General features: G+C 40.2%; 4 pseudogenes across 1 annotated transcript; 1 reads left to right on the plus strand and 3 right to left on the minus strand.

The window, feature by feature from the left end:
• Positions 1-1,682: 1,682 nt before the first annotated feature.
• Positions 1,683-8,791, minus strand: LOC147430817 (hypothetical protein At1g04090-like; annotated as a pseudogene).
• A 66,678-nt stretch (positions 8,792-75,469) lies between these two features.
• LOC147430818 (uncharacterized) lies at positions 75,470-76,696 on the minus strand (annotated as a pseudogene).
• A 1,010-nt stretch (positions 76,697-77,706) lies between these two features.
• Positions 77,707-81,408, plus strand: LOC147430819 (cytochrome P450 716B2-like; annotated as a pseudogene). The gene is made up of 5 exons (XR_015185649.1): positions 77,707-78,425; positions 79,258-79,634; positions 80,026-80,213; positions 80,564-80,705; positions 81,194-81,408. The product of XR_015185649.1 is annotated as a cytochrome P450 716B2-like (transcript).
• Positions 81,409-84,479: 3,071 nt separating this feature from the next.
• On the minus strand, positions 84,480-111,017 carry LOC147430820 (uncharacterized; annotated as a pseudogene).
• Positions 111,018-127,917: the final 16,900 nt, after the last annotated feature.

Consider the following 127,917-nt stretch of genomic DNA (forward strand, 5'->3'; position numbering starts at 1 on the left):
CTCTTCATGCTCCTTAGGAGCATCGTTTAAATCTCACAAGATATTTTGGTGGTTTTGATTCCTATGTCCCCTATTGGGAGAAGGTAGACATGAATCTGTGAAGATTCTACCTATTAAGAAGAGTATAGAGCAAGTATAGACCGGGGAGTGATATCTTGTAGGATGCATCTGCCTTTGGAGTTGACTACGGAACCCATAGTAGTGTCGTCCACAAAAATGTAGTTGAAGACCTAAAAGTTGAGGGGGGATTGAGTAGTTTCAATTCATTCCACTTTTGGAAGTGGCTTTACAAAGTTGAAACGTAAGCCGGATGGCGACATTGCCTGCATCAAAGACTTGTTACAAAAGGTTATGCACAACAAAAACGCATTGACTATGAAGAGACTTTTGTTCCCATATGTCATATGACTTCTGTTCATTTCTATGTGGATTGGTAGCTGATTTTGTATGGAACGTTGTCGGGGGATATGTGTTCACTACGTGAGCCGGCGCCGGGCCTCTGGCTGTGGGAGGTGTGAAAGAGAGAGAACAAGAACAATTGATGCAACTGACTCTGGAAATCACCATAATCATCAATTAATTGATTAATATGTTTGGTACTAGCCAAGGCGGGCTGTTAACAGCACCGTCACTTGGGTCATCTGCTAACTAGGAGTTTAAACTCCCGTTTATAGGATTAACCGAGCCGTTAACGACACCGAACTTAACAGAATATTAAATCAATCTCTAGTCGATGACGGTGATGGTAATTATCTCTTGTTGCTTTATGTGCTTCAAGTTCCATTAGATTTTTCAAGCTTTAAGTCAGCTTTCCTTGCCGAGCTCCGACTCACTACTTTGTCGAGCTCCAACTTAATGCTTCATGCCCTCTCCAGCTTCTCAACTTGCTTGTTTTAAGCTTACTCCCTTTGTTTGCTTACTGGCCTCGACAAGTTCTTCTCAAGCTCTACTTGCTTGCCTCGACAAACTTCTTCTCGACCTTGCTTGCTTCAAGTTTACTCCCTCGCTTGCTTCGACCAAGCTTCCTCCCCCTTTCCTTCCGTTTTGCTTCGCTTCCACTCCCCTTGTTTGCTTCTTGTTCAAGCTCAAGAGGGAGAGAGAAAGAAGCTTTGACTTCCTTAAGCTTCACCTTCTTCAAGCTTGTTCCCCTACAATTCCCTTCACCAAGAGAGAGATCCTTTATCTTGCCAAGCATGAGAGCGAGAGAGAGGGATCTTTGCCCTTGCTCCCTTCTTCGTTTCCTCCTTGCCCTCGTTATCTCCCCTTTTCGTCTTGCCTTATTGCTCTAGCACGGATCCTTCGCAAAGCGAGAGAGAGAGAGAGAGAGAGAGAGAGAGAGAGAGAGAGAGAGAGAGAGAGAGAGAGAGAGAGAGAGAGAGAGAGAAAGAGAGAGAGAGTTCTCTTTGTCCAAGCTCTGAGAGAGAGAGAGCTCGTGATTCCTTCCCGTAGCTTGCTGCCTCTCCTCGTTTTCTTTTCCAACCTCCTCCTATTCGTTACCTTCTTTGGCTCTTCCCCTCTTGCTCGTTTGCTTCCCCACCCTTCATGCAAAAGGCCTTGCTATTAATAGCTCCTCTCTCCCTTAGCAACGACGGCGCCGTCGTTGCTAGGGAGGCCAAAAAAATCACCTCTATGATGTGGCAGATCCGGATTTCGGACGTGCACCAAAATCGCCGCAATCGGTCTCAAGCGCAGCGCATGGGGGAGCACGGCAATTCCCGTTTCTTGGTCGCTGCCTCCTGAGCATCAGTGCTGCTCGCGCGGACCTCCTTCTCTTCCCTGCGCAGCGCTCCCGGGGAGGTCACCTAATAAAAATGTAACCTATCATGTGAGTTCAACAGAAGGGTATTTAAAGTTCTTGAAACTTACAGAAATATATATACAGAAGGGCGTTATGTTTTCAAATTTGAAAAAAACTTACAGATTTTAAAAGAAAAGGGTACATTATATTCTTAACAAAATTCACAGATAAGGGGTTTTACAGACGTGTCTTGAACGCACGTGATATGGTAGTTTTACACATAGTGAACCCCCTGAGGCAGCTCTACTCGCTGCTCGCCATCTCCCCCTTTTCTTTCCTTGCCTTTACACTAAAAACCCCTTTAACTTACAACGTGGGCGGCTGGACTTAGTGGGTGGGCATAGTCCTTAAACTCATGGGCAGCCATATTTTAGCTCCTTATTGGGTGAGCGGCCTTTGGGCACCACATTAGGCATACATATTGCCAAGCCACATGCACTCAATGCACTCCATGAGTCGTCATTTCGTACAATGAGCTCATCAACATCTTTTTGTGCTTTCGTAACTAATGGCACACATAACCACATTTGGCATGCATATGATGCTTCTGTAAAGGCGCCACTCTGTTACAATATTGAGCAAGGCAAGACTCTCAAGAAAGCAGAAGGTCATCACCAAGAAGAGGCATGGTAGCTTCTTGTGAATTCTAATGCTCATAACAACATTGCAAATAATGCCAAAAGTTGCCCAGTTCAGTCGCGTCGGCAACTGACACCGGCCTTAATCCAGATTATTCGATCAACCTGGACTGTATCTGACAAGCCGTGAATTCCTTTAGACGTCTTGCACTGCATAGAATGCATACAAAACCTATAGGGCTGTAAAATTCCTAGATGGCACACTGCCGAAGCCGACTTGACTGGCTCGGAGCCGGCCTCCGGTGAATATTCAACGGCTCATATCTTGGCAACCGGAACTTCGATCGCTGATCTGGAAAGACCGAGACACTCCACAAAGTGAGCACTTCAGGCCCATGCATTCATTTTGTTTCTGTCACCTCAGCTGCAGTTGCCCAATCCGGTACGGATCTGCAACCGACTCAAACTTCAATATGCCATAACTTCTTCACCGTAGCTCTAATCGACGAGCCGTAAAGACAGGCCGGTAGAGAACATCAAGCATTACAATTCTAGATCATAATATCCCATTTGTGTTCACTCCAAGCATAATCATTTTTGGCATCATTAAGGCATCTATTGGCTCTTTTAAGCCGCATCTGGCATACATTAATCATTAAACTTGGCCTGTTATCAAGCCCTAATCACTGCTCAATGAATGTGTAGGCTTCAAAGAAGCTTAGCTTGCATTTCTCTGCTCTTTTTCTCATCATGGCAGCGGAGCTGCACGACAACGTACATTAATCAAACATTGTTACTTCTTTCTTGAATGGTGATATATTTAAGAAAGTAGAGTGTGCCAATATAAGAAATCTGTGTATGGGTTGAAGTAGTCTCCTCGTGCTTGGTTTGAGAAAGTTGACACTTCATCCGTTAAACAAGGCTTTTGTGAACAATTCAAATAAAAGCATTTTGTATGTAAAACATGAGGGTGATGCATATCTCATCATCATTTTGTATGTAGATGATTTTCTGAATAGTGGTTTGAATCAGACACCCATTGTCAAATTCAAGGTTGAATTGAATGCTATTTTCAAGTTAAAAGATTTGGGTTTTTGCATCATTACTTGGGCAAATAGTTTATGCAATGTGATGGAGGTATTGCTTTGTGTCAAGCAAGAGACATATAGACATTACTTTGTAATTTTGGACGAGGACTGCAAACCTATTTCTACTTTAATGGAAACTGGTTTGAAATTGAATCTTCATGATGCTAGAGATTTTGCTGATGTCACTCTTTCTCAAATTGTTGTTAGATTCCTTATTTATATATACAATACAAAGATATTCAGTTTGTAGTCTCATAAGTCAATAGATTCATGCATAGCCCAGGGTCTAAGCATTAGTAGACTGCTAAAAGAATCTTAATTTGACCATATGAGTGTCACTTTACATCTTGGGTTCTTTCATCCCAAGGGGGGGTCATTGCCGCCAGATTTGCATGCTTTTTTGGAGTCAAATTGGACTGGTTGTTATAAGACAAGTGTCCACAAGTGGTTTTTGTTTCATGCTTGGCAATTCAGGTATATCAGGTTAAGCAAGAAGCAATCTAATGTGGCCACTTCTAATTGTGAAGCTTACATGGCAATCTTCATAGCTATGCTTGAGTGTGTATGGCTCTGATACCTTTTGGATTATTTGGGTGTTGGACATGACATTGTGCAAGCATCATCTACACTGACATTCAGAGCGCATTGGCAGTTGTGAGGAACCCGATTCTTCATGCTTGTGCAAAGCACATTGAGGTGCATTATCACTATGTCAGGGAGAGACTCTCAACACGAGAGGTCGTCTTTGTTTATGTGTGCCAGCACATGACAACCTTGTATATCTTTTCACAAAGGCATTACCTTGTGAGAAGTTCAAAGCTTTGAGCTTGCTTCCCCTTGTGGATTCATCATGTCCTCACGGCATGGCACTTCCCTAGTGCTAGCTCTAGTTCACCATATCACTCCCAAGGGGAATTTCTTACCATGTATGTGGTAGTGATGTGTGTGAACACACTTACGACTGCCCGAGGTACTTTTTCCCTCACTAGAAAATTTTTCTACATGCCTTGCATATACACCCATCACTCTAGGACTAACTTATTTATCTATTTGCACACTAAGCAATACACTCTCTGTTTTGTGCCTTGAGCTTCTTTATCTTCTTCAAGTTGTGTGTGCATCCTTGCAATCATTATTCCAACAAAAAAATATCGCCAAATCCACAATTCACTCTCCCAAATTATCTCCTATGTTTGGTGAAAGAGTCCCCTAAAGCTCCTAGGGGATCCACCTTTAATAAATTACCTGTGTCATGTGCTTTGAAAGAGGTATTCTGACACTTTCTCTTCACACATGCTCATCATGAGTTAAATGAATCCTTTTTCTTCATAACCTAGTTTCCCAAATTTACAAATTTAAACCCTTCCTTATATAACTTTTGTAAGGAAGAATCATTTTATGAACTCACATGCCTACCTACTTCTGGCTAATAATAAAGGACTCCACAATGTTTGAAAGCAATTGTTTAGGTAGAATCTAAGGAGATACCTTAGTTTCAAGGTAAAAGTAAAGTGTTTTAGTTTTAATAAGAAAGTGTTTTAGTACGGGAGGACCAATTATTTTTAATGGCAAAATACCTTCTAAATTGTGGAAATTCCCAAAATATCCCTTGAATTTCATAAATTTCCCAAATGCGCTTGTATCTATTTTTGTTGGATTGTTCAAGATTTTCTACTCTTTATTCCTTTTTGACAATTGAGAATACCTCCCAAAAGAGGGCAATTATGCCTAAAAATAATGAAGCAATTCATATGCACAACATCCAACTCAAATTCTAGTTTTGGCATCTTGTATGATATAAAATCAGTCTTCCTAGGAAAAATTATAAAACTTTTGGGGTGCTTTGGGAATTTTGGAAAATTGAAAGGGTGGGCATGTGGTGCAGAGGGGAGGGGGCCCGGGGGGAGAGAGATTTTTTTGGATTGTGTAATTTGTGTTGGCTCAGCAGTTGTTGCAGAGCAATCGTGAATGGCGCATCGCCATGTGTGCTCACTCGCGAGGCCCCGCATAGAGGCGCAATATATGGCAACCATGCCTTGCTCGTATCTCTTGATGTATTGAGCATGTTGGCAGAGGGGGATGGATCGAGGATGTTGGCAGAGAAAACGCAAAGGATGCACAACACCGACCTTGGACAGCAGGGTGTAGGGGAGGTAGAGAAAGATGGAGATGGAATGAATGGCGTTGTACAGAGAGAGTCTCCACCATGCAAGAGTTGCAAGGCTTAAGGAAGGGGGTATGGTACGCTTGGGGAACAAGGGAAGGGAAAGACAGGGAGGACTCTCCCATTGTAGTGATGGCAGCTTATGGGAGACAAGTATCGAAATGCCCTACAAGGCACGCAACATTGCCATGTGCTCTCTCTCTCTCAAGGAACTATCTGGGTGCACATGGAACAAAAGAAAATGACAGAGGGGGACACAAAGCAGGGTTGCACGTGCATGGTATTGCAGCAAGCGGATTGAGGTAGCTGCAGAAGTAGTAAAGTATGTGTGGTTTGTTTGTAGCCATGGATGTGGTTTTCAAGAGAAAACTAAAATAAGGAATAAACCGGGGACTATGTTGGTACTAATTGCAATGGACCATTACATCAACTCTAGTACAATGAGTAGAGATGGGGCAGCCTTACTAGGCAGAAGTAGGTAGGCATGTCAGTTTTTTTTTTTTTTTAAATAGCAAAACTCACCTAAGTGTGTGAGATAATATTAACAAAACCAAAAAGAATTACATGATCAGCCTTGCTCAAATCTCCCAGGAGAGCATCTAACTTATATAATGGAAAGAGGGTTCTTCAGGAAGTGCCACGTGGGAGTTTTAGGTCAAAGCATAACACGATTTTTAAAAGATTTTTTTTTTTTTGCGCAAACATATTTTTTGCGAGGACGATGACAATCGCCGCGTTTGATAACCAATTCAGCATTGAGACGTTTCATCGCATGGCAGTCCTTCTCTGCAGTGCTCACCAGCACCTCCAGCTTGCAGCTTTCCTGGTAGGTGCATCTCTTCTGTACTTATACAACTCTTGGTGATGTGATATACTGGCGAATGCGCAAGCAAAAAGAGAGAGAGAGAGAGAGAGAGAGAGAGAGAGAGAGAGAGAGAGAATGGGGATATAAACAGCAGTATGCACTGCGATATGGAATGCTAAGTCGCTTGCACTCGGCCTGTTTGGCATACAAAGCTGCTATATGGAGTTTCTACCTCGACCGCCTGCTGTAGAAAAGACCTTGAAGAAGATGTGAATATATTTTCATTGCCCAATCGTGGTTATTCATGGCAAGAAGGGAGCTCCAAAGCAGTAACTGTTGTGAGTTCAAATCCACACCACCAGCATTCCCTGCTTCCTAAGCAGCTACTGAAGAGTAATGTTGCAATATATTATTGTTGCTAATCTCAACTACGCGCGCATTGGTTGTTGTCTGCACGCGGTTTAGCAAGAAAAGCTCTTTACAGGTCACAATATTATTGTTGCTAATCTCAATTACGCGCGCATTGGTTGTTGCCTGCACGCGGTTTAGCAAGAAAAGCTCTTTACAGGTCACAATATTGGCAATATTGCCTGTGAGGTCGTTCCTACCAAGTAGGAAACTCTCTCTCTCTCTCTCTCTCTCTCTCTCTCTCCCTCCCAAGTTCCCAAGGCCAGGTTCACGCCTTCAGGTTCCTTACTAGTGGCACAGTTACAATGGATAAATCCAATGCACACAAATCACAAGAGACTACTGCATGCATTCGTTTCTCGCTCTTCTCATTCGCTTTCACCTTTGTCCACAGATGAGCATATACAATAGAGGTTGGGGAATGTGAATAGAGGTCAAAGGAAGACACGTGATGCATGATGAGGAGGTATCACTCCAAGGGATGGGATATGTTTGATTATGTGCATGCAAGCTTCCGTTTTCTTCTTTGCCTCCTGTTTGCTAAGGCGTCCTCTAAATTTGCTTGCCTATCTTGATGATTGCATGTTACTGCAATGAGGGCAACCACGTTGTAGATAAGAAATGGTAGCTTGATTATGCGTATGCAAGCTTCGGTTTTCTTCTTTGCCTCCTGCTTGCTAAGGCGCCCTCCAAAATTTTATTGCCTATCTTGATGATTGCATGGTACTGCAATGAGGGCAGCCACATTGTAGATAAGAAATGGTAGCAGGTATGTCCAGCACGAGAATCGTCATAGTTCCATTATCAATGTGGGTAGATTGCTTAGTTTACCTACAGGCCGGAGTTAGAAGAAGCTTGCCAACGAAATAGGATTCAAGGTTGGAAAAAACAAGATCTGGTATAGCCCTCCTGGTTTCCCATGTCAAACTGCCGGCATGAGGAGTCAAAACAACACTATCGAGAGACATCAACTCTTGGGGGACTGGAAGCTCATTCTCAAACACATCCAGAACATCTTCTCCGATAAGGCCCTCCACCAATGCCTTCAAATTTTTTGCTTCATCCACTATCGGACCTCAAGCTATCAAACCTCGAGCTATGTTTATGAGAATCCACCTGGACCCAAGGCATCGAGGACTTTTGGGTTAATTTCTCCCTTTGTCCCCTCCATCAAGGGGCAAGTGACCAATTCCCTATCCAATGAACGTTGATAAAATCCTTGCATCCACTTTCGCATTAATTGCAGCCATGCAGGCTCTTCAAGAGCATTTTTGAATCCACGGTAGTTTGTAGGTATGGTTTCAAAATTTTGACTAGCATCCATCAAATAATGACTTTTATCTGCATCATTCCTAAGACCCACTGCATGATCGTTTAGAAGGTGAATCCCTAGATGAGGATAGCTTGCATGGCCCGATCTAGATGCATATACCACAAATTTGTTTCCATCAATGTACTCTAGATTGTTCGGATTAACCCACAAGTTGCCACTCAGTTACGAAAAAAAAAGACCTTTGAAAGATTTCCTTTCAAGTTATCGATCCGTAAGTGACATGCTCCCAATCAAACATATGCTCCTCCATTTTGCCAAGATCCAAGTGTATAATCTCAAATTTGGCTCTTGCAGCACCCAATATATGTGAAGGCTCCAAGCATCTGTTTCGCATGAGCATACATCTTCACAATAGGTAGATTGGCAATCCTCAAATCATCTGCAGTGCGACCACTAGGAAGATATATCCAATACTCATTGTGATCAAACCCACTTGCGGGTAAGTTTGATCCATCCCCTTTGATCAATGTTTGTGCACTCTACCCTTTTGAACAAAGCAAGGCCCCTTTACCAAAAAACCAATCTACTAATATAGGGAAATAATGTTCTTTAGGCTGAAAGTACATTTTGATAAGAGAGTGAAGTTGTCCTAGAAATGGCAATCTAGAGAGAGCAAGCGTTTATCTGCATCATTCCAAAGACCCACTCCATGATTGTTTAGAAGGTGAATCCCTGGATGAGGATAGCTTGCATGGACCGATCTAGATTCATATACCTCTTGTTTACTAAGGCGCCCTTCAAAATTTTCTTACCCATCTAAATGATTGCATGTTACTGCAACGAGGGCAGCCACATTGTAGATAAGAAATGGTAGCAAGTATGTTCAATGAGAGAATCATCATAGTTCCATTAATCAATGTGGGTAGATTGCTTAGTTTACCTTCAATTTGGAGCTAGAAGAGGCTTGCCACTCCAAGCTTTGACTTGCAAAGTGTTGTGAATGGGATCGTGCTAGCTAGGGTGGATGAAAGAAAACATAGTGCAAGCGTGTGCGTGTGTGTGTGCAAGCAAGATTATCACTCAAGTGAATTAGGTTCCAAGAGAAAATTATCTTGGACTCATAAACACAATCTTGAGTATTGACTTAGCTTAGCCTTGGGAAAAGTGTCCCGTTTCCCCTTTGAGAGAGAGGACTTGATAAATGCAAAATAAATTGATTAAATCTCCTAAATTATCATTGGACCCCTTGGGTGGCCAACCAATAGGCTTCAGGCACACCATGAGGGCAACATGAGGAGGAACTTGACAAGTGTCCCTTTTGCTTTCTTTGTACCATGCATGCCTTGTGTGAGTGTGTGGGTGCTCTCTCTCATGCCCCCTCTTGTAGGGCTCGCCCCTTCCTTGTAGGGATTGAATCTTGACCTTTTGACACCTCAAGCCCCTTATCCATAGGCCCAGTTCCCACCACAAGCTTGGTCCTTAAGCACTTTAATCTTGGGTTGGGTTCTCACCTCAAGTGCAACCCTAGCATCTCAAGCATGTCAAGCACCTCAAGCATCTCAATCATCAAGCACCTCAATCATCAATCACCTCAAGCACCTTAGTCATCAAGCAGGACAAGCACCTCGAGGTGGTTCGTGTTCCTACCTCAAGCTCGACCTTAGCTTACCTAACGTCAAAGGACTTTTACACACATTATTGGAGGTCTTCAATGAAGCTAACCCTAAGGTCTTATGCTCCATTGGTTAGCCTTGCTCTTTGATAGACCAACTCTCATTTGGGCCCCTTTACCATTGGCCTCGTGTTCAGATAGATCTATAAGCACATATCTATATCTTAACCCTTGTTCCCATTTATTCTCCCACATTAAGTGATCAGTTTAATATGAGAAAATCATTTGGGTTGGTTAGATATTATATATTAGATTTTATGACATGTGAAATGCCTCCCCGTTGTACTTCTCGATTCCCTTTTTCCCATTGTGCTAATAGAGGGGTCTTCTCTTAGGAGACTCTCCTAGCCAGTGTCTACCTCTTTACACGAGCAGGAATTCCCCTTTGGATGTCATAATAATCAATATTTAATTCTCCTAAATGATTTTCTCATATTAAACTGATCATTTAATGTGGGGAAGTGCTAGGGGAGAAAAAGCTAGAATATTGGTTAAGTTAGCAGACCGGCCATAGTAGGGATCCAAAGGAGGGAAAATAGGGATCCAAAGGGGGGGCCATCTGCAAAAAGAGCCATGTGCAACAATGGGATGAAAAGACCCTAAGGTTCAGCCCATTAAGACTTCCAAAATGCTAAGGTTCCAAAATTCAAAGGTTGTGTCCAAAGGGTTAAAGCTTAGGATAAATTGGGTGGTTTGTGTACTCTCCAAAGTCAACTCACATCCCTACACATGAGGGGGCTAGCCCTAAAGGTAGGGGGATGAGAGAGAAAGACTAAAACACTTACACACACACACAAGCTCCCATTTGAACACAAAGGGCATAAAGGACACATATCAGATGCCTAAGCTAGTTGCTCCCAAAGTGTGCTCAATTCCTATTGGATGACCCTTGAAGTGGACCAATGAGAATTAGGCTAGAGTAAATTTAGTCTAATTAATTTTTAAAATGCTTAATGAAAAGAAACAATGAAAATGAAGTCTCCTGGATGATTATTGGACAGCCCGTGAAGGGGTCCAATAGGAATTGAGCAGCCCAATGGGCTACTTAATTCCTATTGGCCAGAATGGGGAAAGGTCCAATGGAGATTTAATTCATTTAAATCAATTAATTTTAATTGATAAAGCTCTCTCAAAAAGGGAAAGAGAGACACATGTCAGAAGGATCTTCAATTTACCCCTATTTTCCTATTGGCTAAGCTTGGCACTGTCCAATGGGGAGCCTGCAAGAGCAAATAGCAAGAGGGCTCGCCCAAGAGAGAGAGGGGGCTGATTTTTGCAAGGCATTATCACACACACACTCACACAATCTCATGTGTGAAGAAAGAGAAGACTATCTCTTCCCAAGCTTTAATGGAGAGCTCATCACCTACTCCAAGCTTGTGAGATAGAAGCCTACATCGACACACTCTTGGCATGTGGATGCAAATCCAACCAAGAGCCAAGCTTCAATGCATGCTCATCTCCTCTACCATGCTAATTAATAAGCTAAGCTATGCTAATATGAGTGATTATGTGAGGAGATGTACATCTTTCTTGTAAGATACTCCTTCTTCCTCTCAATCTACTCTCATACCCTGCTAGCTCTCACCATCTTCGAAGGTGTGTGAGGTCTTGGATCTGAGACCGGGGATGATTGATGTTGTGTTTGCTAAGTGTTTTGCTTAGTGCATGAAGCTTTCATCTTCATTGTACTAGCTAGTCTTGAAGGGACACAAAGAATTGTATTGTACAATGTCTCTCTTGATGGGAGAAACCATAATACAAAGCCTTTTGGAGGGGGGACCGGCTCCATGCAAATCCGGTCCTCAACTGTTGTCAATAGCTTAATTTCTCTCTCTTTTGAAAGTATTTTTCATGCTATCTAACTAGGTGTTATGCTTTTTGTTGCTCTCTCCACCCAAGCACTCTTGTAATTCTCATTAGGAATCTATTCTAATGAAATGCCCACTATGTTCATGCTAATTTCCTCTACACACAAGTTTTTAGGCCATTAAATGTTACATTGGAGATGATAGAAAATTTATCAGCAATTTATTGTGCTTGGCTGTAAAATTTTAGGGTTTATTGCGAGAGAGAGAGAGAGAGAGAGAGAGAGAGAGAGAGAGAGAGAGAGAGAGACAGAATTCCCTTTGTGAAGCCCCTCTTCACTAGAGTGAAGCTCCTCTTCACAGATAGAAACCAGCTCGACCTCTTGCTTATTGAAACTCTTGGAATGTTCCGCTTTTTTTTATTCCTTTGAAGTTTGAGAAAAGTTTTTGAATAGATTTGGTTCTTTTACTTTCAATGCTTATTGAGCTCGTGAGAGCATTCCCTTATGGCTTAAGGTATAGCATTAGGAGGGAATAAACCCTCAGAGCTTGAGGTGTTGCCAATGGATAGTTGGATTCGGCATGGAGCTTGAGATGGTCGGGCCAATGGCCGTGGGACAACACCGTTATGAGGGTTTGACGCTTTAACAACGATGTCCTTTAGCCGAGCTGGGCCGCGGGGTCGTGCTCTTTTGTGGCCTTGGAGTCTTGGTACAAGGGCTGACAAGGCGACAAGCACTAGGCATCCGCGGGAAGGGGCCCCCGTAGGGGTGGACCCAAAATGATCCTTGTAAAGGGGTTTATGGCCTTGGCAAGGTCCATGATCGCATCGGACGGCCAATTTGGGGGCGCCGTTTGTGGTCAGAGTAGAAACGGGCAGGCGGGCAACTTGTCGAGCAAGTACGGGCAGGAGGCAACTCTCCGGGCAAGCACGAGAAGATGGTCGTGCAGCGACGGACAGGGTGCCGGGCAACGACTTTGAGCTTGTGTGAACGTCCCCCCTTTTGAGGGTTTGACCCTCTTTAAGAGAGCAGTCCCACTACGGTGAGGGCCAGTTTTGAAGGCTTTTGAGGCTTCTTGTTCTACAAAAGGATGGTGAGCCTTAAATGCTTCTTTAGGCACACACACACACACACACACACACACACACACACAGAGTTTTTTGAGCCTTGGATCCACAGGAAAAACTAGAGAATGAAGCTTGCTAATCGTGGAGTTTGTTCAAGGTATTTATTGATGAAGTCTAGCTCAAAATTTGTGTGGATGGGCTTGATAGAAAGCTCTCGAGAAGGGCTACGCACACACACCAATGGTGAATGCCAATTTTGCTAAAATAAGGAGCAGATTATTGAATGAAAATGCAAGTTTCTAATGGCAAATTAATGAATTCCAATGCTAATTAAGCTTCCAATTAGCCAGTGAGTAGTGGCCCAAGAGTCTTTAGCTCAAGAACATGCTCATGCTAGCCAATGGAATATTAATTAGGAATGTGTTATGCAATAGAAGAGAAAACCTAATGGATCTGCCTAATGATGATTAATGAATGCTAATTGTACAAACATGCAAATGCATAATATCAAACCTAGCTATCATATCGGTGTCTCTGATACCACTTGTTGTGAATGGGATTGTGCTAGCTAGGGTGGATGAAGGAGAAACATAGTGCAAGCGTCTGAGTGTGTGTGTAAGCAAGATTAACACTCAAGTGAATTCGGTTCCAAGATAGAATTAGCTTGGATTCATAAACACAATCTTGAGTATTGACTTAGCTTAGCACATGCTCACCAGAGACAAGCATGTAGTGCAAACTAGAGTTGTCTTTATTCATTCATGAAATGAGCTTTAAGTAGCTCTACAGCCTTGCTCCACAACATGTGGGATAATTCCACTCTTCTCTTCTTGACTCACACTTTAGGAAAAAGCTCACACTTTACACAGAGTCATGCCAGTCGAGCTGATCCCCTTCCTCATCTGCAAAATTAGGCGATGATCCCATGATCCCATGTGCACCTCTATTTTATCATTAGAAATCTCCGGAGGAGATCCATGAGGAGGAGTATCACCAATTTCTACATCACGCGCCACTTCTACTTCTACCTCCTTGACGTGGTGCAAATTGATATCTTTTGTAGACATATTGTTTATGCCTTAGTTTCTAATTTGTGTTGAATCACTGCAGGTACATAATTGTATCTCTCTCTCTCTCTCTCTCTCTCTCTCACACACACACACACACACACACACACACACACACACACACACACAAATTTTTCTACTCGGTAGGAACAACCTCAAAGAGACCTCTAAGATATGTCTAAATCTATTCTTCTTCTCTTTTTCTTCTAATCAAAGATCAGTAGCTTGGGAAAGGCATTCAAATGTTGACAAAAAAATAATGAAAATGAGAACACCTTTGCGTATGGAATTTTGGGTGTGTAGCAATTAATACCAAAGATCCTCCATTTTGCCAAGGTCCAAGTGTATAATCTCAAATTTGGCTCTTGCATCACCCAATATCTATGAAAGCACCCAGTATTTGTGAAGGCTCCAAACATATGTTTTGCATGAGCATACACCTTTGCACTAGGTAGATTGCCAATCCTCACCTCATGCAATGCCATGACTGGAAAGATATATCCAATACTCATCGTCATCAAAGCCACCTGTGGGTAAGTTTGATCCATCCCGTGCAATCAATGTCCGTACACTCTGTCCAAGAAGCTCTCGGGCAAGAAAATTTGGCTTTTTTTTGCGGATACAAATTGAGGGTCTCTCTCCATATGCAATTATTTTCACTTGCATCTTGAGGGCATGTGGCACTACACAAGATGTTCATAGAAAATGCCCCCTTTGTATGCCAAATGTGGTGCATGTCAGAAAGCACAAAATGTGCTTCAAGAACTTCCTGTTTTCCGGAACATATTAGTCAGCGGCTCTTGACAAAGAAGCATTGTGGGGTTTGTGCAAAATGGTAGGCCCAACAAGATCTGGGATTGGCAAATCAAGGGCAACTCTCCAAACGCAATCACATGCAATTGCATCTTGAATGCATGTGTTACTAGGGCAAAATGTTGATCGGGAAAAAAAAAAGATTGAGACCAAGGAGCATATGCAATCATTTACGCTTGCATCTTGAGGGGATGTGGCACTACACAAGAGGTTCATAAAAAATGCCCCATTTGTATGCCAAATGTGGTGCATGTCAAAAAGCACAAAAGGTGCTTCAAGAGCTTTCTATCCGGAACATGTTAGTCAAGGGATCTTAATAAAGAGGTCGTCTTTTGCAATGCAAACACATTGTGGGTTTTGCCCAAAAGGGCAAGGCCAACAAGTCTTGGGTTTTGCTAAGCGAGGGTAACTCTTCAAACGCAATCATCTACTATTGTATCTTGAAAGAATGTGGTAATAGGCAAAACACCAATCTGGGAAAAACAATATGAATTTGACCAAGGAGCACTAGCTCCCGAAGGTTAAGAGGACTCATAATTGTTCATGGCACATGCATGCATCATAATGGGTGTAGCAGAATGAAGAGGGTGATAAGGCAGGCTATCTGCTCTGCACTTGAGTTTGAGACATCAAAAACAAATGGAGGCCCGATTCCCATGATGCTTATTTGACATAAAAACATCATCAGTGTCTTGCAACACCAGTCCGAAAAAGATGTTTAACATCAGAAAGTTATCTAAATCATAAAAGTTCCAGGCATGTTTGTGAGAAAAAGGGCTATGTTTGATAGTGTATGTGGTGTGTGTGCAAATTATTTTGAAAATTGGACAAATTTTCCAAGTCAAAGAAGAGTGTTAGGTTAATATTGTTGACTAGCACAATAAGAATGGTTAAGAATAACTTCTTGAAAAATCAATCACATTTTCAATGACCCATTGCAAAACATTTTTCCTTCAACAAAAACCTACCTAAGATTTTCCCATAAATATTCTTATCTTAATTTACTTGCTCAATTCATTATATTAATTGCAACCTTTTACATATAATGGTGGCATCTAAAGTTTGTAAAATAACATCTATTTTTGTGTCTACTCTTAGTTAACGTCATGGGAATTGCAAGTTACTTGCCAAATATTTTTACATTTTGAGTAGATACCTCAAGGTAGTGTAAACCACCTATCTCTCTTTCTCTAAAAATAAATAAATTAGAAGGAAAATTTTAATAGAATAGCTTTACTATATAGGATTATTTTTAAGAGTGGATATATTTACCATGTCAAAGAAGAGTGTTATTAAAGAATGTTGACAAGCACAATAAGGATTGAGGGCTAACTTTGCCAAAAAACTTTCACATTTGCAATGAACCCATTGTAAAAACATTTGAGATAAGAGTTTTCCACAAATATTTAAATCCTAACTTATTTTCTCATGGAATCATATTGCAATCTTTTACATACTATGGTGTCATTTATAGTTTTTAACCTATCTTCTTTTTTTGTTAAGTAAAAAAAAAACATGTCTAAACTTAAGTAAATTTTTTGTATTATAAAAACATATACAATAAGAACTTACATGGTGTCCTATTCATTGTTTCTATGTCATCTTCCATATAAATTCACTATGTCAAAGAATAGTGTTAGTAAAGATTGTTCACAAGCACAATAAGGATTGTGAGAAATAAGTTGTTGAATTACACTCTCTCACATTTGAAAAAGTTGTCTATTAAAAAATAGGTAAGAGTTTTCTATAAATATTTTGAAGTCCTAATGTACTTGCTCATGCATGTCATCTTTCATATGCATGTAGCAAAAGATGTTTAACTTAAGAAAATTCTCTACAAGATAGAAGGTCAAACCATGATTGTGAGAAAAAGGGCTATATTTGATAGTGTATGTGTTGTGTGTGCGAGAGCTATTGTTATGTATGTACTATTTAGGTAGGTAGATTCACCTCAATGCAATTTTTGAAAGTGTATGTGACATCCGGTTCGTGACCATGACAATTCAAGAGTCGTAGGGTATCATTGTGTATGTACGATGTAGGTAGTTAGATGCATCTGGAGGTGATTTTTGATTCTTCAAAATCTCCATGAATCCAACCGTTTGGTCCATTACCCTAAACAATTGTTGGAATTGGTTTCAAACCCACCCACACCAAAGTTAGGATAACAATTTGCTAATAAATATTCATAAGTTTATGACTCCATATGCTAGGTTTGTGTGGATAACATTGTGTACATAATAGAACATTTTCATACATCAATGTTTACTTAATTAATTATCATCATAGGGTACAATGATGAGAGAGAGATAGAGAGAATGTTTGTTCCTTTTATGATGCGCCCACATTAATGAAGCGTGATACACATGTGCCATGCCCTATCAAATGGAGGCACTATTGCATGTGTCGCTTATTATGCCTCTATTGTTGTTGCCACATTATTGTTGGTTGTTGGACTCTTTTGATAGTGTATGTGGTGTATGTGCGAGTTTTTTTGAAGATTGGACAAATTTGCCATGTCAAAGAAGAGTGTTAGGTTAATATTGTTGACAAGCACAATAACAATGGTTCAGAATAACTTGCTCAAAAATCAATCACATTTTCAATGACCCCATTGCAAAACATTTTTCCTTCAAAAACCTGCCTAAGATTTTTCTACAAATATTTGAGTCTTAATTTACTTGCTCAATTCATCATATTGCTACCTTTCACATATTATGGTGGCATCTAAAGTTTTTAAACTAACATTTATTTTTGGGTCTACTCTTAGTTGATGTCATGGGAACTGCAAGTTACTTGTCAAATACTTTTTAACTTCGAGTCAAGTTAGTGTAAATCTATCTCTATTTCTCTATAAATAAATATATAAAAACAAAAATATTAATAGAATAGCTGTACTATATAGGATTATTTTTAAGAGTGGATAAATTTACCATATCAAAGAAAAGTGTTATTAAAGATAATAAGGATTGTGAGGGCCAACTTTGCCAAAAATCATTTACATTTGCAATGAATCCATTGTAAAAAAATTTGAGATAAGAGTTTTCTACAAATATTTAAATTCTAATTATTTTCTCATGGCATCATATTCGAATATTTTACATATTATGGTTCATATATAGTTTTTAAACTATCATCTTTTTTTGTGTATACTCTTAGTTGATCTCATTGGAATTGCAATTTCCTTGATGAATACTTTTTACACTTGAGTAAATACCCCAAGGTATCTCTCTCTCTCTCTCTCTCTCTCTCTCTCTCTCTCTCTCTCTCTCTCTCTCTCTTCCCTTCTATATATAGCATACCCTTAATATTTTCAATAATAAATAATCATAATTGCGTTAAAGAAAGATTTGACATATTAATAATTTACGATTAATTTTGATTTCATATATGAATATACTAAACATGTCTAAACTTAAGCTAATTTTATGTACTACAAAAATAAATAAGAATTTACATGGTGTCTTATTCATTGTTTCCATGTAATCTTTCAAATAAATTCACTATGTCAAAGAAGAGTGTTAGTAAAGATTATTTACAAGCACAATAAGGATCACAAGAAATAAGTTGTTGAACACTCGCTCACATTTGCAATAAACCCATTGTAAAAAAAAAAATTGTTGAAAAATAGGTAGTATAAATATTTAAGTTCTAACGTACTTGCTCATGCATGTAATCTTTCATATGCATGTAGCAAAAGATGTTTAACTGAAGAAAGTTCTCTACATCATAAAAGGTCGAACCAAGATTGTGAGAAAAAGGGCTATGTTGCGTGTGTTGTGTGTGCAAGAGCTATTGTAACGTATGTACTATATAGGTAGGTAGATACACCTCAATGCAGTTTTTGATAGTGTATGTGGGGTGATTGTGATATCTGGTTCAGGACCATGACAATCCAAGAAAGGTAGGGTATCATTTTGTAGGTACTATGCAGCTAGATAAATACACCTCGAGGTGATTTTTGATTCTTGAAAATCTCCAATGAATCCAACCCTTTGGTCCATTACCCTAAACAATCGTTGAAACTGGTCCCAAACCCAGCTACACCAAAGTTAGGACAACAATTTTCTAATAAATATTTATATATTTATGACTTCATATGCTAGGTTTATGTAGATAACATTGTGTACATAATAGAACATTTTCATACATTAATTTTTACTTAATTAATGAAAATGCAATTTCAAGTAGAACAACCTTACTGTTTGTTACACTATATTAAGGAATTTTTTCAATAATGGATAAATTTGCCATGTCAAAGAAGAGTGTTAGTTTAATATTCTTGAAAAGCACAATAATAATGGTTAAGAATAACTTCCTGAAAAATCAATAACATTTTCAATGACCTCATCATAAAACATTTTCCTACAAAAACCTACCTAGAATTTCCTACAAGTATTTTAAGTCCTCATTTACTTGTTCAAATCATCATCTTGCAAACTTTTACACATTATGGTGACATGTACAGTTTTTAAACTAACATCTATTTAATCTTCTACCTTCCTCAAAAAAATAAAAATAAACTAACATCTATTTTTGGGTCTACTCTTAGTTGATGTCATGGGAATTGTAAGATACTTGCCAAATATTTACGTCAAGGTAAAGCGAAACCTCTGTGTGTGTGTGTGTGTGTGTGTGTGTGTGTGTGTGTGTGTGTGTGTGTGTGTGTGTGTGTGTGTGTGTGTTTGTGTGTGTGTTCTATCTCCCTATCATAAACATTACTTATTTTTTCAATAATAAATGGTCCTACTTGCCTTAAATTGAGATTTTTTGTAATTTGGATTCATATTGATTTCAAATATGAGTATATTAATAATGTCTAATAGTAAGTTAATTTTATGATGCCCAAACATGTATACACTAAGAACTTTCATGGTGTATAATTCATTGCTAACATGTCATCTTTCATATGCATGTAGTAGATTATTTAGTTACTTAGAGTTGGAAGAATTGTTTACAACAAATTTTGCTCATTTGTTCTCTACTTTGAAGACTCTATAACCTTCACTAAGGTATGACCTATATTTTTTCCTTATTTAAGCTATATATATATTAAATAGAAAAGAGTAAAAAAAATAAAATCTTCAATTGTATAAACAAAAATTTAAAGGAAGAAAATGACCTTTAAGTTTTTATATTTATGGCAAGATGTTTAGTTAATGCACTTCTAATAGTGCTTTGGATAGTAGTATGCAATAAAATAGAGAAGATACAAAACCTTTGACATGGTGTTGCATTAATCCTTTTTTTAAAGAGTCTCTAGATTTTTTAAAGAGAATTCTATGTATAAAATATATAAATGGTTTGTATACCTCAAATTATGAATGATATACAAATAATCTAATATATATATATTTTATTGCATTAGGAAAATGGCAGATGCTATCTTGAGATTATTACCATTGGAGACACAAATTGCTCTACCTTTCGAGTTTGAAAGAGAGTTGATGCCTACAGTTTGGGAATATCCATAAATGATAGAAACATCAAACACTTGAGGGTCATTTGGTAAAATAGGGGGACACTTAGAATTATAGCTCATAATAGCCCCATCACTTTAGGGAGCAAATAAAGCTAATGAGATACAAAAAATGCTAGATATAATAGATAGTTACATGATATTAGTATATGATTTGTTTATTGGTCATAATAAATATGTGGATTTAAGGTATGCATATGAAAATGGAAGTACATTGTTTTCTTAAAAAAGTTTTGAGAGACTAAAAATCATTTTAAAACTAGAATGGTAACAGGACACTTTTATGTCCTTGGACACTTTTGTGTCCTGTTAAGTGACCATTTTTCTTGAATTATTTGAAGAGTATGAAAATGAATTTCTAGGTGCTATATATCCACAAATTTGCCTTATGAGCTGAAAAAAACTTAGCATTTTTTTGTGAGTATCGATCTCACCATTAACCTTACTCTTGCACAACATTTTTGAACCTAAACTGTGTGGAAAAACGGGTCCTGTTCTTGGCTTTTTTTCAATTTTTGGCAACTATACCACTCTAAACTTCATTTTTGTGAGGTTTAGATGGCTAGAGGTTAGGCCTCCATAGTTCTCAACATGTTTTGATGCTTGTAGGGAGAGCTAAGTGTTAAAATTGAAAGTTATGACCAATTTACAAGAATTGCATAATCCTATTTTTTGGCCAAAATTCGCACTTTTATGATTTTTTTGGTGGCTTTCTTGATATCCAAATTCAATTTTGATTGTGTAAGTGTAATGTATAACATAAAGCTAATATTCCTTGAGTTTTGCGGGACCTAATATGCTATATAGCATAGTATATGATGATGGTTGAGTTTTTTGATTGCTGAAGAATACGATACATTTTAGAGTAGCAAGTATAACTTTCTCAATATTGCTAGTTTCTTAGGCCAATTGTGTGTATTTTGTAGGTAGTGACCATATCTAATCATAGACTACAAACTTGGCTAGATATTGAGTAGTTTCTATGGGTTTCTAGAGGTCATAATGCTAAACCCAATTTTTTTTATGTTTGTTGTATTTAGCACTTTATCATTGCCCCCAAGGTTCCAATTGTAAGAGATCCATTATCCTTTTGACATGATCCATGGCTCCTTTTGAATCTAGAGGCCCAAAGGGAACTAAGAAAACATGTATATAGTATCTGTATTGAGCGTCACTATAGAAACTTTGATGATAGGTCCGCAGAATGGCAAAAATGCAACTTTTTGGTACCTATTTTTTTTGCCCAAAAAAAAATTAGTGAGATAAAAGCAACCATATGTTTTGGTCACCAACCCATTGAAGTTAACGAGGCATTTTATCTCATGTCCTACAAGAATCTCCACTCTTATTTATATACAATCAACCGTAAGAAATTGATGTTTTGGGCAAAATGCATTGATCCATCAACTTTGGAGGCTTGTAGTAACCAAGGGATGAGAAAAATTACAAGTTTCTCATTTTTTCCATATGTAGTAGTTATTGAACTATAAGCTCATGAAAGGATTTTTCAAAATGAGTGGATCTACTATGGTTTTGGAATTTTTTCCCAAAACCCTGAAAGGACACTTTTATGTCCTGTTAGGTTACCATTCTAGTGTTAAATTTTATTCCTAAATCTTATTGGAACTAAACGTTGCGCTGATCACATTCTTTTGTATTAAATAGCTCATGCATATCCTAACTTATATTTATTCTATCATATGTTTAGATTTTGAAGATAAAATCTAAAGCCAAAAACATTGATAGAGGAAAATTAATTATGCAATTATTTATGCGCGCGCGCGCGCGTGTGTGTGTGTGTGTGTGTGTGTGTGTGTGTGTGTATATATATATATATATATATATATATATATATATATATATATATATATATATATATATATATATATATATATATATGTATGTATGTAAATTTGTTTTATTTAAAAAAACTCATGTTAGGAATAATATTTATGTTTTACAAGAGAAAAAACATATAAGCACAAAGAACAATTTTAAGTTTAATATCAAAAAGAAGAGAAGGTAGTATTCTAACGAACTCTCTTTCTACTATTGATAATATGTGAATATATATGTTTGTAATATATAGATTCTAAATCTTCACATATGTATGTGCATTAAAAAAAAATGGACTACATAGAAATTTGATAGTTTTCTCATACAAAATTTTGTATTGAAATCATTAAGAGCATAAGTGTAATTATTAGTTTCTATTATCTATGAGTATCAAATGTAATGATAAAAATTAACAAGCAATGGACTCATTTTTTAAAAAAGATCACTTATACATTTAAAAAAAACCAAAATGTGACATTCGGATGTTTTTTCCATCATTGATAATTATGCCTATTGATTCCCCCCCTCCCCCCTTCCCCTTATCTCTATAAATCATGTACACACGCATACACATGCATAAATGATCATTGCAACAATGTAATGTTTTTCATTTAGAATTTGATATTTGTTTCATGTAGTTAATTACTATATATGGACACAAACTCTATATTTGGAAAAAACATGCAAACACATATAATCACATACACATGCATAAATGATCATTGCAACAATGTAATGATTTTCAATTAGAATTTGATATTTATTTCATGTAATTGATTAATATATATGGACAAAAACTATATATTAAAAAAACACAAAAACACATATTCTCTCTCTCTCTCTCTCTCTCTCTCTCTCACACACACACACACACACACACACAATAGTTTAATTATATAGTGAATTATTGTTTTTAGAGTTCAAGGACATAAAATGGATGTCAATGATGCTATAGTTCATGATAAAGCAAATTGATTTATATTTTTACTTAATTAAAAAGTGAAAATGCGATTAAAATTCATCAATTTCTAAAACATATAAGAGGCACTTATTGAGTATGATAACATTTTTAATATAGAAAATCATGAACTTAAAGAAAACAAAGAAGAAAATTCCCAAACAATTCGTATTATCAAGAGGAAAAATAAAGGAGTTAAGAAAGAATATCAAAGTGAAATTGAATAAAGGCTAAGAAGAGAAGAAACAAATTACCAAACATTGACTTCTCAACTTCATCATCTCTCCATTAAAAATTCATGTAACTACTTAGTACAATAGATCTAAACCATGAAATGTATATGAAATATTTTTCATATATATGGAGTGAGTTAAACAGCACTCGAATCCATGGAGTAGTACCAATGCGAGCTGAAGTTGAAAGTAATTCTTTGAAGATTCTAGGGAAGACAAAGGAGATTTAAGACAATGTTACAAGTATAAAATATCATATGGACACATCCCAAAATCCTTATGATAGCATCATTGTAGATCTCAACAATGAGATAATGAGCAAGAATCTCAAAAAGATGAAGGCACAAATAGATCATTTAGAGAGGGAAATCATCAATTTCAAATCGAACTTAAACAGGCTAAATGCTATATGCCTTAGAATGACGCCACCAAAAACCATGTAGAAAAACTTCGTATATCTTTTTTACATTAAATTTTCTCCAACCAGTATCTAATATATCTTTTAATACGATGAAAACAAAAAATTAAAATCAAATATATGCTCATAGTAACTGATTTAAATAAAGGTATATAAACCTTGATATCAGTTTAATGACTATAAAGTATAAATGTATCTATGCACATACATATTAACATAAAATTTGTATGTTTATAAGTAGTAGATATCTACAGACATTTATATTTATATATTTATGTTTATAAGTAGTAGATATCTACATACATTTATATTTATATATTTATGAATATATATTTGTGTAATAATATTTCAATTTTAAAATGATATCATTTTGTTACTATAAATATAGAGGAAAAGAAAAACTACAGAAGAACTTCAAAGTATTTTTAAAAGTTCAAGAAAAGATCATCAGCAAATAGAAATAAAGAGAAAAATTTTCAAAAGAACACAACAATTGAATCTTGATGGATTTGGAATTAATTAATGTAAATCACTCAATATAGCAAAAAAAAAATAGGTACAAACAATATCTTAACTATATAAATTTCAACAAATTTATTAAAACCATTTATAAAAGTATATATATATATATATATATATATATATATATATATATATACATGAATAATAATATGTTGTATTTTATTTCAAATACAACTGCTTTAAGACAAAAATATTTCAGGCATCTTTATATGCTTTTAGATTATTCACAAAAAACATGAAAAAAATAGCAAGAGAGAGAACACAAACAAAGAAAAGACAAGAAGTTACAAAAGCGGCTAAACAAAGGCGACAACTTCAAATAGAAATAATGAAAATCAAACAATCTTATGTTAAATCTTACCAAGGGGCTTTACTTAATAATAAAGAATGTATGGATTAAATATTTCATTTTAAAATGGAACAAAAGAAATGAATTCAAACTCTCCAAGGATAGGCATGAGATGAAAAAAAGGTAATAGGAGATCAAGAAAAAAAAACCTCTCCATTGATCATATTATAGCAAACGTTACCATTGTTGATCATCCTTCACTGTTGCCTTTTCAACAACACAATGTAGCTCAACATACTTTGGGAATGTTAAACTTCAAGTGTGAGTTTTTCTCTGCCATTCTTTGGAAAGATGAAATAAAATGTTTTTCAAAACGTAAAAAGGGTAAACATTGCCGTAATAATAGAGAAACAGCTTTGGCGAATCTCTCAGAACCTCCTTAAGAACTCAAAGAGCTACTTGAGTCATGTGATTCAAAAAGCATAAATTTTTGAAAGAATATTTGTGCTTATAATAGTATTCTGGCTTTTGCATCTATTCGAGCGAATATTGACGACAGTCTCACAAAAAAAGGAGTTAAAAATTTTAGAATACATGGATCTATATATCACAGAATTGGTAATTTATTACTGAATGAAAAAGATAGAATTCAACAGCCTAAGTATGCTCAACCATATCGTTATGACACACAACATGATCTAGAAAATCAAGTAAAGGGAATGAACAAAATAGATGTAGAAATTGTTCTTAGTTTACAAAAATGATGCATTTTTGGAATCCGTATTAAAAATGTTTCAAAGCATTCGGAGAACATTTTAATTGAAATGCTAACAGTGATGTCAAGTTAGTAATTTATGAGTCCATCAAAGTAGCAAAGCAATATGGAGTACCTTCACGAAGTGAATTTGCAGTTATAATGCCAGGTCAGGGAGATGATGAGAATATTGGATATTGTGATATTCAACTTTTGAATATTAATGGCAATATCAAGAAAATCACAACTCTAGACATCTCTTATATGCCATTAACCTATGTTTTGCTTTTCCCTAAAGGAGAAGAAGGTTGGCATTTGAATATGCCAATGCATTTTCAAGATACCTCCAAACACAAGAAGAAGAAAGAAAAACAATTTATTACTCAAAGAGAGTATTATGCTTATAGGTTGCAAATCAGGGAAGACACAAATGCGTGTTTGTTAAAAGGAGGTAGGCTTCTTCAACAATATTTAGTCGACGCTTATAGTAGCATTGAAGAATCTAGGTTATTTTGGTTAAGGAATAATCAATTGAATCTAAGAAGTGAAGTATATCAAGGACTTTCCGATATGGTGAGTACAATGGATGCTTCAATCAAAATTAATGGAAAGGCAACAGGAAGAAGAAGAATTTTACCATCAAGTTTTCAAAGTGGACCACGTTTTATGCATCAACTTTATCAAGATGCAATGGCGATTGTTAGATCCGAGGGTAAACCAGATTTGTTTATAACATTCACATGTAATCCCAAATGGAAGGAAATTCAAGATGCTTTGCTTCCAAACCAAAAACCTAATGATCGATCAAACTTAATTGCAAGAGTTATTCACAAAAAGCACAACAAATTAATGACTTATTTGACAAAGTAGCAAATTTTTGGCAAATTCAAGGGTCATGTCTCTGTTATCAAATTTCAAAAGAGAGGTTTACTCCATTCTCATATTCTTCTAATCTTTGCAAAGAAAAGCAAGCCAAGCAATATTGAACACCATTGACAAATTGGTTTGTGCTGAGATTCCAAACAAAGAAAAATTTCTTGAGCTTTATAATATTGTTTGTCGATGCAATATACATAGTTCATGTGGAGATTTCAATAAAAATGCATCTTGCATGAAAAATGGTAAATGCATTCACCATTATCCAATAAAATTTATTTGAAACCACTACACTGGATGGCGATGGATATCCAATATATATGAGATGCGACAATGGAAAATCAATACAGTGTAAAGAAGGAAATTTGGATAATATATGGATTATTCCTTATAATCCATTTTTTACTATGAAATTTAATGCACATATAAATATAGAGGTTTGTCGAGCCATATCGAGCAGTATAATACCTCTACAAATATGTATACAAAGGTCATGATAGAGAAACAATTTATTTTCAAGCAACCAATAATCATCAACAAATGAAAAATGATGAAGTTGATTAAATAAAAAAGTAGTTGAATGCAAGATATGTATCTGCGTCAGAGGCATGTTGGAGAATCCTTTAAAATAAACCTCATGAAGAAAATCCAAATATACAACACTTACATGTATCTCAAATTTGTCAAAAAATCTAAATATAATAAATCATATATATTTTAATTTTAAAATTCTGTAATGAGTCCATTTAGAAAATCAAAACCATGTATATTTTCAAGACAATGATGATTTGAGGCAAATTATTGAAAAGCAAAAAAAATCAAAAGACAACTCTTACAAAATGGTTTGAATGTAATTAAAAAACCAAAGAAGCACAAAAATTATTATACCCTGACTTTCCAAAAAAGTGGGTTTGGAATAAAACATTATGTAAGTGGATAGAACGGAAAAAAGAACTATCAATTGGTAGAATGTATTATATTTTCCCATTAGTAGGCAAACAATAGTTCTTGAGAATGCTATTAGCGAAATGCAATGGGTGTATGTCTTTTAATGAATTAAAAACCTTTGAAAACCAATTATATGCAACCTTTAAGGGAGCGTGTGTTACAAGAGGTCTTTTGGAAATTGATGAAGAATAGACAATTTCCATGGAAGAAGCTTCATTACATCAAACAGGATTACAACTACATGATCTATTTGCGACAATCCTTATTTTTCTGTGATCCAATTTCTCCACTTTCATTGTGGAAATAAATTTCAACGGATCTATCCAAAACAATATTTCAAGCAAAGATATTTGCACATCATTAGCACAGATCAAAGCTTTGATAGAAATTAATAATATACTTGGACTACATGGAAAAAGTTTGAAAGATTATCCAGGTACATTTAAGAACTACTCTTATAGCATCAATCATAAAATATTTTTATATGTTAGCGCTCATGTTAAGATACAAATTAGAACTTCTAAACTATTATAAAATTTTCATGATCAACCGTATATAAACATTAATTTGTATAAATAGGCATGCCCATACCTATAGAAGATGAAGCATCCTTATATACATATAGCTTATTACAAGACAAAACAAGCTTTGAAAAATCTCTTGAAGAAGAAATGGAAAATGAAATGGAGGAGAATCTAAATATTTGTCAACAAAATGCATATAAAAACATAATGGAATCCATTTCACAAGAAGAACCAAAGATTTTTATTTTAGATGGTCTTGGTGGGACTGGGAAAACATATTTGTACAATTGTATTTTGACACAACTGCGAGGGCATGGAAAAATTGCATTGTCTTGCACTTCATTTGCACTTGCAGCATTAATATTGTCAAAAGGAAGAATGGTCCAATATTCCATTGGATTTGACTCCAAGAAGTACTTGCAATATAAAAATTAATAGTGCACTAGCAAACTTGATATGAAAGACGAGTTTAATTATTTGGGATGAAGCTCCAATGACTCATAGATTTTGCCTTTGAAGCAGATGATAGGACTTTTAAAGATCTAATGTCAAGTAACAAACCTTTTGGAGGAAAGACTATTTTTTAGGTGGATATTTTTGACAAATATTGCCAGTTGTACCAAAAGCAAGTAGAACAAATATTGTCAACGCATCACTATGTAGATCTCCATTATGGAATAATATAGATAATATAGAGATTCTAAAGCTAAGAGAAAACATGAGGTAAAAGAAAGATATCAATTTGTAAAATAAACAATATGCAGAATAGATTCTTGCTATTGGTAATGGAAAAATAGACAACATTGATCAAGCAACAAGCAGACTTGATGAAAAAATGTTGATTGAAAAAAATGATTAAAGAAATATAATTTCTTTGCTATACAAAGGTAAAAATAATATTTAAATGGTTTAAAACATTCTCATTAAAAACTAATACTCATAAAATCAAATACATGACAATAATTTTTTTTGTCAAATAGGTGTAAATAATGTAGTTTCAAGAGTTCTTCAAGGAGAGAGCTATTCTTGCACCAAAAAATGATGAATTTCATAAAGTAAATTTGATGTCTATGGATTTCTTGGAAGGAGATATAGTGGAATATCTTAGTGCAGATTCAATATCAAAACAAGATGAGAACACAAACCTTATCACAACTGAGTATCTGAATAGCTTAAATCTTGGAGGAGGATATCCACCTCATAAACTGCATTTGCAAAATAATGAGCCTATAATATTATTGAGAAACATAAATCCCCAAAGAGGTTTATGCAATGGAACGCGCATGATTGTAAAAAATTCTTTAAAAGAGTTATTGAAGTTGAAATCATTATAGTAACTCACATTAGAGACATCGGTTTTTTTCCAAGAATAACATTCATTCCAAATTCAATGAAAATGAGAAGAAGGCAATTTCCTATACAATTGTCTTTTGCAATGACGATAAATAAATCCCAAGGACAAAGTATATTGAAGTTGGGAATATATTTATCAACACCAATATTTAGCCATGGACAACTATATGTTGCATTATCAAGAGTAAATTCTTCAAAATCCAAAAGAATTTGCTTGGGAGTTGACAAAGAATATACCAAAAAAGACACAGCCAATGTTGTCTATGAAGAAATATTGGAATTAACAAATATATGAAACTAAAAGAGGTTTAATTTTTGTTTGATGTCCATTTAAAAATAAAATTATTAAATATATTAAACAACAAAATAGAAAAATAAAAACTAAGCATAAATAGCATTAAAAGAAATTTCATGATTTGCATACATAATGCCATGTCTTCTACTTGCAAGTATAGTTGATTTTTCCTTGAGTCAAATGATTGCTTTATGCTTCTCATCTCAATTCACAATTCCTTGAAATCTGAGCTTGATAATTTGTAGTTCATTCCCTATTAACATTGATTGAAATTAGCAGAAATTGAATATAAAAGAGAAATTCATCTTGATACGTATACTTGAAAGTTGTTCTTTATTTATTTAGTTTTGTAGTGCTACATGTATGTCAAATTTTGCTACTTTTGAAAGCACAACATAACTCAATATTTAACAAACATTGTATACATTATCTCCTATTCATGTTTCTTCTACCATCCTGTATGGAAGACAGGTTTACACACTAGTAGTGATAATGCCGCAATAAGGAAGAAGTCTGAAGCCTCCATCACCTTGTGAGTGTACCTAGCCAAAGACAAGCCCACCAATCGCCAGTGGGCCTTGCATCAGCAATGTTGCAAATTGGTGCCACCAATTGGAATGGAGTCTGCAACACGCCATACCTGTTGATCCGCCAAAAAAGCCAGCACCCACGACAAGAGGGAATTCAACAGCCTCATCTACAATCCACAAGCGAGCTTTTGTTGGGTGTTGAGAACCATCAAAGAGTGGCTCTACATTGCCATGCCAAAGTGCAACTTGCACACCCAAACTTCACCATGCCAAGCCAACCATGTCTATAAAGCCCACAAGATTCCGAGGGGCGAGATGGCGAGCATCTCTCAACGAGCCAAAAATGGGGGGGGGGGGGGGGGGGTTGCTGAACAGAGGTGGGCGGGACTCTAGGGACCTCCCTCCCAAGGTATCCCCGGCACCTTGGGCACAGTCAACTTTCCCCAGACTGTTAACAGGACCAACCACAAGCCGGCCACCTTGCTATAGGCAGCCTTGTGCGCACCTTGCAAGCTACAGCATAAGCTTCACCAAAGTTACAAAATTTATGTGTGGAAGGTTTAAATATGTAAATTTGGAAAACTAGGTTATGAAGAATAAGTGATAAAATCATGAGGCTTGCCCTTTAGATTAGGAATGGAAGGTAAAAAAACCACTAGTTCAATTTGAACAAGATGCTACATTAGTACATTGCCCCGGAGAGAGAGAGAGAGAGAGAGAGAGAGAGAGAGAGAGAGAGAGAGAGAGAGAGAGAGAGAGAGACTCCACCTACACGTGGAGCCTGTCCTACAAGGCAGCAGGGATAGAGAGAGACGAAAGCGCACATTTGGTTGACAAACACCATCATCTCCTAAAAGAGAAATATCTCTTTGTGGTCGGTGCCCATCGATCACACGCCTAAAAGATATCTCTCTGCTTCCGCACTGCTGTTGACACACAGCTCTCTCTCTCTCTCTCTCTCTCTCTCTCTCTCTCTCTCTCTCTCTCTCTCTCTCTCTCTCTCTCTCTCTCTCTCTCTCTCTATGTTTCCTTGCAAGCTACAAGCTTTGAACTTCTCACAAGGTAACACCTTTGTGAACATATCTACAATGTTGTCATGTGTTGGCACATAAGCAAAGAGGACCTCTCCTATTGAGAGTCTCTCCCTAACATAGTGATAATGCACCTCAATGTGCTTTGCACGAGCATGAAGAATCAAGTTCCCCACGATTGGCAATGTGCTCCAAATGTCATTGTAGATGATGCTAGCACAGTGTCATGTCCAACACCCAAATCATTCAAAGGCATCTGATCCATATGCACTCAAGCATAGCTATGAAAATTTCCATGTACTTAGCTTCACAATTGGAAGTGGCCACAATAGGTTGCTTCTTGCTCAACCTAATATGCATGAATTGCTGAGCATGAAACAAAAACCACTTGTGGACACTCGTGTGTCCAAAAAAGCACGCAAATCTGGCTGCAATGACCTCTCCTTGGGATAAAACAACCCAAGATGTAAAGTGACACTCATATGGTTAGGGATCCTTTTAGCATCCTACCAATCCTTAGACCCTAGGCTATGCATGAATCTATTGACCTGTGAGACTTCAAATTGAATATCTGTGTAATGCATAGATAAATAAGGAATCTAGCAATAGTTTGAAAAAGAGTGACATCAACAAAATCTCTACCATCATGAAAACTCAGTTTCAAACCCGTTTCCATTAAAGTAGCAATAGGTTTGCATTCCTCAAGTCCAAAATTACATAGTAATGTATGTATGTATCTTGATTAACACAAAGCAATACCTTCATGACATTGCATAATCTATATGCCCAAGTAATGATGCAAAACCCCCAAGTCTGTCATCTTGAAAATAGAATTCAATTCAATCTTGAATTCCACATTGGGTGTCTCATTTGAATTAGCGAACTAAAAAATCATCTACATGCAGAACAACGATGAGATATGCATCACCCTCATGTTTGACATACAACATGCTTTTATTTGAATTGTTTACAAATGCCTTCTTTAACCAAACAAGTGTCAGATTTATCATACCAAACACGAGGATACTACTTCAACCCATACCAACCTTTCTTATATTTGCACACTTTTGTTTCTTTTCCTTTTATGATAAATAGGCAAGGTTGCATTACATATGATTTCTCAAATATATCACCATTCAAGAAAGGAGTAACAATGTTTGATTAATGTATGTTCCATCCAAAATCAACTACCAATTCACATAGAAATGAACAGAAGTCATATGACATGTGGGAACAAAAGTCTCTTCATAGTCAATGCCTTTTTGTTGTGCATCCTTGATGCAAGCAATCTCACCATACGGCTTATGTTTCATCTTTGTAAACCCCTTTGTAGCAGTGTCCTTTTTGCCAAGTGCCAAATGACATAAACTCCGTGTTTTATAATTTAAAAGTCCATCATATTTTGATGAAATCCAATTTTTTGAATTCTATGTTTCATCAAAAGAAAGAGATTCCTCTTCATCACATATACTAGAAACAACCAAAGCATAGTAATATGATGCATATGATACATAGAACCTAAACAAGTACGACTAAACATAGATGCATCTAATCTACTATCATTCAAAGTATGCACCATTCATTTTGGCATACCCCTCGCCTCTTGATTCTCAACCCTTTCCATGTCCAAACATCATGTATATCTGCATCAGTAAAATCTTGATCTATAACATTTTTTGAAACCCCCATAGGCTGTACATTTAATTCATTGGAACTTACATTCATGTTTCCACCATTAAAAAGAGGAAAAAAAGTGTCATAAATATCATGTGAGCTTACATTATTGTCTCTGGTACATGTTAGCAAAGGTTGAATATAATCTTCCACAAATACAACATCTTGTGATACCAATATATGTTTTGTTTGCAAATGGTATAACCATAACCTTTGCTTTCAGGAATGTGACCTAAAAAATGCATTGGATAGTCTTATCATTCAACTTTTTGCATTGTGTTTGTGACACCAAAGCATAATCCAGACAACCAAAAATGCGCTTGTGATCAATCCTTGTCACGTAGTGGTGGCTATCAGTGATAGGGTGGTAGATATCTTCGGGAGATAATGTAGCTACCACTATAAGACTGGTACCTACAAGGATCACATTGGTAGCTTCTAGTGGTTAGACTATCCATTGTCTATACTAGTATCTACTAGTACAAGCCTTGTAGGTACTAGCCTCATAGTGGTATATGACATGCTATCCCTAGTAAAGGTAGCTACCAATATGATAGTGGAACCTACCATTCTACCATGGAATTCTTGTTGATAGCAAGGTAGCTACCACTTTCATCTTAATAGTTTCCAGAACCACTCTCATCACAAAGTGGCGGCTACCAGTGTTAGGGTGGTAGCTACCTTTGGTAGACAATGTAGCTACCACTATGAAATTGTAGCTAGTAGTGGTTATATTATCCATTGCCTAAACTAGTAGCCAGCAGTACAGGTATGGTAGCTACCAACCTCGTAGTGGTAGCTACCATGCTATTATTGGTAAAGGTAGCTACCAGTATGGTATTGGTAGCTACCATATTGTTAGCTACCAACCTCATAGTGGTAGTTTCCATGCTATTATTGGTAAAAATAGCTACCAGTTTAGTAGTGGTAGATACCACCTCATAGTGGCCTCTTCCATGCTATTACTCATAAAGATATAAGCTACCAGTTTAGTAGTGGTAGCTACTAAACTGGTAGCTACTAGTATGGTAGTGCTAGCTGCCATTCTCCCATGGAAGTCCTATTGATAGCAAGGTAGCTACCAGTGTAATAGTGGTAGATGGCCTTATGGTATAGGTAGGTAGCCTTATGGTACTAGTAGCCACTATTACATTGGGAGATACCAAATTGATAGTGGTAGCTACCAGAGCTCGCAGGTGTGTCTTGATCAAGGTAGCTAGCAAGCTAATAGTGGTAGCTACTGGTTTGTCATGGTTGGCTTGGTAGAGTAGTAGCAACCACTACTAGCCTAGTAGCCACCTTTACACAATTAGTTGGCATACTACTCCTTGAAAAGGTCACTATTAGGATCTTATTATGTTAACTACCACTATAAGCCTGGTAGCAACCAAACTAGCTAGCTCAGTCAGCCAGCTACTAGGATAACATTTGTAGCCATCAGGATATGATTGGTAGCTTCTAGGATAGCATTTATAGTTACATTCATAGTACCATTAGCTCTAGGTGCTATCTTGGTAGCTACCATTGTCATGTTGTAGCCATATGTTGTAACATTTGTAGCCATCAGGATATGATTTGTAGCTTCTAGGATAGCGTTGGTAGTTACATGCGTAGTACCAATAGCTCTAGGTGTTATCTTGGTAGCTACCACTGTCATGTTGTAGCCATATGTTGTTACGGAATGGATTCGGAGAAGTTGGACACTAACATTTATGGTCATGTGTGCGTGATGTAGCAGGTCAAGGTAGCTGAGTCGTGGACAAGTGGCTGAAAGCAGATAGCAGGACATGGAATAATTCAATAAGACTTAGGGTTTTTAATTATTTGAATAAAGTCTTTATCTCCAAAAGTGGAATGTAAATAGCCTCATTTATGAGTTGTCCCTTTTTGGAATTAATATAAATACATGCCTAGAGGAAGCCAGCTCACTCTAGGCATGGGGGGATGATTGTACCGAATGCTCTCTCTCTCTCTCTCTCTCTCTCTCTCTCTCTCTCTCTCTCTCTCTCTCTCTCTCTCTCTCTCTCTCTGTGTGTGTGTGTGTGTGTGTGTGTGTGTGTGTGTGTGTGTGTGTGTGTGTGTGTGCACGCGTGCACGTGCGCATGCGCACGCATGGAATTTTTGGTCTAGAGGAGTGTGTACACAAGTAGTAGGTGTGTTTTTGTCATTAGGATGTTCCAGTGTGCAATATATGTAGCTTGAGGGAGTGTCCTCAATTCCTTAATACTTGTCATGACTATAGAGGTTGAGCCTGCCAAAAAGCTAGAAATCGTAGGAGGCAAGAACAAATTTTGGAGGCGCATGTACAAGTTGAGAAGGAAGGTGTGTGAGACAAATATGGTTTTGTTTAGTTCTTTAAGGAAAATAATAATGTTTAAATTTAAATCATGCTCATTGTTGCTTCTTTCATGTAAATGAGGCTATCAAAAAGCGAAGGATGGATAAGGGACAAGAGAAACATCACGAAGGAACTGCGCACGCAGAGAGAAGCAACAGAAAATATTTCCAAAGATGTTGGAAGAAAAGACCTTCCTTTACACTGAGGATTGCATGGAGCTTCACGACCCAAGAAGACAAAAGTACCTTTGCTCTCTCTAGTGCAATCTTGTAGAAAAACAACAGAATCTCCCTTTTTGGTCCTCAAATAAAAAACTATGAGCGTCAAACTCATCTCGCTGTTTCCAGTAAGTCTAGAAGCTCATTTTCAAAGAAACACATTCTCTTTCGAGTTATTCTAAAAATACTCACACTACGTCCTTAAGAGGCAGTTTTCTACTTCTAGAACTACTTCTTTTACCTTCTCTCTTGCATGGGAGGCTTGTGGACCACATCCCTTATCTCCACATAGCTTTAGGTTTTCATGTGTGGATAATAACACCTTGGCTCCCATTCCCACCTTTTTGGTTAGCTTCCTATCTTTTGGTTGGTCATAGTACCCACTTTCGAAGGTTTTTGGGACTCCTAAATATCCCATTTTTGTCCTTAAATTTCTTGGTTGAATCCTTGTAAAATTTGTTTGGCACTTTTATAAAATGCATTCACCTTCTGGAACTCTCAAGTCTTAGAATACATTTTACCACCTATTTGACATTATTAGCCCTTCTACTATTTTCTATTTTCTCTCACTAGCATGGAAAATTCTAGAGAGGGAAAATCATTTTAGTAGGCCAAAAATGAAATTTGATGAAATTTTCATTGTCATAATGGTTTCAAATCCTAATTGAATGGTAGCTCTTTCCTGTAGGTATCTTGGTGCTTCCTAACACTCATAGGATCTTGTACTTCCCTCACCATTTAGGTGCCTATATGATATTGTACAAACCTCTTGCACCAAGGGGTAGCACTAGCTTATGTCTAGCTATGGTAAGTGTGTAGCCATAAGTCGAAAAGGAAGAAAAATGGAAAAGTGACCTTTCACCAAGTACGGTATCGAGAGCTTGCCATTAATTGTTGTTTCTTGTGTTGCTCAACTTTGCACATTCTCTCACTACCCTCTCTTTAGAAAACCCAGCCTTGCAAGGAGATATGGGTTTCTCTTTCTCCTTAGAAGTTACTAACGTAGCACTTCCTCTTGATGAAAATGGGAGACCCTTCTTGTCCAAATGATATCCTCGCTTACTCCCAAGCCCAAAGATTTGGTTCCTTGTTTTTCCCTTGATGTAGTGATACAATCGTGATATAGATGTATTTGTAGCTTCTTGAGTTATTTCAAATCTCGTTCTATGAGCCGTATTTTCCAAACAACAATGTCATCATCACACAAAATCTTTAGGTCTTTTGTATTCCATTCTTGACCTATGTATTGCCTCTTGCCACTATTTTCTTCTAGCTCCACATTGTCTTGAGTGTAAAGTTGGAAAATGAGCTCTTTGTTCCTTCTAGGTGTAACTATCTAGTTGTAGTTATGTATATATGTACCCCATGAAGTACCCAAAGACTTTGTCATGATGAAAAGATACCTATTCACTTGTCTGACTCATGAATGGTATCCATAAGGTTCCTAGGGGATCCACCTTTAAGAAAATACCTGCATCATGTGCTTTCAAGGATGATATGAGAGAGAGAGAGAGAGAGAGAGAGAGAAGATGAGGAGCCTTAAGAAGATCATGGATACCTTCCTTTAGACTAAGGATTGCATGGAGCTTCAAGACCCAAGAAGACTAAAGTACATTTGCTCTCTCTAGTGCAATCCTATCGAAAAACAAAAAAATCTCCCTTTTCGATCCTCAAATTAAAAAACTATGAGCATCAAAGTTGTTCATCTTGTAGTTTCTAGTAAGTCTAGCATCCCATTTTTATAGAAACACATTCTTTTTTGAGTTATTCTGAAAATAATCACACTAGGTCCTTTAGAGACAGTTTTGTACTACTCCTTTCTCTCTTGCATGGGAGGCTTGTGGAACACATCCCTTATCTCCACATAGCTTTAAGTTTTTATGTGTGGATAATAACACCTTGGCTCCCACTCCCACGTTTTTGGTTAGCTTCCACCTTTTGGTTGGCCTTACTACCCATTTTTGAAAGTGTTTGGGATCTGTTTTGGACTCTTTTGGACTTGTAAATATCCCATTTTTGTCATGAAAATTCTTGGTTGAATCCTTGTCGAATTCGTTTGGCACTTCTATAAAATGCATTCATCTTTTGGAACTCTCAAGTGTTAGAATACATTTTACCACCCATTTGACATTATTAGTCCTCTTAGTATTTTTTATTTTCTCTCACTAGAATGATGAATTCTAAAGAGAGAAAATCATTCTAGTAGACTAAAAAAGAAATTTGATGACATTTTCATTGTCATAATGGTTTCAAATTCTAATTGAATGGTAGCTCTTCCGTGTAGGTATCTTGGTGCTTCCTAACACTCATAGGATCTTGTATTTTTTTATTTTTTTGCACTAGAATGATGAATTCTAGAGAGAGAAAATCATTTCAGTAGACTAAAAATGAAATTTGTTGACATTCTCAATGTCATAATGGTTTCAAATTCTAATTGAATGGTAGTCTTCTGTGTAGCTATCTTGGTGCTTCCTAACACTCATAAGATCTTGTACTTCCTTCACCATTTGGTGCCTAATGCTGTTATATCTATACAATTATAAAAGGAGGAGGGATTTTGCCCCCCCCCCCCCCCCCCCCTCCCCCACCTGACACATGCCAGAAGCTGCTTCATTCAGCCAACTTTCAAATTTTTGATGGTGTGCCCTACAGCCCAACATGCTCAGCGAGACAGGTAGAGACAGGCAAAAGAGAGAGAAAGAGAGATGCAATACCTTTCTGTAGGTCCTAGGCATTAAGGAGCGGGGCTAAATTTTGAAATTGAGGAGCGGGCCAGTAATTCCAATGCCACTCATTATTTCCCTATGTTCATGGCTTCATCATCCTTGCTGAGTCGTTGGTCGCAGGTGCACCCTAGCTCCTTCCCTTCTCTCTGCATGCATTCATTGCCACCTTGAACCGTGGGTACACTGGGTGCCTCCCCTTGCCTAGATCACAGAGCATGCATGTCCTCTCTCTCTCTCTCTCTCTCTCTCTCTCTCTCTCTCTCTCTCTCTCTCTCTCTCTCTCTCTCTCTCTCTCTCTCTCTCTCTCTCTCTCTCTCTCTCCACACACGCACAGCCCTTGGGACCCTTGAGACTCTTCTTCAACCTACTCTCTATAGCTATTTCTCGGGGTCTTGCTGTGGACAATGATGACATTTTGGCGGTCTACTCGAAGGCGCTACGGTAGAAGCATGAGAAGTCGAGGACATTCAATAGCAATTAGTTTGATTTGAACATGTAGCTCACTCTAATTTGAAGGATAATGATGACATCATGAAAGCCTATTGGCAAGGCTTCATCAGAAGCATGAGGAGTCAAGGACATCACCATAAGAAGTTTGTCTGATTCAAAGGAACATCCCACTCTGATTTGAAGGAGCAGTCCAGACAAGCTTCCGATAAGGATCATTTCTTTCTCTCTCTCTCTCTCTCTCTCTCTCTCTCTCTCTCTCTCTCTCTCTCTCTCTCTCTCTTTGAGAGTGTTTTCTTACAAATTTTCTCCAAGTTAAGACACAAACACGATATATGGTCCTACTTCTTGAGTCAGGATCTCTTCAAATTGAGGTTATGGGCATGGAAAGGGTTGTGGAGTACATGATAAAGATGCGTCAAAACCCCTCACATTGACTTCCTACAATTGCATGGGAAGCAAGCAAAAAAGTTCAAACGATACAAAAAAGAAAGATCTTCAGCACGGGATGGATGCAAGACATAAAGAAGTGGTTTGGGAGATGGGATGCATTACAGTTGCTACATGATGCGTCAATTAACTCCCAAGTGAATGAAGCTTTTCTACAACGCCAATGTATTACGACTTGGGAGAAATCCAATGGGTCACGCTTCATACGTTACACCACCCATATTTCCCCCATCTACAAACCATGTTCCTCGTTGAAAGAGGAAATCGTACTCACACTTACATGCTTGAACCTATCCCCTTATCGGTGATACACACTATTGCAGCCATTTGGCTTAGCTCCCATTTTCTTCGATGCAAGACAGGGCGTTGGAGCAATGGAGAAAAGTCAAATCAATTCTGCACATTATGCTCACTACAAGTTCGAGAGTCTGAGTACCACACACTACTAGAGTGATCACCTTCTGGTCACATCCGAACTTGCTTCTCTCACATTTTCAGCCATGACTTAGACCTACACACTTTCCTCTCCCAGCCACATTGTGGGCTCTCCATTGCGACTCTCATCGCCACACTTTTGGAGCATTGAGAGTCATTCATCAGCCATACACATACTACATCACATGTAACTTTGTTCCCATAGGTCATATTTGACCTCCGAGAACAATAATAAAATCTATTTCTCTCTCTCTCTCTCTCTCTCTCTCTCTCTCTCTCTCTCTCTCTCTCTCTCTCTCTCTCTCTCTCTCTCTCTCTCTCTCTCGCATGCAGGCACACACACACACATTGAGTAAATTATTCTGTGACGTTGATTAAGGTTTTTTGTGTGTGTGTGTGTGTGTGTGGGGGGGGGGGGGGGGGGGGGGGGGGAGGAGGAGAGAGAGAGAGAGAGAGAGAGAGAGAGAGAGAGAGAGAGAGATATCAGAGAGTGGGATTGCTCTTTGTAGTAGCTAACCAACACACGATAGAGAGAAAGAGAGACAAAAGGGTTGTTATCTCTGTAGCAGTAGATCAGTACAGGGTAGAGAGAGAGACACACACAGAGAGAGAGAGAGATTACTCTCTCTGTAGTATCAACACACCAACACAAGAGAGAGAGAGCCACCCGCGCAGTGTAGAGAGAGAGAGAGGAGGGGGTTTCTCGCCATGGCCGCTTTGTGCATAACCTACAATTAACACACGTCATGAGCCACATCTTGGGCAAGGAGCTCATGTAGATAGTTTGAGCTTTAGTAAGGGCACCAAATTCAGCATACCTCTCTCTCTCTCTCTCTCTCTCTCTCTCTCTCTCTATAGGCACATGCAAGCCAGTAGTCAACATTTTTTATGCAAAACTGCATTGAGTCCACCACGGCCTTGTACACACTCATTGCCTCCTTCACCGCCAGCACTGCAAAGTCACTGTACCAATTCTAATGTTCACGACGGTGAAAAGAGGTTTGCATGGTGGAAAGAGGTTTGAGTGATCTCTATAGTCTGCAATGTATGAAAAGGTGTGTACTCTGCTGCTACAAGAAGAATCACTGCTCTAATGGGTTTGTGTGTGCATAAGCTACTGATGGGTTGAGCACGACCACCCTCTTTTGGAATCTCACTCCCAACCGTGCATGTGCGTAGCCCCTCTCTCTCTCTCTCTCTCTCTCTCTCTCTCTCTCTCTCTCTCTCTCTCTCTCTACGAAGGGTTGGAGATGAAGGGCCCAATGAACCAAGATTGCAAACAGAGCGAGATATATGAAGACTAAAGTAAGTGCTTAAAAAATGCAGAGTAGGAGGCGTGAACTAAGGCCGGGGTCAGACAAGGTAGTGGAAAACTCTCCACAAGGGTGTTCATTCTGTGCGGGAGGAGCTGGTTGGCTGCAGCGTGAGGAGCTCTTCCACGAAGCTCGCTAAATTTGTTTCGATCCCTCCCCCCTCAAAAGATTTGTTGTCTCTCTCACCTTTTCTCACTTTATTGCTCTTTCACCTGCAGCGTTGTTGCCTCTCTTACCTCCTCTCACTTTATTGCTCTTCCTCTAGGTTCGTCTAAACCCAACCTAAATAGCACATGGTAGAAGGACTCAATGTTGTTGGGGAGAGAGACGTGAAAGAGAACTAGAGACTCCAAAAAAGTTAGGATGATCTCTATCTTTATTGTTGGCAAAGTGAAGCCGTTACAATGTGTCAACAAATGAAGGCTACAGGCTAAAATCCAAGAAAAATTAGAAACTAAAGTTTAAAAGGGTGGTGTGTGCCAATTGAGTAAATAGGGGACTCGTTCACCTCTTTCTCACATAGTGATGTTTTTTCTCTCTAGCTCACTGAGCACACAAATCCTACGTTCGACAATGAAAAGTTGGCTCGAAGGTGGCTATCAATGTGAGCAATTGTCTTCAAACTTGAGGGGCTCGAGGCTTAGAGTGTGATAGCCGTCATTTTGTTGGTAATGCAAGACACCGTATTCATAAAAGAAGAATGGGTGATGCAGACTTGGGGTTGGACACCAGGGGTCAAACCAAATATAGGTGTGGTTATAAGTGTAGCTTTTTGGGAGAAGTAAACCCTCCGAGAGGAGAAACATCCACTTTGAAATGCCTTTACAATACCTCCTTCGACTCGAGGAGGGTAGTGGCGAGTGCAACGGGCCAACAAGGGGGTCACTAGCTTTAGAGGGCGTATGCCAAGCAAGTGTGGGGGACCTCATGGTGCCAGAAGCAGGACATGCTTGGAGCCTTGGCTACAAGCCAAAGAGGCAGCAGAGTAGCTGCCAAGATAAATTCGGTAGCCAATAGGCAATGCAAGATGTTAATCTTGTGAAGGAAGATTGTACACCAATAAGCCAAGAAAGCTCAATTGGGGAGGTTGCAAGCCATTACTTAGGTGGGCCTCACCTGCTTCAGCCAGTGGAGACTAGAGTTTGTATGAGAGAGAGAGAGAGATTACTCTCTCTGTAGTATCAACACACCAACACAGGAGAGAGAGAGCCACCCGCGCAGTGTAGAAAGAGAGAGAGACACAGAGAGAGAGAGAGAGAGAAAGAGGGGGGGTTTCTCGCCATGGCCGCTTTGTGCATAACCTACAATTAACACACGTCATGAGCCACATCTTGGGCAAGGAGCTCATGTAGATAGTTTGAGCTTTAGTAAGGGCACCAAATTCAGCATACCTCTCTCTCTCTCTCTCTCTCTCTCTCTCTCTCTCTCTCTCTCTCTCGCTATGGCTAGGCACATGCAAGCCAGTAGTCAACATTTTTTATGCAAAACTGCATTGAGCCCACCACGGCCTTGTACACAGCCATTGCCTCCTTCACCGCCAGCACTACAATGTCACTGTACCAGTTCTAATGTTCACGACGGTGAAAAGCGGTTTGCATGGTGGGAAGAGGTTTGAGTGATCTCTATAGTCTGCAATGTGTGAAAAGGTGTGTACTCTGCTGCTACAAGAAGAATCACTGCTCTAATGGGTTTGTGTGTGCATAAGCTACCGATGGGTTGAGCACGACCACCCTCTTTTGGAATCTCACTCCCAACCGTGCATGTGTGCAGCCTCTCTCTCTCTCTCTCTCTCTCTCTCTCTCTCTCTCTCTCTCTCTCTCTCTACGAAGGGTTGGAGATGAAGGGCCCAATGAACCAAGATTGCAAACAGAGCGATGATATATGAAGACTAAAGTAAGTGCTTAAAAAATGCAGAGTAGGAGGCGTGAACTAAGGCCGGGGTCAGACAAGGTAGTGGAAAACTCTCCACAAGGGTGTTCATTCTGTGTAGGAGGAGCTGGTTGGCTGCAGTGTGAGGAGCTCTTCCTCGAAGCTCGCTAAATTTGTTTCGATCCTTCCCCCCTCGAAAGATTTGTTGTCTCTCACCTTTTCTCACTTTATTGCTCTTTCACCTGCAGCGCTGTTGCCTCTCTCACCTCCTCTCACTTTATTGCTCTTCCTCTACGTTCGTCTAAACCCAACCTAAATGGCACATGGTAGAAGGACTCAATGTTGTTGGGGAGAGAGACGTGAAAGAGAACTAGAGACTCCAAAAAAGTTAGGATGATCTCTATCGTTATTGTTGGCAAAGTGAAGCCGTTACATATGTGTCAACAAATGAAGGCTGCAGGCTAAAATCCAAGAAAAATTAGAAACTAAAGTTTAAAAGGGTGGTGTGTGCCAATTGAGTGAATATGGGGACTCGCTCACCTCTTTCTAACATAGTGATGTTTTTTCTCTCTAGCTCACTGAGCACACAAATCCTACGTTCGACAATGAAAAGTTGGCTCGAAGGTGGCTATCAATGTGAGCAATTGTCTTCAAACTTGAGGGGCTCGAGGCTTAGAGTGTGACAGCCGTCGTTTTGTTGGTAATGCAAGACACCGTATTCATAAAAGAAGAATGGGTGATGCAGACTTGGGGTTGGACACCAGGGGTCAAACCAAATATAGGTGTGGTTATAAGTGTAGCTTTTTGGGAGAAGTAAACCCTCCGAGAGGAGAAACATCCACTTTGAAATGCCTTTACAATACCTCCTTCGACTGGAGGAGGGTAGTGGCGAGTGCAGCGGGCCAACAAGGGGGCCACTAGCTTTAGAGGGCGTATGCCAAGCAAGTGTGGGGGACCTCATGGTGCCAGAAGCAGGACATGCTTGGAGCCTTGGCTACAAGCCAAAGAGGCAGCAGAGTAGCTGCCAAGATAAATTGTGTAGCCAATAGGCAATGCAAGATGTTAATCTTGTGAAGGAAGATTGTACACCAATAAGCCAAGAAAGCTCAATTGGGGAGGTTGCAAGCCATTACTTAGGTGGGCCTCACCTGCTTCAGCCAGTGGAGACTAGAGTTTGTATGAAATTCCTTGTCCCATAGCCAATTTTGGTGCTCAATAGGAATAGTGGGCCCCCAACCCTAACTGTGTCTTTGCTCTCTCGCTCTTTGTCTCAACCTATGACAGAGTTTTATATATTTGCCTATGACTGAAATCTGTCCACTTGCATGCCACCTCAAGTCTGTCTCTCTTTTTCCCCGACCACTCTTCCAATGGGAAGACAGGTTACACCCATCTCCCTTTCAGCTCACCCTGGTCGTGTTTTTGCCACAAGACCAAGAAGGACTGAGGGCTTATTTCTCAAGTGCGAACTAACGGGGGAAGAGAGAGAGCTGGGTATCAGGAGGTCCTAACTTGGTAAAGAAAACTTCATCAATCATGAGGCAAGTGAAAATGTGCACCAACTTTATCTCATCTGCATGTTGATGGTGGTCATGATGATCCAATGCATACACCATTCAAGAAGATCCAAATGTTGGTAGAAGGTGACAACATATGCTAAAAGGAATTGGGATCCTATCCTCACAAAGACGTAGAGGACGAGGCTCCCACTCAAGCACAAAGTGGAACACATAATTGTAGTTGTTTTCATGTTTTCTTAATAACGGGAATTTACACAAGTATCCAAAAGGTGGACCATTGGAGTAGTACATAGCATGAGCATCCAACATATCCAAGTTGTGTAGGCATTTGACAAAGATCCTAGCTTGATGAAGGGGTAAGGGGGGGTGTAGTGCATGGATACAAGGGCAAAAGGAGCCTACAACACACAGGGGGATGCAAACAGGGTGGTCAATCCATTAGGTGGTAGCAAAGTGTGAGGCTACATTATGCATGCACGAGGCGACAACAAAGCACATTATGCAATGTGACAACGGTGCTACAAAGTGTGTGTCTCAACACGCATGGTGGATATGGAAAAGAGCCCTAGGTCAGGACATGATGAGATAACGAGGGTAAGTTGTAACCATGAAGATTAAGATTGTGGCAAGGTTTAGGGCAATTGGGAGGAGGGAGAGGGAGAAATAGATAGGGTGAGGGATTCTAGCCCCCCCCCCCCCCCCCCCGACACGTGGTGCTCTTAGGAGCATTTAGTGAGTGGGAGCGAATTTTAATGACCGCATCAAGTGAAACAAAGAGTCATAATCGACAAGTTCTTCAAGTTACTAATGTAGGTCTCTTTCTCCTTAGAAGTTACTAATGTAGCACTTGCTCTTGATGAAAATGGGAGACCCTTCTTGTCCAAATGATATCATCATTCACTCCCAAATCCCAAGATTTGATTCCTTGTTTTTGGGCTGCCCAAAGGGCAAAGGCTATAAAGATGCCTTCTCTTTTTGCTGACTAAAATAGAAAAAAAAAGGTTGAGTTGTATTTTCAAAAAAAAATTGATAGGCCAAAAATGTTGATTGCTTGGTTGAAATAAGATATGGGGCACTCATTTAAACGAAGAGTGTGTAGATCTAATGATGGACATGTCTTGAGTTTCAAAATATGAAATGAATGTTCATTTATCAAGAAATGGGTTTTGGGGTGCCTTTGAAAGCATGAAACCCTTAGAGGTTAAACAAAGACTTAGCATAATGTGTGGCTCCACAAATTCCAAGAGTCACCTTTTAATTTTGAGAAGTTCTTTTACCCACCTTTTCATTTTTTATTTTTTTTTGCAAAACTCATAATTGTGAGTGAATTATATTAATCAACTTAAAAAATTACAATGTCTTGTGTTGAGCCATGAAATCATCCAGGGACCATAATTACATCGGCTATGAGGGCAGCCATCCCAACCAACTCGTCCCCTTATCGTTGAGACATAAGGTCCATTATCATGTTCTTCTAAGAACTTTTAGATATCGATCGATAGCCAAGATTTTCCCACATCCTAGGAATACCCTCTGCTGACAACAAGACACAAGTAGTCCTAGACCGAGTGTTTCTTGCGCCCAAGCGTCCAGATTAGCACTTTGCTTTCTTGTATAATTTCTGCAAAGCTTGCCACCTCGAGACCTCCTTCAAACACACGGCGGTTCCTTGTCTACCATACATTATGCAAGAAGAGGTACCTGACAATTTTACTGTTGATGAGGATGGCAAGACCACCTGAATTCTTCCCTCCAAGGACTTAGATTAGTCTTGTAAAAACCAATTTTCCATGTTCTTTGGACCCACTTGCATATCTTCCCTGTGAGGCCTTTGATAGTTGGTCAATCCTTGAAGAGGTGGGCCAGATCTTCACTAGCCAACCTGCACCCCAAGCATCGATCTGACCCAATCCCTCTTTCCTGAATCTTCACCCCCGTCGATAGAGCACCCCAAATTACCTTCCATAAAAATACCTTCACGTGCTGAGGAATCTTTGGCTTCCAGATGTTCTCCATTACTTGCTCCCACCTTTCCTCCGGCCATTGTTTTTTCCATATCTTGTTAAGGGGGCTAGACCAATTCTTCTTTTGCATCATTGCATGGTAAATGTCTTTAGTATGGGGTTTTCCTAAGAGACTACTTCCGGGCCATTTCCAGGCATTCCAGTCAAACTCCGAATCACAGATAGACATCACTATATTGTCAAGCTCTTTCCTCACTTTGTGGACCAGCAAGACCTCCAAGCTATTCAGTTGGAAGTGGGTAACCAGAAGATCAATGGTTTTCCAACTCTTGTTATCACTGTCCCAAAAGTGCCCTAGTCGATTCAGACCCTTATTATTCAACTTCCTGGCTGTCTCTATCCAATAGGGAATTTGTGGCGGATCTACAACTTTGGAGAGCCAGGGGAACTAATGCAAAATGGAGTTCTTGAAGTACCTAGTTTTTTCCCCCCACTTTAAGACTCCTGCTGCTGTGTTACCCACCTTTTCTTTTTAATAAGTTCTTTCACCCATTGAAACTTGAGGTGATAGACTAAAGTTGTCATTTTTGTTGCTTCAAACTTTAGAAGAGATCTATCCTTTAGAGCTTTAATCTCTAGAGAATTTATATTTTTATTTTTAAAGATTTTAAAGCTAAGTCTAGAACTTAAGGATGTGGAACTTTTAAAGTAAGGTCTCAATGAGGACCTAGAGTTTTTTTTTTTTAAGAAGGTAAAACTTTGAATTAAAGAAATTGTAAAGTTTTTTTAATATGGATTTTATCACTAGCTCCCTTGATGTAGTGATACAATTGTGGTATAGATGTATTTGTAGATGCTTGAGCTATTGTGCAAATCTCATTCTATGAGCCTTATCCTCCAAACAACAATGTCATCATCACACAAAAGCTTTAGGTCTTTTGTCTTGCATTCTTGACCTATGTATTGTCTCTTGCCACTATTTTCTTCTAGCGCCACATTATCTTGACTGTAATGTTGGATAATGAGCTCTTTGTTCCTTCTAGGTGTAACTCTCTAGTTGTAGTTATGTGTATATGTACCCCATGAAGTGCCCAAAGACTTTGTGATGATAAAAAGACCCCTATTCACTTGTTTGACTCATGAATGGTATCTCCAAACCCAGAAGCCACTCTCTCAAATCATCTCCTACATTTGTTATGAGTCCCTTAAACTTCCTAGGGGATCCGCCTTCAAAAAATTACCTACATCATGTGCTTTCAAGAGGTATTTTAACACTTTCTATTCACACATGCCTCATCATGATTTAACTGGCTCCTTTTTCTTCATAACCCTTTTTCCAGATTTACATTTTTAAAAGACTCCCTTTACATGAAATTTTGTAACTTTGGAGGACTAAATGAATCCCTTTCAAGATGAACTCATGTGCCTACCTACTTCTGGCTAATAAGGCTGCCCCATCTTTACTCATTGTAATAGAGCTTATGTAATGGTCCATTGCGATTAATCAAATCAATATTAGCCACATTCACCTCTTGTTATTTCATTAAGTTCAAACAACGGAGAAAGCATGGCCTTCATTGAGGAGACTTCAACAACATGGTGAAGACTACTATGCTTATGAGGAGATTTTTTCTCGTCAATGGGGAGGATGAAGATTTCTTTCTACATTTCCAGATTATGTAAAAATGGATCAATTTATTTCGGGATTGTCTCCTTCCCTAAAGACTAAGGTTACTTGTAGGGGATACTCTACCTTTGAAGAAGCGATCACTATTGTCCAAAGGAAGTTTCACAAGTACTTCTACATCGAAAATGGTTTCCATCATGCAGGAAGAACCAACCATCAAGAAAGTGTTTCAATCAAGGAATTAGCTCCTTTACCGTATTTCTCTCCTTCTACTCCCACAAATGTTGAAGATGATGTTTACACGCCAACTGATCATTCAAGTGCTAAAATGTGTGTCTGAGATTCAAATATGGCATCTCTTTCTTCTACCTTTATCACAAGCATGCAACAATCATGCAACAATCGGCACAAGATATCACAAATGGTGTTGGGGATGATTCAACAATGGATACATCCACCTTTTGGAGGGCCAGTTTCTAGTCAGAGCAAAGGAAGCTTTTGTGCAACATGACTCTATGGAGAATGAAGACATTGAAGGTAAACAAGTGATCCTATGGAATGTTATGAGAGTGTGTCTTGTCTAAAAGAAGAGAGTGAAGAAGAAGAGGAAATCATAAGTGGGGAGATCATAGACCACATTGATCATTAAGAGATAATTATGTACATGGAATGCCAACTCCAAAACAAAGTAGAAGAGTGTGAGTTGATTCCATGTGAGGATAATCTTCAAGGAGTGTTTGAGGATGATGAAAAGCATTTCTATGACACATATATGTTAAGCATGGAAGAGCCTGTCATGCAAGAAGCGAAAGTTTTCACAAAATCATAAAGTAATCCATCAAACTTTGAGGTGGTACAATGTGAGGAGTTCCAACCTTGCCAAAGGGGGCGCTTAGAAGGGAATGAATAACATGGGAGAGTAGAAAAAAATAGGATCATAAAAGTAAAAGGTCAAAAGGGTATTGTTCCCTCCAATGTTGTATTAGTGGGTGTCTTTTCATTCATGGGAAAGTCTCTTAGCAAGAAAATCCAAGCTTTTGAAGCCCCAATCAACTTCACATTGGGTTTCACCTCTTGAAAGTCAACTCCTACTCTCTTCACATCATATACCTTTCATCGTGGGCACCATACCTTCTTAAGTGGAAGAGGACATGAATACTTGGTGATGAATAGATGTTTCCAAACCCTATTCATGTGGTTCTTTGGTGTATGAGGGTCTCACATTGTGATGCTTCCAATCTTCATCATAGATGGAAAACTTGTTGATTGCTACATGTGAATATATCATCAATCCTTACCAAAATCTATTCTCTTCCTATGTGTTGAAAGGAGTAGAAACTTTGGTCGTTTGTCTACTTATGTAGTAGACTTTTTGCAACACCTTCAGATAGCATCTGGAAACATGGGTCAAGCCTTCCAAAATCATGAGGCTCATGGAGTTTTCGACTTGATGAGCCTACCCAGGTTGAATGCCTTTTATGAGCTAGATATCAGAGATATGCTCATAGAAGCTCTTGAAGATCGTAGTAGCGGATACATCAACTTTACAGAGGAGGAAGAGCAACCTATTGTTTATATCACATTCTTGGTTCTGGAAGCAATGATATATATCAATAAGAGCTACAAGTTTCTTCAACCAAATTTAGTAAGTGATTCCATACCATACATTTCTCATTAGAAGAGAAACTTCAAGATCTTTGATCTTAGGGGTGTTTATGGAAACTTTTTTTAATGGAAGAGGTTTACTTAGCCACTTCATTACATCATGATATTTCACAGCAGAGAAGGATTTCTAACCATACAACAAAGGTCATTTATGAAAGATGGAAGTAGATAAAGGCAGACATTACAAGATCTACATGTTGTGCGATTGAATAAATGGTACATGAATGTACCATTATCTAGGGGGGCCTAATGATAGCTGTTTTTTCGCTATCCAAAATTGACATAGTGAGCTACCTCGCCCTATCAAATCACTCAAACACTTTGGTTATCCTCACCCTTTCATTGTACATAGGCCCCATCTTTACTCATTGTAATAGAGCTTATGTAATGGTTCATTGCGATTAATCAAATCAATATTAGCCACATTCACCTCTTGTTATTTCATTAATATCTTCATGAGTTTTTGAAGTCCTAATTAAGCTATGTCTAATCTACGATAAATGGAACCCATGTTTAGCATAAAGTCCCAAATGAAGAATCAAAGGTGCACTACCTATCATTCAATTTTATAATTAATGCTCGTGCTGCTATCCAAAAAAAAAGCTTTCTAAAACTAAAGGATAGTTATAGAAAGATATACTTTGAAATGAACATGGATTAGTTTTTAAAAGAAAATTTGAGTGGAGCAAAGAAACACTAAAATAAAGAATAAACTGGGAAGTGACAAGGATGCATCTTCCTATGGAGTTGACTAAGGAACCCGTAATAGAGTTTGAAGACCCAAAAGTTGAGGGTGGATCAAGGAGTTTTGGAAGGGCCCACATAAGGCTATGGTCACGTGATGCTTAGTTATTTGTAGGCATCGTGAGCAATAGGTAGAGAGAGGGAAAGCAAAGTGAATACAAGAGAGAGATTCATGGAGATGACTAGCATAGTTTTGTAACTATGCCAAAAAATGCATAGTTACAAAACTATGCCGAAGGAAAGCTGTTTGCCGTCAAACAGGGTCAGAGGAAAATAAGCCTCGCATGACCATAGCCTAAGAGGGTCTATGGGGAAGCCTCATGCTTCAACTTTGGATTAAGATGATTGAACATGGTTTTAGATAGTGCGTTGTGATCATTCAAGCTCTTGTTTATCTTGGAGTCTTTGAAGACAGAGATGTCGGCTTGATTATGGGAGAATATCTTCCAAGCCAAACATTGAAAAAGGCATGAAGGGTTTAATCTAGTTGAGAGCTTGGTGAGCAACAAAGCAGCTATGAAAGTAACGTAGTTCCAATACTTCACATTAAGTGGTTTCTTTTTCGTGCTTTAGATAACATAGCATATGAGTCTCCTGCAAATTATGGCCCTTGATTTCCCTCGGTATAAACACAAGAAGATTTAGAAATATTCTTATGTAGGAAAACAGAGTCTTTTTCAGTGTTTTTCATAACATGCATAACATCACGAGTTTCTGCTCGAGAGGCACCACATACCTAGCTAGGTACAATTGGGGGCAAGGGACCACCGGCCCCCCCCACCGGGCCGACGGTCCCTTGCCCCAATCATACCTAGCTAGGTATGCAGTTCCTCCCTCATAGAAACTCATGACGTTGAGGTAAGTCACAATGTGGGGATTATTGTGAGAAATTGTCTAAAACTTCTTATGAAAGGGAACCCAACACTTGAGTCTCTTTACACCCTCTTTTGTGTGCCTTTGTTTGTTGTGTTTTTGTTTTTTTGGACTACATAAGGGGTCATTAGTAAAGCGTTGAATTTTTGGTGCAATTGTGGACAATCCGATAAAGCTTGCAAATTAGTGGCACATGGCAAAAAACTTTTTTTTTCAATATTTCTTCTAGGTCTTTGTGAGAGGTGTTGACATTCATGTACCTCTCTCTTTAAATAGAGCCATTGAATATTGGTTAAGTCATTATCTTTTATGCTCTTGGAATATATAGTAATCCAAATAAGTCATTGTTACATTTGTTTCCAGAAAGTGTAATACTCTGCTGTGACAAAAAAAAATGCTAGTGTCACTTTCTTATTTTTCCTCTCACAAAGAACCAATGTTTCCAGAGAGTTATTTTAGATACTGAAAGATGAACCTGCAACATGTATGCTAACCATTTTTGGCCTGCAAAAGAAGGCCATAGTAAGGTGGGGTGGGTGGATTTTGGGTACAAATTGTGGATCGTGGATACAAGTTGATCGGATGGTGGACACGTATACAATTGCTTGTTTTTTAATATTTTTCTAGGTTTTTGTGAAAGGTGTTGACATTTGTGTACCTCTTTCTTTAAAGAGGACCATTGAAAATTGGGTCACACAAAGTCTTTTTCGTTTTTTTGTTATTTTAGTTTGTAAAAAAATCATTTCATTTAAGAGCATGGACTCCATTTCATTTTTAAAAAATTACTTTATCTTTGTTTATTTGGACTGCTTTAAAAAACCTTAAAGAACAAAGCATTAGTAGTACATTCGTAAAATGGTCACCTTCATATTAACTTTTCTATGTGACATTTCAAGTCATTTCATGCCTTACTATATTCATTTTAATATTTTCATTATGAAAATGAGCATGTGTGTGTGTACACGTGCATCTCTCTCTCTCTCTCTCTCTCTCTCTCTCTCTCTCTCTCTAATCTTTCTCCATTGAAGTGTTCAAGAAATATCATCTTTTCAGACATATAAAACTTTTTTTCTTAAATTTATTAAAAGAAATTTTTAAAAAATTAGATTTATTTTTTAAGTTTTTATATTATTTTTCACTATATTGGGACAAAAATTCTCCTTTGCCCCTTACTCTCAATTGGCATTTTTGAAATTGAGAACGGCACAATATTAAGCTGAGACACATTTTTCATGAACACAAGGTCCATTAATATGTCAAATGTGTTCTAATAATCATTTATTAGAGGAAAAAATGATGCCTTCTTGAGGCCATCGTGAAGTCTTCACCTTGTTTATTTTTTATTCTTATTGAACCTACTTTTTCTTAAGAATTTATTTAATTATTATCTATGCTTATTAGATCTACTTTTTAGTTTGTAATGGGGTCTCTTTATGTTGTTGTTTTTTTAATAAAAAATATTATTTTTATTTTACTTTTTTACTTTATTTTATCTTAAAATGTCAATGTGATCTTTCTACCTTGTTTAAGTAGACCCATCGTCACACACAAAGACAAGGTATCTCTACTACTTCTTTATAGATTTTGGAAAAAATAAGTGTCATCTTAAAGATGATTCAATTTTTTCCATTTTGAAGGCCATAAAAAAACTTCCCTTTTCTTTCAACATTTACACAAACTTTAACATCACTATTTGTTGACCATTTCACCTCTATGTAGATGTGTGTGCATTTGTGTCGGGGGCCTTGGGACAAAGGGAAAGTGCATTTCTCATATCCATAATCTATTGTCAAAGGCACTGGTGGGGGCCATACCGATTGATAGACCAGTTTGGAACCACTAGTTTTTAACACCCGTGTCACATTGGGACATGCAGACAATGTTTATTCTCTTCCCAACCAATCAACTGATGTGCTAATGGAATCACCTGTCACATTGGGAGGTTGTCCATGTTCCCCAACTTGGCCGTCTAGCTTAGCGACACACTTTTTCCAAAACTGTATCAACCTCCCATGCCCGCCCAACTTCAACCCCAACACTAATCCTGCTGTTTGATTGGACGCGTAATAACTTTTCTAATTTCTCGCATGTGCTCCGTGTGACAGCATTTGTGCTAGCTATTGTAATCCGAACTCTTCGCATGCAAGGGCATGCTGATCATGGTCATCCAACTCATGATGGACACATCGCCCGGTGTGATAGGGGCCTAATTATGTGTGTAAATAGACAATACAATTCTATATCAAAACAATACAATTGTACAACTGATTGAGACCTACTTTCGATAAATCTTCCCCCTCCCCCCCCTTACCTTCAGCAGGCCATCCTTACTCCTCACCTTTTTTTAAATATCATTTCCATCATAAATGTCAAAAATGAAAAATGTTTAGATTTCAATGCCATCTCGACATGTAAGATGTGAAAAAAACTTTTATCCTCACACAAACAATGGGGAAAAGGAAAATGATCATCTTTTGCAATTATTGCGCTATCTAACAGCTATAAAATATACATTTTGAACAAAGAAAAGCTTTCCCCTCATCAAGAATTCCCATTGTTGATTGCATCAAAAATTCTATTGATGATTCTAACCAAGCTGATGATAATGATCACATCAAAAATTTCAACAACGACTCTAACCAAGATGATGACAAATAATAGTGTAAATGGAATAAGCAATAGAGTTGGTTGAGTTATTTTATAATAAAAAGCACATCATAAGAAGAAAATGCTAACTTGATCACACATAATGAGAATCAGTACCAACAACTCTACAACTCCAAATTTGTGCAATTTGCAAAAGCCATAGGTTCTTGCCTCTAGCACAATCATATCAACACATGAAAACTACACTACAAAGAAGTCCTTTAAACTATCATTAGAGAGTAGTGGACTCGAACACCATTGCCATTTTGAATGGTTACACCATGCTCTCTTTGGAAAGTTGAGGATTAGGATAGCTCACATGGAGCTCCCAAATCCTCAACCCCCAGCTGCCAAAAAAAAAAGTACTCAATACAAACTAAAATTTAGTTTTGAAAAACACATAACCAATAAAAGAGACCATATCAAGCACCTACTAAGAAAATTATAAATTGTAAAACGGTCACTCTTTATCGGGATAAGATTTTTGAGCCATTAAAATTTCGACAGCAAATCCACAACCCGCAAAAACAAGCCAATCTACAACCAACAAAAATCAACAAATCCACAACCTGGCATACATAACTGAAAAACAAATCTGCCTGTTATGAACTCTCCCAATGAAATCCATACACAAGTTGCGATGTTTTTGGACCATCACACCAAATATTAACAGCTTCAGTGAAATCACGTGCAGTTAAAGGAGTCCCTTCAATTCAGATGCGCATAAGAAGATCTAAGTTCTTTGTTTCCAACTTATTGCAAAGATTCCTCTTGATAATGTTTTGCACACTGAAGCCCCTTTCACACATGAAAGTACTACAACATTGAAGCATCTCTATTTGAACAAGGCACCAAAGATTAGGATACTTTTCATGCCAACATCACTTTTTCCTATAAGACACCACGCATCCCTCAAGGGTTTTCCCTTCCAATCAAAAGCTCCTTGAATTTTAAACTTATGAACGTCTCTTTATAGTGATCTTTCATCTACAAGAGGGCCTACTTGCATACCAGCTATTAGTGCACGAGATTGAGCAAAATGCTTAACAAGAGTATCCATTTTAGCCTTGACATCCTACATGGAAACATGATGGGAGGTAAAATTCCAAAATTTTGCAGTAAGAAGCATCACCAAACCTGTCCTCCAAATGGGTTTTGACTTCTTCAAAATTCCTGCTAAAAATTTGCAAGATTAGTCCCAATCTGTAACATTTAATGGCCTAGGGAGCAGACATGTATCCACTATGCCCTTTGTGTAAAGGGGCTTGCATGAGTGAGTGTGTGTGTGTGTGTGTGTGTGTGTGTGTGTGTGTGTGTTTCTCTCTCATCCCCTACGAAAAGGGCCCCCTCCTATGTAGGAGCTTGCAAAGACTTTTTGGCACACTACAAAGCATCCAATTCCACTAAGCTTGACCATTGGACACAACATTTTTATATTGGAACCTTAGAATTTTGGAAGTCTTAATGGCCTGAACCTTAGGGTCTTTAAAGCCCATTGTTGCACATTGCTCTTTTGCAGATGGCCCCTCCCTTTGGATCCCTATTTTCCCTCCTTTGGATCCCTACTGTGGCCGATTTGCCAGCTTAACCAATATTCTAGCTTTTTCTCCCCTGGTACTTCCCCATATTAAATGATCAGTTTAACATGAGAAAATCATTTATTAGGAGAATTAGATATTATTTATTATGATATTACCTCTCTCTTGAAATCATAGTCGTCCTCAACTATGGGGTAGAGAAGATAAAGCCTATTCATTAGTCCTTTTTTCTAGCGGGTAGAGGATCCCTATCTTACCCTACGACATCGTTCCAGAATGGATGAGTAATCCATTTGGTGCTTGAGAGCCTAAGCTGCCACAAGCATGTCTGCACATTAGTCCTATCAATCTTCCATAGTAGAGTGACAAGCTCTACTTGGTGTTTGGCAGACTTCGTCTCCACAAACTTGATCTTAAGCATGCATATTACTTAACATTTGTGCACAATAAAGAAAAAGAGAGTCCTATAAGACAAAAACTTTGTTCATTTTAAACATTTGTGCATTTGCTTACTCTAGGGAAGCATTGTAAGCATTGACAAGGTTTAGCTTATCCTTTAATTGTATGCCTTGTATCCATTTAGCATCTTCAAAAGGATAGTTCTTAAACTTAATAAGATACCGTCGGATAATCTTACTGCCTCTCAATATATGTCTTCATGTCAGAGAATGGACTCAGTCTGCAGCACCTCTTCTTAGTCCTCGATCTCCTGTGGGTCTTCAATAGTTGGTTCTTGAGGTGGCTCTGCTTTGTAAGGCTTTAGTAGGCTCACATGGAAAGCATTGTGTATGAGTCAATGATTGGGCAACTTGAGTTGATAGGCCATCTCATTGATTGGTCTAAGAATCTGGAAGGGACCATAGTACCTTTTTGGTGACTCAGCATAGTACTTTTGGTGTCCCATAGGATTCTTGCCCATCGTGTGCCTTAATCAAGCCTTGGGAAATTTAAGTAAGAACCCAATCATTTTCTTTAAAGGCTTGGGCTCTTCTGTGCTTATCAGCAACAGCCTTTTGCCTTTGCTGTGAGATAGAGATAGCATCCTTAATCTTTTGGAAAGATTCTTGCAGGTCTAGGCTATACTCATCTACAGCGAAGATCTTCCCGTGTACCTTAAGTAGCAGGGAAATTTTTTCTCTTTCCTCAATTACCTCAAAAGGTGCTTTTCACGTGAAAGTATGCACATTATTATTATAGGCATACTCCACTAAGGATAAGTACTTCTCCCATTGGGACCTTTGATCTACTTCCATTACATAGGCTTTTAGTAGATCAAGAATTGTTAGGTTAGTGATTTCACTTTGGCCATCTGTTTGGGAGTGATAGGCCGAAGAGAAGTTTAGCCTTGTCCCTAAATTCTCAAAGAGACCCTTCCAGAAATTACTAGTCATTTTAGGATCTCTATCGGACACTATGGACATTGGCAAGCCATGGTACTTGAAGATTTGTGATATGAAGAGGGTTGCCATTTGATGGGCTCTATCGTCCATATTCCCGTATTCCCATGGATAGACTTGGGAAATCCAAAGATAAAATCCATGGATATGCTCTCCCATGGTGAATTAGGGATTGGCAAAGGTTGAAGCAATCCAGGCTGCTTCCCTCTATCAGAGTTCGTCTTTTGGCATACCACACATTTAGAAACATACTCTTCTATGTTTGCTTTCATGGTAGGCCAATAGAAATATGTTTCAATCCCTTTTAGGGTAGACTGAATCCCTCTATGCCTTGCATAAGGAGGAGCATGAGATTCATACATTACTTTCTCACGTAGTGAGTTACTAACACATAGTCTATTTCCATAGAGCAGATAACCATCTTGTAAAGTAAATGGTTCCTCTTTCTTCCCTATTGTAAGGGCTAAAATCATCTCTAAATTGGGATCAATAGCGTATTCATCTATCATGGAAGATAGATCATTGTGAGTAGCTATGGAAACCAAATTCACTCTCGGTCGTCTTGAGAGTGAATCGACGGCTACTTGATTATGCTTGACAGCAATGTGAGCAATATGAAAATGAAATTGCGAAAGGAAATTTGTCCACCTCATTTGTTTGTCGGAGAGCTTGGTCTGCGTCATGAAGTACTTAAGGCTTTGGTGATCCATTCACAGAATGAAAGGAGTCCCCAGCAAATAGTGCTTCCATGATGAAAAACTACGAGGAGTTCCTTTTCATATATGCCTAGAGCTTGCTCAACAGGGTTGAGCCTTCAGCTTTCATAGGCTATGGTGTGCCCTTCTTAGAGCAAGATAGCTCCAAGGCAATCACCGCAAGCGTCACATTGGACCTCAAAGGGCTTTGAGAGATCCGGTACTGTAAGCATAGGTTGATAGATAAGCTTTTCAAAATCATCATTCTCCTTGGCAAACCATGTATACCTAAAATTTTTCTTTGTTAGTTCATGTAATGGTCCTACTATTAGTGAGAATTTTTCTATGAAGCATCTATAATATGCACACATACCTATAAATGTTCTTAGTTCATGAAGGTTCCTTGGATTAGGCCATCCTTTTATTACCTCTAGCTTTGATGGATCCATTTGGATGCCCTCTTGAGAGATAATGTGACCTAAATATTGAATCTCTTGTAAGAAAAACTCGCTTTCTTTTCATTAACATAAAGTTTATTCTCTCTTAAGACTTGAAATATTACCTAGAGCTGTTGCTTGTGTTCATCTAGTGAATTAGAGTAAGTGATAATATCATCAAAGAACACTCCAGTAAAGGTCCGGTAAGGCCTAAATAGCTTCTCCATCAAGCGATTGAATGTGGCTGGTGCATTGGTCAAGCCAAAAGGCATGACAATGTATTTGTAAAGACCAAACATATTGCAAAATGCGGTCTTTACAATGTCTTGATCAACTATCCTTATTTGATGGTAGCCACTTTTTAGGTCAATCCTACTGAAGTAGGTCGAGCCTTGTAGCTTATCAAATAGGTCTTCTACCTGTGGAACAGGAAACCTAGTTTTGATAGTGATCCTATTTAGTGCTCTATAGTCGACACACATACGATATGTGCCATCTTTCTTTTGCAATAATAGCACGGGTGAACAAAATGGAGATGGGCTAGGCCTAACCATGCCCTTCTCAACTAACTCATGCGCTTGCCGCATAATCTCCTCTTGTTGAGCTTGAGAAACTCTATAAGGAGGTTTATTAGGCAGTGAACTTCTTGGAAGAAGTTCAATTGCATGGTCATCATTGCCTCATTAGGAGGTAGTTCACATAGAATGTCAATAAAGACATCTTGAAATCCCTTGAGAAAATTGGATAACTCTAATTCCTTGTGATTGTTTATATTTTCTTTTGCTAAAGCATTAGGTTCATTTTGAGAATCTTTAACAAAAATCATGTACACTGAAATAGAGCTCTTTATTGACTTAGTGAAAGCTTGGCTATATACAAGGGGTATGGTGTTACCCAACTCCTTAGCATCTATGTCCATATTTTTTTCCCTGAACCTAAAGTAGATTTTCCTTTCAGGGAATTTAACATTGGTGGCCATGCGATCAAACCATGGTGCCCCTAGGATTACATCCTCGTGCTTGAGAGGAGAGATAAAGAAGTCCTCTTTGTCCACATAGATTTGGACATGGAGCCTCAATTTCCCAATTAAGGGAGTGACTGAAGCTTCTTGCCCCTTGAAAGCACCATCTGCGGCGGTAGGACATCTCCCATCTCATAGGCTTGGATGCCTAGCTTGTTGGCCAACTCTGTGGATATGAAATTGTGAGTAGAACCAGGGTCAAAGAGAATAAAAGCATCATGTTCTCTTACCTTTCTTCAAGCATGGCATAGAGGAGATCCTCTGTGGTGAGCTTCCTCTTCTTGGATTTCAACCAAGGTAGCTCTAGGAGGCTCATGGCGGATGTTCTTTTGGGGGCAAGCATGGTACGCATGCCCTTGCTTGCCGCATTTGAAACAATGGTTATCCTTGCAATAACGCTCAAGGAGAGAGTTTGTTTTTGCCTTTGTAAACTCCCTTCTTAGCTTTGTTGTTATTGGAATTGCCCTTAGGAGACTTTTGGACATTTTCCTTCCCCTCAGGCTCATTAAAACCCTTGTTTTCCATGGGCTTAGGATTTCTCTTAGCCCCTGTTTGGAAATTGATTCGTGAAGCCACCATGGTATGGTGTATAACCGCAGATATGGTGCGTGGCCTTTGGGAGTTAACATATTCCGCCATTTTTTCATTTAAGCCCGCACAAAATTGTTGTTTTTTCTCTCCAAAATCCATCTTTTTGAAGACAGTGGCTTTGAGATGTAAGTCCCAAAACTTGTCTACATATTTGTGAATGGATTCGTAGGGAGAGAGCTTCAATCTTTGCCATTCGATGAGTACTTTGTCTTTGGCATCGGTGGCCAAAAACTGCTTCATAATGGAAGCTCTTAAAGCTCTCCATGTTCGTGGAGCTTCAAACGTTTGCTCGTACGCTAGACCACCATTTCCTGGCAGACTTTTGAAAATTCATAGCTACATGGTGTAGCTTAGAGGACTATGGGAAGCCCTCATCTCCAAACGCCGCATCGAATTGTTGGATGAAAGCCAAGACTTTGTCCATAGCACCAAAAGTGCCATCGTAGGTAAGGAAAGATATGCTCTTTTCTCCCTCTTTGAACTTCTTGAGCGTGGACAACCTCTTCCACGCGGCATAGGATTTCCTATGGCTCTTCTTTTTTATGGTTCGAAAGTTGCACCATCGCTTTCTTCAGAAGATGAAGAATTTGAGGAATATGGAGAAGAGGGTGACCTCTTTCTTGCCTTTTTCTTGCCTTGGTCCTCCTTGTCTGCACCATCACTTTCTTCATAAGAGGAAGAGGATGAAGAATATGGAGAAGAGGGTGACCTCTTTCTCGCCTTTTTCTTCTCTTGTTTTCTGTCATCCCTCTTTGAACTATGGTGTGGAGAAGTGTGCGATGGTCTTCTCTGTTTAGGAGGTGATGGAGAGTGTTTTTCCCGCCGTCTTCATGGAGCCATCTTCACCGAGGTGGCAAGAGAGTCACTTCTTTCTTGTTCTTTTGGTGGAGGCTCTTGAGTTCTCCTTTGGGAAGGAGACGCGTCATCAAGAAGTAAATTTTTGAGCCCTTCGTATGGATCCTCTTCTTCTTTCCAAATCGGAGAGACACTTCTTTTGGAAGTCTTGCAAGGAGGCTTCCTAGGTTTTCTCTTGTCATGGTGGGGAGCTTGGAGAATCCTATGATCACGAAGCTACCGTTGCACTTCACTTTGGAGGGATGGATTGTTGAAGCCTAGAAACAAGGTAGTTAACAAGCATAGGGGCATCATTAGTAGCATGCTCATTAGCAAAATCAAAGCTATCAATATTAATTTCACTCTCTTTACTATTGTCAGTCATTCTAACAATTATTAGGTGTACTTTAGCACTTCAAGCCCTAGTTGCTGCTCCTCTTACCCCTTTAGAAAAGCACTCAAGCTACTGTACCCGTGGCTCGAATATCATTAATTGCAAGGAATAGAAGAGAGGGTCTTTCAACACCAAAACAGTACTGGCTCTTCTCAAGCTTCTAATAGCTCAATAGTCGTTAAGCTGTAGGCAAGCCCCGTAGGACTCCACTATTAAGACCATAGCTCTCGACGGTGATGCCCCATTATCTGCACAAAGGCAGGTGCGCTGCCAGGCTGAAAAATCCCTATTCTACTTACTCAATTGCAATTAATAATACCAACCATTTGTAGCTAGCCTGAGGACCTCCCTTCTTGACCAAGAAAAGAGAAACCTTGTGCTCTGATACCAATGTAACATTTAATGGCCTAGGGAGTTGACATGTGTCCACTATGCCCTTTGTGTAAAGGGGCTTGCGTGAGTGTGTGTGTGTGTGTGTGTGTGTGTGTGTGTGTGTGTGTGTGTGTGTGTGTGTGTGTGTGTGTGTGTCTCTCTCTCTCTCACATCCCCTACTAAAAGGGCTCGCCCCCTCCTATGTAGGAGCTTGCAAAGACTTTTTGGCACACTATAAAGCATCCAATTCCACTAAGCTTGAGCATTGGACACAACCTTTGAATTTTGGAACCTTAGCATTTTGGAAGCCTTAATGGGTTGAGCCTTAGGGTCTTTAAAGCCCATTGTTGCACATTGATCTTTTGCAGATGGCCCCCCTATGGATCCCTACTATGGCCGGTCTGCCAGCTTAACCAATATTCTAGCTTTTTCTCCCCTGGTACTTCCCCATATTAAATGATCAGTTTAACATGAGAAAATCATTTAGGAGAATTAGATATTAGTTATTATGACACAATCACACATCTCTGAATATGCATGCTATAGTACATATCTCCCTTCATTGCTTTATGTAATGTCCACAACCATCCATGTTTGACACCATACTCATGAATGATAGGGAAACCAAACCCATCATGGTTGTGCAAGTTCGTACCAAATTCCTCCATTTAACCTGTAAACTCCATTTCCATTATAGTGACAATAGATGATATCAAACTAGGAATGCTTGTCACATCGAGAAAAGACTTCTGAAAGGTTAAGCTTAGAGATGCAAGATGCTCCAAAATATCAGCTAAAAAGTGTAGGACACAAACGAACTTGAATTTTTCTACCTTATTGTATAGGACATCATTTTCTTCCTGCAAAAAACCAAACAGTGGCTCAAGTACCTCACAAACTTTCACCACGAATTTGTAGCGGCTCAATCATCTAAGCTTATGGATCGTCTCCATTTTCAATGTAGGGTAGTCATAAGCTTCTTTCAATTTTGCTAGTCTTGCGGAACGCTTAGATGATTTTTTTGAACATTGCACCAAGTTCATTAAGAACACCATCAACATAAATTGCAATTTCATTACCTTGAAATGCTTTAAATGCATAAATGAGTTCGATGAGCTATGCAGTGAATTGGTGTCATGTAGGGACTTCTCTTCGTCAAGAGTGAGGCTAGCACATTGCATGCACCCACCATCATAGACGCTCCATCAGAGCCAAAGATCACCATCCTCTTCTCATCAAGCCCATAAGTCTAAAACAAAGAAACCAATGTAGTCTCTAACACCTTTGAAGTTCGATCTTTGACCTCTACTAGTCCCAAGAAAGACACTTCCGGTTCATTATCATACATGTAAGTGGCATACACAATCAAATGCTCAATAGTAGATATGTCAATAGATTTATCTACTAAAATCCCAAAGAAAGGAGAAGAGATCAACTTTTGCAAAATCTTGTTAAAGATAGATTCAGTAATGTATGAAGCAAAACTTGTAGTAGCCTTATCATTGTAGTACAAGGATGATGGGCTCAATCCACATGTATCCATCAATTCTAATAAAGCTGAAAAACTTAACAAAATCAAGGTCTTCCTTCGCAACATAATAAGCACACTGGAAGAGATTCAAAACCCCTACATCCACATTTCCTTTTATCTTCTCAATGCCATCTTGCAAGGCCTTTTTACCATAGGCCCTAGAGTAAGAAGCCCATTTTTTTGCCTTGATGCAGCATGACACCTAATTGCTCTAAGCTAAATATTCATGGAGCCACACGTCCGAAATTCACTATGATACTTTTTCAGGCATCCATAGATTTTATAAAACATTTTCTCTTTGATTACATCAAAATTTACCCAGTCAAATGAGACAGCCCCAAGCATCATTCCATGCTAAACATGCATTTTTATTCTTTTTAGTTCACATTCATAATATGAGACACTTGAAGATATTGCTTTTTTTGAAGATTAATCTAGAGTACTAGGGTTTGATCGCTCATTTGAGATGTGTGTCTTAACCTTTTTCTACAAGGCAAAAGACCCTAAACCCACTGTCTACTCCAAAATGGTGTTAAAAACAAATCATACCAACTATCATTGGCAAATCACTGGCAGTTCACACCTTTTATGGGATCCAATAGGCTTTTTGGCTTTGAATAATACCACCCTTGCAATCACATAAACCTTAAACATCTTGCAAATCAGTACTTTAATACCATACTTATCATATTCAATCCCTTCGAAGTCAAAACATAGCTTGCAAGTAAGCCTTATGAAACCATACTTGAGCATGTCACATGCAAGGCTCGAGGCACTATGATACTCTAGAAACTAAAATCACATAGGCTACAATATGCCAAGCCAATGCAACACAACTCAGCAAGAGGACTTAACTTTCTGGAGAAAATGGAAGGACCATCAATCATAACAGCAAATAGAAGGAGAAATATATTGCAGGTATCACATTGGGAGCCTGGGCAACTGATGTGCAACACTAAAACAAGACTTGAGCACACCGTAAAGCGGGCAAGGGGCAACAATGACATGAAATGCAAGCATCATTCACAAGCTCCTTTTGCCTCTTCATCATGCTCATGCTTCTCAAAGGTGGTTGGAAACAAGGAAAATACGTAGCATGAAGATCAGAGTACCGCAATGGACTGGACAATAGAGCCACTCAACATTGTGATTGCCCTCCTATGGATGCCCCCAAAGCCAATTCGTGTGCAGTACGCACACAATCTTGCACCCCTTGTGTGTGTGATGGCACGCCTCATGCCCTCTTTACCTTCTCAAGTCTCGAAGTCCGCATCCGACGATTGAGCGTGACAACATGGAGGTCACGACTCACAGATGCTCGTAAACTACTTGTTTAACTTAGAGTTTACAAATTATGTAATTTGGGGTAGAGAGAGAGAGAGAGAGAGAGAGAGAGAGAGAGAGAGAGAGAGAGAGAGAGAGAGAGAGAGAATCACCAAAAATGAGGTATGGGTCGAGTTGGAGTCTGGCCTCTGGACCTTGAGGCTTGTACTACTATATAGATGAGATTGGATTCTTCAAACTAGCACACTATAGTGGCCACATGACACAACCCCCTTCTCTCATTGGACCACGCCCAGATAATCCATGATTGGACCTACCTTAATATCTTAAGATTTCCATGCATATTTAGGGAAATTGAAACGCTAAAACATACAAGGCACTAATAGTAAACTATATAAAAAATATGTACATTTCCATAACCTTTGCAGTGATGATCTCTTTTACTCTCCAAAATTTACCATTTTATAAAACCTTTTTTTTTCCTCCTCTAGTGAAACTGCAAAGGTTGTGGGTGCATTGTAATAACTAGTATGTGACCCGCGCGTTGCTGTGATGAAAGAAACATGGACACTATTCTCATAGGGTTATCTTTTCCTTTTTTTATTAAAAAAATAGCAAAACTCACAATTGTGAGTGGATTATATTGAGCAGCCCAAAAAAATACAAGGTTTTGTCATGCTCATGTTATGCCATGACAACATCCAGGCATCAAAATTACAATGGCTATCAGGGCAGCCACCCCTACCACCCCGCCTCCACATCCTTGATACACAAAGCCCATACTCTTGTCATTCTGAGATCTTTAATTTACCGATGGCCAAGATTTTTGCCCCCATCCTAGGCATTCCATCTGCTGACAACAAGGCACAAGTAGTCCTAGACCAATCCTCCGAGTGATGCTTGCGCTCGAGTGCCCATATTAGCACTTTGCTTTCTTGTATAATTTTTGCGAAGCTTGCCACCTCAAATCCTCCTTCAAAAACACGGCGGTTCCTTGTCTGCCATACATTATGAAAGAAGAAGTATTTGACGATCTGAGTGCTGACGAGGAGTGCAGGACTACCTGAATTTTTACTTCCAAGGAAGGTCAATCTTGAAAAAACTAATTTTCCATGTTCTCTGGACCCACTTTCATACTTTCCCTGCTAGTCCTTTTATAGCTAGGCAGTTCCATGAACAGGTGGGCCAGATCTTCACTAGCTAACCTGGACCCCAAGCATCGATCTGACCCAATCCCTCTCTCCTGAATCTTCACCCCCGTCGGTAGAGCACCCCAAATAACCTTCCATAAGAAAACCTTCATGTACTGCGGAACATTTGGCTTCCATATATTCTCCATTACATGCTCCCACCTTTCCTCCGGCCATTGCTTTTTCCATAGCTTGTTAAGGGGGCTAGACCAATTCTTCATTTTCATCATTGTCTGATAAATGATTTTAGTATGGGGTTTCCACAAGAGACTGCTTCTGGGCCATTTCCAGGCATTCCAGTCCAACTCCGAATCACAGATTGGCATCACTAGATTGTTAAGCTCTTTCATCACTTTGTGGACAAGCAAGACCTCCAAGCTATTTAGTTGGTACTGGGCAACCATAAGGTCAATGGTTTTCCAAATCTTGTTGACACTGTCCCAGAAGTGCTCAAGTCGGTTCAGACCCTTATTATTAAGCTTCCTGGCTCTCTCAATCCAATAGGGAGTTTGCGGCGGATCTAGATCTACAACTTTGGAGAGCCAGGGGGACCAATGCACGATGGAGTTCTTGAAGTATCTGGCTTCTTCCCCCCACTTTAAGACTCCTGCTACTCTATTGCATTTTCTTACCAATTCTCCTGAGCTGCCCCCCAGTCTTAAGGTAGACCACGCGGGGCTAACAGTTTGTCATGGACCTCCACCCCTCTCCACTTTCCACCCTTCGTGCCAAGTTTAGCTACTTCTATCATATCTCTGATCATGACAGCCCAAACTAATCCTGTTTAGCCAAGGAAACAACAAATTTTGGTGCAACAAGCTTCTGCATGGGCCACAAGGTTGAGAATCTCGAGGCCTCCTTGATTCCCCGGCCGAGCAACTGATTCCCAACGGGCCCATTGCCATGGCCTAGAAGATATTGTGTTTTTTTTCCATAAAAATGTTACTGGTTTTAAGAACTCTTTCCAGTGACACTTAGCCATCTTGAGAAGCGGGATAGTGAAGGCAATATAAGGAATCATAAAGGCATTCATCACTTTTATCCAACTTGGGAATGGGAGAAGAGCATGTTGCCACCTACTCATTTTTGTTTTGATTTTTTCAAGCACCCACTCAAATATTTTCTTGTGAGTTATATCCACCCCTAAGGGGGCTCCCAGATGTCTAAAGATATTCCCTTTTGTGACAATCTCCCCTACCCAGACAGTAGGGTCAAATGAGTCATTTTTCGATAGGGAAAGCATCCTTGACTTCTCTATATTACACTGGGACCCCGAAGCTACTGAGATCATTTGTACAATCTCCAGAGCTTTTCTAATGATCTGAGGGCATGCCTTCAAGAAGAGGAGAGAATCGTCTGCAAATAGATTTTCCAGGAGTTGTCTATTTCCTGGTAAAACAAGGCCTTGTACCTCCCCTTGTTCAGCACTAGCTTCGAGCGTCGTGATTAAAGGATGTGATCCTATGGCGAAAAGTAGGGGGATGAGAGGGCATCCCTGTTTAATTGACCTTTTGACCTCAAAAGAGCCCACAATTCTATCATTGAATAGGAGCTCTGACTGGCTTCCAGCCCCCATTACGCGAACCAGCCGACATAGACGCGGCTCAAAGCCTAGAGCTTCCATGACGGCTTCCATATATGTCCATGTTATTCTGTCATAGGCCTTGTCCAGGTCCAACTGTAGTAGAATGCACTCCGGCTATCTTTTTTTAACTTTGTTTGGAAATGCAGTGGGTTCTATAGGATTGGTTTCAACAATGGAAACAAAATTGGTTTCAACTATGGAGTGGGTTCTATAGAATTGGTTTCAACAATGGGAACACAATTGGATTCAATGTCTTGACTCCACTCTCTTACTTGCTTCTATCCTTGCTTCTTTCTCATGAGAGAAAGGCATGGCAATGGTGCACATCATAACCTACTATATAGTAGGAAGGACATTTTCCCCTTGGTCTACCTAAGGTTGACAGAAGTGATACTACGTGCAAAAGTACAAACTGGGTAAGTCACCAAGTTTTTAAAGATGAGTGCCCATAATTGGTACATTGTCTAATCATAAAACTTTTCATGTCTAAGAGTGGAGTTGTGAAAAAATATTAGGGCTCATAGTTTCCAATGTAGCAAGAGAGCTTCAACTTTCAAAGAGATGAGCTAACTTTCTTTTAATATCAAGAATGTGATTGGCCCTTCCATCTATGTTGCTCTACAGACGCCACACTTGCTTGCATCACTATCTATGTTTTGTGCACAAGTATGGTAATAGCATTCACCAAATCATAATGTTGCATAAGTAGGTTAGTACCTGTACACTCACGCACCATTGGCACCTTAAAATGTGATAGAAATGAAAGCAAAATAAGGTCATCTAATAGTTTATGTGGATGCTCTCTCCTTCCTCAAAAGTTTTAACCGCCACTATTATAGTATAGAAGTTGTATGTGAATGCTCGAAGAAAATCTAGATTTAGTGTAATCCTACGTACAAATTTTGAGATTTACCTCTAAATGCTAATTTGAAGGTGAGAAGAAACCCTAACTTTACCTGAATTCCACATACAAATTTTGAGATTCACATCTAAATCTGCCCTCCCGCCTCGGATTCCTCATGTCGCTTTGGATTCGATCACGTTGCCTTGGGTTCACTCACCTTTTGCCTCGGTTTTGCTTGTGTGTTCAACGTTAACCTTGGATTTGTTTTCAAATACAAAGCTTCCAATGCTCATATAGTAGAAGTAGATTGCGTCTAAATTTTTTCATATGCATGTTTTCCAAGTGCCTCAGCAAAAGCATTGTGTATATGAGTCGCTATCCGATTGCTTGAAAAAAAACACAATTTTTGTGTATTCCCACATATGAAAATTTGAAATCCACCTCTAAATTCTAGTTTTGAAGATGAGAAAACCTACAAACTTTAGGGGAAAATCATTGATGAAACATAGCAAAATTGCCTTTAATTGTTCAATATGTTGGTTTTTAAACTTTGGGAAAAGCATGGTATTGTGTGCGAATGCTCAAAGTGAATTTAGGTTTACCTATAAATTTTGAGATTTAGCTATAAATTCTCTTTTTTTTTGGGCTATACTCACAATTGTTAGTGGAGAGAATTTTTATTAACTTGACGGGATTGTATTCTTTTGAAGTTAATATAGATTTAGCAACAAAATTCTAACTTGAAGGCAAGAAAAAAACCAAGTTTAGCACAAATTCTAAAGAAATTTAATGTAAATTTTCTCCGCCTCTCGCCTTTTTGCCACGTGGAATTTGCTCGTCACATCATATTCATGTATGCTGCCTTGGGTTCACTTGCAAAAATACTTCTCTTCTACGTCGATTTTGCTCGCCTTAATTTGCCGCAAATTTTCTTATATGTCTATTTTTAAACTTCTATGAAAAAAGCGTTGTATTGTATGCGAATGCTCTAAGTAAACTTAGGTTTAGTGTAATCCTACCTATCAATTTTGAAACTTAGCCGTAAATTATAACTTGAAGGCAAGAAACAAACCCAAGCTTAGCACAAATCCTAGAGAAATTCAAGGTAAAAACCTTCAAATATCATCAAGATTTTTCTCCTCGTCCCGCCTTTGCCACCTCGGATTTTCTTGTTCCACTTCGAATTTGTACACACTGGCGTGGGTTTGCTGGCCTTTTTTCCACATGTTCGCTCACTTCGGATTCTTCGGAATTGCACACACTGCCTTGGGTTCGCTCTTCTTCCACTTGGATTTTTCTCGCCTTCAACATTTTCCTCCGCCCCTCATCTTGGAATCAGTCTCTTATTCTCTCGCTCTCTCTCTCTCTCTCTCTCTCTCACACACACACACACACACACACACATAATAACTCAGAACTTTAGAAGCTGGCATCGGGCATTGAGGCTCTCTCTCTCTCTCTCTCTCTCTCTCTCTCTCACACACACACACACACACACACACACACACAAAGTGTGTGCTTGAGTTCAAGACTCTATGTATAGATATTTGAGAGCAATTATTTACGATTGTTATGATGATATCAAACTCTCTCTCTCTCTCTCTCTCTCTCTCTCTCTCTCTCTCACACACACACACACACACACACACACACATAATATATATAGGTGTGTATATATATAGGCTCGTCATAATTGAGAGAATTTATGGATTTTTAAGGATGGCACATAGTTTAACTCCTAAAAATAAAAGGGGATAAAATACCTTAGAACATGTAAAATGCATGTCAACTGGGCAATCTCTCTTCTCATTTGGGATGCCAATGTCAGGGTTGGTTTTTTTCGTGCATTTTACCCATTTTAAGGCATTTTTTCTGTTTTCTATAAGAGAAAATGTTAGCCACTCTCTAAAAAAATACACTGTAATTCCAAGAAAATAATAATTTCTTGGAAATTGGCAAGGGTATCCCTGGTGAGTAGGAGCACCCATGAGCTTGATGGTACAATCTCTCTCTCTCTCTCTCTCTCTCTCTCTCTCTCTCTCTCTCTCTCTCTCCCTCCACACACACACACACACACATGGCCAATGACATGTATAACAACCCCATCATTTGCATGCATGTCCCCAAAGCGATACAGAATGAAGTCGACTCACAGACAGACAAATGTTCTCCTTTTTTTCTAGGGATAGATGTTTGACATTAGTTAGTGTATATGTGTGTGTGTCCATCATAATTTAGAAAATTTGTAGATTTTTTAGGGTGGCACATAGTTTACCTCTAAAAAATAAAAAGGATAAAATAACTCTGAACTAATAAAAGGCCCATCAATTGGAAAATCTCTCTTCCCATTTGAGATGCCAATGTTAGGGTTGATTTTTTGTACATTTTACCCATTTCAAGGCATTTTTCTTGTTTTATATGGGAAAATATGTTAGCTACTCTTTAGAAAATACATTATAATATTAAGAAAATAACAATGTCTTGGAAATTTGAAGGGCAAGGGTGTCCCTGGTGAGTAGGAGTCCCCATGAGCTCAATCGTAAAATCTACAGGCCCTCAAAGCGAGACCGACCTAAATTGATGCGCGGACATGCGAACATTCTCCTTTTTCTCAATCGCTTTGAAAATAAAACACAAATTTCTAAAAGGTATCAATATTGGTCCTTGAAAAAAGCCCCTTGATAAAACAAAGCCAAATATATCATTAACAAGTGAAAGGGTCACGACGGCTTTCAAAAACAATAAAAAAGTGATAAAATTGTTAGGTTGAATTAAATTGGTATTAGTGTTTGAAAAAGGATTGTCCCAGCTTAGTCTTCAGCCGATTGAAAAATCGAGAATAACTAGCTACAAACCATGATAAATAGAAGAAAAACCAATTAAATATGTGAGAAAGTCATTCAAAAATTTTGCAAATCTCAAACTTTCTGCTAGTATTTCTAGTTTTCTTCTTTGTGAGGAGGAAACTCGACCAGCAGTTGCTTAATAAAAGAAACTTTCTCGAACGTTAACACTGACTGGAATTAAGCTATAGAATGCAAGAAATGTAAAGCCATGTGAAGTTGTGAAATGAAAGGTGAAATAGAAAAAACTAATTAATATATGTGTGTATATAGAATTTATTAGAATTATGCAAGGTGAAGCTTCACTTTAGCATTCTAAAACAATAGAATGCAAAAAAAAAAAAAAAAAAACCTATATGTGTGTGTAAAATTTACTAAAATTATACAAGGTGAAGCTTCACTTTAGCATTCTAAAACAATAGAATGCAAGAAAAGTAAAAACATCTCAAGGATGTGAAATGAAAGATAACTCTCTATCATGCACTATAAACAATGAAAGCCTCCCTAACTCAACACAGCACTAAGGGTTTCTTTTAAAAAGCAAAAAATCAGCCTTTTGTTAAATTACAAATTCTCCACCAAAATTATCTTTACTTGCCTAAGTGGAGTGAAACTAAACTTATACATTTATTCTATGCACATTTGAAAGTCTTTTGTCTTTACACTATAGATTTTGAAAGGCTTTTCATTTCCCTATGCATCTTAAATCTTACCCTTCACTTTTGTATTTTACAATAGATGTTTGGCACCCTTCACTTTTGCATTTTACACTAGATATTTGGTATGAACTTTTGTGAAGTGAACCGATGCATGGCACATGGAGGCCTTCTTCTTGCTTGAAATTTTTAAGCTGTATTATATACGAGTACACCCGGTCGCCTTCGGCAGCCTCTCTCTCTCCTTCACACCTCCTCTCTCTCTCATTTTCGCTCCCCCACTTTTGGCTTATAGCCTTCATCTCGCATATAGTGACACGTGTAAAGGGTCACTACCTCCGCCATATTATGCTAGTAGATAGTAGATAGTATAGATTACATTAGACCAATGCATGACAAGTGGAGGCCTTTTTCTTACTTGAAATTTTAAGCTCTATTATATATCTATACTATTATAATTGAGCTTAAAATTTTCAAGGAAGGAGAGGGCATCCATGTGTCACTCTCTCCTTCATTTCAAGAACTTAAGTGTAAAAGTGAAGGGTAAGCCAGAAATCATTTGGTTTTGAAATGTATAAGTAAATAGTAAGTAGCAAGTACACTGAAGGGGAAAAAATGAAAGGACTTAGGGCCTAAAAAGTCAACCATGTGAAAGGCTATGCCCGTTTTGAGGCTCTTAACTACCATGATAAGATAGGTAGAGAGAGAAGATCCTGCTCGTGACCGGGCAAGCAGGCTTGCTGGTACACATGACTAGGCTCTTCGCCTCTCACATGCTTCAGTTTAATACTACAAACTAGACATGCAGCCTGCGAGAGAGAGAGAGAGAGAGAGAGAGAGAGAGAGAGAGAGAGAGAGAGGAAGAAGAACAAGATCACAAGAGACCTAAAAATTTTAGCTGATGAACGTTGATTCTTAAACTCAAGGGCTTGCATGCTCACATACTTATACAAGTAGAGGGAGACACATTCACCTCAAACGTTAACGAGAGAGAGAGAGAGAGAGAGAGAGAGAGAGAGAGAGGAAGGTCAGAATGACCAATGGGACCGAGTACAACATGTGACATGCTTGAAGACTATGGATATAAGGGTGTCACTGACAAGTTGAATCCATGAGGTGGCTTGGAGCGAAAGGTATATGTAGGCCATGGTATGAACTAAAATGTAGGTAAAACAAGTTTGATGTGATCAAAAGGTGAGCACTCATGTAGGGTATGATGATCACATTGTCAAATTGTTAAGGGATATAATTCGCATACAAAAAGAGACTCTCATACATGTAGTGCCTCAATGCTTTGTCTCACATTTAAGGGAGTGGGAGCTAAGCCAAATGGCTGCTATGGTATAAAATATGGGTAAGGGCAAGCATATGAATGGTTGGATATAGTCTACTCTCTCAAAGAAGAACATGCATGTGTGTATGTTTGTGTGTGTGTGTGTGTGTGTGTGTGTGTGTGTGTGTGTGTGTGTGTGTGTGTTTTGTAGCACATCCTTTCTTTTAGCATGATGCCCCAAACTCTTGCAAAGAGAAACGATTGATTAAGTGAACTTTTCTGTTTTCATTGCCCTCACATTTTAAGGTGCCAATGGTGCCCAAATGTACACAAAAAAACAATATGCACCTTATATTACCAACATGCTTATGGTCAATTGCAAGAGACCTCAACATCCATGCGATAATCTTGGTAGATGCAAGTATACGTGCTAGCTAGATTGAGTGCAATCCAGCCTATAAAATTTTAAATTTACCCACGTATAGAGACAAAGTTTCTATAGCCATGCAATCACCCCCAAGTCACACACCCATCATGAATACTGCCTTTGAGAAGCAAACGCCACACTACTCACCAAATCAATTGTGCATACCAACGGCAAAGTTTTTTCTACTACTATGTGGTGTAATGTTGGCATGTTAAGTCATGGATGGTACATGCATCCTAAGTTTCAACAAATAGCAGTTGATAACTTAGTTGATTGTGATGCCCCAAATGCAAGACCAAAACTACACGAGTGAAGCATGTGAGAGTTTCTATCATGACCAATGCCTTGATCGGTAAGGATGGTGAGAGGGGATGCTAATGCATCTAAAGAATTCGTCATTCAATGCAAACACTATATCCACAGAAGGATACCAGTTCTCTATTAGTCTATTTAGAGGGCCACTACCACTCACCAGGGACCCATATCAATTGTGTGAGGGGGGCGTCTCTAGCCTAATCACAAATTAACTACCTCCTTAGAGAGAAACATAGGATGTTAAGACAAGACATCATGCGAAGGGAGTCCATTACTTTATTTATTCCCAAGAGACCTCAAATTGACCTAATAATTCTTGAACTCAACACACACACACACACACACACACACACACACACACACACACACACATAGATAGAGAGAAGGGGTTGGAGGGGAGGGACAAACTTTCCATGATTAGGAGGACTATGTTGGAGCTTGGCATGACCAACTAGAAGGAGATTTGTCCTTGGTCAATCCACAAGAATGTGGAGAGTAACTACACTTCATTAGTTGTTCGATCTTACACTCAAAAAGGTAAACATAGTGTTGATCCAAAAGATAGATTTGTGCTTGGTTGATGTGAATGTGGAGAGCACTTAGACCTTGTGTGTTGTCATGCATTGTCATCTAGAAAGTAGTTATAGTGGTGGTTGATGCACAAGTGTATTAAAGAGCTATAAAAGCTCACATGAGAATCATAAGCATTTGCCCACATTTGCCCTCCGTGTGAAGGGAAGGAGAACAATGGTTGTTTCAATTGACGCACATGTAGCCGCAGCAACGCGCGGGTCACATACTAGTATCTATACTATAGATAAAGAGAGAAGGAAGGGATTCTGGCCCTCCCCTCGAACACGTGCCACGTGCTCCGTATCGGCCAGTGTGCCCTAGCAACTCGGTGACATAGGTAGACAACGCCACAGAGAGAGAGAGAGAGAGAGAGAGAGAGAGAGAGAGCAAGGCTCTAGGGGTTTAGGTCAGAAACGCAAAAGTAACCATGACGAACCTAGGTGGGAATGTTGCTACTTCCAAAAGCTTTGCACAGGGAGATGGAAGCGATGGTACCTAATTGCATTCAACCTTGACGATGGGTTGATGCCACAAGAGGAGAAAGAGGGAAGCAACAGAGAGGACGTGGCACTGTGTGTGTGTGTGTGTGTGTGTGTGAGAGAGAGAGAGAGAGAAGAAGAAGAAGACAGTTTTAACGTCGTAGAAAATTATCCCAAAAGACCTTATAGATCTAGCTGGCGAGGAGAGTTGAACTCAAGGCCTGTTAGTCAAAAGGGAAATGGCATAACCAATTTACAGCACTTGGGTGGGTGATGAAAAGTTTAAATTCTTTTCCTTATTTTATTAGTGCACACACACCCGAGAAGAAGAGAAAAGAAGAAGAGAGTTTTAACGTCGTAGGAAACGAGAGAGAGAGAGAGAGAGAGAGAGAGAGAGAGAGAGAAAAAAGAGTCGTGCGATGTGTGACGCCAAGACGAGCTCGAGAGGGGAATATTGTTTTGCTCCGGGCCCATATAAGCGAAGCTGCATCTCTTTCTTGTCTGATCGGCTTGGGGGTAGGAGGAGAGAGAAAGAGAGCTCGCTGCCTCTCGCTCCTGTGGAGCCGGGAGCAATCCCTCTCTTGGATCGTGCATGCCACGACGAGGGACCCGAGCACAAGATGGGGAGGGCAGCTCAAGCTGCAGAGTCGATGACAAGGGGACAGGAGGACAATTCGCAGATTCGATTCCTTTGAGAGCAAAACAGGACCACAGCTCCCTGGCAGCCTCTGATGGGTGGCGTCGCAATGCTATGCAAGGAGAGCGATAGCGAGAGCAGACAAAGAGAGATGAGAGACGGAGGGAAATAGATAAGAAATTTTTCGTTGCCCAATAGGCCTCTATAACGTGTGCACACTCTGATCACTTGCATCCTTGCAACAGGGATGGGATGCGCATGTAGGAGTACGGAGGCATAAGGGCAAACAAGGGCAGACATCCTTGCAACAGGGATGGGCTACGCACAGTGCTCGGGAAAAATCATTTTTCCAAATATATGAAATTCCTTTCCTTAGATTTTGTCAAGAGAAAATCTAAGAAAATTAGCTTATTTTTTCGGTTTTTACACTGTTTTTCTCTACTTTGGGACGGAATTTGTCTTTTTCCCCTTGACCTCAACCGACATTTTTGAAATTGAAAACTGGACAATATTAAGCTAAGACACATTTTTCTCGAACAATGGGTGCACATAGTGAGTGATAGCAACAGGTGCTGCCCTTTTTCTTTTCAATGTGAAGATTGCTAAGGAATTTTGGAAACAATTTAGTTAAGTTTTTTGAAGTAGACCAAAGAATAGGCCTGGCACTACTAGTGTAGCTCTTGTGTAAATATATACTACTCACGCAATTGTGAGTGGTGCAAAAAAAAAAAAAAACAAGTGAAAGGGTCACAGTGGCTTTTAAAAAAAATAAGAAAGTGATGAAGTCATTAGGTTGAGTTTAACTAGAATCAGTGTTCGAAAAAGGATTGTCTCAACTTAACCTTAAGTCAGTTAAAAATTCAGACTAGCCAATTGCAAACCATGGTAAAGGCAAGAAAAATAGTGAAATATGTGAGAAAATAGTTCAAAAATTTTACAAATTTTAAATATGTGCTAGTAGTATAGAAGTATAGATAGATATTGGTTTTCTCTGGAACACTTGCAAAGAACTCTCTTATTATTAAATTCCTCTCAATAGAATTATGTAGGCCATAGTGAACTTTCACCTTATTAAGTTTGATTTTTAAATTCAATCCATCACCTGTTATTTTAGAATGCCATCGTGAATCTCCACCTTGTTACTTCGTTAGCGTAGAAGGCGCGTTTGAATTCTTGCCCTCTCAATCGTCCATGTAACCTCGTTAAAAATAGCAGCTTTACCTATGTAGTCGACTCTCTCTCTCTCTCTCTCTCTCTCTCTCTCTCTCTCTCTTTTGTAGAGCCATTTGCTATTTTCAACACTCATCTACCTGGCCTCCCACATCCCGTTCAATTTTCAAAGCACTTTCTTAAGGCCAAATTGCACCTTGTTCTTCACCTTGTTGGCACTGCCTACTTGCAGGTAGTGATATAGGCGTGGTGCCTATCAAATGCTGTACACAATTTTTAGGCTTTTTACACAAATAAAAATAGCAATGCTTTGTAAAAGAAATAGCACTTGGGGCTTTGCCAGCGCGGAAGAGACGAGACGAGAGCGCGCGAGGAGATCTCTGCAGAGCAGAAGTGCAAGGTATGCAAATCACTACGTGTGTGTGCACGCGCACGCGCATGCGACCCAAATGTGTAGATGGATGCAGTTGATTTTACAGAGAATCAAAAAAGGGAGATTCACCATCCTTGTTACTATGACTCTCTTGCCAAGCTTGGTCTTGTTCCACATCCCCATCTTGCCAAGCCTGATCTTGTTCAGTGTAGCTTATTGCTTCCATTGCATCTCGGTGGACTTGGTTAGGGCTTTCAGTTATGTCTGCATTCACATGAACATGTGTGTAAAGGTTTTGAGCATGATCATTAGAAACTAAACTTGTTAAGTTGTGTGGCCCCCATGCCTACTTTGAGAGTTCCTTCTTGATTTATGGCGCTATATTTCCATCAGGATATAACTCAGAAGAATCTTCCTTCATAATGTCTTCTAATTGTCTTTTCGACTCCATGCCAACAAGATGTAGCTTAGCATCGCCTACTAATTCCATTTGTTGGTCTAAATTACCTGCTGCATCCAACTTCCCCAATAGGCTGTAGAGAGGTTTGGATTCGACACTGCTATGTCTCCGACGAGTTTCGTGAAACTTAACACCTGCTCGAGAGGGTGAGTAAGAGTGACTCCTAGCTTCCATAGCCTTTGTCGCTCCCTGCCAGAAGGAAGACCACGTTGTTCAGGCAAAAACATGGCATATTATATATCTCTACTTGTATGTCATGCAATGACAATGCCACCTTTATTTTGGCATGGCCAACTAGATGTGACACCCAGTTACTGCAAAGTGATGGGCTTAGAAGAGTTCACTCTTGAGTCCTAGGTGAAAGAATCCACAAGATTTCAAGGACATGGAATCTTCTTGCCGCTTTTGCATGCATTACGCATGTAGTTGTGAAACCTTTCGAGGATGAGAGAGCTCTTGTTTTGATGCGACGTGTGATGGACAGTCTTTGAGGCCTTGATGGTGATGGAGACATAGTAGCTGCCTGAAATCTGCTTGAAATTTAAGCTATGAAGATTTCTTGCTCCATAGCTGCAATTTCTTGGGCAGCAGGAAGGAATCTATGCATTATGAAATTTGGCATAGAAGGCTCTTCTTTGTCAATGTGATCTTGACGCAAATGCTCATGTAAGCTTACCATGCAGAGCATAATAACACACTTCCAGTCGAGGTGTGCGCACAAGCATCCGCAACCGCCAAAGAAATGGCCGATATGGAGCTTTCCTCCTCCCAACTTGTCTTCCTTGTTGCAGTTACTGCAGAGCGATGGGCCTAGAAGAGTGCACTCTTCAGTCCCAGGCAAAAGAATCCACAAGATTTCAAGGACATGGCATCTTCTTGTTGTTTTGCATGCATTAGGCATGTAGTTGTGGAACCTTTCAAGGTGTGACGAACGGTCTTTGAGACCTTGATGGCAATGGAGACATAGCAGATGCCCGATTTTTGCTTGCAATTAAAGCTATGAGCTTTCTTGCTCCATAACTGCAATTTCTTGGCCAGCAGGAACGAATCTATGCATTATGAAATTTGGCATAGAAGGCTCTTTTCTGTCAATGTGATCTTGACGCAAATGCTCATGTAAGCTTACCATGTAGATCATGATAACACACTTCCAATCGAGGTGTGCGCACAAGCATCCGCAACCGCCAATGAAATGGCCGATATGGAGCTTGCATCTGACGACAATCAGCTTGTATCTCAGGTCAACAACATAGACTGTCAAGAATTGCATTCATGCATCTCAACTCCATCCATAAGAACCCATGATACAAAGCATATTGTACGGATGGAAGATATTAGCCTAGAGATCTGCACCCTCACCCTCTGCACAAGTACAATTCTCGGGCCTTTGACATCTCTTGCTTCATCGGCAAGGTCTACTCCTCGCAATTTGTTTGATTGGAGACTCATGCAAAGGATTGGAAGGATGAGGAATCTTGTGACTCTTCATGTATGCTTAGAGGATAATTGCTCTGTACAATGTCGTTCTCACTCTGAATCGGTTAAAAATTGTGTAAATGCCTCTTGCAACTCCAAGCCTTTCTCAAAAAATATGTCTCTCTCTCTCTCTCTCTCTCTCTCTCTCTCTCTCTCTCTCTATGTCTCCCCTACGTGTATGTATGTGTCTACACTCCAATGCAACAAATGGGACCATTTTCCTCCTGTATCTATGACTAAGTGTAGGCATCTCTCTCTCTCTCTCTCTCTCTCTCTCTCTCTCAGGCAGTGCGACCGTTGGCAAGTTAGTGCCAACCTTGTTTATAGCGTAGCTCGCTGTGGAGCTCGTCATGACCCTCGCAGAAGCCATCGATAACCAGAGAGCCCTCTTCCTGGGGGCAGGCATCCTCCTCCTCAGCATAATTTTCCAGCTGTGGCGATCCTCCTCCTCCAGGCGCAGCTCGCCCTTGCCCTTGCCTCCGGGTAGCTATGGCCTCCCTTTCTTTGGCGAAACCCTTCAATTCCTCTACACGCAGCGTCGTAACCTGTCATGGACTTTCGTCGATGATCGTGTCTCTGTGTATGGAGAAATCTTCAAGACCCGTTCCCACTGTTCTTTTCTCAAATCCTGCAGGTACCAAGATGATATTCACTAGTGAAAACAAGCTGTGCCAAGTTGCTTCGCCTCCAAGTATTGTCAATGTACTGGGAAAGAGGTCTCTCATCGCCCTAACAGGGGACGAGGCCAAGTCCCTTCGGAAAGCTTTGATGACGTTCTTGCGACCTGAAGCTCTTCAGTCTTATACTGGCAGGGTCAACAAGAGTGCTCAAAGCTTTCTGGAGGAGAATTGGCATGGGAGGTCGGAGGTGAAGGCGTTCCCTCTTCTGAAGCGGTTTATGTTTGGCATTGCTTGTGAGCTTTTGATGAGCAGGTAACATAGAATCAAACTGGAGCATTAGCTGCATGAATCTGTTTTGGTCCATAGCAAGCTAAAATTAGGGTTCTGAGTCTGCAATTTGTTTCGAGGCGCCTTGTTTGAAAGAAACAGAAAATTGGGATTTGGTTAATCGCATGTCGTAATCTTGAGTTATGGATACAGTCATGAGACAATGGCTTCCCAAGGATCTTGTTTTTTTAATCTTTACAAAGTCACTAGGCCCAATTTGCTTCCACACATTAGCCACATATCATGGTTGAAACAATCAGGTGAGAGCCATGTAGAAACATCCCTCTGACCGCCGCATGGAAATGTGTTGGAATAGCAGAGGAATCTCGGGGGATCATAAAAACAACATTTCATGGTTTCAGACATCAGAGGACATATCTAGCTCTGCATCGTAAACATGATCTTAGAGAGCTTGGGACTGGTGATGGTACTGTTAATGAGGTAGACTTGCTTTATATTTGCACTTTGTATGAAAGGTTAATTGGGCATAAACCAAGGTTCTTTTATGTGTGTGTGTATGTACATGCGTATGCTAGTCCCTGCGGTGATGCACAGGTAGTCTCTCTGAGAGTCTGAGGGTGTGGGCTTGAGCACCCCTTGGTTATCTGGTCATCTGTCATTATAATGTTTTGTTATAGTAATTTACATGTACTTGAATCTTAGAGGAAGACATATCTGGAGACTGGGTTAATCACATGTCTATGGTTACATTTGGCTTGGAAATGATGCTTAGTTTAGCAGGGTTTTGTGTGTTTTGTGCTTGTGTTATAGTGGTTCTTCCCATTTGAGGACTATGTAACAATGAATACTATTGTAGGTACAATCGACAGGAGCAGGAAATGCTTGAAGAGCCATTCAGTACAATGGTACATGGCCAAATGCAGTTACCCATTAGGTTACCCGGAACTCGCTACAGCAAAGCCATAACGGCTGCAAACTTGTTACACTCCCAGTTTCAACTGTGGATTGAAGAGAGAAAGCGAGATCTTGCTTCAGGCAAGGGCTTGCCCGACGACATGCTTTCCTGCTTATTGACCTATGTTCGCGAAAACGGTAGACCTTTGTCTGATGAGGACATCAAGGACAACATTCTTCTCATGCTCTTTGCTGGCCATGACACCAGCACCCTGGTAACTGCCTTGGCATTGAGATATCTGGCGCTAAATCCGGACATTTTTGATGCTGTGTACAGAGGTGAGATGTTGAATTATACATTCAGTGGCAATTTTGTCGCTGTGAAGTGCACGTTCGCATAGTTACATTTGCAATTGCAGGGCTTGAAATAAAATTTTTCCGTAAAATACGTGGAAAACCTACAAATGGAAAATTGGCTAGATTGGAAGGTTTTGAAAATTTGTAGGTTTTCTTGCATTAAAATCCAAAGGTAAATTTTTCAAATTGTAGGTAGGATTGGACTAAACCTAGGTTCAAGTGTTTTTGTATGTGTCATTGAGCATGAGACATCGAACCACATGCACGTAGTTAACTTTTGTGAACAATCACAAATAGGTAATTTATTGTTGATTGCATATTCCATAAACTTGTAATTTTCTTTTTTTCTCCCCTTTGTCGGAAAAATGCGTAGAAAATAAAGAGATTCTAGAAGAGAAAGGCCATGACAAGCCACTAAGCTGGGCCGATATTCAAAAGATGAAATTATCTTGGAGAGTGGTTCAAGAGACCTTGAGGCTGCAGCCTCCGTCCCAAGGTTCTTTCAGAAAAGTCATTCAAACCTTCGAGTATAACGGATTCAGGATCCCAAATGCATGGAAGGTAATGAAACATAAAATTGTGAAGATTTTACTTATTGATGTGAGAACTCTGTCTTATAAATGGAATCTTGTGCCGCATCACAGTTTTAGTATCTCATGCTTGGCATGCCAAGTGTTGATGTATACATGAATGCATGCATGTTGCATTTTACGTTGTGATAGGAATAAGAGAATTTACTACTTTGGCGTTGTGATGAGGTGTTCTTACTCAATGTATTTCTGTGTGCGCATTACAGATTCTTTGCATGTGTTTGATGAAGTTGCTTAATTTGCATGGCTTGTGCCTCTCAACCATTGATCTCGATACGCATACAAAGACCAGTAAATTGCTGATTATTGTGCATTGTGTAGCTGTATTGGTCTGTCAACTCAACCCACCGCAATGCCAAGTATTTCGAGGAGCCAGACAAGTTTGACCCGTCACGTTTTGAGGGAGCAGGGCCAGCCCCTTACACATTTGTCCCTTTTGGAGGGGGCGCTAGAATGTGCCCAGGTATCATGTGTGTGTGTGTGTGTGTGTGTGTGTGAAAAATATTCATATATATGCTTGATGTATGTCTATGCAAAAGATTAGTAGTGAAATCCATCTCATCTCTAAACATATATACACATATACATATGCATTTTACATGTATTTATACATACACACATACCTACATATACATATATGTGTGCGTGCACGGGTAATTATATATATGAGTGTGTGCAGGCGTGTGAATCTTTAGAGGTATAAAAATTATCATCAAATTGTACTACAAATCAAATGCTTCCATTATGCAGAATGATTGCAATCTGAAAACCGAAATTAAAAGGAAAAAGGGTGCTTGGGCGAGACTCAAATGAGGACATCTTTAAAATGTTACACTAAAATTAACCCATATGATGTTTTAAGGCTAGCTAAGGCATTTTGGATAAGAGTGGAATGTCAATGTTCATTTTCATGCCAACACCTTTCCATTAAATAGTATTACAATTGCTCAGGAAATGAATTTGCTCGCATGGTGATCATGGTTTTACTTCACCACATTGTCATACACTTCTCATGGACCCTTGTGGATCCCCATGAGATTATTACCGTGGATCCCTTGCCTTTTCCCGCAAAAGGTCTTCCCATCAACCTTGTTCCCCGCTATGTTTGAATGCAAGATCCATGATGTGAACCATATGTAAAGCGAGCAATTATTGTTTTACTTGCATTTGGGTCTCTCATGCATGAAAATTGTAAATCTTGTACTAAATTTTTATTTTTCTAAAAGAGGTTAGAGCTCTACTAAGAGCACTAGCAACACAATCATACTTCCTTTGGTACAAAAAAACTGGAAGTCTCTTTTTTTTTTTTTTTGGTTCGGAAAATTGGAAGTTATAAAATTGATGAATTTCATTTCTTGTAGAATTCTCTCGTCTCAACTTATTCTCACTATCTAACAAAAGAGTAACTACAACATTTGTGATAAGATCAATGCCTTTAGTTTCTTAAGATGCCCAAGCATTAAAAAACTGATACAAAATGAATGATTTTGTGGGCCTATATACAATTGTTTCCTTTGAAGCAACTAGCCTACTAGCATAGAGTTCAATTTTTTGTTTTAAATTTTTTTTGACATGTTGAATTCTTGAGTATCTTAAGGTGTTCCAAGTTGCTTTTAAAAGATTCTAAACATAAAATAGTCCATATATGTTTAGAATCCAATATAATTCTAACTAGTATCTACATTTTTGGTGGTAAAACTAACGAGACATCCTTTCTTGCTAACATATACACTAAAAGAACTATCACACTCTACACTCTACATGAAGCCTTGTACAATTCCGTGAGAGGTGATGGAAACTAGTCCTTGAAGCGACTTTTGATACCTAGTATAAAATTGTGGCATTGGAGTTTTGATAGATGGCCCTAGATAGATATTTTCAATGGTTCTTGATAGCTTTTGTTGGACCATTTGTTGAACATTGCATGTGTTTATGAGTGAGATTTAAAAGCTCATGGTACGCAATATAAGACTGTTTGCAAAATAGATTTCCCCTCCACTACCCAAAAAATTAGCCACTACTATAGTCCTATCAAAATAATCGCGTTTTTAGTGATCTTTCAGAGTTGAATTTACCATTTTCATGCTTCCATGCATCCGTTGGACATGTCGGTACAGGCTTAGAATGATATATGACTCGTGAAAAATTCACAAAACTTGTCGATTCATTGGCCGGCTTAGAATGATTATATGACTCACGTAGAATTTACAAAAGATGAAAAATTTCCATTTATGCAAGATCAAGAAAAAAACGCAATTTTTCCATAGGTATCATGGTTTTCAACTTTTTCTAGCAGTTGACCCTAGGGACTTGTTGTACCCAATGGCTTTACGCTCTGGTAAAAATTTGATGTGAAATGAATGAGCAGTTTGCCTGAAATATATGTTAACAATATCAAGTTCAAGCTCAAATGGGCTTTATTTTCAAAGGATTTGGAATTTTTGATGTTTTTTTTATAAGAAGGATCTAAGGGCCCATTCAAAGGTGGTCATCAGGTCAAAATTTTGGCAGGGGTCAATGTCATCAATGTAGGAATAAAACGTGATTTTTTTTCTCAACATGCAAATTTGGCTTCAGTTTGACTTTCTGTTTGGTGGAAATGTTTCCTATGACATTCTAATGAAGATAAGCATCTTGTCTCATTATTATGATTCTCCAAGCGAGGCTTAGACCATTTTTTGCTTTCTATTAAGAGAAAAATATCAACACATGAAGTTGCGTAGTTTCAATTCACTTGAAACTTCCTAGGCATGAGTTTTCAAGCTGGTATAATCCACTGGTATCATCAAAAAATTAGGTTGTCACCAAATGAATAGGGTATTTTTTCCTACCTTACGTAAATATACTACTTTCCAAGTATTTGAACAACTCAACATGGACAAATACTTTCTTGGGAGATACTTGAAGTGTCACTTTCACATTTGGAAGCCACTGTCTTTTCAGTTGACACTTTGTAGTCTAAATGAGGTGCGGACTCCTAGAATGGGCCATAGGCCATTGCATGACACAATGTATGATCACAGACTTGTTGTAATAGACTTGTAGAAGCCATATATGAAGTAGCTCTTTTTTACATTACTATTTAACCTTTTCACGACGATTTTGATGCTTTTACACTTGAAGCTTACTTTGCTTATTAGACCTTGTATGTACAGTTTTCTTGTTGATCTTCCTTCACAAAAGTTGGTAGCAATGATGCCACCCACAAACTGCTGGTCATAATTGTGAGTGCGCGAATGCGGTGCATGTGCGGAGAGAGAGAGAGAGAGAGAGAGAGAGAGAGAGAGAGAGAGAACACAGGATGTGGGTGGAGCAGCTCAACACTATGTCTGTGAGAAAGCCCCTTATTCTTTTAACTAGTAAAGAATAAGGTGTGTACAAGTAATGGGCAGTGAGATGTCTCTAGCATGTTCAACTAGGGTAAGCGGCACACCACCTTTACCCCAACAATCTCCCACTTAAAGGAGAATGTGCCGATAAGTGGTACTACAATAGTACCTAGTAGTATGTACAATAGGTAAGGGAAGAAATTCATCTCAACTTATGCCCACTGGCTCTCTTGAAGCCAATGCATGCCGCCGTGTAGGCTCTAGCAGTGTGCGAAAGTGTATATTTCTACTAGAATCATCATGCATACTCTGCAGGTATCCTATAATGACTTGCACCGCTCCATGATGCATCATGCTAGTGTCAATCATCGCACGACTGAAAATTCCAACTGCAAATGCTCCCATTGCAGGTGCTATGTCGGGTCTCGACACTAAGAGGTCGTACATGAGAGTCTCTAAGGCTAATGAAATCCATACAACCTCTTCTAACATGTCCCTATCAACTGCCTCTGCACTATGTGTAACTCCTGCACCATCAAGACTAGAAACAAATGGATGTGACAAATCAGGGGTGCTCAACACTGCGACCGTCCTTGCATCCATCAGAACATGTCCTAACATCACCATATCAACCTCTAGCATGAGCATGTCAAAGAACTCCATATTTCTCATCTCCATGGTATGAGGCATCTCTGTCCTAAGAGCATCAATCCATTGTGTCTCGCTGGAGCATGGTCGCTCTAACTATGCATCTATGACATGTTGTGCACAACACTACGAAACTCATCCACAAAAGTATATGTCTGCAAAGTCACTGAAACTACAATGTCTCGCACATGTGACTCACTGCTCTGCTCTCTGACTAGCAAAACATCAAAACATGTCACCATTATCGGTGACTTCTCTAGTCATGCACTCAAAGAGCTCTCCCGTTGTACATTTCTGTCCTCAGACCATGCATGCACAACAAGCGCAGTGTCATGCTGCTCATCAACGAAGTGTACTTGCCTAGACTGCAAATGTTTACATGGCAACCGACTAACAGAGACAATGGCGTCTCTGACAGCGAGAATGTAGAGAAGAGTCAAATGAGCACCACATGGTCTCTAACTATCACAAAAGAACCTCTCCTCATCAAGTAAGATGCATCAATCAGTTGAACATGACACCCATGATTTATAAGCTATGAGATGGAGATCAAACTTCTACAAGCATCAGGTACATATTGAACATCATGGAGTAGAAACATACTCCCACTAGCAAAGTGCAATTAATGTCACCCACACCATGAACATCATCCTGTTTCAGAGCAGAAAATGTGCTAAACCACTCCCTACAAGGAGTCACATGGCGTAAAGCACTACTATCCAACTGCCAATCGTGAGACAAAGTCCATGCATGTCTAGGTGAATGTACGAAAGTAGGAGTATCTACCACACTCCTAGTCTCACCAACAACCAATGGAATATCCACTATCTGCAATGCTTAAAACAACGTGTCCAGAAAAATCGACAGAGTATTCTCCATAAAATTGGATCAATGTCACCAAAAACCAAGGAGATAAACAATGCCAAAACACTATGGCACAATGCCAAACAAAGTGGAAAATAATATGAGAGTCACTCAATGAGTTATTGAGGCATACACCCACTAATCTCCCACTTGCAGAGAATATCATGCAAGCCTTGAGAAACTTGAAATCACAACCTGGATTACATCAAATCATGTGCATAAAATTGAGGGAAAATGTTTTCCAGAGTTTCGGCAATATTTTGGCTATCTGACCATAATAACCGTACATGCCATAAACATGCTCAAAACTATGAGCAAATCATGCAAAAAATCCACACTCAAGTATACATCATGTCCTCCACCTGAGAGCAAGCTTGCAGCCAATACTACTCTCACACTCGAGAGCAAACCATGTGTAGAATCCTCGACGCACAACAAACAACTATTGCTGCAAAAAATTTAGAGGTCAAAAGTAGCCCAATTGGACATCACCATTGCGTCGGAGGTTGTAAGAGGCACACCGCCTTTACACAACAAAAATTGAGACTCATCTGGCCCCTTTAAAAAAATACGATTTCTCCTGCATGGTTTTTTCTTGAGGTCATTTCTAGTTTTGATGTCAAGGGCTTGTTAGTCTATGTGCACCCATTCTACTTGTGAGTTCTGTTGGAATTAGGGATGCAAGACAACACATACAACTTGGAGAAGACAAAGGAAGCTCAAGGCACACAACAGAGAGTGTTTTACTTAGTGTGCAATCGAAAGATGAATAGCCCTAGAATGATGGGGTATATGCAATGCACGGGGGAAAAAACCTCCTAGGGAGGGGAAAAATGCCTTGGTGGTCCTAAGTGTGTTCACACACATCACTACTACATGTATATGGTAACAAATCCCCCCAAGAGTGATGCAGTGAACAAAAGCTGGCACATAGAGTAAAGGGAAATTTTATGTCCTGAGGACATGATCATGCCACAAAGGTGAAGTAAGCCCAAAGCTTTGCAGAAAGCTTCAAACTTCTCACGGGACAATGACTTTGTGAAAAGACCTGCAAGGTTGTCCTCTGTTGGCACATAAGCCAAGCTGATCTCTCCTGCTGAGAGTCTCTCCCTGACATAGTGGTAATGCACCTCAATGTGCTTTATGCCAGCATGAAAAATTGGGTTCCTCACAATTGACAATGCGCTCTGACTGTCAGTGTAGATAGTGTTGGCAGTGTCTTGTCCAATACCCAAATCAGCCATAAGGCATCTGAGCCAAAAACACTCAACCGTAGCTATGAAGACTGCCCTCTACTCAGCATTACGACTAGAAGTGGCCATAGTAGATTGCTTCTTGCTCAACCATGATATACATGAACTGCCAAGCATGAACAAAAACCACTTGTGGACACTCGCATGTTAAAACAACCAGCCCAATTTGAGTCCAAAAAAGCATGTAAGTCTGGTGGCAACGATCCCTCCTTGGGATAAAACAAGCCAACTATTACATGTAAAGTGCCACTCAAGTAGCAAAAAATCCTCTTGACAGCCTGCCAATGCTTAGACCTTGGCTATGCATAAATTTGTTGACTTGTGAGACTGCAAACTGAATATCCGGCCTCGTGTTGCATACATAAATGAGGCATCCAACAACAGTTTGGTAAAGAGTGACATATGCAATCAGCATCATAAAGACTCCATTTCAAACATGTTTCCATGGGAGTGGCAATAGGTTTGCAATCCTCAAGTCCAAACTTACATAGCAATGTCTCTATGTGACTTTTCAGACAGAAGGCAATACCACCACTACACTGCTTAAACTGTATACCCAAGTAATGATGCAACAGCCCCAAATCTTTCATCTTGAACGTAGCATTCAAATCAGCCTTAAATTTAGCAATATGTCTCTCATTTGGTCCAGTGATCAACAAATCATCCACATAAAGAACCACAATGAGAAGTACATCACCCTCACGCTTTACATACGATGTGATTTTTATTGGACTGTTACGAAAGCCTCGTTTGACCAAATGAGTGTCAGCCTTCTCATACCAAGTATGAGGAGATTGCTTAACCCAAACAAAGCTTTCTTATATATGCACACTTTATCCTCTTGTCCTTTCTTGACAAAACTGCGAGGCTGCATTACATAAACTTCCTCAAATATGTTACCATTCAAGAAAGCAGTAACAATGTCGGATTGATGTACATCCCAACCAAAATGAGATGCCAATGCACATAGAAAACGCACAGTTGTCATACAACAAGTGGGAGAAAAATTCTCTTTATAATATATGTCTTTTTGTTGTGCATAACCCTTTGCAAAAAGTCGAGCCTTATAGTGATCAATCTCACCTTCCGGATTTCCTTTCAACTTGTAAACCCACTTCGGACCAATGGCCTTTTTGCCAAGAGGCCAATCACATAAAGTCCATGTGTCATTTTCTATAAGTGCATCATATTTTAATTGCATGACAATCATCTAATTTTTTGAATTTTGTGCTTCATCAAAAGACAGAGGTTCCTCAACATCATGTTAGCTAGACACAACCAAAGCATAACAATTTGATGCATAAGATTGTTATGCATCAAATTGTTATGCCTGAACGAGTACGACTAGACAAAGGTGCATCCAATTTACTGTCACGCAATGTATGCACCAACCATTTTGGCATACCTCTAGCCTGCTCATTTTCAACTCTTCCTCATCAAGTACATCTTGTACATCTGCATCAGTAATAGGCTGATCTGTAACATTTTCAGAAGCCCCCATAGGCTATACATTTGCCTCATTGGAAGTTACATTTGAACTTCCACCACTAAAAGAGGCAACAAAGTTCCGGGGCATCCACTAGGAAATATGCATGATAGCACGTGCGAACAAAATAAGGGATTTATAATTAGGTACATTTACAAAAACATGTACTTACATAAAGGGTTTTTAATTGAAAACGTGAACATTTTCATATATAAGGGCTAGTTTTTTTGCAAAAGTGCATACATAAGAAGTACATGTAATACTTGAAAATATACAGGTAAGGGATTATTTATATACCACTTGTTTGCACGTGCTATATGCAATTTTCACATAGTGGACCCCCCGTGAACAAAGTGTCATAAATGTCCTATGAGCTGACATTATTGTCTCTAGAATACAATCTTCCACAAACACAACATCCTGTGAGACCAAGATACGCTTTGTTTGAGGATGATACAACCTGTAACCTTTCCTTTCAACACTATAACCAACAAAAATACATTTGAAAGCCTTATCATCCAATTTTTTGTGTTGTGTTTATGGCACCAAAGTGTGCGCTTCTACCACACGTGTCGGAGGCTGGGGACTTGCCGAACACCATGTGCGAGCCATGAATGGATGCAAGAACACAACCAAATTACCCTAGTAAGCTCAAAGGGACCAATGGTGTGTCACTCATCGCTCTACACTTGCCGTCGTGAAGGATTTTGTGCCGCAAAGAAGAGGGAGCCATCGCCGCCCTGCTCAATCACCTCGCCGTCGCCAATGTCGCCGCAATGCTCGATCACACACACACTCTCTCTCTCTCTCTCTCTCTCTCTCAAGCATAATCTCTCTCTCTCTCTCTCTCTCTCTCTCTCTCTCTCTCTCTCTCTCTCTCTCTCGCGCGCGCATACACACACACACACACACACACATTCGTGAGCACACGATGGAAGAGAAGGTAGAGGTAAAGCAAGAGCATTTCTTTAGCATGCATCTCAAAATGAGGACTTTAGGTCAAAATGGACCTTTTATATGAATATGATCCATTCACACATGGGCGTCCATTTTGGCCGATCAAAAATAATATAAAAATGAGATAAGTGGTGCGCCTCTCATCGGCGATCACCTAGTCACCTATAGGACCGACAAACCCGGTGCATGACTCATATAAAGTGATAAAGAGTTCATCAAAGGTGATAGGGTGTCCGTAATAATAAGTGGTTAACATGCCTCTCTTCGTGATGTAGATTCCGTCCTGGAAAGCTAGTGAGGTGAAGCTCGTTCTTCGAGGCGAAAGAGCATCTGAGATTGAATGTCCTTAGCTTTCTTCAAACACTGTAAAATCATCAAAAATGGCACATTAATTGCATTCTCATAGAACACACATAGTTAAAAAGCATATGCAGTGAATATGTACACAGATTAATTGGTAAAAAAATAATTATCTCTGGTCGATTAAGTTGTTAATTACGAGAGCAAAGTATTTTATGTCCGAGGATTGATTAGAGGCTATACCTAGAAGACCTTCTAGTTAAGCTACGATAAAAGGAATTGCATATGAAATTATCACCTGAATTATTCCCTTTGTTTGACCCCCCAAAGTGTTTTCCACATTGATTCAATTTTTTATGTGTGTGTTTATTTTGTATACCTGCTTCTCAAGGAAAAGCGCCCACACTGGGAACCTCTAGGGCTCTAGTACCATAGGCAATACATATGAGTGAAGTATCAAATCAAGCTAGGATTTCTCTTTTAGCTTAAGATTTTACATTTTTTGTACTTTTGTTTTTTTATTTGTTTTTCACTTCATTTCAATTTTGTACCTTTGGGGGGTCATATTGACACTGTCACACTCCCCAAGCTCATCACAATAGTAAATTCCCTTTATAATACTTAAGCTAAAGGTCAAGAGGGATTAAGCCCACTAAAAAGCACTAGTACATTGCATACAATGCTTTATAATATCGAATTAAGAACCCAAAGTAACCATTGACAATTAGGAAGGAGTTTCCGATGGTATTAAGAGAAGATCTCTAATGTCTATCTTGGTCAAACTAACTTAGTCACTTCTTGATTCATAAACCTAAACAAGGGACTATGACATAAAATTATATTGAATCTAATGTTTGAGACTAAGAAAATGTGTTGAATATTATGCTACCAATCATTGTTAAAGCAGACAAACATGGATGCTTAAAAAGACAAGAGGCAATGATAATGGACAAGAAACACCTGTTCGTGTTGATGATCGCGCTCAATTCAAAGAGTGAACTAGACAAAGATTGCATGAAGTTCAAAATTTCAACTACTGCAATGTGTTCCTGTATGCACACTAAAAAACACAAGGAATACCTCTAGGAGGCACATCAGTGGGAAGAGACACCAACCTTTGAACACAAAAAAATTGAACATAAAGAACCCTAACCTAAGTATTTGCACCCCCCTAGAGGGTCAAGAGAATAGAATATTGTATAGATGGGCAGATAGCCCTAAGTTTAAACCCCTATCCTTGTCATTGTTAAGAAAATAAAGTCATCATCAGCGAGACCATACGGGCCATCCGTGTAATCATAAATCTTCCTCATCATCAGATGCATATATGTTCACTAAGAATGTCACTAGGCGTGTATAGTCATATTACTCAAAAGGGTAATCTTGGACAATTGGAGAGACGTTCTCTACTAAGTAGGGATCAATCATGGTCAAGAGACGTATCAACCATTCGAATTCCTCAAAATTTTATAACATGCTAGTGTATCTACCAAATCCCATTTACAAGCAAACAACGAGAAGACTATGTGAAACACTTGTGAAAAGTAAAGAGGGTACCTCTCACCCAAGGTAGGAGTGGATGACTCTAGCATACTAGCCATATTTGTACACACAGATAGATTTTGGTTAGTGTGCAAATATTATAAGGGTCATGTCAGGTACTAAAATTTGTAGGTTTCAAGATTTTTGTTTGGTGGCTCTTGCTCTTTTACTTTTTTATTTTTGTTTTCTTGAGTATAGGGCTATCTATATACATTCCCTAAGATAAGGAGATTAAGAGGTCAGGGAGGAAGGTTAAGACGGAGAAAGTGAATGATGGATGTCAACAAACAATCTCCGCTTCCTTAGGTAGATCGTACCTTTTGGAACGATGTCGTCACCTTTTGAAACCAATTGTTCCAAGTTGTAATGGGTGAAGACTTTGACCAATAGTTTTTCACCACCCTAGGCGTTTCATCTAGTTGTAAGGGTGGTAAGGTACTCTCCCATGATTTTACTTGAAACGTTGTTTTATGTGATGAATACACAATGGGAGGTGCTATTCTTTCCTTGTTTTTTTGTACCATTTTTGTGGTAGGTGGAAGTTGTGAAGGGTTTGGGTTTATGTAGAAGAACTATATGAAGAGCAAGAAGCTTCCTTTGTTTTTTCTATGTTTGAGCCGAGCGATACAAGTCGTTCTCGCTTGGGTACCCAAACTAGCTCCAGATCACGTGTATAGTATTCTGTGATCTTTCCCTTCCCACGGTCTTCAATCGACATTGTCGTCACATGATTTGACTGACATGGGTCTATAAGTGATAGGTAAGAACACAAATTACGTTTAGGCACCCAGATTTGATCATTCCCTTCATAGTAGCCTTGGGATTCCAATAGTCATTTACGAATCTAGCGAAACGTTTTCTTACATATCTTGGAGCGAGTGGGGCATATCTTATAAGGCTTCTATTTTTCAGTGTAAAAAATGGTCGCTAAAGAAGCTTTAGGGACCCATTTGTATGTTTTCTTTGTTATATTACGATGAGTCTTGTGTGTCTCATGCTTTGTTTTAGCTACTGAAGTTGAAGCTCTAGAGGGTTGGGCTAGAGGTACAAATGGTTCAACCTCTTGGACATGCAATGTTTTGCGTTGTATTTCCTCGGGAGGTGATATCTTAGGGACTATCTGTAGAACCCTGGGAACTGCCGTGAACGATCCTCCACCCAATCACCCTTTTTATAACAGGATCCCTTGTCCACTGGGCAGTCGGTCCTTGACCTCTAGGATGGCCCTTGGCTTGACATTACTCCCCCCTTGGAGAAGCATTTTCGTCCTCAAAAACACGTGATAGTATCTTCATAAGAACACTGATGTTTTTCTTATTGGCATCCCTTACGCGGGCCAATTGTCATGATGACTGATACTTGGTGCAGTGAGGAGGTTTAATGAAACCAAGAGTAACATCTTGATTTTCAACATTGTTGTCCTTTTGAAACCACTTGTACCTAAATGGTAACTCAATTTATAACTCACTTGAGTACTTCAAAGGAGTAACCACAACTAAAAGGTGTCTAAAGACATAACCAGTTTTCAGACTTTCTGAAAGAGGAAAAATGCAAGAAACCTTGGTGCAACTTTCCATGAAGTTGTGAGCCAAATTTCCAACTCGCGTGAGTATCTTAAAAAAGCTCATAGCTACTGAGGGACAGAATAGGGAGTTTCCTCATGTCAGACTGCTGGACATTTTGGAACACACAGAACTACATGTTCACCCCTAATGAAGGTTACATGCCAACGGTCTTTGTCAGCACACCTACTAAGTCCTTGACTTATGAAACTATTGAATCGGTATCCAACCCGACCATAAAAGGTGGTCAAAATTGAAAACCTAAGAAAATTCTAGAATAGGGAGAGAATCGTCCATTCAGAATGCTTTGTGATAACATATGCTCTTAGCAGACCCTTTAGCACTAGAAAAATACTTTGTAAGTTGCCCATCGAATGCGGGGTGAATAACAGCAAAGAGAGTGAGGTACTTGCTCCAACCACTTAGAGATAGTCTTCCACGACTGCCAATAACTTTGACTCAACCAGTGAGTAGCCATCCATATCCTCGATATGGAGTGGAGGCAACCAACTAGGTTTAAAGCAGGTTGGAGTGGAGTAAGCTCATAGAGTATAGACCATCCAACCACAGACACCTATCCTGAGCTGTTACCTTACGGTAGGGTGTAAGCTCATAAATCGGCTTGAAAAGCTATACTTGAAGTGCAAAAAATTACAGAAACAAAAAAGTCCATGAATTGGCATGCCGATCCAAAAAAATTTGTGTTAAACACTAGGGCCCATAACACCTAGTATGCATGCATTTAGCACAAACAAATCCAAAACGCAATTCCATGATGAGACTTTCCACGGCACGTGCGTGAAAGCCTTGCAACAAGAGTTGGACCATCAGAATGTGAAAGCTGAGTCATACCTAGGTACCAACCATGAGACATTCTCAGTAACTTAGCATACGTGGCTATATGGATAAACAACCCTCCGTTAAGGTGGTTTCACAACACTTGTAATCGTAACAAGTCTGTACTTAGTACCCGACAATTTTTGGCCACTGAAATTGTTCCTGATATGGTGTGCTCCAAATGGTTGAATAAATAGATGCAATCAGCACGTAGAGACTTCGTCGCAACACATCATTAGGAATTATGTGCCAATGTCAGTCCCAGAGACTCATATTAACCCCATGTGGAATATTTCTCAAGTAAGGATGGCAGAGAAAGCGACATCCATCAAGCACAAATTGTACTTGTGTGTGGAGGGAACTAGGAACACTCCGCGATGCGAGTGAGAGGGACCCTCATTATCATTGCTCCACACTGGCTAAACCGAACTCCTTGAGTTCCTAGACCATGTTGTAGCCCATGTGACAACATGTGCCAAACAGACCAGACCATGTAGGTATGTAATTGTTTCAACAAGAATCAAACCCATCAGGTATCTTGAGGAACAGGGAAGAGAGAAAATAACACTATTTTCTCAAAATGCTGTGCACTTAAATGACCTTGTCATATGGCTAAAGAGCAAGCTTGACGAAAGCCTTCTAGTTCAAACATCCCTTGTAGTACATAACTTAATCAAACGTAATTGGAAAGGAAAAGAAACCCAAAAAAAAACTTACAATGAGGTGGAAATTACCTGATACTTACCCAGAAGTCAAGTACAGTCCTCAACCTGTAAGTGTACCATAGCAAAATTTCTGTGACCTGCTAATCACTAAATTAGAGATCCATGCAGGGTGGAACGCCTGGCTCTTAGGGACAGCCATGCTGTTTGAAATGCTTGCTGCATCTCTACGTCGTGCTATAGATCAGCCTATGTGTATGCAAGTATATAAAAAACTTAACTCAATCTTTGTACTAAAACATGTAGTGCTTACAAAATACCCAGAAACATATATAATGGCAAGACTCTTGCTTGACCATTAACATCGATGGGGAGTCCACTGGGTAGATCTATTCAAGCGGGAGAAAAATCACCCAAGGAATGCCAACAGTTCGGTCTTACCCAAGATCTTACAATGACTCTTAGCCAGCGTGTGTGGCTCATAGCCCTTATGGCAATTAGTGTTCAATAAACGAATCGATGAAGACTAATTCGGATGGCGTCTTGCCACTTTCTAGTTGAGAGTTAGAGCATCTTGGCTCAGGGTGACTCACGAGAAAAACATGTATCAAAAGATTCTTAAAAAGTTTTCATTATTCTGCGAGAGAAATGAGAGAGAGAGAGAGAGAGAGAGAGAGAGAGAGAGAGAGAGAGAGAGAGAGAGAGAGAGAGAGAGAGAGAGAGAGAGAGAGCATGCTGGAGGAACTTTCCTTAAGCTACTAGAGTGTGTACCCAATCTGTGTGCTCTTATGCATCTTATGCCTGACTTGCAGCTTATCCTATAAGCATTCCACAGTTTTCCGGTATGACTCTTTCTCATCGAGAGAGGTAACAAAAAAACATAAAACACATCCTGACCCACCTACCTTGCAGGGGTCGTGAGTGTATGAGGATGACTTAGCATTGGTAATTTGCCTGTGAATGAAGTCCTAGTTTTAGGTTCTTTTTAGTGTTGTTGTGTGTTAGCAGCAAACCAAAAATCATGTTAAACAATCCAGAACATAATATCTCGTCCTTGATAGAGTGTTTGGTGTTATAGCGGAAGCGTATTTCACGAGCGGTAGAATTGAATCCACCTAGCGAGCATGCCATGCATGCAGAATTTTAAGCCCTTGGCAAGACTGATGGCCTCAAACGTGAGAGCCAAAACCATAAGTGCCTTGCACAATCTAAACTAGTAGGGATTCTGTGAAGTGATATTCCCTATTTTTCCAGTTCCAAAAACTTATGTGCCAATGCCCTTGATTCCAAATCAATGGGCAATACCTTGGCACAAGTGAGAAGCCTTGCTGCATGTTAAACTGTCAAAGCACTTGGCTTTGCAGAAAAACAAGTAGTTTCCAAGCAAAGGTGTAAACATGGAAAAAATAAGAAGAACTTAAAATTTGCTAACCTGGTCATTGTTGTAACTAGTTGTCCTGAGATTCCGTGGAAGAAAACTCGCTGAAAGATGGCTCATAGCCATATCTGCTGCACGAGTGGTAGTTGTCGTATGTACATATACATCTCGTGTGTCATAGATGACCGTTTGAAACGTAACGAGTTAACCTGCAAACATTTTTCCATATCCTTTCCAAGTTGTATGCTCATAGCATATGCCAAACGTGGGAAGTCTCAATGCAAGACACAGAAATGGAAGCCTTGCTTCACATAAGTTCATCAAATAGATGAGACAAGAATGTAACTTGAGTGCTTATATCTAACAGATGCTCTTGTTGACACACATATGTCCAAGCAGAAAAGGATCGACCTTGTCAAAATTTCATAGAGAATCAGCCATGCCGAATTTGGCTACTTGCTGAGAATTATGAGATTGCACAATACTGAGATAGATAGCATCTACAGCTGATCGGTCAAATGTCAGTTATTGCCCAACGCTCCTTGATCAAAGCAACATTTTCTCGACAAGTTGGCATTATGAAAATTCATGTGATGGTATAGGTGGTGGTTGACATTGGAGTTAGCTCATAGCTATGAATACAATGTTTTTCCACTATGCTTCATGTAGTTATGTTTCCTGCTTTCCTCCTCCTCTAGGTAACACAATGAGGAGATATCAAAATGAATAGCCGTGCTCGTGGAATGTAACTGGTGGGAGACAACTTGCCTGGGAGCCTTGCCGTAGAAAACTTGTTGTACAACATCGTAAAATGGTAATTACGGATGGGCCGTGCCGAATAACTGGATCGTATAGGTCACAGGCCCTGCCTGACTTGCCTTTGTATCAAGATGCAACCTTCGACTCGTGTGTGTTGTCAAGGTATTGTGTACTCAAGCCATGCTTTATTTATGGTTACAGCCACAAGCCGTGCTTGTGCTTGGAGTGCGTACCGTGTGTTGATTTCCGTTGCATGATAGAGCTATGCAGCATGTTTGAAAGAATTTATCAAATAAACAAAAAAAATAAATGCATACCTTGATGTCAATCACTGACATGTAGCATGCAGCTATACACTTTCCAGCATGTGGCAAGACTCCCCTTCCAGTAATAACACGGTTGTATGATACAAAAAGATGTGCAGACAATTGTACTCCTTCCGGTTCAAAAGCTGCAAAGTACGCTAGAATCTCCCGCCTTATGCGTGCTGGGAGAAGATGTTGAAAATAGGGGCCTTGCCCGTGGGTAAGTACCCTTGCATGGTCAAGCTAGGGCACTAGAAAAAATAACAAAAGAAATTTGTAGTTTGCATGGTGGCAGCAGACTGCACGAGCCAAGAACAAGACAAGGCTGATGCTACAGACCTTCTCTGGGCAAGGTGATATGATGAAATTTATCCCCCACTGTAGCACAAATCCAACCATGTAACTTGCATGAGAATCCGAGTAGGTCTAGCGGCCCCCCTTCTCTATGCAATCCCTCCTTCACGTGCAACTTTGTTGATTGTTCTTGGCTTTGTAGGGGTGGTTTCCTGCATGTCCTTGACCTAATTCCTGCACTTCCTTGACCATCCTCCTCCTTTGCATGCCTTCACGCACTTATCAAATCCGCCATGGTAGAGAATTCATGAAGCCCTCCATGCCTTCTTCCTTCCTTAAGGTGAGAGAGAGAGAGAAAGGAACCATGCCGAGCCTTGTTTGCCTTGCACGCTCCTCCATGCCTCCTTCTCCCTTGAGCTCTGATACCAATGTAGAACCTTGGGAACTGTGGTAAAAGATCCTCCTTCCAACCACCCTTTTTATAGCCCCTTGGCTTGCAGGATCGCTTCTCAAATGGGCAGCCCGGCCCTTGGCCAGCAGGTCCTTGACCTCCAGGGTGGACCTTGGCCTGACACTATCACTTGAGTGACAAAGCTAAGAGTTGGTTTCTGTGTTGTGACACTCCCAGTCCCCCAATCAGTAGTGCATTTGGTTGCTAACATCCACTTGCATCCTAGGTTTATATTGCCTTCCATGGTTCGAGCAGGCATGACCAAAAAGGTCTTGAGCTACGACCCCATTGTCATAACTGACAGAAGTGTGCCAGGTTCCATTTTTTTTTTCTTGTTGATACCCTTGACTTGGATGGTACTCTCACATACATATGGTTTTCCTAACTAACACCACACTCCATATGATATCAGATTATATTTAGCACCTGCATCCAATAAGGCGTTAATAGCACTTTTCCATAGGCCCTATTTAACTCAATAGGGCATCATAGAGGTGTGTCAGAGTCCAACCAATCATCCTCTGTTTCAACTTAAAATACATGTGTAACTCCAAGGTTGGCCTCTCATTGGCGTCTAATACATTGTTGTCGCTCCTTAGCCTCAGCTTGAGCTTGTATCTTTTTCAATTATGCTTGTGTCTTGGTTGCCTTTGTTTTATGGATGGCATGTAGCTCCTCTTGGATTAAAGGATCATAGTATCTTTTAAATTTACTCCCATTGAGGAATCCAATGGTTTCGACTCCATCAAGAGTTTCCACATGAATGGTACCTTGTGGGGTGATTTCACATACTTTATATGGTCCTTTTCCTGCATATTTCAACTTTTTCTTCTCATTATGCACTCCATACATAAGAACTTTATCCCCAACCTTGATATCCTTGTTGTTTAAATGAAGGTCAAACCATTTCTTTCTCCTATCTTTCTCCACCACAAGTGCATTCTGCACAACCAAGTGTCTTTCTTCAACTAGTCTCTCAAGGATATATAAATGCTCAACTAAAGGGTTACCATCCCAACCTTCTTGTGAAGCTACCGTTAGACTAGGAATTACAAACTCCCATGGCATAAATGCTTCTTAACCATATACCATTTTGAATGGTGTACAATTAATAGCCACTTTGTGAGTAGTACGACAATAAGCCCATAGAGCTGATGTTAGCTTCAAATCCCAATCTGTGCGATGAGCTTCCATTGTTTTGGTCAAGATAGAAATTAAAGTCTTGTTAGTGCTCTCAACTTGGACATTTTCTTGTGGATAATAAGGTGTAGATTTATGGTGGGCTATCATGAAGTTTGTCATGAGTTCCTTTATCAGTCCATTTATAAAATGATTACCATTGTCACTCACAATCTCAAGGGGACAACCAAATCATGTAATAATGTTCTCAAAGAGAAACTTAGCAGTTAACCTTCATAAGCCTTGCGTGTTGCCTTGGATTTCTCCCACTTTGTCACATAGTAAATGGAAACAATAATATATCAAGATTGAGTGTTACGAGTTGCCGGACTAATTGGAGCTATAAAGTCTAAACCCCATTTTTCAAATGGTTGAATCACTTTAATAGGATGTAAGGGCATCTTATTCTTTTGTTGTGTGATCTTGTAACATTGGCATTCATCACACTCTTTTGCAAAAAGTGATGCATCCTTGAATAAGATAGGCCACAACAACTTTTCTAGCAGTTAGTTCCCCTGCAAAATGTCCTTCGCTATACCCATGTGGGCTTCTTGCAGTATGTATAAATACTCATCCTCATGAGCACAACGTCTAAGAATATCATCCTTCCCTAGCTTGTAGAAACTTCCTGCAATTAGAGAATAAGGTTCACATTCCTCTAATGGTTTTTGAGTTATATTCTTATGAAGCTCTTTGGGTGGAAAACCATTAAGTAAAAAGTTCACAATCTTCTCACTCCATTCAAGCATGGTCTTGACTAGGAATAGGAAAGTAAAAAGTTCACAATCTTCTCACTCCATTCAAGCATGGTCTTGACTAGCAATTCGTCATTGATTCTAGTAGGGGATTTACCATTGGGTATGCGAGACAAATGATCCACCATGACATGTCTTTTATCAAGTCTCACCACAATGGTAAAATCAAACTCAAGAAGAACTAATAACCATCATGTAATTATTCTTGTGGAACAAGGTTTATTCACCAGATACAACAATGTTTGATGATCCACATTAAAAAAAAACTTGTTGGCAAGAAGGTAGTAGCAAAATTTTCTTTACTACATAAATCACAGTTAAACCTTCTCGCTATGTAGTGGTGTAGTTCCTCTCAACATCATTTAATTGAGGACTTGCAAAGCTAATTGGGTAGTCCAATTTATGTTCTCCTGGTTGAGCTAGAACCCACCCAATAGAAAAGTTTGATGCATCAATATACACATGGAAAACTACATTCCAATCAGGCACACATAGGATCGGAGCACTTATCAAGGTATTTTTTAATAACTCATAAGCATGATCACACTCCGCAATCCAGTGGAACTCAATAAGAAGCTTGTACAATGGGCGAGCTATCTCGACAAAGTTTAAAATAAACCTCCGGTGATAGCAAACAGAAGGACTTGATCCCAATCCTGGTGTAAGGGGTTGATGACAGCGGAAATCACTTGCTTAATCGTGCAATTTAGTCGCTCTATTAGACCATTTGTCTGAGGATGATATGGGGTGGTAAACAATTGCTGTATTCCCAGACTTTGGGAAAGGACCTACAACACCTCACCTTTAAATTGTGTTCTTTGGTCTAGCAGCAATTGTTGAGGGCAGCCATGACTAAAAATTATCTTTTGTAGAAGGAATTGGCGACTAAGGATGCAATTGCATCAGGGGGAGCTATGACCTTGCACCATCGTGTAAGGTATTCGGTGAGGATGAGGATATAGCGGTTGCATGCCATAGATGTGGGGAAACATCCCATTAAATCCCAACCCACTAGCTCAAATGCTTGATCCACTAAAATGGGGGACAAATGACCTAGATTGCGTGGTATTCTAAAATGGACTGGCCCAACTTTGGCCAGTAGTAGTGCTGGTATATTTTCTGCAAAACCTTATGAAAATCCAAGTGACCATAGAGTGGATGGGCATGGTAGAACTGTAGATACCCTTCTCGAAGCGCTTTTGGAACATAAATCCGGGGTTGCTGATTTTGCATGACAAAATATAATACATGGTTTATAACTATATACGTGCATTGCTGTTCAGTTGACTGTGGGGATTGAATCTAATGAATGATTTGCTTGATTTTGGGATCTTGTTGTTGGAATAGTGCCATCTGATCCAAGTGGACATGCAACGCCATAGGGGGAGGGATGAATTGAATGGCTTGGTGCTCAGCTCTGGATAGGCCATCTGCAATGGAGTTGGTGCTCCCTTTGCAATAGCTGATAGTGAAATTATATTCCTGTAGAGCGAGTGCCCATCGTAACAAACGACCTAAGGGATGGTGTTTTTGCAAAAGTGGAATGAGGGGCTGATGATCAGTTCCACCAATACCTGTCTACCATGCAAGTAAGGAATAAATTTGTGAAAAGCCAAGACTATGGCCAACAATTCCTTCTCTATGGTAGAGTAGTTGACTTCAGATTTTGAGAGTGCCCGGCTAATAAAAGAAATCGGCTGCCATCGCATAAGGTCGTCTTGTTGGAGTAAAATTGCCCCTAAACCCTGATTAGATGCATTGGTTTGGAGTTTGAAAGGCTTGGTAAAATCCAGGTGGGCAAGTAAAGATGCATCTCTGATCACTTGTTTGAGTTAGTTAAAACTCTTTTGGCACGCCACATCTCAAGTGTAAGTATTGCCTTTTTTCAGGAGTTGCATGAGTGGGTATGTGATGGATGCTAAGTTCGGGACAAACCGAAGAGAGAAATTTGCCATTCCTAGAAAGCTCTGGAGTGTCTTCACTGAGGTTGGGGGAGGATACTCCTGGATAGCTATGACCTTAGAAGGATCGATCTGTATCCCTTCTATTGAAATGACAAAGCCTAAAAACTTAAGTTTAGTCGTGCCCCATTTACATTTCTTGAGTTGCAACTGTAAGTTGTAATCTTTTACCCTTTCAAGGACCTCTCTTAAGGCTTGCAAATGTTGTTCCCAAGTCTGTGTATGAATGAGAATGTCATCTAAATATACTAGGAGAACACCTTGAAGGATTAGGTCCTGAAAGATTGTATTTGCGGCTCATTGAAAAGTGCTACCTACATCTAATAACCCGAAATGCATACGGGTAAACTTGAATAACCAAGAGGCATATGGAACACGGTCTTGTGGGCATCATCTGGATTCAAAGGTATCTGCCAATAGCCAGACGCTAGATCTAAGAGGTGAAATATTTAGATTTACCAAAATGATCCAAGAGATCATCTATCCAAGGTAATGGGTAAAGATCATGCACTGTAATTTTTTTGAGAGACCAAAAATCTATGCAAAATCGGTAGCTACTATCCTCCTTCCGAACTAGATGGGGCTCAGACACCCAATACTACAAGAGGGTTGGATAACCCCCTTCTTGAGCATGTCATGAATGGCCTGATTTATTCTCTGCTGCTTCAAAGGAGATCTTCGATGAGAAGCCATTCGGACTGGGGGAGTGTCTCCCGTGTTTATGGAGTGATGAGTGGGAAGGTTGATCTAAGAAGTGTGAGCACTTTCATGGAATAATTTGGGGAATCGATGCAACATCGATTGAATGTCATGCAAATGTGTATGTTGGTCAACACTTGTGTATTCTATTTGAACGAAATTGGGGCCTCTATGAGAACATGTCATTGGAATCGGAATGGTGCATGGTAAAACAAGCTGATGTGTATCAATTGCAGCCTAGCACGGGTCTTTACAAACCAATCACAACCTAAAGCTAAAGGAAACAGTTGCCTTGGAAAAACCTAAAAAGCATGACTGAATTGTTTATGAGCTACATAGAATGTGCATTGATAGACCTGACTGTTATCTCCAAATAAAACTGTGATGGGAGGTGCTGTGCAAGTGGGAAGTCCTAATTGGTGAACCAAATCTGCGCTAATAAAAGAAATGGTGTTGCTTGAATCTAATAGTGCCTCATGAGATGTGTTATAGAGCTGAACTAACATTGAACACACCATGCGTCCGAAAGATGTGGTTGCTTGAATCTGCAGGCAATGCTCCTCCACCATCCTCCCACTCATATGTTTTTCGGCAGTTTTGTCAAAGTTGCGGCATCAACAAGCTGAACCTGAGCATTTTGATATTGTTGTGTAGCCCGCAACCACCTACAGTGTCTGCGGGACATGCCCATACATGTTGTAGTACTAACATTTGGTTCTTCCTTGATAGTCTCGGTTAGGAAGTGCACGTCAATTTTGGGAGTTGCGAATGGAGAGCTGACCACTAGGCATTTTGAACATCAATGTCCATGGAGACAGCAGGGTTAGAATCCATCACAAGGTGTTGAGGACGTGGCTGTGAAGGTAGCAGAGCTGTAGTATCTGGTTGATTTGAACCTTCTATCCATTGTGCAATGAGGATTGCCGAGTGAAATGATGTGGGCCCTTGATTGCGCACCTGTCGGGATAAATCATGTCGAAGACGAAAAAAGAGTTTCATCTGTTCCGACATCATTGGGTCTACGCGTAAGAGCAACTGGTTGAGCCTTACTGCAAACTGCGCCACTAGTTCCAATCGTTGCTGCTTCAAAGCAGTCAATTGTTGCAATGTTGTTTGTGTGATATTCTCGTGAGCAAATTTTTTTATTAACAAAGCTTTGAGCATACCCCAATTAGATTTAGCTTGGTCAGATTTTTGAATGAACCAGGTTGCGGCCACCCCTTCCAATAGGGTTCGGCTGTCACAAGACGAGCACCACGTGCCAATAGAAAAGAACAGACTGAACAAACTTTTAGCACTTCAATAACAACTGAACTAAAAGAGAGAGACGACACGCGACACGGAGTGGCGAAATTCCACCCCAGAGAGTATTGGCCCCAAACCTTGGTGCCCCTTTTGGTATTTCTTTATATTTCATCAACACATATAAGCCGGTACTCCAGACTTTGCACCTTCTCCAAGAATCATGCCAGAGAATGATCCCTAACCTCATATTTAAAGGCCCTTGGCCTGAAAAGTAGTTACAGTGAAAAGCCTTCAAAACTCAAAAGCTTCGGGTCCAAAAGCAAAGCCAAAAAGCTGCCAACGCAACATTAGGAAAAAATTGGACCCCCTTGGGGCCATGTAAGGATTCCTAATTTTAAGGGATTAAAGCTAATTTTGTAGGGGATGGAGGGAACAAAGACAATAAATAGGGCTACTTTTGTAGCTCTCTCTCTAACTTCTCTCTAGATAGGAGAGGGGGGAAAGTAGGGAATGAGGGTGGTAAAGTAGGAGGAAGAGGGGGGATAAAGTAGGAGAGAGAGGGGAGTAAAAAGAGAGAGAGGATTAAAAGTAGAGAGAAGAACCATTCTCTCTCTACCTATCACCAAACAAAGAGAGTAAGTAGTTATGACAAAATCCACTTTTCAGTTCGTGGATCAATTCACCCCAAAAAATTGAATTTTTTATAAAATCTTCAAAATGGATCTTTTAAGCTTTCAAAAGGTATTTTTTTAGAAGAATCTAACTTTTATAAGCTCCAAATCTAAAATTCCTTGGGTCCCTCCAAGAATAAATAGATAATGCCACATCATCAAAACGTCCATCTAATAAAGCCTTAAAATTGAAAATTTTAAAATTTCCCTCCTTTGAGCTCAAAAATTGGACCTATATATAAAAAAATATATTTTTAAGTCTTTTTATCCCAAAAATTGTCTGTTTATCCTAAAAAGTATATCTTATCAAATTTTTTTCCCATCATAACTTTTCACCATGTCTCTTCGCGACATAACCAATGAATCACCTGCGCCGTCATCTACTAGGTCAACTAATGTCAGTCTGCGTCTACTGATCGAATTTGCTCCCACAAAAAAAAATGACGAGAAAGCATCTCAACCGGCATCCGTACGACGGTTTCGAGGAGAAACCAATGTTGACTTGTGGATTGATGGAGGGTTGTATCCAAAAGATCCGCTCGTGGGCTGTCATCCGACATTCCGTACACTCCCAAGCTTAATCAAATATGTGGGAGAAGGAGAACGTGGTCTTCTTGGGTATTGTAAGAGATTGGACTCCAATCACGCAGGTGCGTGGGCATATTTTCGACAACAATGAACAGATGCCATCACAAAGGAGATCCTAAAAAAGATCTCTAGCCTTGTGTCTGAGGATGATGTCCAGAGAGCTTGTGATGAGGTTGGGATCAGCACAAATGCATACCATGCACTTCATGGATTGATGAAAGATGCATTACGAAAGCAAGGCATCACCAAGAATTTATTTCCTATTCCACATAGGGTCCGACTTGCAAAAAAAGCAAACAATGATCTCGTTCGGGAATCCCTTGGCAAATACAAACACATTGAAGGATCCATGGTGTACTCTTCCACGAGTGCCAAGTCACGTGGTAATATAAAGGGAGGCAATACTATTCCTAATGGGGCAAAGTCTTTTAGTTATCATCAATTCAACAATATTTTTGTTGACTTGAAACGACTACAACAAGCTATGGTTAAATTTTATGCTTTGTCTCCACAAGGTAATACAAATTGTAATGTCATTTTTTATTTGTATTGAATATCATTTAGTATAACAATTCAATTTCTGTGTTGTTTCAGTACTTGGAGAGAAGCTCATATTTATTCTTAAGCTAGATGAATGTCAAATTGTCAAAGACGGAGATTGGAACGTATGAGTGTGACACTCATGAATGAGGCAATGTTTTTTGCAAAAGTCGATGCTATCAGTGATCATTCTCAGAAACCATCATTTACTGTACAATCGGAAAAAGAAATATGGTGGTTAGGAGCTTTTGAAGTTCCGAAAGAGACTCATGAGGTGTTGGCATGGGTCTTCTCTATGATCCCGTGGATCATAGAGGTTATTAAGGCACAACTAGAGGGAGAAAAGCTATAAGTAGATAGAGTAGGTACATTTGATGTTGAGTGGCACTTAGGAGGTGATCTAAAAACAATCAAATGTATACTTGGGTGTAAACAAGGTGATTCATCACTTCTTCCTTGTCCATATTGTGTACGAGGATACAAGGAGAGTACTCGTGGCTCCACGTCTTCAAAGAAAAATGTCAAGGGAAGTCAGGCAACAGGGTCAATGGATGATGATGCATGGGATTGGGTGTACTCGGTGTTGAAGTGTCCTATCATGGAGGTCCCCAATCGGTCGACAAAAGATAAAACATGGCATCCCATTATCAATTTTCCACTTACAAATGTACACTTTTGCACTTTGCATGCCTTTATGCGTATATTTGATCGCTTGTTAAAGCTTCACAGAGAGTACGCTTTCACAATGAAACCACTTTCCAGATCCGTGGAATCCATTGGAATAGTTGAAACAATTCTAAATTCGATTGGATGTCATGGTGGCAATGTTTCTATCATCAATGAGGTGGAAAATATGCATGAAGTGCCACAAAAAGTATCTATGAATGGTGTGAAAGCACGTAGGTTTTTCAAGAAACCAGAGATGTGAAAGGAGAGGGGTGAAGAGGATGCTCCATGGGAGCTATGGAAAGCGCTTTGCAAGTGTACGACCGATCAAGATTCAAATCTCGTGCTTGTAAATCTGTGTAGGTAAGTGTGGCACCACTTGGAGTTAGTGCTTCAAATCATGTGGAAACCCCAAACCACGAGCGAGCAACAAAATTTGTTCAAAGATCACATTTCAAATTTCACTAAAGCATTTGTGCAAGCGTGGGGAGAGAGCAATATCACACACTACATGGTAAGTTACTTTGTTCAGTTCAAATTTTGATGCTATACATAAATATTTATTTGATTTATCTTGATGCAACATATTTTGTATGCGCATGGAGCATTCTTTATGTCAAAATATGGTTCATTAGACATGTGGAGCACTCAAGGAATGGAAAAATCACATTATCAAACCAAAGGTGTTTACTTAAAAATACACGTCACGATGGTGGAACTACGAGATCCAACTACATGAAGGAGATGTTTGATTGGTTCTTTCATTTTTCTTTGGGGAGATGTCATGCCATAGAGCGAGCGCGAAAGTCAAGTCTTGCCAAGGAGGTTAGGAGACAATCTCAACTTACTACTAAAGAGAAATGGAGAAACTCCACGGGACCCCTTAATCATGCTAGGTGGCGTGAAAATCGCCATAGAGTGGGCAAACGTTGGTTACCCAACATCTAAAACAAATGATGCTATGCAATGTAATGTTTATGTTTGTAGATGTCTTTGTTGAGTTGCATATAATACTTCTCCATTTATCCATTTTTTGTTTTTTATATTTTGATGATATTAAGAGTTTTTTTAAGTGGCCTGGTCAAGTGTGAAGAGACCTTTTTAAAAAAAAAATAGAGGGCTTTTAGAGAAGAGGGAGTCTCATTTTCAATATTGCCCCTTCCTACAACATGGCACGCACAAAGCAAACAGCAAGGAAAGATCAACCTTTTTTTGCTCACCCTCACTCAACTGTCCAAGGTGCTCAAAAACCACCTTGGATACACGAACAAGAGCTCTTAGAAGAGATGGAGAGAGAATGGTCAGGTGAAGAGCAACAAGATGGACAACCTTCACGCAAGAAGAAACGGGTAGTGACATCACACATAGAAACCGAAACGGACAACGAAGCACAAAGCCCATCATGGAGCGGACAGGAGATCCCAAGCAACCATCGAGTTCCGGCTGGGAAGACATTGCCACATGGCTTCGACGCTCTGTCGTCAAATCAGCCTAGAGGTGATCATGGGTTACTAAATGAAGAGGATTTTGAGGATGTAGCAGACGAGCCAGTTGGAGTGCAGGGTGGAGTTGAAGAGCTAGTCGGAGCACATGGTGGCCTTGAAGATGCGCAAGCTCCTCCTCGCAAGACCTCTCGTAAAAAGAAAAAGTTTTTCAAGGTTCACCCTCACACGGCCCATGTCCCACATCCTACCATCCCTCAACAACGGGCTCCTGCTGTGAAGCGACGCATTCCAAAGGCATTGCAAGAGATTCGTCACTATCAAAAAACTTCAGACCTTCTCATCCGCAAGGCACCATTCGCACGTTTGGTAAAAGAGATCATGCAAAGTTATCGAATGGCATTTCGAGTTCAAGGTATCGCCGTAGAAGCTCTGCAAGAAGCGGCAGAATATCATCTAATTTCTATTTTTGAAGACACCAACTTGTGTGCTATTCATGCAAAACGGGTGACAATAATGCCCAAGGATTTAGCTCTTGCACGTCGAATCAGAGGAGAAAGAGATTGAATTTGATTTTTATGCAATTTTGCCAATGTAAAGATATCTTTTTGAAATATGACGAGTCGTGGCTTTTTCAAATATAACGAGTCGTGTACATTTGTGTTTTAAGTGATATAAGTAAAACTAAGGAGAGAGAGAGAGAGAGAGAGAGAGAGAGAGATGTGGATAGAAGAGTTGTCAACCAAGTGTGGTTGATTGAATAACCAAAAAAGGCATTGTATTCTTATAATATTAATCTAAAAAAGGTTCAAAAAGGCTGTCTAGAGGCCTGCCGCAGAGGCGCGCGAGAAGGCAGAAGTAGAAGTTACTTTCGCTTTCTCGCGCGCCTCTGCGGCAGGCCTCTAGACAGCCTTTTTAAACCTTTTTTAGGCTAAAATTATAAGAATTTTATGATATTATGCTTTTTTTAATGTTTTCTATATAAAAAAAACTCTATATTTTGATTCAGAGAATTGCACAATCGTATCACAAGATAGAACCAATCATGTACTGTCTATCGTACCATAAAATCAATACAGAAGTTGGAAAGTACCAGTTAAAATCAATTCCCATTCGAATTTTGAAATAACAAAGTACAAAGATGTGATATATCTCATTACATATTTGTCAATTACAAGATTTATGCAGCTATTGAGTGCTTGAGCCATCTAAGATATGGCGAGCAATTTTTTCTCGACGCTCTTGGGCGCAGGGAAGCTGTTTGTGCAACACATCCCAAGCAATTTGTTCCACATTGCTTATACCTACAGCTTGGCTTAAGGCCACATTACAAAGCACATGTCCACGAATGTGTGTCGCAAATGCAGCACTGGCTAGAGATTTATTTACAAGATATATAACTTGGGAGGCTTGAGATATGGTTGACAGGCATAGGATGCGGCTCATTTCTTTCATCATTGACACCCAAAATTGACCACAAGGAGTGTACTCCTTGTGGATTATCTCAAAGCCGTCCTGCGGGAGCTTGCCAAGGTAATGCGCAAGAGACGACTGCCATCCAAAAGCTTGGCACCTACCATCTCCTCCCCGACCTGCATGCTCATCCAGCTCCACAACATTCTACAAAGAAATCAATAGGTAAATAAGATTTCAGAATGCAACAATGAAAATTAACGTAATCACAAAACAAAAATTAATTAATACCTCTTGTTTTTCGTCGTCCTCATCGTTTATGCCTTTGCTGTCAAGAGAAATAGATGAATTGGGAGCCATAGCGACACTCTCAAGTTCATCTATATGAACAGACATAGGAGTGCATTGGGCTTCAAGCAATGCGCGTGTAGCTACAAACTCATCCTCCGACACAGATGAGTGTGGTGCATCTGTCACCACCACCATTTCCAACTCCACTATATCTACTACACACTCTCCAAGGGGAAGGAGGCTTCGATCCAAAGGATCGGAAGAGGGGTCAATGGCAGAGGACTCTACAGTGGCACAGAGGATGGATAGACACTCATCCATGCGGATGTCAAAAGTCTTTTCAAGATCATGTAAAAACAAATATTCCTCCCCATTTATCACAATTGGGGAGAGGTGTTCAAAAAAAACCTCCGGAGTTAATGTCTCCTTCGGCGCATCTGCAGCGGGCTTAAAGCATGCTTCTGCACCCTCATCACCCATGGATTTGGTGGCATCCATGACACCTCCTGGGTAGGTTAGGGCAAGAATATTGCCCTCTTTGCTTGCATCCCAAGGCGATGTAATGGGCTCCTTTGTGTCCTTGACGACACCCCTAAGGCGCAGATCTTTCAGGCTCCTCCGCAAGAAGAAACACAAAAGTCGCCAAGCAACTTAGGAACTGGGTGCCAACCTTCTTCTTTTTAAAACGTGAATCTTCAATGTACTGACCTGCCTCACCCGCAATTACACAAAATCGCTGAAGTCGTTGGGTGAAAGGCCGATTGCCTTTGTGTATGTGGTGAAGCAAATCGCATGGAATCCACAATTCCCCTTGTCCGACAATTGGTACAGCATACTTGTTGATGTAAAATTCAAAAAATTCCAAGATAGGCTGAAAAAGATTGGCTATTTAGGTGAATAGTTGCGTTCACATCAGGGAATTGGGTGAAGAAATTGTGAAGATCGTCATGATCTTGCCACTCGGTTGTTTGTAAAAACGCTTGGAAGCGTTGTAACGCCGTGGCTTCGAGAGGGGTGGAGGAGGATGCCATAATGCTAGCTCTTAAGGTAGGAATGCAAAGAGTGCTGGAGCTCAAATGAGAGTGTGAACAGGCAAAGAGTGTGAAAATGGTAGATTTTAGGAGGCTTTATATAGCACGCGTCCCCCCCCCCCCCCCAAAATAATAATAATAATAATAATAACAATAATTAAAATATTAAACAATTTTCATAAAGTAACACAAATAACAAGAAGTTATAAAAAACTTACAAACTAAATTACAATCATTGAACTCTAAAAACACATCACTATGACTTTAAGATAATGTGCATTGCCAAAATTTGATACAACCATCTGCTTGAACTTACAATTGTGATATTATAATAAATTTAAGTACAAAACATAACTACTCTAATGATAAAATCAAATTCTCTTCCGTCGTCCACACCTTTTCAATTTGAATCGTGCTCTCCATGCGGCTACCAATCTAGCAAAAAAGAAAGAAATAGCATACCCAACTTAGAGCAGGGAATAATCAAAAGAACATAAATATAACATAATTAAGAGAGAAAATTCATTCACCTTACGTCGTCCGATGCAAAATTTTGTATCTTCTCCATGCTCTAAATCCATTATCACTAAGTGCTCCCGCATATTGGCCAATGTACAATGCTTGTTCACTTGGACGGTTTCAATGGCACCACTCGACAATTTGATTGCAATATCAAATAACTCAATTGTAGCATCGGTGGATTGCAATGGAATCCATTCACCAAGCTTGCACATCCATCTTTCATAGAAGTACCGCACGTAAAGGGTGGAGCGCACCTTGATGAAACGGATAGCAATGCCGAAACTTCCAACCTAACACCGAAAGCGATCTCCGTTGTGAATTCCTTCAAGATACCCCCACTTCTCGCCAAGGATGGCTTCCAATGTATCGTATTGTAGATCTTTGCAAACATACATAGTATTTGTATGATGGAAAGGCAAAGATCCAAAGATACTAGCGAAGACATGAGTAGGACAACACAATCCAAGCCCAACGGAACGCGAGGCTTTTTCAAATTTTAATGATGCTCTCACATTAGCTATAATCTTGGCTTTCAAAGACATTACAGTGAATGCATCTGGCTTTGGCCACTCCATGCTACGCAAGGTTGTAGCCTCCAAAGGTTGTAGCTCTCCGTAGCCTTCCTCATCTGTAGGTACAATGTACTTGTGGGTGTAGAAGAACACCCTTTTTCGTGCAAGGTTTGATGAAGTTGTGTTGGAGAAGAGAATATCCCCAAGACTTGCATGCATGGCCGTAAATGTGCCTGAAAGGCACGAGAGTGGTTGCTCCTCCACAAGGCTAGAAGGGAAAACATCTATATAGAAACAAAACAGTCCGTGAGATGTAAAAAGTCCATTTTTTTGTTACCACCAAAACCATTGAAGTGCAAGGGACATACAATTACAAGGAAAATCCCTTGGGTTGGTGATCCCTCGTAGACGCATGTGTCCAAACATGAAAACATGTTGAACGATTGCCACCGTACCCTTGTCTCTTACTTGCTTGAAGCCTATTAGTCTTCCCTTCCAATGGAGATCAAGGTTTGTTCTTTCACGAACACGATGGAGACCGATTGCGGAAGGTTGCATGTAGACCCACACACCTTCTTGAAAAACCTGAGGTTCCCATTGCAGCTCCTCATTCTTCAAGTTGTGGAGAACCATACTTTGAATGATGGGTTTCGGGCGTCTATTTTGACCATTGTTTGCCATGGATGCTTAAGTGGGAGCTTGAAATTGCAATGGAGAGCTTGGGGAAGGAGGAGGGAGACAAAGTTTAGGGAGAGAGTGGGAGCTTACAGTTGCAATGGAGAGCTTGAGGAAGGAGGAGGGAGACAGAGTTTAGAGAGAGAGTGGGAGCTTAAAGTTGCAATGGAGAGCTTGAGGAAGGAGGAGGGAGACAGTTTAGAGAGAGAGTGGGAGCTTAAAGTTGCAATGGAGAGCTTGAAGAAGGAGGAAGGTGTAAGAGTTTAGAGAGAGAGTGAGAGCTTTGTGTTATGGAAAGGGGCTATGGAGGAAGGGAGTCTTGGAAAAAAGGTTCTAGAGTGAGAAAATGACTTTTTGATCATAGGGTAGATCTCGCAACACTATCCTCAAGTAAGGTCACTAGAGGATGAGATCCAATGGCAAATAGAAGAGTGGCAAGAGGGAACCCCTGTTTGATAGATCTCTTGACCCTAAATGCTCCCACAATTCTCTCATTAAATAGCAGCTATGATTGGCTACTAGCACCAAAGTTATTCACCAATGTACACATACGAGGCCCAAAGCCTAAAAATTTCATGACATCTTCAATAAATGACCATGTGATCCTATCATAGGCTTTTGTCTTAATCCAACTGGGGTAATATACACTCCTGCTTAGTGCACGCAGCATGCTCTATGCCCACCATTGCAGCCATAATGGTATCATAAATTGATCTTATGGAAGAATGAAAACATTATCACATAGAGCACAATACATAGTAGGTGTAGAAGGAAGTCTGCTTACTGAAGAAACCAATAGAAAGACAATGGACAAAGGCAAAGGAACAGCCTTAGTTGTCAGGGGAAGGACCAAAGAAAAGTACAAAGGTGGAAAGAGGAATCAGTCTCGTAGCAAGTCCCGCAGTGCTAAAGGCAAGAGTGACATAGAATGCTACCATTGTGGCAAGAAGGGTCACATGAAAAGAGACTGCAGAGAATGGAAAGCAGAAAAAGGCAAAGAGAAAGCTGAAGACCATGGTGAGAAGAACAAGTCCTCAGTGAAGATTCAAGAAATAAAGGTGACAAACACTGTTGCAGAGGATGACAGTCTAGTGTCAGGAGACATCTACTTCTTGAAGAATACAATGGACTCAGCTCTTCTTACAGCATCTGATGGAAATGCACTGAGTGACTGGATTATAGACTCAGGGGCATCACTTCATGTGTCTCCAAACAAGGAGTGGTTTACTTCTTATGTGACCACTAAAGATCATGTTCGACTAGGCAATGGGCAGACATGTGAGATCTTAGGTGTTGGAGATGTTCAATTGAAGTTTCAGAATGGCTCTTCTTTCACGCTGAAGAATGTGAGACATGTTCCCTCAATTACAAAGACCATGATCAGCACAGGTTTACTTGATGATGCTGGCTACGTCATCATTTTTGGACAGAACATGTGGAAGATATCCAAGGGTTCTATGACAATAGCACATGGAGGACTTTACATGATTTATGTATCAAATGTCTCTAAAAATGTAATCAATGTAACCGAGCAGCCGAACGTTTCTTTGTGGCATAGCCGGTTAGGACATATGTCCAAGAAGGGAATGGAAATCTTGTCTCTTTCTGGTTATTTGCTTGGCTTTTCATTTATAGATGACATTTATAGATGACTACTCGAGGAAAGTATGGGTTTACTTTCTCAAGCACAAGGATGAAGCGTTTAGTGTTTTCAAAACGTTTGTGACACTTGTGGACAATCAGAGTGGCAAGAAGCTTAAATGCTTACGCACTGACAATGGTGGAGAGTATGTTTCAAAGGCCTTTCAGGACTTTTGTGAGTGAAAAGGTATAAATCGTGAACTTACTACTCCTTACAATCCTCCTCAAAATGGTGTTGCTAAGAGGATGAATAGGACCATACAAGAGAAGGTCAGAAGTATGTTGTCTAATGCACAGCTGCCAAATGGGTTTTGGGCTGAAGCTGTATCAACAGCTGTTCATCTTGTAAATAGATCTCCTAGCAAGGTTTTCCAGAAGGATTCAGTGCCAGAGACGGTATGGTCAGGCAAAATGCCCTCATACAAGCATCTCAGAGTCTTTGGCTGTGAGGCATATACTCATGTTCCAAAGGAATTTAGGAACAAACTTGAGCCAAAGAGTAGAAAGTGCATCTTTCTAGGCTATGGTAACTCTGGTGGGATGGGGTACAGACTTTGGGATCCCGAATCCAGAAAGGTTGTCCACAGCAATGATGTTCACTTTAATGAATCCAAATATCATTCTAAACCAGAGAGGGTTGAGGAGATTAGAAGAGTTGTCTTCCAAGAAGATGGACCTGCACGTGCAAGACAAAATGTCAGGGCTCAAGAGGAGTAAGGACAGGATAGAGTGGAACCACAGGTTGTGGTTGAGCCTGAGCCACCTATTGTGCGTAGATCTGGACGTGTCACGTGACCTCCTGATAGGTTTGTTCCATCTATGAACTATGTCATGTTGACTGATTGCAATGAGCCTTCATGTTACAAGGAAGCAGTGCAAATGAAGGACTCCGGGAATTGGAAATTGGCCATGGAGTCAGAGATGACAGCTCTGCATAAAAACAAGACATGGAAGCTAGTTAAATTACCACAGGGCAAAAAGGCTCTACCTTGTAAATGGGTTTACAGGTATAAGATCACCGCTCATGATAGTCAGCCAAAGTGCAAAGCAAGGCTTGTTGCCAAGGGCTTTAAGCAAGAACAAGGCATTGACTTTGATGAAGTCTTCTCTCCGGTGGTCAAGATGACTACATTGAGATGCTTTCTTGCATTGGTTGCCATATTAGATTTGGTGTTGCACCAAATGGATGTCAAGACAGCGTTCTTGCATGGTGATTTAGATGTGGAAATTTACATGCAACAGCCAGAAGGGTTTGTTGAGAAAGGCAAGGAAGATTGGGTATGCCAGTTGTTAAAGAGTCTTTATGGCTTAAAACAATCACCGAGGGCATGGTACCATAAATTCCACAAGTTTATGCTTTCTCAAGGCTACAAATGTAGTGAGTTCGATCACTGTCTATATACAAAGAAGGCTAAGGATGGCAGTTGGCTGATCCTTATTTTGTATGTGGATGACATGTTGATTGCTGGCAAGCACTTGGAAGAAATTTCAGCTTTGAAGTCAAAGATGGCAAAATCGTTTGACATGAAAGGCATGGGTGAGGCAAGTCATATACTTTGTATGCGCATTGAGAGAGACAGATCAAAGAAGTTGATTTGGTTATCTTAAACAGAGTATATTGACAAGGTTTTGCAACGTTTCAATATGGAGAAGGGAAAGGCATTGAGTGTTCCATTGGCACCATATGTGAAACTTAGCAAACAAGATTGTCCTGTGTCTGAGGAAGAACAGGCTGAAATGGATAAGATTCCATATGTGTCTGCAGTGGATAGTTTGATGTATGCAATGATTGCTACTCGCCCAGACATTGCATTTGCAGTGGGAGTAGTAAGTCGATACATGTCAAACCCAGGCAAGAAACATTGGGAGGCAGTGAAAGGAATATTGAGATACCTGAAAGCTACAAAGAGTATGCGTATATGCTATGGGAGTCAGGAGCTAAGTGTAAAGGGTTTTACAGACTCAGATTATGAAGGTGACTTAGACAACCGAAGGTCTACGTCAGGGTATGTCTTTACATTGGCTGGTGGAGCAGTATCATGGCGTTCTAGATTACAAGATTGTGTTACTCAATCTACTACAGAGGCTGAATATGTTGCAGCATCAGAGGCATGCAAAGAATCAATTTGGCTTAATCGACTAGTAACATATTTGGGAATCAAAGAAGAGATGCCTGTGTTATATTGTGATAGTCAAAGTGATATACAATTGGCTCGCAATCCAGTTTATCACTCAAAGACAAAGCATGTGGATGTGAAGTATCATTTCATCAGGGAAATGCTCGAGGATAAGCAACTTCAGCTTGTCAAAGTTCACACCACAGAAAATCCTCCTGATCTACTTACAAAAGGACTTCCCTCAGAGAGCTTTGCGCATTTTCGCAAGCAGTTAGGTGTAGGGTAGTACATCACTTCTCTACATCTCTTGTATATTAGCTTGTATAGTAGCTTCTCTCACACTTAAAGTACCACATTGGACTTTAAGTGGGAGGTTGTTGGGGTATAAAGCCCAATGTGGTCGCCCAGGTAAGTGTGCGGGCCGCCAGTTATGTACACATATTTTTTTTTTAAAACCTAATAAGAACTCACTATGCTCTACACATTACAGTAGAGCGAGTTCACCATATCGCCGTGCTCTTCTTCTCGCACTCTCTCTCGCGTCGCACTTTCGCTTGTACTCCTTCATGTATCTCTCAAGGGGGGTTTAAGTCCTAAAGGGGACTAAAATAGAAAATAAGGGGGAAATAGAGGGTAAGGAGGTTTATCAAGCAAAACACGAAGGGTGGTGTTGCTAAGAAAAGACGATGTTGGGTTTCAAAAGAGTATCTAATCCAAGACTGGGAGTGTAATGTACAGGACCGGGTGTAAGGTGTACACCGGGGGAATATGGGGGGGGGGGGGGGGGGGGGGGGGGGGGGGGGGTGTTGAGGGCTTGAGGAGCAAGGGAGAGTATTTAAATTCATAAAAAGGTGTTACAAGAGTACCATTCAACTGGACAAAAATTTAGAATGTAAGCTCCAAAGAAGAATGGGGATTTTTTAGGATAGGAGGGTCTTCATCGTCGGTGAGGTTTATATGGGCGGGAAAAGAAGGAGGGGCTTTGAGAATCAACCTGCAAAATAAGCAACAGTGGCTAGGGAGGGAATAAAGATTAATTTTTAAAACAAAACTTGGTTTGAATCTTTTTTTGGATTTGGTTAGAAGAGTGCCTTTAAAAAAAATTGGTTTGAATCTTGTTTTTGGATTTGGTTAGAAGAGTGCCTTTAAAAAAAATTGGTTTGAATCTTGTTTTTGGATTTGGTTAGAAAAGTGCCTAAGTTATGGCCATTGGTCCAACATAGGATAGGTTTGCCAAGATGAGAAAGGGTGGGAGAGAGATTGCAGGCTGTATGGATAGGTTTGCCTATTGTAAGGGTAGGATGAAGTCTTCGAGTTTCTGGTGCAAAAGGGAGTTTGAGGATGTTAGGGAGAGGATTTTTTGAAGAAGGGTTTTGGTTAAGAGAGAGGTACGTTCATTATAAGTGATCAATCCAAATATTAGAAGAAGGAAGCTTCTTGGGTAGCCTTTGCGAATGAGTCTTAGGAAGAAGAGGTTTCTCAAACTAGCAAATTCGTCGGGATTATTTTCCCTGATGATATAGCGCCTGAGTTCTGTTTTGATAAAGGATACTTTTTGGTGGAGCGGGTGCCAAGAGATCCAAGGTATATATTGGTATGAGTTGAGAGGCTTTTGGTAACAATTGGAATCAAGGATACCATAAGAGTTGAAAGCATGTCCCTTGTAGAAGTGGATATTTAGGATGGTAGCTTCAAAGGAGGAGATGATGGGTGAGATCACTATATGTTTTTGTAAATGGAAGGCGTAAGAAACGAGGGCTTTGGTAAGTGATTTGCGACTACCTTTCCAGACCCCGAAGGCATCATCTATGAATCTTTTATAATATGCTAGGTTCGGGCCGAGGATAAGAAGGGATTGGTTTTCTAGGTGGCAGAGAAAGATTCAAGCATAACTACTGCAAAATTAGATCCCATTGCGGTGCCTTTAATTTGCTGCCACACTTTATCTTTGAAGCAGAGATAATGGTGTGAAAGAATAAGGGTGGCAAGTGAGATGATGAACTCTGTTTTTGGGTTGTCGAAGAAGTTAGTGATGGTATTTCTGAGGGCTATGAGTCCCTCAGTCATAGGTATGCTAGGGTAAAGGGAGGTTACATCGAAGGTAAAAAGGAGACAATGGGGGGGGGGAAGTTTGGGAGTGGAGATCGGTGATAAGGGATAGTGAGTCTTTAAGGTGTTGCTTTTGTGAAAGGAGGATAGGATAAAGTTGGAAGTGTAGCCATTTGGAAGCATTTTCAAACACGTATCCACGATAAGAGCAAATAGGGCGGGCTACAAGTATGGGTTTGTGTAGCTTAGGGAGAAATTGGATAGGACAGGGCTTGAAGGGTTTAAGGAGTGGTGTGAGGATAAAGGTGGCTTCAACTGGGGTTAGAAGAGTGTATTTGAGGGTGATGGAGTGGAGTAAGGAGGCGAGGTAGTTTAGTGAAGGTGGGGTGAGGGGTGTGTATGTGGATGTATCATTGAGTTGCCTATAGGCTTCTTGTTCGTACCATTCCCGTGATAGGATGGTAATGCCAAGATTTTTATCCGCCAGTTTGATGACTATTGTGTCATCCATTGAAAGAGTTTTAAGGGCACAAAAGCTCAGAAGAATTGGAGTAATCCAACAAGAGGCATTGCTTAAAGAAGTGAGAAGTTTGCTACAAGAAGGTTTCATCTACCCTGTCGAAGACTCAGAATGGGTCTCCCCAGTAGTAGTCACACCAAAAAAAAATGGTAAGTGGAGAGTCTGTGTGGATTATAAACCTCTCAATGCAGCCACGAAGAGAGAACACTTTCCCCTCCCATTCCAGGATGAAATACTCAATGAAGTGGCAGGTCACGAATGCTACACAGTATGCGATGGCTACTCAGGATACTTCCAGATTAGCATTGCGGAGGAGGATCAGAACAAGACAACCTTCATCACACCTTGGGGATGTTTTTCCTCCAGAGTGATGCCGTTTGGCCTCACTAACGCCCCAGCCACGTTTCAGCGCTATGTGACTTTTGTTTTCCAACCCTACTTTGGAACATCAATACGGGTTTTCATAGATGATTTTTGCATCTATAGCTCGCGAGCCCTTCATTTAAGCAAAGTCTATGATGGCTTAACCAGGCTGCAAACCTTGGGTGGCCAAATCAACGTGGACAAGTGTCACATTGGTGAGAGCAAAGTCACTCTCCTTGGTCATGTAATTTAAGCAAAAGGAATCGAGGCTGACCCTAGCAAAATTCAGGCTCTGGTATCTTTATCATCACCCACCACCGCCAAGCAGCTGGTTTCTTTCCTCCAGAAGGTAAGATACTTAAGCAGGTTCATTCACCTGCTATCTCAAGTGGTCCTTTCCCTACAAAAACTCACCTAGAGGGATGTTTTCTCATGGAGTGAAGAGAATGAGCAGCAGTTTACTGAGGTGAAGCAAGTCCTAGCTAAGCTTCCCACTATTTCACCTCCTCAGTGGGACGAGCCATTTTATGTGAACCCTAGTGTGGGAAATGATACACTGGGAGCAGTGCTAATGCAAAAGGATCCCAAAACTTCTTTCATGTGCCCTATTTACTTCTCTAGTGGAGTCATGACCCCATCAAAAAAAGGATTCATCGAAGTAGAACACATGGTTCTGGCACTAATGTTTGCTACCACAAAGTTACGCTCATATCTCCTGCCTAGACCATTTATAATCTTGACAATGGAAGAGGTTTTCCATATGTAATGCGACACATGGATGTCTCATCTAGGATCTCAAAGTGGTTAGTTAGACTACAAGAGTTCGACTACACCATGCAAGTAGAAAACTCCACCAGGGCTAGTTTAGCGGGAATTCTCACTCATCGCCATTATGAGAAGAAGCTAAAGGTCAACACAGAAGCAAAGGAAGGAACACCAGCGAAAGAAAGTCCTAAACTAGAGAGAGCTCACTCTCTTTTCTTTGACGGAGCATACAAGAGAACAATGGATGAGTCTGCAGCAGGCATGGTCATTTTCAATGAGCAGCAAGAAAGAGTATTCTCCATGGGGCAGTTATTACACTCCCACTCCAACAATGAAGCAGAATATGCAGCCCTAATCCTTGGGTTGGAACAATGTATTTCACAAAGAATTCAGCGCTTGAATGTGTTCGGCGACGCTTTGCTTTTGATAAGGCAGATAAATGGCACCTGGGAGTGCAAAAATCAGGTTTTACTTGGTCAACTTCGCCAAGTTAAGGACCTTCTGAAGAAGTTTAAAGCAGTGAAGCTCTTCCATGTCCCCAGAGCAGAAAATCAAGAGGCAGATGCACTAGCTAAAGAAAGAATACAAGACATTCCCATAGGAGCAATCAAATTAAAACTACCCCTCTTCCAAGGTAGTGATGTTATGCCTGATATCATCAGCTTTCTAGATACAGGAGAATCTCCAGCAGGACACACCAAAGGCCAAAAACAATGGCTGGTAAGGAAGGCTACTAGGTACCGCCTTATAGACAACCACTTGTATTGTAAGGGCAAAGATCAAATTCTGAGGCGGGTGCCAACCTCCAGTGAAATCACAGAGGTTATTTCAAGTTGCCATGACGGCGTCTGCGGCGGTCAATTTGCTCTAGATATCACCAGTAGGAAGATTCTACAGGCAGGATACTTTTGGCCCAGTTTGAACAGAGATGTACACCATTGGTGTAAAACATGTAAGGCTTGTCAAGTGGCCAGTGATCGCACGTTAACCTACGAGCCACAAACCCCTATCATTTCATATGGTCCTTTTAAGAAATGGGGAATAGATGCAATCAGTCCCTTACCAAGGGCCCAATCAGGTAAACTGTACATCATAGTGGTGTAGACTACATGACGTGATGGGCAAAAGCAACGGCCACCACCCGCATTACAGCCCAAGAGGTGGCAAAGTTCATTTTTGAACATATCGTTTGCCATTTTGGCACTCCTCTTGAGATAATATCAGATAGAGGACTAGGATTCAGAGGTGATTTGGTGGGAGAACTGATGAAGAAGTTAGGCATGACACGTCGACATTCCACACCATACTACCCACAATGCAATGGTCTGGTAGAGAAGGTAAATGGAATGATTTGCAAAATCATCACAAAACAGGTGAACAACAACACAGGAGACTGGGATAAACATCTCATGGCAACTCTTTGGGCCTACAGAACAACGTTCCGAATATCAATAGGTTTCACTCCTTTCCATCTAGTTTATGGGAAGGAGGCAATTCTACCCATTGAGGTACAAATAGCCAGCTTACGAGTCTTGGCTAGCCAGACACACCGTCCAACTGTAAACCTCCGAAACCACATCTTGGACCTAGAGAGACTCCAACTGGATAGGGAAGAAGCAATCAATCACTATGCAGCACGGGTAGAACGACACCGACTCACTTTCAATCAAGGGCTTAAAGAGAAAGGACTGGAAAAAGGCATGTTAGTACTGCGATATGACAACATATTTGACACTAGGAAGGATAACAAATTTCAACCCAGATGGGAAGGGCCATTCATCATCAAGAAGCGCTATGAGAACGGCAGCTATAAGCTGATGGAAGTAGATGGGAGAATTCACAAGACTAGGGTCGATGGATGGAGACTGAAAATGTATTTTCTCAGGTTTGACCTAGAATTCATGCTAGACATTCCAGAAGAGGGAGAACCCTCTAACTCTACAGCTGAAGAAGCAGAAGAAAGGCTAGAAGCATGAATGCCTAGCCAAAGGGAGAGGGCTAATGATAGCCGACTTTTGGAAATCAAAGATCAAAAAGAAAAAAAACTCTTTCACCCCCCCCCCCCCCCCCCCCTCCCCCCCCCCCCCCCCACACTCTCAGTACCCCCCACCATAGCTTATTTCCCCCCCCCCCCCCGCCCTACGGGCATTGGATAAAAACTCTCTCTCTCTCTCTCTCTCCCCTCCCTCTCTCTCTCTCTCTCTCTCTCTCTCTCTCTCTCTCTCTCATTTTTCCCTAATATCTCTCTCTCTCCCAATTTACCTCCCCCGACCAGGCGGAAGCTTGGAAGAAAACTCCGACCCCTCTCTCGTGCTCCCTCTGTGTGAGCCGCATGGAAACCCCCACTTCCGCTCTCCGTATTCTTACACTCACCCTTACATTCCCCTCACATTAAACCCCCCCCCCCCCCCCCCCCCCCCCCCCCCCCCCCCCCCCCCCCCCCCCCCCCCCCCCCCCCCCCCCCCCCCCCCCCCCTTTGGCCCGCTAATATTCCCTCCCCGACCCCCTCCTCCCTCTTCCCCCACTGCTCGCCTCACCCTCCATCGGCCTCATTCCCCTCCCTCAGCCTCATCCCCCCCCCCCCCCCCTCTTGGCCCGCGGATATATTCCTTCACTCCACCCATTGACTTATCCCCCCCCTTGTCCTCAAGCTCCCATGCAAGACAATGAACCCTCCCCCCTCTCCCTCTCCACCCACACATCTCCCATATCCCACTCCACACCTCACCCCTCCCTCTCCCTCACACACTCTCTCAAGCTCAGCGCGGATACACTCTCTCTTCTCTCACCCGAGTGCTCAGGCCACGCAAGCAAGGAAAATTCTCTCTCTCTCTCCCTCTCACGGGCAGCGTCACATAGGACCACCCGCTCGCCACACACACACACACACACACACACACACACACACACACACACACACACACACCACACAATCCCCCCCCCCCTCTCCCCTCTCTCCCATCGGTGATGTGCGCAGCAGTCCGCATATCACACACACACACCACCCGGGCGCCTCGCGCAGGCAGCAGGCCAATACACACACACACACACTACGCGCACACAACCCTACCTACATGCACACACACAACACCATACACACACTCTCTACCCCTATTTCCCCCCCATCACACCTTGCGCAAAAACAGGCCGCCGGCACATCCCGCCACCAACAAGAAGAAAAAAAAAAAAAAACAAAAAAACTAAAAATATATGTATATATATAAAGCCACCCTTCCCACGCACGTTTTCACACACACATACCTATACAAAACACACACAACCCACCCTCATGCACGAATACATACACACACACACACGCATATACGCACCGCACCACAGATACAACGAAGAAAAATGACTACGACATGAACAAACAAAAGAAGAAGGACCCAAAGCACGCGCCGCCAACAACAAAAAGAGAAAATAAGCCGAAGGCATGCCCGGCCGACTCCAAAAAGAAGTACGTCTCGACACCGACCACCAGCAGCACGCCATTCACCGGCAACACGCAACCACGATGCCATCCCAGTAATTTATAGGTTATTTTCATCATTATCTTCAGTTTTCACCCGAGCCATTGTAAATTTACATTTTTTTGTAAATATCCTCTCTCTAGGTGATGGTCCACAAGGCCCACCTAGAGATTCCCATCTTTAAATAACCTCCCAAAACAAAGCAAGGGTCAACCACAGTGGGCCCACCACTTGCTTTGTCTCCCCGATTAAGCTTACCCTAACCACACTGGGATTACCATAATCCAAGCAGCCAACACCTATAAATTAGCACTGAGAGGTGACTATCGGGGGGCCAATTCATGAGGAACCAAGCATTTGGTAGAGTGTAGTGGGAAGGATTGACACTATCACCATCACGGGGAGGGGGCTTGTGTGTTGGGTTTGCCTTGGAATTGCACCATACGAAGGGAACCACATCCATCTCTCGACTCCAATGGTCGATGCACACACGTATGCACGCTCTTGGTGGTAAGTATTCACAATCATTGAGCCGTCTTAGAGAACTCACCAAGTAGGTTGCACCACCTCCTCCCCTACCTCTCTACCACCACGGCATGCCACCTTGTAAATATTGCAGAAATAATTCACCCTCACACCCCCGAGGGTTTTCATCATTTGCAAAATGTTCTCTCTCTCCTCTCTCTCTCTCCTCTCTCTCTCTCTCTCTCTCTCCTCTCTCTCTCTCTCTCTCTCTCTCTGTTGTGTTGTGTGTGTGTGTGTAGGTTTGCGGTGTTCATATCATCTTGGTTTTGCGTCCTAGCAGCTCAAAGCTAGGTGGTGCCCCCTCTTCACTTTACCGTGGCAGGCTTGAGGCGCGCCATTCAATCCCCGGCGTTTTAGAGGCCGTCGGGGTTCGGGGTCCGCTTTGCGTCCGTCACCTCCTTCAAACACACGCCGGTTCCTTGTCTGCCATACATTATGTAAGAAGAAATATCTGACAATTTGAGTGCTAACGAGGAGGGCAAGACTTCCTGAATTCTTGCCTCCAAGGAATAGGTCAGTCTTGAAGAACCTAATTTTCCATGTTCTTTGGACCCACTTGCATATTTTCCCTACGAGGCCTTTAATAGTTGGGCAGTCCATGAATAGGTGGGCCAAATCTTCTCTAGCCATCCTGCACACTAAGCATCGATCTGACCCAATCCCTCTCTCTTGAATCTTCACCCCCGTCGGTAGAGCACCCCAAATTACCTTCCATAGAAAGACCTTCATGTGCTGCGGAACCTTTGGCTTCCATATGTACTCCAATACTTGCTCCCACCTTTCCTCCGGCCATTGCTTTTCCCATAGCTTTGTTGGGGTATAGAGCCCAATGTGGTCGCCCAGGTAAGTGGGCGGGCCGCCAGGTATGTACACATATTCTTTTGTAAAAACCTAATAAGAACTCACTATGCTCTACACATTACAGTAGAGCGAGTTCACCATATCATCGTGCTCTTCTTCTCGCACTCTCTCTCGCGTCGCACTTCCGCTCGTACTCCTTCAACTGGTATCAGAGCTCAGATCGAGGCTCGGGGCAGCACTGCAGGAGGCTAGAGTCACCAACTCAGATTGGAGTGAAATTCGACAGGCGAAGACACGGCCCCAAATATCGTGGGCGAACTCGAAGGGCCCGGTGTTGTCAGAATTTCATTCTAGGGTCATCTCGGCCACCGTTCGGCTTCGACAAAGGTCTGCACATGCCATTTTCAACTACGTGGTCTCGACAAGTGCAGATCCGACTCTGCAAATTTGGGTTTTCGACCTACGACTGCAGGTGCTGAGGATATCGACACTCCCAAAGTGTTGATTTGTGGCTGTCTACACATCGAAGGACGGCTCACGGTTCTTGGAGGCGTGTCACATACGACACGGGCGCATCTACACACAGACTATAGGCGACATCCACTAGTTCATCAGGTTGATATTGGTTCAGAGGTCAGTTACAGGGGCAGTGGGAAACTTTGCCGAATTTTTCCCAGAAAAGTAAACTACTGTGTAGCGTAGCTATGGCTGGATCACAGGACACTGCTCTTTACAATATCAAGAAGCTGGATGGAACCAATTTCCCATTGTGGAAGAAGCAGATTTGGCACGTGTTGGTACAAAAGAAGAAGATTAAACCTATAAAGCTCAAGGGCATAAAACCAGAAGATATGGACGAAGATGAATGGAGCGAAATGGAAGATTGGCACTTTCTACCATTATGCTCACTTTGGCAGAAAGCGTTAACTTCAATGTAGCAGACGAGATGTCGGCTTATCAAGCATGGTTAAAGCTGAGTGATCTTTATGAGAGCAGAGTGCAGCTTCATAGGTATACTGTCTTAAGAAGCTTGTTGACTTGAAGATGAAAGAAGGACACCTATGTCCAATCATCTGAATGAATTCAACACAATCTATAGTCAGTTGTCAGCTCAAGGTGTCAAGTTTGATGAACCTGTTAGAGCTATGTTCCTATTGATCACATTGCCGGAAAGTTGGGACACTTTTCCACAGCTTTGAGTAATTCTACACCTCCAGATAGTTTGAACATAGCAGGTGTAGAAGGAAGTCTGCTTACTGAAGAAACCAATAGAAAGACAATGGACAAAGGCAAAGGAACAGCCTTAGTTGACCAATAGAAAGACAATGGACAAAGGCAAAGGTGTCAAGTTTGATGAACCTGCTAGAGCTATGTTCCTGTTGATCACATTGCCGGAAATTTGGGACACTTTTCGCACAGCTTTGAGTAATTCTACACCTCCAGATAGTTTGAACATAGCAGGTGTAGAAGGAAGTCTGCTTACTGAAGAAACCAATAGAAAGACAATGGACAAAGGCAAAGGAACAGCCTTAGTTGTCAGGGGAAGGACCAAAGAAAAGTACAAAGGTGGAAAGAGGAATCAGTCTCGTAGCAAGTCCCGCAGTGCTAAAGGCAAGAGTGACATAGAATGCTACCATTGTGGCAAGAAGGGTCACATGAAAAGAGACTGCAGAGAATGGAAAGCAGAAAAAGGCAAAGAGAAAGCTGAAGACCATGGTGAGAAGAACAAGTCCTCAGTGAAGATTCAAGAAATAAAGGTGACAAACACTGTTGCAGAGGATGACAGTCTAGTGTCAGGAGACATCTACTTCTTGAAGAATACAATGGACTCAGCTCTTCTTACAGCATCTGATGGAAATGCACTGAGTGACTGGATTATAGACTCAGGGGCATCACTTCATGTGTCTCCAAACAAGGAGTGGTTTACTTCTTATGTGACCACTAAAGATCATGTTCGACTAGGCAATGGGCAGACATGTGAGATCTTAGGTGTTGGAGATGTTCAATTGAAGTTTCAGAATGGCTCTTCTTTCACGCTGAAGAATGTGAGACATGTTCCCTCAATTACAAAGACCATGATCAGCACAGGTTTACTTGATGATGCTGGCTACGTCATCATTTTTGGACAGAACATGTGGAAGATATCCAAGGGTTCTATGACAATAGCACATGGAGTAAAGTCTGGAGGACTTTACATGATTTATGTATCAAATGTCTCTAAAAATGTAATCAATGTAACCGAGCAGCCGAACGTTTCTTTGTGGCATAGCCGATTAGGACATATGTCCAATAAGGGAATGAAAATCTTGTCTCGTTCTGGTTATTTGCCTGGCTTTTCATTTAATGATTTTGAATTCTGTGAACATTGTCTGTATGGTAAGCAAACACAGCAGCCACATAAGCATAGAAGCAGTAGAAGAGATACACAATTGGCACTTGTTCATAGTGATTTGTGTGGACCTATGCCTAACCTATGTCTAGGGGGAGCTTCTTACTTGACATTTATAGATGATTACTCGAGGAAAGTATGGGTTTACTTTCTCAAGCACAAGGATGAAGCGTTTAGTGTTTTCAAAACGTTTGTGACACTTGTGGACAATCAGCGTGGCAAGAAGCTTAAATGCTTACGCACTGACAATGGTGGAGAGTATGTTTCAAAGGCCTTTCAGGACTTTTGTGAGTCAAAAGGTATAAAACGTGAACTTACTGCTCCTTACAATCCTCCTCAAAATGGTGTTGCTGAGAAGATGAATAGGACCATACAAGAGAAGGTCAGAAGTATGTTGTCTAATGCACAGCTGCCAAATGGGTTTTGGGCTGAAGCTGTATCAACAATTGTTCATCTTGTAAATAGATCTCCTAGCAAGGTTTTGCAGAAGGATTCAGTGCTAGAGATGGTATGGTCAGGCAAAATGCCCTCATACAAGCATCTCAAAGTCTTTGGCTGTGAGGCATATACTCACGTTCCAAAGGAATTTAGGAACAAACTTGAGCCAAAGAGTAGAAAGTGCATCTTTCTAGGCTATGGTAATTCTGGTGAGATGGGGTACAGACTTTGGGATCCCGAATCCAGAAAGGTTGTCCACAGCAATGATGTTCACTTTAATGAATCCAAATATCATTCTAAACCAGAGAGGGTTGAGAGATTAGAAGAGTTGTCTTCCAAGAAGATGGACCTGCACGTGCAAGACAAAATGTCAGGGCTCAAGAGGAGCAAGGACAGGATAGAGTGGAGCCACAGGTTGTGGCTGAGCCTGAGCCACCTATTGTGCGTAGATCTGGACGTGTCACGTGACCTCCTGATAGGTTTGTTCCATCTATGAACTATGTCATGTTGACTGATTGCAATGAGCCTTCATGTTACAAGGAAGCAGTGCAAATGAAGGACTCCGGGAATTGGCAATTGGCCATGCAGTCAGAGATGACAGCTCTGCATAAAAACAAGACATGGAAGCTAGTTAAATTACCACAGGGAAAAAAGGCTCTACCTTGTAAATGGGTTTACAAGTATAAGATCACCGCTCATGATAGTCAGCCAAAGTACAAAGCAAGGCTTGTTGCCAAGGGCTTTAAGCAAGAACAAGGCATTGACTTTGATGAAGTCTTCTCTCCGGTGGTCAAGATGACTACATTGAGATGCTTTCTTGCATTGGTTGCCATATTAGATTTGGTGTTGCACCAAATGGATGTCAAGACAGCGTTCTTGCATGGTGATTTAGATGTGGAAATTTACATGCAACAGCCAGAAGGGTTTGTTGAGAAAGGCAAGGAAGATTGGGTATGCCAGTTGTTAAAGAGTCTTTATGGCTTAAAACAATCACCGAGGGCATGGTACCATAAATTCCACAAGTTTATGCTTTCTCAAGGCTACAAACGTAGTGAGTTCGATCACTATCTATATACAAAGAAGGCTAAGGATGGTAGTTGGCTGATCCTTATTTTGTATGTGGATGACATGTTGATTGCTGGCAAGCACTTGGAAGAAATTTCAGCTTTGAAGTCAAAGATGGCAAAATCGTTTGACATGAAAGACATGGGTGAGGCAAGTCATATACTTGGTATGCGCATTGAGAGAGACAGATCAAAGAAGTTGATTTGGTTATCTCAAACAAAGTATATTGACAAGGTTTTGCAACGTTTCAATATGGAGAAGGGAAAGGCATTGAGTGTTCCATTGGCACCATATGTGAAACTTAGCAAACAAGATTGTCCTGTGTCTGAGGAAGAACAGGTTGAAATGGATAAGATTCCATATGCGTCTGCAGTGGGTAGTTTGATGTATGCAATGATTGCTACTCGCCCAGACATTGCATTTGCAGTGGGAGTAGTAAGTCGATACATGTCAAACCCAGGCAAGAAACATTGGGAGGCAGTGAAAGGAATATTGAGATACCTGAAAGCTACAAAGAGTATGCGTATATGCTATGGGAGTCAGGAGCTAAGTGTAAAGGGTTTTACAGACTCAGATTATGAAGGTGACTTAGACAACCAAAGGTCTACGTCAGGGTATGTCTTTACATTTGGCTTAATCGACTAGTAACAGATTTGGGAATCAAAGAAGAGATGCCTGTGTTTTATTGTGATAGTCAAAGTGCTATACAATT

The sequence above is a fragment of the Adiantum capillus-veneris genome, chromosome 21 (genome assembly GCF_014529385.1).
Source record: "Adiantum capillus-veneris isolate H3 chromosome 21, ASM1452938v2, whole genome shotgun sequence".
In the NCBI taxonomy this organism is placed as follows: domain Eukaryota; kingdom Viridiplantae; phylum Streptophyta; class Polypodiopsida; order Polypodiales; family Pteridaceae; genus Adiantum; species Adiantum capillus-veneris.